Source organism: Physcomitrium patens, chromosome 3 (assembly GCF_059467195.1).
Source record: "Physcomitrium patens ecotype Gransden chromosome 3, ASM5946719v1, whole genome shotgun sequence".
NCBI classification, from domain to species: Eukaryota; Viridiplantae; Streptophyta; class Bryopsida; order Funariales; family Funariaceae; genus Physcomitrium; species Physcomitrium patens.
Window position 1 is genome coordinate 14687633 of NC_143412.1, and position 144179 is coordinate 14831811.

General features: G+C 33.9%; 6 protein-coding genes and 2 long non-coding RNA genes across 43 annotated transcripts; 3 read left to right on the top strand and 5 right to left on the bottom strand.

The window, feature by feature from the left end:
• Window positions 1-32013: 32013 nt before the first annotated feature.
• LOC112279540 (uncharacterized) lies at window positions 32014-39383 on the bottom strand. Of its 20 annotated transcripts, none has more exons than XR_002969045.3 (18): window positions 38781-39258; window positions 37647-38638; window positions 37343-37468; window positions 36864-37101; window positions 36699-36747; window positions 36376-36571; window positions 35800-36247; window positions 35530-35667; window positions 35196-35374; window positions 34941-35043; window positions 34649-34830; window positions 34255-34471; window positions 33897-34106; window positions 33555-33710; window positions 33237-33285; window positions 32833-32977; window positions 32572-32683; window positions 32014-32412 (listed from the first exon to the last, which is right to left on the bottom strand). XR_002969045.3 is itself a non-coding variant. In XM_073532436.2 (18 exons), the coding sequence occupies exons 4-18, from the start codon at window positions 36969-36971 to the stop codon at window positions 32186-32188; spliced, it is 2523 nt and encodes an 840-aa protein (XP_073388537.1). In that variant the 5' UTR covers window positions 36972-37101; window positions 37343-37468; window positions 37647-38638; window positions 38781-39246; the 3' UTR covers window positions 32014-32185. The 20 variants fall into 20 exon arrangements, 16 of the variants coding, with proteins under 16 accessions (XP_073388537.1, XP_024369848.1, XP_024369849.1 ...); XR_016502141.1 differs by having other exon boundaries at window positions 35530-35655; window positions 38781-39255; XM_073532436.2 differs by having other exon boundaries at window positions 32914-32977; window positions 33237-33370; window positions 38781-39246.
• Window positions 39384-40142: 759 nt separating this feature from the next.
• Window positions 40143-50716, top strand: LOC112279891 (uncharacterized). Of its 3 annotated transcripts, none has more exons than XM_024514625.3 (13): window positions 40143-40595; window positions 41800-42440; window positions 42762-43013; window positions 43504-43608; window positions 44034-44745; window positions 45063-45322; window positions 46344-47264; window positions 47460-47662; window positions 47892-48171; window positions 48298-48405; window positions 48750-49028; window positions 49305-49448; window positions 49742-50716. In XM_024514625.3, exons 2-13 carry the CDS (start codon window positions 41955-41957, stop codon window positions 49928-49930), a joined length of 3939 nt encoding a protein of 1312 aa, XP_024370393.1. In that variant the 5' UTR covers window positions 40143-40595; window positions 41800-41954; the 3' UTR covers window positions 49931-50716. The 3 variants fall into 3 exon arrangements, with proteins under 3 accessions (XP_024370393.1, XP_073388852.1, XP_024370394.1); XM_073532751.2 differs by having other exon boundaries at window positions 40230-40595; window positions 45060-45322; XM_024514626.3 differs by having other exon boundaries at window positions 40454-40595; window positions 41800-42284; window positions 45060-45322.
• Window positions 50717-52309: 1593 nt separating this feature from the next.
• Window positions 52310-58723, bottom strand: LOC112280372 (E3 ubiquitin-protein ligase ORTHRUS 2). 2 transcript variants are annotated; one of them, XM_024515804.3, is made up of 11 exons: window positions 57291-58723; window positions 55941-56470; window positions 55702-55827; window positions 55357-55456; window positions 55175-55236; window positions 54695-54797; window positions 54335-54455; window positions 53840-54057; window positions 53565-53673; window positions 53223-53476; window positions 52310-53013 (listed from the first exon to the last, which is right to left on the bottom strand). In XM_024515804.3, exons 1-11 carry the CDS (start codon window positions 57753-57755, stop codon window positions 52573-52575), a joined length of 2529 nt encoding a protein of 842 aa, XP_024371572.1. In that variant the 5' UTR covers window positions 57756-58723; the 3' UTR covers window positions 52310-52572. The 2 variants fall into 2 exon arrangements, with proteins under 2 accessions (XP_024371572.1, XP_024371573.1); XM_024515805.3 differs by having other exon boundaries at window positions 53583-53673; window positions 57291-58722.
• Window positions 58724-59321: 598 nt separating this feature from the next.
• On the bottom strand, window positions 59322-61198 carry LOC141045236 (uncharacterized). Its single transcript, XR_012217232.2, has 3 exons — window positions 60760-61198; window positions 60488-60584; window positions 59322-60048 (listed from the first exon to the last, which is right to left on the bottom strand). It is a non-coding gene; the product is annotated as an uncharacterized LOC141045236 (long non-coding RNA).
• On the top strand, window positions 59944-61447 carry LOC149989523 (uncharacterized). Its single transcript, XR_016502143.1, has 2 exons — window positions 59944-60081; window positions 60292-61447. It is a non-coding gene; the product is annotated as an uncharacterized LOC149989523 (long non-coding RNA).
• Window positions 61448-78037: 16590 nt separating this feature from the next.
• Window positions 78038-83126, bottom strand: LOC112279691 (phosphatidylinositol/phosphatidylcholine transfer protein SFH11). 13 transcript variants are annotated; one of them, XR_002969106.3, is made up of 15 exons: window positions 82884-83118; window positions 82190-82569; window positions 81818-81917; window positions 81432-81698; window positions 81249-81326; window positions 81044-81145; window positions 80779-80828; window positions 80538-80637; window positions 80364-80423; window positions 80077-80166; window positions 79801-79861; window positions 79277-79599; window positions 78988-79062; window positions 78582-78674; window positions 78038-78400 (listed from the first exon to the last, which is right to left on the bottom strand). XR_002969106.3 is itself a non-coding variant. In XM_073532561.2 (15 exons), the coding sequence occupies exons 2-14, from the start codon at window positions 82393-82395 to the stop codon at window positions 78584-78586; spliced, it is 1596 nt and encodes a 531-aa protein (XP_073388662.1). In that variant the 5' UTR covers window positions 82396-82569; window positions 82884-83118; the 3' UTR covers window positions 78038-78400; window positions 78582-78583. The 13 variants fall into 13 exon arrangements, 11 of the variants coding, with proteins under 11 accessions (XP_073388662.1, XP_073388663.1, XP_073388668.1 ...); XR_002969105.3 differs by having other exon boundaries at window positions 78582-78677; window positions 82884-83117; XM_073532561.2 differs by having other exon boundaries at window positions 78995-79062.
• An 8042-nt stretch (window positions 83127-91168) lies between these two features.
• On the top strand, window positions 91169-95397 carry LOC112279337 (uncharacterized). Of its 2 annotated transcripts, none has more exons than XM_024513685.3 (3): window positions 91169-94453; window positions 94593-94695; window positions 94976-95397. In XM_024513685.3, exons 1-2 carry the CDS (start codon window positions 91964-91966, stop codon window positions 94677-94679), a joined length of 2577 nt encoding a protein of 858 aa, XP_024369453.1. In that variant the 5' UTR covers window positions 91169-91963; the 3' UTR covers window positions 94680-94695; window positions 94976-95397. The 2 variants fall into 2 exon arrangements, with proteins under 2 accessions (XP_024369453.1, XP_024369452.1); XM_024513684.3 differs by having other exon boundaries at window positions 91171-94453; window positions 94919-95397.
• An 8478-nt stretch (window positions 95398-103875) lies between these two features.
• On the bottom strand, window positions 103876-107807 carry LOC112280647 (uncharacterized). The gene is made up of 6 exons (XM_024516351.3): window positions 107450-107807; window positions 105793-105883; window positions 105492-105607; window positions 104998-105057; window positions 104668-104733; window positions 103876-104482 (listed from the first exon to the last, which is right to left on the bottom strand). The coding sequence occupies exons 1-6, from the start codon at window positions 107504-107506 to the stop codon at window positions 104294-104296; spliced, it is 579 nt and encodes a 192-aa protein (XP_024372119.1). The 5' UTR covers window positions 107507-107807; the 3' UTR covers window positions 103876-104293.
• Window positions 107808-144179: the final 36372 nt, after the last annotated feature.

Sequence of the window (144179 nt, forward strand, 5' to 3'; positions counted from 1 at the left end):
ACAATCTTGAATCAATGCTCTCATACATCCCTTGCCAAAATTGATTTGAAAGAAACCCTTTGTATCTTTTAATGCAATCTTTTTATCTTTTCAGCAAATAACTCCTTGCTATACCATATTATTAAATTCATTATAATCCTTCCTAATATGTGAAGCGTCATCACACCAAATACATCTTTGTACATACTCTTCTTTTAAAACATTCTTCAATGTGATTATAGAAGTACTTTCTTCGAGTCTTGTCAATTTGATTTGAAGATCTTGCATTCCACGTATATTTTTTTCAATTTCCAAGTCTCCTTTCTTTGATAAAGATGTCAAAGGTTGAACACTAGGCATTGTCAGTCATGTTTTATGTATTGGAATTTTAGGTGCTTGTACTGCTTTTGGAATATTACTCCTATCCTTCCTCCTTTCTCTTTTTGCAAGCAAATCTACTGTATTTTCAATATTTTTCTACTTTATTGTCAATCCTTCATCTTCCTCTTTGTCTTTAAGAAGCAACTCCAATTTTCTTTGTTATTTTCTATAAGTAGCTTGAAGAATTAACTCAACCATGTTCGGCTCTAATGTCAATTTTTCTACCTTCGATAATTGAGAATACTGCCTCTCAAATTCACTTAGTAGCTCTCTTGTTTATAAATTCTTATTAGGTCGCTGAATCCATTTGAGAAATAGTTTCTTAGTAACATGATCAGTGTCTTCGAAGAAATATTCGTTTTTTAATGCATGTCAAAAAATCTCCCATGAATTTCCATAATACTCCAAAATTAAGGTAATATGTTCTCTTATCTTCGGTATTATGGCTAGTCCAAATAATTCAACCATCTTCTTCTCAAAAATCCGATTTAATTCTATTTTCCGAATATAACATCTTAAATACTTTGAAATATTCCTTCCATCAAACTGGTCAATTTTATTGACCACTGCTTGCAAAGCTTTGGTTACTAAAGCTTCTTTGCGATCATTGCTTTGTTGTTACTGCATAGATAATGATAAGGCTTGAAACATACTAGCGATGGATGGATCCATGTACATACCCTGTCCTTTAGAAGGAACTCCATCAGAAGCTCCACTTGAAGCTCCTCCCAAAGATCCTTCAAAAATTTTAGTCTCGTTCTCCATAAAATAAAATAAAAATAAACAAAATCCAATACCTTCCACTTCAAGCTTTCACATCGAGTTCACCACTTATGTCGTATTACGTGTTATCTTGCTTGAGAACGCACCGGGCGTCTGGTTGTGAAAGATAAAATAATGTTATGCAAGTATCCAGGTAGGCTAGTAAGTTTTAACCATCTAAATACAAACTATTTTGGATTTCAATGTAAAATTTAATCCCAATATAAAGTGCTTAGAAACACTATTTTTAATAATTTTAAGATATTATAAGCACAAAATCTTTTATTATTTATAAGCTTTTATTTTTTATTTTATTTTATTTTATTTTATTATTTTATTTTTATTTTATTTTATTTTATTTTATTTTTAATTCTAATTCTAGACAGCGAGCTTCAGCAAGCTGTAATTTTCAATCTGACCGTCCGATTGTTGTAAATTTCTACCACTAGTATCTTTGCAAGCCTTCTAAATGCTCAAGAAGTTTCAATCCAATCTAACTTATAGGTTGCAAGAAAATACCGTTAATCCACACTGATGTATCTTGACCACCGTCTAAAAGTCCTCGACTTACCATGCCAAAAGTCACCTTATTCCAGCTGGTAGATTTCCAAATATTATAGAAATCCTAAACAACTCTAATCTGCTAACTTCTGATACCTCTTTACATTAATGGTTAAATATCCTCCATCTATTCCATCAAATTAACACAAACTTTTGCATGCACTTGACATACTCAACTCTCTAGACACCTCTAAATTTCAATTGCACAAGTTTCTCTAGTTTCACAAAACAGTCAAGAGTACCAACCATTACTTTATTACAAAAAATCCAATTCACCAATACAAACACAAACTTTCAGCAACAATTGCAAAAGTCTACCAAAATCCTATGAAATCCAATTCTACACCTTTCGAAGGAGCTTGAAGCTAGCTCTCCGACCCCAAAACTCTGATCCCCGAATGTCCCTTTCCTTATCCTCTCCTCCCTTTTAACTCCGTGTGGTCCCTTTTTCTCCCACACTGGAATCCGAATTGGAATAGCTGATGGAGCTTCTCCAAAATTCCTGTCTCTAAGAGAATCTTTCTATGGAAAGGACGTTTCTCCCAAAATAGCATAGAAAATAAAACAGCTTGAAATGGAACTGAAGCCTCCGTATTTGGAACCTCATTGGGTTGTCCAACCAAGTCAGGTCTCATACTGGGTAAGAGGCCTATACCAGGACCTGGATTGGATGTCCCCGTAATTGGGTCAAATTAGCCCTTCACATCACATTCATCCAAATATTGAATTGATTATTTTTTCTTTGCCGATTCTTGGTAAGAACGGCTCGGACTCATTCCACTCGATTTACCAGAGAATCTTGAGGACTTTGATTTATCTCCTCAATTTTTCCTTAGCTTTGGATCTACTGATTTCGTTTATTAAAATTAAATGGATCATTACATTGCTGATAAGTACGCCTCGTCTGCTTACAATTCCTATACACTAGCGCATAATCATCACCGACTTTGGGATTGGAACATTCACTAGCATAATGGCCAACCTCTCTGTAACAAAAATGACAAAGTGGTCTTCTTGCACCTCCATCATGCATATTGGGTGTCTCCACCGGTATATACCTACTAGGCTCGTTCCATGTAGGGTTGAAAAATGATCCTAGTTGTCCCGTTGGTATAGAAGGTACTTGATTCGATGACATTGGTGGAGTGACATTAACTAACCCTGAATATTGGCACTAGAATTGGCCACTGTTTCTAACATCCAAGATGACTAAATATTAATAATATCTTTTTTGTTTATATTTTCACCATATAGTTATGTTACAATACGACACCGTGTGGTTGGAATCTTGTACAATGCCTAGTGAAGATCCTATCCTCTCCTCAAAACCCTCTCCATGTTTTACGATAAATATTTTTTTAGGACCTAAACATCTCAAAGCTTCTATTTTACTAGATTCAGGAGCCTCAGCATGTTTCTTAGATGAAAGATTTGCTAAAAGACATAGCATATTTTTAGTAAAGAAAACTAAACCTGTTCATGTAGTAGTCATAGATGGTCATCCATTGTCTTCAGGAGATGTTACTCATGAAATCCTTTCTATAGAAATGGCAACTAATGGTTATAATAGCTTTATAATATTTCATATCATTAGATCTCTTTCTAATCCAATCATTTTAGATTTATCATGGCTAGAAAAATATAACCCTAAAATATATTCGACTTTTTGTAGTCTTAACTTTTCTAAAAGTATAAGAGTATAATTAATCAAGTAGAAAGTCATAAGTCTAGTATAATTAAATCTATATTTGTAGGTGCAAGTGCTTTCTTGCATGCTGCAAAAGAAAGGCCACCTTATTTTATTTATGCCACACCTGTTTCTATTGGTGGAAAGACTTCAAGTAACATTCCAAGTCAATATTAAGATTTTCAAGATGTATTTGAGAAAAAGAATGTAGATACTCTTCTAGAATATTGTTCCTATGACTACTCAATTGACCTTTAAGAAGGAGCACAACCACTTTCGTACTGTAAATGCTTACATTATGTAAAAATTAGTTAAAACATATTATATGTTGATAAATCTAGATGTGTGTTACAGTGGCTAGTAGATTAAATTAAAAGGAGTTGGTATAAGAAACTTTACTTTGTTTCTTTACTTCTTTTGATTTTGATATGAAAATATATATATATATATATATATATATATATATATATATATATGACCTAAATGTTTAGTATGAAGCCTTGAGAGGAGGTGGAAGCCTAAGAATAAAAATCTAAATTAGTAGGAGGCTAATTGGAAGGGATGAAAGCAAAGCATGGTCGGATGAAGATAAGAAATGGGGAACTTCATCCCTATTGGTCGAATACCATGCCCAATGGACTTTGAGAAGGTTGCCTGCGACCTTAAGAAGGATTTTGGTGACTTCAAGGAAAGAATTCGGAGAACCAATCTAAAATTGTAAAGTTTACGATTTGGAATACAATTTGTGTATAAAAATTAGAGGATTTGGAGTGAAGATGAAGAAGTTATAGTCATTTGAAGTTAAGGTGTTAATTTAAGACATATTGTTACTCTTTTGAGGATATGAGGAGTTTTACAATAGATTCTGAAGATCGAAAGGTGCGATTGGAACGACGATTTAAAGGCCTATATCTTTCATGAAAGAATTATTGCTTTTGGAGTTTATATGAAGGAGTTGTAAGGAATTGAAGGCGGCGCTTATAAATCAAAAGCAGTAATTAAGCCGGTTTATTTGTAGTAATGGTTGGAGCCATAACTTGAGTTTTCAGACGAATTTTTGACTCAAACTTTTTGGAAAATGTAAAATTTTGTGTTAAAAAGCTATACATATAAATTTCGTGGAATTTGAGCTTATATTTTGTGAGGTATGAAGAAAATTGCACGTGGATGTATAAAGACAAGGGTTTGAAGTGGCTGTTAGGGTTTTCAAGATATCTCAAGATCTGCAATGAATTTGCAGTTAAAAATTGTTATAGAAGTTAATAAGAATACATCAGTACCTCATGTAAAATTTGATTTTATTTGGACGGTCCGATTAGGAGATATGAGGTGTTGAAGTTTGGAAAAATCTCCACATAAGAATAAACAAGGTTTTAGAAGATTTTATCATATTTTGGAAGTTGTGGCTTACTTAAGGATTGTGTATTTGGTGTAATTACTCAAAAAGGGAAAAATTATATATAAACTTAGGGCTTTCCTTATTTTCAAGCTTGATTGAATAAATAGTGACAGCCAAAAGCCTAGCGTTTTCTTGAGTTTAACTCTCTCTACCCCGACACCCTCACTTGGACTAATCTACAATTTATCTCAAAATGAGTTAGCTAAACTCAAGGAGTATATTAAAGAGAATTTGGCCAAGAACTTCATACGCCATTCCAAATCTCTAGCAAGAGCTCCAATTTTATTTGTGAAGAAAAAAGATGGATCATTGTAGATGTGTGTTGATTATCGAGGACTCAATAAAATCACTATCAAAAACAAGTATCTACTACCTATGATATCTGGACTTCTTTATCAGTTGAATCAAATTAAGATCTATACAAAAAGAGATCTACAAGGAGCATACAATTTGGTATGCATCAAAGAAGGAGATGAATGGAAGAGTACATTTCGAACAAGGTATGGATATTTTGAATACAACATCATGCCTTTTAGACTTACAAATGCACCAACAGCATTCCAACATCTATTGAATGATGTCTTTTTTGGAATTTTTAGATGATTTTGTTGTTTTTTACCTAGATGACATCTTAATCTATTCTAAGAACCCAAAAGAATATGAACTTCATATTTGTCAAGTATTACAAAAATTAAGAGATACAGGACTCTATGCCAAGATAAAAAAAGTGTCTATTTTACACTACTCAAGTCGACCTCTTAGGATACATCATTTCAAATGATGGACTTATGATGGATCCTAAAAAAGTTCAAACTATTATGGATTGGAAGATCCCAAAAATGGTAAGAGACGTCCAATGCTTTTTGAGATTTGCCAACTACTATCGGATCTTCATCAAAGACTTCTTTGAAGTTGCAGCTCCACTTACATGTTTGACTTGCAAAGACAAATTTCAATGGAATCAAGAAGCAGAAGTAGCATTTGAAGCTTTTAAGACAACCTTTATTTTTGTACCTATCTTGTATCGCGTTGATTTTTTAAAGCCATTTTTTATAGAAATAGATGCATCAGACTTTGTTTTGGATGCCGTATTGTCACAAATACAAACAGATGATAAAATTTATCCAATAGCTTTTCATTCTATAAAATTTTCAGCAATCGAGATCAACTACGAGATCTATGATAAAGAACTTCTTGCAATCATGGATTCATTTCAAGAATGGCACCATTGTCTAAAAGGTGCTTCTAGTCCAATCACAATACATATGGATCACAAGAATCTTGAATATTTTATGTCAGTACATATTTTGAATCGTCACCAAGCTCGTTGTAGTATGTTTTTGTCAAGATTCAAATTCAAGATCACTTATTGACTAGGAAAACAATAAGGTTTGTCAAATGCACTCTCTAGATGATCTTATCTTACACCAAAGGAAGGAGATGCTGCTTTTGATCAACAACAGATAATTTTCTTGAAGCTAGAGCATCTTCATCTTCGAGCAATGAAATCAACACTAATTGCTGATTCAACTTTCATTAAGCAAGTTTAGTCAAGTATGTCTTCTGATCCTCTTATTTCTGATACTAAGGAAAATCCTTCAAAGTCTCATAATACTTCCAAGTTTGAATTCAAGAAGAATCTACTATATTTTGAAGGACAATTAGGAATAAATTAGAATATCTTATACATTGGCACGAATATGATATTAATAAATGTACATAGGAGCCAGTAAAGAATCTTACAAATGTAAGAAAGGTGGTGGAGGCTTTTCATTGATGACATCCATCAAAATCAAGATGAAAACCTTCTATATAAAAGAAACGAGATCTAACCAAGATAACATTCTACTTTCAATCCTTATTTGTAGCTTCTTTGTAGTTATGACACTCAAGTAATGGAGAACCAACAACCAGTGGATTCGACTCAAGAGCTTTCGTTTGTTGATCTATCGGATGAGACATTATGATTGTCACAATCTTTAAGTTGATATAATCGAGATGAAGATCTTTAAGAACAATATATTCTTCCTTGAATAGATGGCGAGTTACAATGCTTTTGGTATCATAACCTTGGAAGGGACTCCCGATGTTTGGTGATTTTACTAGAGGTAGGAACAACTCTTGATGGTGTTCCAAATATTTTATTCGAAGGAAGTTATGAAGGCCTCAACAATGATCAAATAACTAGGTGGTCTTCTCACCCTCGTATAGGACACTACCGATAGTTGAGAGGTCTTATCAATCATCTTTGAAGAGAACAAAAATCAGAGTATGTGGTGAATACAATTTGTCGCATCATAGATTTTCTCAATATATGATTACCACTCCTCGTAGAACTCGTTTCTAGAAGGAGGGATAATGTCATGGACATATGTATGTAAGCCAATAATTACATGTATAAATAGGTAGAAGTAAGTAAAAGTAGCTAAAAGTAAGTTAATTCTATAGTATTTGATATAGAAACTTCCTAGAAGCTTCATAGACATTACTTTGACTTTATAGGTATCTTAAATTTACTTTTTGGAATTAGAAACGTGGTCAACAAGTTGGCCATATACCACACATGTTGTTAGCTTAAAGACCAAGCTAACAATGTAGCCCACACATAAAAAAACTTGCCTTATAAGTCAAGGCATGTGTCCTACAAAGTCAACACATATTGGAGGTCCTGTAGAATGTCGCCACATAGCTCCTAGTTAGATAGTATATATAGAGACAAGAGTGAAGCCCTCTTCACTCTTGTCAACTCCTTTCTTCCTTCCTATCTAGTTTCAAGGGTCTCTAATTTTCTTGGCTTTTGGCAATAGCTATTCCAGTTTCTTTCTTAATATACATATCAAGTTATATCTATTTTATCATCTTTCTTTGAAAGAAGTCTCACTTATTTATTTATCTTTATCATGTTCTTATCCTTGACAATATACAAGGATTTAGAGTTTTTTTTATCATATTTTGGATATTTTGGGAACTTAAGACTTATATATTTAGTATAATTTCTCCTAAAAGTGTTATATATATATATATATATATATATATATATATATATAGATAGATAGATAGATAGATAGATAGATAGATACAAACTTAGTCTTTCTTATCTCAAAACTTAATTGAGCAATTAGTGGCAGCTAAGAGCTCCATGCCTTCTTGAAAAAAATTCTCTTTACTCCGACACTATTACTACTATATATAGTCTAAACCAATATTTTGAAAACTTTTGCAGAGTATTATATTGCTTGTCCAGACTATCATCATAAACAAGTACCCAATCACGTTTTTTAATTACTCTAGGCCTCAATTGATGTTGTTTATTAAATCAAATCTTATTTCCTAACTTTGCCTTTTGTAATCTTTCAAATTCTAATTCCACATCTTTTGATCTTTGCTCAAGTTGTTGAATTCTTATAGCCAACAATTTCTCTCTTGTCAATCCATCTTCTCATTGTAGCATACTCTAAGTTGGCACATGTTCTTCAATTGGCATAGTTGGTTTTTGATCTATTATAAGTTCCACTGGCATATATCTTATCACTGAACTATGTGTTATTTGATCATCCCATAATGCATAAGGCAGAAGTTGAGGCCATTCTTTTTACTCTTCTATTCCAAGCTTTAACCAAGGCTTTTATAATTGGTAGATGTCCACATTCACTCTTTGTGTTTTCTTCTAAATTATGAGTAGTAGTCAATAATAATTTAATTCCACATCTCTTAAAGAATTCACAAGCTTCATGTACATCTAATTCTTCACAATTTGCAATAATCTTTTTCATACATCTATAGCAATAAATAACATTCTTACATAAAAATCTATAAATTTCTTTTGAGAAATTTGTTCTTAGTGTCCTACCTTCTACTTGGTTTGATAAATCTTCACGAGCCAAAAGTAAATATCTCATTTTTCATAGTTCTATTGGCATAATAATCAAATCCACAACCCATTTAAAATGAATAGCCAAAGGATATGTTAGATATACACCATCTCAATGTCATATATTTGAATATACCTGACAAGTTACTATTCATCGTGGCATTCGAATATTTGATTTTGGCTTCTTTTAAAGAAACCTTTTTTGTAATATGAACCTATATATTTTTTTCATGATTTATTTTAATTTTTTAACTAATTAATTAATATGATTGGTTAATATACTCAAATAATATCTACTATCTAATAACTCTTTTTCATAATTTTTTTCATGAAATGGCTTATCTTTCTTATTCAATTGTGTAATTGAATAAAATTTTGTATCCACATCATCAATATCCTCAATCATTTCATCTTCTCTATCATATATTATTCGACATAACATATCTACTACCAAATTGTCTTTTTCTACAACATGCCTAAATTTTGGATTTAATGACCATATAAGCAATCCATCTCAACATTATAATATTTGATGTTATATAATTAGTAATAATTTCAAGTAAAGGAAAATAATTCATTTCAATTACCACCATTGCTCCAATCAAATAATCTTTTTCATCTTTTATAGCTAAAACAATTCTCTATAGTTTCTTTTTCACTTGTGAATATGCACATTAAAAAATACTTAATCCCTAGCTCCGAATTGCATTGCAAATCTAAAACAATTGTCACGGCCATAATCATGTAAGCTAATAATTACATATAGAAATAGGTAGAAGTAAGTAAAAGTAGATAAAAGTAAGCTAATTCTATAATATTTAATATAGAAGCTTCCTAGAAACTTCCTAGACGCTGCTTTGACTTCATAGGTGTCTTTAATTGACTTTTTGGATTAGAAACGTGGTCAACAAGTTGGCCATGTGCCACACATGTTGTTAGCTTGAAGATCAAGCTAACTATGTGGCCCACACATAGAAAAACTTGCCTTGTAAGTCAAGGCATGTGTCCTACAAAGTCAACACATATTGGAGGTCCTATAGAACGTCGCCACGTAGCCCCTAGTTAGATAGTATATATAGAGACAAGAGTGAAGGCTTCTTCACTCTTGTCAACTCCTTTCTTGCTTCTAGTCCAGGTTCAAGAGTCTTTAGTTTCTTGTCTTGTGGCAATAGCCATTCCAGTTTCCTTTTAATATACCTACTTGTTTATATTTTGACTTATTATATCGAGATAGCCTTTTTGTGTATATTTTTCCTCATCGAGTCTTTGTCCTTGACAGATTGACAAGAGTACACTTACAATATCAGAGCTTTGTTTTTCTTGAGTGAGAGTGGATTACCCCTTTCTCTTGACAAGACATAAGCGTATTAGAAGTTTGCGGATTACCCACTTCTAAACTGATATTGTTCTTAGTATCTTCTTTGTTATCAAGTCTTTCTTTTCTTTTGTCTTGAGCAGTATCAAACAAATTTTTCTTCTTAGTGTCATTATGGCAGAGCTTGTTGAAATGAAGAGTGCAATGGCACAAATGCAAGAGCAAATGAAGGAGTTAATGCTTGCGATGCATCAACTCAATTCACCAACACATGAAAGAACAAGAATAGCAGAAAGTGGAGATATAGAGATGATCGGAGCTGCTTCAACATCTACAACAAATCACGTTCCTTCTTCAATTGTACAACACCCTATAAGCACTAGAGAACCAAGAATTGCCTTACCCGAGAAATTTGATGGTACGAGATCTAAGTTTCGAGGGTTCATCAATCAAGTACAATTAGCAATTGAACTTCAACTGCAAAGCTATCCAACTCCGGGATCACAAGTCAGGTTTATTGGCACTCTACTTTCTGCTTCTGCATTATCATGGTTTTCGTCTTTTCTTGAACAACGAAATCCAATATTAGACAATTTGGAAGCTTTTTTGGCAGAGTTTCGATCTATGTATGGTGAACACGATGCAACTCGTGTTGGAACAAATAAGATCCGAATTTTGCGACAAGGAAATCGCTCAGTAACAGTGTATGCTTCACAATTTTGACAACTTATAATTGACATCAAGTGGGATGATGCTGCACTCATTAGTCAATTTCTTCATGGATTGCAATACGAAGTAAAGAAATTGATGCTCAACTTACCTGATCTTCAAACTTTGAGTCAAGCAATCGATTTTGTGGTAAAATGTGATAATCGACTTTTCAAATTTCGATCTGAGAATCATTCACGAGAACCTCAACGTTATTACTCAATGGCAACATCAACATCTTTGCCAAACGTACATTCGGAAGTAGAAGACATGCAAATTGACGCGGTACGTTTTAAACCCCTAACTGAGTAAGAAAAGATTCGTTGTCATCAAGAAGGATTATGTTTATATTGCGGAGAACCTAAGCACACTGCTCAACATTGTCCAAAGAAACGACGCAACTATAAAATGAGGGGTACGACGGTCAAAGAAGACAACATGTCGGAAAATGGATTCGTCCAGCTACAATAAGGACCGTGCAGCTGGAACCTTATACAATTCCTAATGAAGGTCCTATCCTCTCCTCAGAACCCTCTCCTTGTTTTATAATAGACTTATATTTAGGACCTAAGAATTACAAAGCCTCTACTTTATTAGATTCGGGAGCCTCAGCATGTTTTTTAGATGAATAATTTGTTAAAAGTCGTAAAATACCTTTTGTACAGAAACCTAAACCAGTACATGTAGAAGTCATAGATGGTCGTCCCTTGTCTTCTGGAGATGTCACTCATGAAACTCATCCTATAAAAGTAACAATAGACGGTCATGATAGCTACATAGCTTTTAACATAATTAAATCCCCGTCCAATCTAGTTATTTTAGGTTTATCCTGGCTAGAAAAATATAACCCTCGAATAGATTGGAATTTGCGTAAACTTGACTTTTTCCAGAGCGTTATTAATAGTTCTACTAACCAAGTAAAAAATTATAAGTCTAGTATAGTAAAACCCGTACTGATAGGTGCAAAAGCATTTATACACGCAGCAAAAGAAGGATCAACTTTTGCTATTTATGCTGCACCTATTTCTGAAAACGTAAAGACTTCAAGTGGCATTCCAAGTCAATATCAAGAGTATCAAGACGTTTTTGAGAAAAAGAATGCAGATATTCTTCCTGAGCATCGTCCATATGATTGTTCAATCGACCTCAAGGAAGGAACTCAGCCGCCATTTGGACCAATTTACAATTTATCGCAAGATGAGATGGCTGAACTCAAGACATATATTGATGAGAATTTAGCAAAGAATTTCATACGCCATTCAAAATCTCCAGCAGGAGCTCCAATTCTATTCGTAAAAAAAAAAGATGGATCTTTACGAATGTGTGTTGATTATCGAGGACTCAACAAGATCACAATCAAGAACAGGTATCCATTACCTTTGATATCAGGGCTCCTTGACCAGTTGAATCAAGCTAAGATCTATACAAAAATAGATCTAAGAGGAGCATATAATCTAGTACGGATCAAAGAAGGAGATGAATGGAAGACTGCGTTTCGAACCAGGTATGGACATTTCGAATATAATGTCATGCCCTTTGGACTCACGAATGCACCAGCTGCTTTTCAACATCTCATGAATGATGTATTTCGTGAATTCTTAGACAATTTTGTCGTCTGCTATCTAGACGATATCCTGATCTATTCTAAGAACGTCGAAGAACATGAAATACATGTTCGTCAAGTATTACAAAAACTTAGAGATGCAGGATTGTACGCCAAGATGGAAAAGTGTGTATTTCACACTACTCAAGTTGACTTTTTAGGATACATCATTTCAAATGATGGTCTCGTGATGGATTCTAAGAAAGTCCAAACAATCATGGATTGGAAGATTTCAAGGACGATAAGAGATGTCCAATGTTTCTTGAGATTTGTCAATTACTATCGGATCTTCATCAAAGATTTTTCACGAGTTGCAGCTCTACTTACACGCTTGACTAGTAAAGATAAATTTCAATGGAATCAAGAAGCGAAAGCAATATTTGAAGCCTTGAAGACATCGTTTGTCTCTACACCAGTCTTATATCGTGTTGACTTTTCCAAGGCATTTTTTATGGAAACAGACGCATCGGATTTTGCCTTGGGTGCAGTTTTATCACAAATGGGAACAGATGACAAACTTCATCCGATAGCTTTTCATTCAAGAAAATTCTCAGCAGCCGAGATCAATTATGAGATCCACGATAAAGAACTTCTTGCCATCGTGGATTCCTTTCAAGAATGGCGTCATTATCTAGAAGGCGCTTCTAGTCCAGTCACTGTGTATACAGATCACAAGAACCTTGAGTATTTCATATCAGCACGCATGTTGAATTGTCGTCAAGCTCGTTGGAGTATGTCTTTGTCAAGATTCGAGTTCATTATCACTTATCGGCCAAGAAAACAACAAGGTTTGTCTGATGTCCTATCTAGACGTTCTTATTTTGCACCAAAAAAAGGAGATGCAGCTTTTGAGCAACAAAGAACGGTCCTCTTGAAACCGGAGCAATTTCATCTCCGAGCAATGAAATCAATATTGACTGTTGATTCAACTTTTCTCAAGCAAATCCAATCCAATATGTCCTCAGACCGTCTTGTTCATGATATCGAGAATAATTCTTCCAAGTCTCATGATCCTTCTAAGTTCGAGTTCAAGAATAATCTATTATATTTTGAAGGACGCCTACATGTTCTAGAAGGAGAAGCACGTTTACGTATTCTTCAAGCACGTCATGACTTTCCAGCAGCAGGGCACTTTGGATATAATAAGACTTTGGAACTCATATCAAGAGATTTTTGGTGGCCACAAATGTGGAAGTCAGTCAAAGACTTTGTACAATCATGTGATATTTGTTCAAGATCAAAAATTCCTCGTCATCGACCTTACGGACTTCTTCAGCCATTACCTATACCAAAACAACCATGGTCTTCTGTTTCTATGGATTTCATCACAGATCTTCCAAGCTCAAGATCTTATGATTCTATATTTGTGATAGTAGATCGTTTCACCAAGATGGCACATTTTGTGCCATGTACAAAATCTATCACAGGTGAAGAAACAGCTAAGTTTTTCATTGATAATATCTATCGCTATCATGGATTACCTAAAGATATCATATCGGATAGGGGAACTCAATTTGTGTCAAGATTTTGGAGGACCCTTTTCAAGATTTTAAAAGTGGACATAAAGCTATCTTCGGCTTTCCATCCTCAAACTGATGGACAAACAGAGCGCGTAAACCAAGTCTTGGAGCAATATTTAAGGTGTACTATCAACTACCAACAAGATGATTGGACAACCCTTCTGCCATTGGCAGAGTTTGCTTATAATAATACGGTACATTCTTCCATGCAACAAACACCTTTCTTTACTAATTATGGCTATCATCCACGACTTGATACTTTTAATTTTTCAAAAGTTGATAATCCTGCAGCAGAAGATATGGCAAATCGGTTGTCAGAGTTACATGCAATAATGAAGACGCAATTGAAGAAAGCTCAAGAACGACAAAAGATAAACGTAGATCTATATCGTAAGGAGCAACCACAACTCAATGTGGGTGATAAGGTATGGCTATTTCGTCGCAATATCAAGACTACTCGACCTTGTGACAAGTTGGACTATCGTAGGCTTGGCCCCTTTTCTGTTTCTGAACAGATCAACCCAGTTGCATATCGGTTACATCTACCGAAGTCAATGAAGATCCATCATGTATTCCACGTGTCTCTTCTTGAACCATATAAGACAGTGGATATACAAGGAAGAAGACAAATGCCACCGCCTCCTATAGAAGTAGATAATAATGAAGAATTTGAGGTGGAAGAGATATTAGACTCAAGGCGGCGCCGAAATAAGCTGGAATATCTTGTTCATTGGCGCGGATATGATATTAGTGAACGCACATGGGATTCATCCAGGAATCTAGCAAATGCATCAACTAAAATCAAAGTTTTTCATCAACGACATCCATCGAAACCAAGATGAAAATCTCTCTTATAAAAGAGACAAGATTGAGGCAAGATAACATTCAATTTCCTATCCTTGTTTGTAACTTCTTTGCATTTGTGACGCTAATTAGATGGAGAGCCAACAACCAGCGGATTCAACTCAAGAACCTTCGTTTACTGACTTGTCGGACGAGACATTACGATTGTCACAACCTTCAAGACGACGCAATCGAGATGAAGATCTTCAAAAATGACATATTCTTCCTCGAATAGATGGTGAGATACAACATATTTGGTATCACGATTTGGGAAGGGACTCTCGATGTTTGGTGATTTTGCTAGAGGTAGGAACAACTCCTGATGGTGTTCCGAATATTCTATTCGAAGAAAGTTACGAAGGCCTCAACAATGATCAAATAACTGGGTAGTCTTCCTGCCCTGGTATGGGATACTACCGATGGTTGAGAGGCCCTATCAATCATCTTCGAAGAGAACAGAGATCAGAGTATGTGCGAATACAATTCGTCGCATCATAGATTTCCTCAACATATGATGACCGCTCCTCGTCGAACTCGTCTCTAAAAGGGGGGGTAATGTCACGGCCATAATCATGTAAGCTAATAATTACATATAGAAATAGGTAGAAGTAAGTAAAAGTAGATAAAAGTAAGCTAATTCTATAATATTTAATATAGAAGCTTCCTAGAAACTTCCTAGACGCTGCTTTGACTTCATAGGTGTCTTTAATTGACTTTTTGGATTAGAAACGTGGTCAACAAGTTGGCCATGTGCCACACATGTTGTTAGCTTGAAGATCAAGCTAACTATGTGGCCCACACATAGAAAAACTTGCCTTGTAAGTCAAGGCATGTGTCCTACAAAGTCAACACATATTGGAGGTCCTATAGAACGTCGCCACGTAGCCCCTAGTTAGATAGTATATATAGAGACAAGAGTGAAGGCTTCTTCACTCTTGTCAACTCCTTTCTTGCTTCTAGTCCAGGTTCAAGAGTCTTTAGTTTCTTGTCTTGTGGCAATAGCCATTCCAGTTTCCTTTTAATATACCTACTTGTTTATATTTTGACTTATTATATCGAGATAGCCTTTTTGTGTATATTTTCCCTCATCGAGTCTTTGTCCTTGACAACAATTCAAATCATTTTGACCTACAATCCATCCAATGGTAATTGGACTAGTATCCACTATAAGAATCACTAGTCTATTGTACTTATAATCAATTTTTTTCAATATTGGAGGTGATACCAATAATTTCTTCAATCTTTATACTACTTTAATATACTTTTTTTTTCATTTAAATCAATAGTTCTTATGTAACGGTTCATACAATGGATCCATTATGTGAGCATAAAGAGGAATTCAAATACAATAAAATATACATGCACCTAAAAACTTACGAATCTCTATTAAAAAATTATAATCCTCTTTCATTCTCTTAATTGCATCAATCTTGGTTGGATATGATTTTCTTCTATAAAACCCACATAAATGTCTAACAATTATGACTTCTTGTATTCCAAATGTAGATTTTGTATTCAATAATATAAGATAAATTTTCTCAAGTCAAGTCAATATTTTTTTACAATCTTATATATAATCAGCAATATACTTGCAATATCCCTTCTTATCTTAAGTTTCATTCTTATCTTCTTCTTTGCACCCCTTAATAGAAACATCATCTAGAAAAGGCATAGTCTTCTCAAGAATAAAATCCCTCAAGTATAATGACTTAAAACCTCTTTATCTTTATTACTTTGATTATCAAAATATATTCTTTAATTATGACTCATCCCTCACTTATTGATTGTTTGCAACAATTATCAAATTCATCTTCTTCATCTTCATATATGCATGCATTAATAGCATGACTCAATTAAGCTTCTTCCATTAATTACTTTTTTTATTTAATATTATCAATAATGACATCATGGAATTCTTCTCGGTAATTTTCAAAATTTTCTTCAATATAAATTCAATCTTAGCATTGAGCATACATTTCTCAAGCACTTCCTATAAAATTTTTGCCACTTTAATATCAGAGAGTAGTTTCTAAGTTATCAATTTACTTTTATTTTTTTTCTCCTTTTCTTTTTCTTGTAATATTATTGAAATATCCTTTATAGGCAATTCTTGTGAAGCCACTTTACAAATCTTATATCCTTGGAAGAATTTCTTTTTCTTGTATCATCAAAATTTTCTCTTTTCTTTTCTTCTATTAAAGCTTCATGTTGGCTTTTAGTAATATATGTATATATTAACAAAGCTTCTATAGGATCCTCTTAGTTTGTAGTACCACAAATTCTTACATGAGTTCTCAGTAAAGCTTTCCATAGCATCTTTTCTTTTTGCATTGTAGAAATGGCAAAAGACCAAAGTCCAATTGGTTGAATCTTTTCAACAAAAAATTTTTTGCCATCATTATCTACCTTAGTTTTATAACTTACAGCTTCCATTACTACAATCCCATATATTACTAAATAATCTTTAACTAATACTTTCATATCTCTTTTACCAAAGTTGGTTTGAAGAAGTTCATAAGTATCATTTAATACAACTTTTTCATCTTTCCAATAAACAATGCCTTATTGTACCATCTCATTGAATTTACCACAATCTTTTTGAGAATGAGAATCATCATTACACCAAATACATCTTTTCATATATCCTTATTTAAAAGTAGCCTTTGAACTTATTGTAGAAGTCTTCTCTTCAAGTCTTGTAAGTTTGATTTAAAGATCTTGCATCCCACATATAATTTTTCAAGTTCCATATCTTCTTTTTTTAATGTAGCCGATGGAGATTGGATAATAGATACAATTAATTATATAATAGGCATTAGAATCTTTAGTACTTATATCATTATTTGAGCACCAATCTTATCCTTTCTCTTTTTTCTTTTGACAAGCAATCCAATAGCATCTTCAACAATCCTCCACTTTGTTGTCAACCTTTCATCCTCTTCCTTGTCTTCGAGAAAAACATCTAACTTCTCTTATAATTTTCTATCAGTAACTCAAAGAAACAATTTAAGTTTATTTGGTCCCAATGTTAACTTTTTTTATTTTTAATAATCAAGAAAATATCACGTATATATACATATAAACCAATAATTATCTATATGGTTTAAATAAAAATAAATAAAAGTAGATTAATTCCATAATATCTTCTATAAAAGCTTCTTAGAAGCTTTATAGATGTTGCTATGACTTTATAGGTATCTATAATTGACTTTTTACATTAGAAACATGGTCAATAAGTTAGCCATGTATCATACATGTGGTAGCTTGAAAAATAAGTTAACTATGTCGCCCACTCATAGAAAACTTGCCTTGTAAGCTAAAGCATGTGTCGTGCAAAATCAATACATATTAGAGGTCTTATAAAACATTGCCACATAGCTCTTAGTTAGATAGTATATATAAAGGCAAGAGTGAAGCTATCTTTACTCTTATCAACTTTTTTCTTGCTCTTAGTCTAGATTTAAGAGTCTCTAGTTTTCTTGTCTTTTGGCAATAACCATTGTAGTTTCTTATTTAATATATAACCACTTTATTGCTATTTTTTTACTTTTCTTCTAATACAAATTTTTTAGGTTTATGTATCTTCTTCCAGTTTATATCTTTGATAGATTAACAAGAGTATATTTATAATATTAGAGCTTTGTCTTTTCTTGATTAAGAATAGATTATCTATTTTTCTTAATAAGACATAAGCGTATTAGAAGTTGTAAATGACCTTCTTTTAAACTAATATTATTCTTAGTATCTTCTTTGTTCTCAAGTCCCCTCTTCTACTTGTCTTGAGCAATATAAGATATTTATTTTCTAAATAATATCATAGCAGAGCTTATTGAAATAAAGAATACAATGGTACAAATGTAAGAGCAATTGAGAGAATTAATGCTTGCAATACATCAACTCAATTTACCACCACAAGAAGTAAGAAGAATGGCAAGAAGTGAAGATATAGATATGATTGGAACTGCTTCAACATCTACATCCAATCATGTCCCTTTTCCTATAATGGAACATCCTTCCGATATTACAGAACCAAGAGTTGTTTTGCTTGAAAAGTTTGATGGCACAAGATCTAAGTTTCAAAGATTTATCAATCAAGTATAATTTGTGATTGAATTTCAACTCCAAAGCTATTCAACTAAAAGTTCACAAGTTAGATTCATTGATAGACTTCTTTCAGATTAAGAATTATTGTGGATTTCATCTCTTTTTGAACAAGATCCAATATTGGATAATTTAGAGACTTTTTTATTATAATTTTGATCCATGTATGGAGAATATGATGCAACTTGTGTTCCATCTAACAAGATCAATATTTTATAATAAAGCAATCAATCTGTAATATTATATGCTTCATAATTTTGACAACTTGCAATTGATATTAAGTGGAATAATATTGCACTTATTAGCCAATTTTTCTATGGATTATAATATGAGGTAAAGAAATTGATGCTCAACTTATTTGATCTTCAAACATTGATTCAAACAATTGACTTTGTTGTGAAGTGTGACAATCAACTTTTCAAATTTTAATTTGAAAGTCAAATAAGTGGGCCTCAAAATTATTATTATTCAATGGCAATACTAATGCTTCTTCAACACATACATTCATAAGTAGAAAATATTCAAATTGATGTGATATGTTTTAAACTTCTTAGTGAGCAAGAAAAGACTCATTACTGTTAGAAAGGATTATCCTTATATTGTAGAGAAGCTAAGTACACTACTGAACATTGTCCAAAGAAGTAATGTAATAATAATATGAAGAGTAAAAATATCAATTCCTTCTAGAAGGAACACAACTGTCATTTGGATCAATCTATAATCTATTACAAAATAAGTTGGCCAAACTCAAAGAATATATTGAAGAGTATTTAGCCAAGAACTTCATATGCTTTTTCAAATCTTCAAAAAGAGCTCCAATTCTATTTATAAAGAAAAATGATGGATCATTGGAGATGTGTATTGATTATTGAAGATTCAATAAGATCACCATGAAGATCACCATGAAGAACAAGTATCCACTACCTTTAATATCTAAACTTCTTGATCAATTGAATCAAGCTAAGATCTATACAAAAATAGATCTATAAGAAGCATATAATCTGGTATATATTAAAAAAAAGAGATGAATAAAAAACTACATTTCAAACCACGTTTAATCATTTCAAATATAATATCATACCTTTTGGACTTACAAATGTACTAACAACTTTTTAATATCTTATGAATAATATTTTTTGAGAGTTTTTGGATGATTTTTCTGGCTGTTATCTAGACAACATCTTGATCTATTCTAAAAACACAGACAAAAATATGAACTTCACATTTGTTATGTATTACAAAAATTAAGAGATACGAGATTCTAAGCCAAAATAGAAAAGTGTGTACTCCACACTACTCAAGTTGACTTCTTAGATTATATCATTTCAATGATGGACTTATGATAGATCCTAAAAAATTTCAAACTATTATGGATTGAAAGATCCCAAAAACTTTCCAAGATGTCCAATGTTTTTTAGAATTTGCCAATTATTATTAGATCTTCATCAAGGACTTCTCTCAAATTGTAACTCCACTTACATATTTGACTTGTAAAAACAAACTTCAATAAAATCAAGAAGTAGAAGCAATATTTGAAGCTTTAAAGATATCTTTTATTTCTACACCAATCTTATATTGCATTGACTTTTTTAAAGCATTCTTCATGAAAATAAATGTATTGGACTTTGCTTTGAGTATTATGTTATCACAAATGAAAATAGATGATAAACTTCATCCACTAGCATTTTATTCCAAGAAATTTTTAATAGCTGAGATTAATTATGAAATCTACGATAAAATACTTCTTGTAATTATGGATTCTTTTGAAGAATAGCGTCATTATTTAGAAGGTGCTTCCAGTTCAATTATCATGTATATAGATCACAAGAACCTTGAGTATTTTATGTCAGCTCATATTTTGAATTGTCACTAGGCTTGTTCAAATATGTCTTTGTCAAGATTTGAATTCAATATCACTTATCAGCCAAAAAAATAGTAAGGTTTTTCCAATGCCCTTTTCAGAAGTTCTTATCTTGGACCTATAGAAGAAGATGTAACTTTTGATCAACAAAGGATAATTTCATTGAGGCCAAAAAAAATTCATCTTTGAATAATGAAATCAATATTGACTGTTGATTCAATTTTTTTCAAACAAATTCAGTTAAGTATGTCTCTAATCCTCTTATTTATGATATCAAAAATACTTCTTTTAAGTTAAGTGATATTTCTAAGTTTGAATTCAAGAACAACCCATTTTATTTTGAATGATACCTATATGTGCCAAAAGAAGTAACACGTTTACAAATTCTTCAAGCATGTCACAACTTTCCAGCAGTAGGACATTTTGGATACAACAAGACTCCGGAACTAATATCCAGAGATTTTTGATGGCCACAAATGAGAAAGGTTGTAAAAGACTTTGTTCAATTGTGTGACACTTTTTCAAGATCAATGCATTATTCTATACAATAAACACTTTTTTTTGTCAATTATGGTTATCATCTACAACTTGATTTTTTTGACTTTTCAAAAGTTGATATTCTTACAAAAAAAGGTTTGGCAAATCATTTGTCAGAGCTACATGTAATAATGAAGGTGTAATTAAAGGAAGTTCAAGAACGACAAAAGATCAATGTAGATGCCTATCAAAAGGAACAACCACAATTCAATGTAAGTAACAAGGTATAGTTGGTTTATCATAATATGAAGACTACTTGTCTTTATGATAAGTTAGACTACCACAAGCTTAGACCTTTTTTATTTATAGACAAATCAATCTAATTACTTATTGATTACATCTACTGAAGGTAATGAAGATCTATCATGTCTTCCACATATCTCTTCTTGAACCATATAAGATTATGAAGATATCAAGAAGAAGATAAGTTCTACTTCTTCCTATAGAAATGGACAATAATGAAGAGTTTGAAGTAGAAGAAGTTCTAGACTCAATGCGGTGCCAAAATAAATTGGAATATCTTATCTATTAGTATAGATATGATATTAGTATAAACACATGTGAGCCAGTAAAGAATCTTGCAAATATAACAAAGGAAGTGGAGTCTTTTCATCGACAACATCCATCCAAATCAAGTTGAAGAATAGTAAGTCTTTGCTATAAAAGAAACAAGGTCCAAGAAAGATTACATTCTTTCTTCTATCTTTCTTTCTAGCTTCTGTGTATTTGTGATACTAAAGAGATAGAGAACCAACAATCAGCAAATTCAATTCAAGACCTTTCATTTGCGGACTTATCAAACGAGACACTACAATTGTCACAACCTTTAAGATGACAAAATCGAGATGAAGATCTTCAAGAATGACATGTTTTTCTTTAAATAGATAATAAGATACAGCATGTTTGCTATCACAACCTTAGAAGAGACTCTTAATATTTATTGATTTTATTAGAGGTAGAAACAATTTCTGATGGTGTTTCAAATTTTTCATTTGAAAGAAGTTATAAAGGCCTCAAAAATGACCAAATAACGATGTAGTCTTCTTACCTTAGTATAGTACAATATCAATGGCTAAGAAGTCCTATCAACTATCTTTAAAGAGAACAAAAATTGGAATATGTAAAAAATATAATTTGTTGTATCTTGACTTTTTTCAACATATGAAGACTACTCCTTGTAGAATCTGTTCTTCAAAAGGGAGGTAATGTCACAAACATATATATGTAAATCAATAATTACCTATATGATTTAAATAAAAGTAGGTAAAAATAGGTTAATTCTATAATAACTTTTATAGAATCTTTTTAAAAGTTTCATAGATATTTTTTGACTTTATAGGTCTATAATTGACTTTTTAGGTTAGAAACATGGTCAACAAGTTGGCCATATACCACACATGTTGGTAACTTAAAAAAATAAGCTAACTATATAGCTTGCACATAGAAAACTTGCCTTGTAAGCTAAAGCATGTGTCTTGCAAAGTCAACACATATTAGAAGTCCTATAGAATATTGCCACATAGTTCTTAATTAGATAGTATATATAGAGGCAAAAGTAAAGCCTTCTTCACTCTTCTCAACTTCTTTCTTGCTTCTAGTCTAGATTTAAGAGTCTCTAATTTCTTTGTCTTTTGGCAATAGTCATTTTAGTTTTTTTTTAATATATATACTGCTTTATTGTTATTTTGTCATTTTTCTTCTAACATAGATTTTTTAGGTTTATGCATCTTCTTCCAATTCATTTTATTGACAAAAAATTACCTTTCAAATTTTTCTAATAATTTTGTAGCTTGCAAATTCTTATTAGGTTATTCAATCCATTCTAAGAATAATTTTTTGGTAACTTCATCAATATCATCAAAGAAATATTCATCCTTCAACTTATGTGAAAATATCTTCCATGAACTTCTAAATTTCTCCATAATAGACCTTATATGCTCCCTTATCTTTGATACTATAGCAAATTCATATAATTGAATCAACTCCTTTTCAAAAATGCAATTTAATTCTATTTTTTGTACATAAAATTTTAAATATTTAGAAATATCCCTCCCATCAAATTGGTCAATTTTATTAACCAGTACTTGTAATACTTTGGTTGCCAAAGCCTCTTTGCAATCATTACCAAATTGCCATTGTATAAATAATATAAATACATGAAATTTTTTTGCAGTATTTAAATCAAAGTACATATCTTATTCACTAGTAGAAAATCCACTTGAAGCTCCATCAAAACCCCCATCAAAAACTCCAAATTCAGATTTCTTATTTTATTACACCATTAATTTCAAATAACTACAAATACAATCTAATATCTTTTATTCTAAACTTTTGCATAGGATTTACCACTTATGTTATATAATATATTGTCATGTTTGCAAATGCACGAAGCATCTGGTTGTAGAAGAAGAGATTGTGTTTTACAAGTATCTAATAATCCTAATATGTTTCATCTTTATAAGAAGAATGTAATTTGAAATTTAATTCAAAAGTACTTAAATCCAATATAAAGTACTCAAAAATACTCTCCATAGTAATTTCAATCATATATAAACTCCAATTGCCTTGTCACTTTCATAATTAGATAATTTTGAATTTTCTTTGTAAATCTTAATACTAATCAGTAAGCTTTAGTGATCTATAGCTTCTAATCTAATTTTCCACTTGAAACAAAAAAAATCATACAAATGCCACTATAAGTCTCCTATGTGCTCAATAAGAATTTATCTCAATTCAACTTACAAATTGTGAGAAAATGCCTTAAGACCACACTAATGTTACTTGGTTAACAATTTGAAAGTTGATACAAATATTCCAATAGTGATTTCTCCTTCTTCACGCATTAACATCAACTCAAAATTGGTGTATAGCTTGACCTTCAAATCTTCTAAGACCAAGTCAAATTTCACCTTGATCTAACTAGTAGATCTTCAAAAATCAGAGAAATTCTATCCAATCCTACACTACAAACTTTTAATACCTTCTTGTACTGAAATCCAAATATCTTCCAACTGCACTATTAAATTTTTATCAAAGGCAGTAAGTGAACGGTTTTATTTATAGTAATGGTTGGAGCCATAACTTGAGTTTTCAAATGAATTTTTAGCTCAAACTTTTGGAGAATGAAAAATTTTGTGTTATAAAGCTATATATATAAATTTCATATCATTTGAGCTTTTATTTTGTGAGATATAAAGAAAATTTTACGTGGATGTATAAAGATAAGGATTTAAAGTGACTATTAGGATTTTCAAGATATCTCAAGATCCGCAATAAATTTGCAATTGAAATTTATTGAAGAAGTTGATAAAAATACATCAATACTTCATTTAAAATTTGAATAAGTTTGGACAGTCAGATCATGAGTTATGAGATATTGAAGTTCAAAAAAATTTCCACATAAGAGTATATAAGGATTTAGAAGATTTTATCATATTTTGGATATTGTTGATTACTTGAGGCTTATATATTTGGTGTGATTGATGCAAAAAGAAAATTTTATATATAAACTTAGGGCTTCTCTTATTTTGAAGCTTGATTGACCAATTAATGACAGCGAAGAGTCTAGTGCTTTCTTGAGGCAAACTCTCTCTACCTTGACATTGTAAAGATTCATCTTTTTTCTTCACAAATAAATTAGGAGTTCATGTTGGAAATTTGGAGTAGTGTATGAATTTTTTAGCCAAATTCCTATCAATATATTTTTTTAATGAACTCAATTCATTTTGCAATAAGTTGTAGATTGGTCTGAATGGTAGTTGAGCTCCTTCTTATAGATTAATTGTACAATCTTAGGATCGATGCTATAAATTTTTCTTTTCAAAAAAGTCCTAGAAATCTTGATATTGACTAAGAATACCACTTTATATCTTTCCACCATCAAAAATGGATGTGGCATATATAGCAAAAGATGGCCCTTCTTTTGTTATATGCATAAAAGTTCTTGTACCTATCAATAAGGGTTCGGATGTACTAGGCTTATCTATTTCTACTTCACTATCAAAATTTTGGATTAAACTAAAAAAATAGTTCAGGTTATAAGAAATCCAATCTATCTAAGGATTATATTTTTTAAACCATGATAATCCTAAAATAATTGCATTAGAGGGAGATCTTATCATATTAAATATTATTATATTATTATGATCTTTAATTGCTACATCTAAAAGAATAGTCTTATGAATAGCATCTCCAAAAGATAATAAACAACCATCTATGATTTCTACACGTACATGTTTAATTTTCTTAATTAAAGATATTTCTTGTTTTTGACAAAATCTTCATCTATAAAATAAGTTGAGATTCTTAAATCTAATAATGCAAAGACTTTGTAATTTTTAGGTCCTAAACACACATTTATTATAAAACAAGATGAGGGATTTGAGGACAAAATAGGACCTTTATTAGGTATTGCATATAATTCTAGTTGCACTATTCCTATTGTTGCTAAAAAAAACTTGTTTTCTGATACATTGACTTCTTTGGCAATTGTGTTCTTTATTTTGTATTTATATTTCTTCTTTGAATAATCTTAAGAAGTGTGCTTAGCTTTTCTATAATATAAGCATAAATCCTCTTAATGATGTCAAATCTTTTTTTTCCTCTCTAAAGGATTTAAAATGTATTATATTAATTTGTATTAGTTCCGGCGTTGATGAATAAGTTTTTGAAGACTTAAGAACTATTAATATAACTTGACTTATTCTTCTTCAAACAAGTCTTTATTATTAATACCTTTCAAATAATCAATTGTTCGATGCAATGGCTTAAGCAATAAATTTTTCTAAGGATTCTATCTTTGATATTGTCAATAATAAATCCTTAACATTATCCTTCAACCCATATCAAAATTGATTGATACGAATTTTGTCATTCTAGTCTACATCGCAAGCAATATTTTGAAATTCAGTAGTATATATAGTGGCTAATTATGATTCTTCTTATAAAGATAAGAGCTTGGTCAATACTTCTTTTTTTCAATCACTTTTTCCAAATTTAGTTGTAAACATTTTTAAGAATGAATTCAAATCATAAAGGAGTCACAAATCCTTTTCAATTAAAGGTGCAAACCAAAAGAAAGCACTTCCAAAAAGAAGTACTCCTATAAACCCAACTTGAGTAAATCTATTAAGGTATTGGAAGGAATATAACCTTAAATAGAGCTTAACTTATTGCAAAAATCCTCAAAATTTTAATATTGTTCCATCAAACTTATTCAACATACTAATTTGTGTCCGCATTATACTTGTACAAGCAAAACCTCTTAGATTTGGTTGTATGGTCAATTTACTTGCTTCTTTCAATTGCACAAATTTTTGTCGTAGGTTGAGAACTTCTTCCATAGGCTTAGGATTAGTATTTTGTAGTTGACACTGGTGATGCATGAAATTTCTACTCTAAGAGTATTGACAAATTTGTAAAGATCTGTAATAGTTACAAATCTATTTTTACTTCCATCAAGTATGACATCCATGATTTTTCTTTCTATTTCAAGCAACTTAACAAATTTATAAGTCAAATTAAAAGAGGGTAGTCTACAACCTCTAATATCAAATGAAAATTTCTACAACAAGGGATAATCTTCTCTCTTTAAGGAAAAAAAAAAAAAAAAAAAAAAAAAAAAAAAAAAAAAATCAATATTAAAAAACTAAATAATTTGTCTAAAGATGGATAAGCTACAATCTTCAAAATAGAACAATAGAAGTGGAATAATCCACTTACTTCTAAAATAAAATAAAAATAAAAAGTTATGATTCTTATCAAATTATCAAAGATACAAAGTTCAAAGAAAGAAATCCTCAATAAACTGTTGTTTTATTCTAAAGAATTAAAAAGTCACTCAAAGATGGTATAGTATTGAACTAAAATGGCTATTGCCAAAAATAAGAAAACTAAAAAATCTTAAAACAAGATTAAGCACTAGAAAGGCATTGACAAGAGTGAAGAAGGCTTCATTCTTCTTTCCATTTATGCTCTTAATTAGAAACTATGTGACAATGTCCTATAGGACCTCCAAAACATGTTGACTTTGTAAGACATGTATTTTAACTTACAATGCAAGTTTTCTATATATATGCCACATAATTAACTTATTCTATAAGCTACCAATATGTAATTAACTTATTGACCAAGTTTCTATCCTATCAATCAACTATAAATACATGTAAAGTCAAAGCAGCATCTATGAAGCTTTTATAGAAAATATTATAAAATAAATTTGTTTTCACTTACTTCTACTTGATCATATAGGTAAATATCATAATAAATATGTATGTCTATAATAAAACCTCTATATTAATATTCTATACTTGAGTTATTTAGTGTATGAAGAAATAGGGATAAGTATTATAAGAAAAGTGATTTATTGTGAATGATTTTGACATGAAAGAAGTACCTTAGGTGAGGTAAAATGGAATATGTAGTGAGGTGTCACTTACATAAGGTGTTTGGAGGATTTCAACAATATTCTTTCTTATTCTCTCAATCCAACACCTCATTATATTACAAATGATATTACATTGATTAGCAAAAATAGAAGTTGTACAATGCCTTAGAAGATTTGTTGAAAAATTATTATTAATAAAATATTATTTTTAATTTTACTTATTTAATTTAATTGTGATGGTAACTACCTAATTTATGATTGTTGTTTAACATATGTAGAGCTAATTTTGTTGATCTTATAGCTTCTATTTATTATTTTTCAATGAATTTGCAATACATGATTCTTTAGTATATTCTTCCATCTTTTGAATTTTATGCAACATTATGATCTAATAATTGAAAGCAAGAGTGATCAAGAAACAAAGGATACTATAATAAAGTGTAAATGCAATTACCAATTCTTAATTGAAGCAACTACATCACGGAGACGTTTTCTTTTGTCTTTGATCATAGTAAATTCTTTATGGAATTAGGTTATTTTACCATCAGATGAAGCATCTAAGTTACATAAGGATTCAAGGAATAATAACACTTCTTTGAGATGGAATTTGCAGTTTATTTCAGCAACTTTATCTTATAAAAGATCAATGATGTTTTACATAATTTGTCAAGATTAGGTTTTAAAAATTTATTGATCTTAGTTGGATTGCATTCTTTAAGTGGTTGGCTTTATTAGAGCAAAATATCAACTTTTCAAGACTCTGCAAGGGATAAAATCTTTTCTTAAATTAAGTGAGTTAATTCAATAATAAATTTGTAGAAATTTATTATTATTTTATTTTTCTAAATTTTGGATTCTATACAAAAAAAAGCTCTAAGATTAGAAATTTTATAGGATTAGCTATGATTCTATTTTAAATAAAATGAGAATTAAAAATTAATTTTATAAACACTTTAGCTTATTTATGTTTGGTAGAAATATATGTTATTTAAATACTTCTATTTTTAAAAAAATTTCTTTTATAATAATATTTGCCATATCTTTTATCTTTTTATATTATTATAAAATGTAATCTATTATTTTTAAAATTTGTATTGAATCTTGAATTTTGAAGGCTACAACTTGCATATTAAATATACATGACAAAAATTGTCAAGTTTTGTTCTCTTATACAATGGCTCATAAGGACATTACCTTTGGAACCTGAGGCCTCTAAAACTCAAGGTTTCTAAAATCTTGTACCGAAGGCCTATAGAACCTTGCATTATCTTTTTCATCTCTTCCTATATTAATTCTACATAATAAAATCTCGGCCAATATATTAAATTATAGAGTAGACAATGGTATAATATCACAATGCAAATTCTAAAATTTAAGACATGATATGTAAATCACAATTCAAGTCATAAATAAATTTTTTATTTATATTTTTATTTGACAAGGACTATAATCTATTCTATTTTTTGCATATTATTTCTTTGAATTAATTGAAACTAAACCAAATCAAAGATCTTATCTTCTTCATCATATTTTCAAATCACCTCCCTTTTTTCCTATTCTACATCTAATTTCTTTCTTTCAAATGTTATTTTATCCCTCTCCAATTTCTCCTTTATTTTCAATTTTTTTTATAAAAAAGCCTTAATTCTTTTACTATCTTATTTTAATATAGTCAAGTATTCATTCATTATATTGATTTTCAGCTCTGATGATTGTGTGAATATATTAAACTTTGTATATCATGCCTTTGGAGATTTTCTTTTAAACTTTGAAGCAAGTCACTAACTCTTCTTTTTTGAAGTGATGGTAGTGGTGTTGCCAAGCAATGGACGTCTTACAAAAGTTAATGCTAGAGATAAAAACATGAACTAAAGAGAATTGAAAGAGAGCAAGAAATTATGCTCCTCCTTGCATATCTCCTATAGTTCATTAGATTTGTCTTGCTATGAAGGCTCCTAAGTATCCCTATGTAGCGTTTTCGTGGATAAGAAATTCAAGTTAAGCAACAACAACAATGAATTGGTAATTGATACTACCAAAGAATTATGCAACAATATTAGTGAGATTATATTTCTTATCATCATGAAGTCTTTCTTATAAAGATGGATTATGTTTGGCCTTGTGTAGTACAAAGCATGCAGCTTTTCAAAGAATAGACAAGTGTCTTCTAATTTTGTGGCCATTGTATACATACCTTGCTTTCAATTTTTTTCTTGATGCTAAGACTGGTATCAATTGACCAATCATATGCAATCACAAATTTTGCTTTGAAAGTTTTAGTTGAGCTAGCCCATTGGCAAAAAAAAGGTTAAACTTGCCCTTTGATGCTTTGTTTACCTAAATAGCCAACTACACCAAAGCTCTAGTCATGGTCATTTGCTTCTTACATACCTTTGTCTTGCTAAAATTGTACAACTTTTGGAAATTTATTGAGTCTTTCAACCAACACACAATCATTGCATATTCATTTATTTCAAAATGATTTCTTTTATTATTATTTGTAGGGCTTGAGATCTTCTTCAAAGGCATAAGGAACAACAAAATAAGTTAAAAAGGATGGAAGTAGAATGGTAAGTTGACATGTTAGATTAACTTGTTATCACTAGATATGCTACCAAAATATTAAATGATACTTCATAAAATATTAAAGTTTAAATGGTGATATTTTAAAATTGATAGTTTGAGTAATCCTAAAAATATCAGGTCCTAAATCTCAATTATTTGGATTTACAAAGGCACTATGTTTGAAACCTCCTTATATTTTTCTGTGTTTAAAAAATCTAAACAAGTAAGAAGAGGTCAATACAAAAAATAAATCTAAGACATAATAAATACTGCAATGTAGCCATTTCTTAAGACAATATCAAGTTGTGTTAAGAAAGATATTTTGATCATAAAAATATAAATGGTATAGCTTATAAATAGAAATATTAATACTATCATAATGATATAGCTATTATAAATTCAAGGAGATAAGACTATTTATGCTATGTAAGAAAAATAGATATTTTTTGTAGTGGAATTTTGGTTGATTTTTTTAAGTGTAAAGGCAAATATATATATATATATATATATATATATATCTAGATATATATTTATTTATTTAAAATTTTATAAATGTAATTGAAAGCAAAACATTACATAAGAGGTATTTAAGAACATATTGTTTTGAGAAATATTATCTATAAAATGATCAAACCATTGCATCTTCAAAATAGTACTTTTATAGTTTTTTATATATTAAAATAAATCAATGCTTTATAAAATTTTATCTAAAGGATTTCTAGGCATGGAAGGGAAGGAAAGAGGCCATAATTTTCTAATATTTTGATTTTAAAAAAACTTAAAAGGTATAAAACATATCTTCTAATAATTTTTTACTTTTGTCCTTTATAATTCTAAATCAAAATATTAACATTAGTTTAATTTTTTACAGAAAAATAAAATAATAATAATAATACAAAATTTTTAATAAAAATAAATATATTGAACTTCAAATAATGTTTTTAATGTGAAAGATTTTTATTTTAAGAACTAAATAATGTGATATTTTTTTAATAAAAAAATTACAACCAAATTTTAATTCAAAGAATCCATAATTTTTAAAAGTATATAATCAATCTTATTTTTAAAATATCATGTTATTTAGCAAAAAAATCAATACAAGAAAATTAATTTTTTTATGAAATTTTAATTATAGGAAAGTTTATTTTAAAAAAAAAACTTAATAAGTTTTTTGCACATTTTGATGTTACACATGTATTATATTATTATATTCGGATTGCGCATTTAAAAATAATTTTTACTTTTTTGGAAATATTAGAAGTGAATTTTGTATGTGTTAAATTTTATCTAAGATTTACTGATTAAAAAAATAAAAAAATAAATAAAAATCAAAAGCAAAAGCACGGTCAATTATCTTATTTTTCCATAAAGGCGATTCTGAGAAGTTATGATTGAAGAACATTACAAAGATGTCCTTCTTGACAAAAAAAATTCTCTTCTAAAAACTTTAGTCTTTTGAGCTATTATAAAACAAAAAAAAAACTATAATATAATCAAAAGTATTTTTATTATAATTCTAATGACAGAAACTTGTACTTTAATTATTCCAATCTTGATATTTTTTTTAATATTATTTTCTATTGACATTGTTAAAGATTTATGACACATCTTTTGGAGTTTTGGTCAAAACAACCACTTAAAGAGGGTCCAATACAAATTTTAGGAAATAACACTATTCATACCTCATGTAGAAAAAAACTGATTATATCTCATCTTTTCCTCTTAAAACCTTTTAGTTGATTTAAAGCTTAAAAGTTTTGCCTGTTACAAGCTTTGAAAGTTGTAACTTTTCCACTTCTCCTCTAAGCTCTCCTCTAAGCACAAAGACTCCCTAAATTAATTTTCAAAATGGTTTTCTATACTTCGTGAAACCAAACTGAATGCTACATTGTGACAAAATACAACATTCAATGCTTGTCATGTATTACATACAAATTGTTTTGTTTTGTTTTTTTTGTTTTTGGAACATAAGGGTGAACTCCTTTAATAAACAAATGTATATATCTTAATATGCTTCCGTAGGTCTTAAAGCCTGTTTCTCAAGTTCTTTACTGATTTATATTTGGAATATAAACTTCTAGTCCCTGAAGCGTCAAATCCGCTGCTCTCAGGCCCCCATGAGACTGAAAAACATGCTTCTCCTTGCGACAGAGTTGCCCGCTGTCGGCAAATCGTCCAACTCGGCTACTATATCAAACCCAGGTGCTGAACTACTTCTTCTTCCGCTTCTACTCGAAGAAACTGATGTGTCTATTGTTCGTAAAACACATGTACGTGACGAGGACGATGAAGAAGTCATCGGAGGAGATAACGGTGCTGGTATTCCCAACAACTCTGCATCACAACATAAGAACGAAGAATTGCTCTAGAGTATTGTGTAATCAGATATGTGCTAATATTCACTGAAAAATCAAACGAACATGGATGTTAAAAATTCGCCAAACTTATCTTCTGATGAAATCAAGAGTATGTGCTCTGTTAAACAAAACTTACCAGGCCCATTTTGATCACCTTGAATGTAAAACCCGTGCATTTCTTGCTTTGCCTTCTCATTCGTGTCGCTGATTGTCTCAACATTGTTTCCACATTTACCGTCCTCAGAGATCTGAAGTCAAATGTCAAAAAAAGAAAATCTAATGTCATGAGGGAGGCGTTGCTGACTACAGCTAAAGTCGCGTTTATCCACAAAAATACACATTTTCTCTAATGACCATCGATTCGGCAACTCCGTAAGTAAGAAGAATGTAAAAATACCTTTTTTAATCTGTAATTACTAATCTCAGGCTTAAAAGTGCATTCTGCCATCTCTAGGTCTTGCCTTTCCTTCCTCCATACCTCCACTTTCTGATGTCTCTTATCAAATTCCTCAATTATTATTTTGACCCATTCATGATGTGTCCTGCCATGAATACAGAACTGCAGTCATGTTGAGCATAGAGGCACAGAATGACACAAAAGACATTAAGGTATATTTTCAGCTTAATGTATGTATGCAGCACATACTCAACCTTCCCAGGTCCAAATTACAAGGCATCGTTACGAGCTGTAAAACTCTACAAAGGTAGCAGCAATTACGATGCATGAAACAAGGTAGTAAGAGGAAGCAAGACAAATAATTCCAATTCTTACCTCTACTTCAATCGGACTTTGATGCTCACCTATATTTCCGCCTCCTAGTCGCAAGATTTCGGGAAAGCTGGTCCATCTCTGAGTGGAAGGGGAAGTTATATTGATCAGGATTAAGCTTGTGTTTCAGGCATTGATGTACTTGTTGGCCACAATTATATTTACTCTGCGGAAAACTCAATGGCAGGCATCTTGAATCAACAACTGATCCAATCAGTGCCCCGCAGTTGCAAATTTTCATAATTTATCAGTCGCCATATGCAGTAAACCAATTTAAATGAGTTTCAGAGAAGCTTGTAAGTAGAAACTAGAGCCTGAAGATAATATTAAAAAGAAAGCAAGGATTATACCTCAGCAACAAGCATGAGTTTTACAAATTTCTCAAAGTCTAGTATCTTTTCTTCTCCCCCATTGCCTCCTTCCGTATTCCTCATTCGAGTAAGTTCATCTATTACATCCTCGTTTAAGCGATCGAAATTGGCGGTGGTAAGGTCCACGTAGCCGTCCTGGACAGGGTTGCAATCAAAAGTGGTAAGAGCATCAGTGATGTTAACAAAAGGGCTGAGAGAGTCCAGGGAACTAGAATCAACTCTGAAAGAGTCATCTTTACATTTGTTGGTAATATCTACATTTTCTTGACTACGTAATCAAGCATAGAAAATTATACAGCTGAAAATCGATCAGGGGAAAACCTTGTCTTCATCCAGGAAATCAAAGACCTGCTTGAAACCACGCTCTTTTATACGCTGAATCAGCTTCTGAGACTTTGGTCCAACATACCGGCATAGAGCTCTTTCTTTCTTCATTTTGTAATCTCTAGCAGCTAAAATCCTGATTTTTCTGTCAAAAGCAAATTTCATCCTATACAGGTATTCTCCAATAGGCAAGTGTCCAAGGTTTCTCTGCATGTAATTTTCAATAGGAACAGCGTTCAAATAAAAATAATACTGCTCCGTTCGCATGTCAACCTAAACTATGTCCTGGAACCAGAAATCAACTCCAGAGAAACATTCTGTATGCAAGAAAGTGGAAATCGAAAAGATAGCGTACATTTTGCGGCTTGCGGCCAGTGATAGGCGTATATAGAGCTCTACCAGTACGTGGATCAAGTGGTCTATGTGCCATTTGCTCTAGCAATTGCTTCTTCTCCATCAACACCGCAGCATTGTCCAGAAGTCTTCGAAAGACAGATTGCTCGAACTGCCAATCCTCTTCCATCATTGCCCAATACGGCAGATACCTGTTGATAGTTGGCTGGAAAGTCACCCTGCCAAGCCATTTTCGGCCTTTTCAGCAAACTAAACCTCGTCTGCCAGTTCATCATAATACAAAAACCACGAAGAATACAGGAGCAGACCACTGCAAAACTTAGTTTGAAAATACAATAAGAAAATATAAGTGAGGAATAATACGGAACAAACACAAACTAGAAGAGATGGCTAACCCTTCAGGAAATGATTCCATGTATTCTGCTCGACGACGTCTACGGTTCTCAGCGTCTAGAAAAAGCTGTTCAAAGCGATCACTATAGTTTGCATCACCAAATTGCTGGGGTTGATCGTCGTACTTCTTTTGTGAATTAATACGTGGTTTGAAAGTGCACTCCGTTAGCTTCTCCTTCCACACCTGAAGCACCAACCCACAAACTCTAGCCTCATCAACGAAAACCCTGTTGGAAAGAATTCTGAATTTCAAATCCTTGCAAGGAGTTAGAGATTACGTGCAGAAAGAGCTACCTCTTGTCGAAGCTCTTGCAGTTGGTCTTGCTTTGGTTTGTCATCGTATTGAAGCCTACTCCAAACATGACCTTCAGCTCTTTTTATGTTTTTGGCCCTTTCGCTTCACAGCTCAAACATATAAGGACGAATAAGATTTTGAGATATAGATAGCGACGGGGACAAGTTTGACAGTGGTCTCACATCTTGCGGCCGAAGCTGCCAACTAGCTACAAGAGTTGCTAGCTCGCATGGAACTACAGAGATATTACAGACCTGATCTTAGGCTTCAACGTGACTCCATCCAGCTCCTTTGCCTCATCTTGCTTTTGCTTGTCAGCCACGGCCTTCATGTGTTTCTGCCTCATATTGAGACCCTCAGCATACAACAACTCTCCATAATTCTTGTATTGTTTAGCTATCATTCCACGCATTCGCGTCAATCTACAAGTTCTCTGATTCAAGACGACCATGACTGGGATAAGTGGGAATAAACCTCCTCTCTCAACACATCTTCTTCCATTATTTCATTCGCTCCTAAAGATACAGAACTGCACCTGGATAAAGTATTAATCAAGAGCACATGACAAGTGTGATGCATTGTACTTACCTTAGAAAGACCCATCCTCCTTCTCACAACATTCTCCTGGTACATGGCCCTGCTGCGTTTCACTTCCTCCCTCGATCTTTGCTCATGTCTTGTATGTTCGGTGTAGAGACGCATATACACAGCTTGCTGTTGAGCACCCTTATAGAATATTCTTAAAGTTGGAACTTTCTTTTTTCGGTAAAAGATAATCTCTAGTGTAAATATCAGTTTAACTTCAATTGACCCCCGGCAAATTGATACTTAGCTGATTCAAGCTTACAAAAAGCTTACCATCATTTCAGAGGGAGGCCGAGGGTGACAGATTCTCGGTCTGCATTCCCTTACAGGTACTCCACATTTGGCTAAGCTTGTGATCGTAGGAGCCAGTAATCGCTCCGATATTTTCTTCCTATGTTTTTTGCGCCTTGTTTCCTTTCGTGCTTTAATCCCTTCAACGTCGCGGGGTATACAACGTTGGTAACTACCGTGGTCTCTGTTTGTTTTCTGCGACGCCATGAATGGCCGATCTATACTTCGATGTTCACGTCTTGCCAGTAGAGCGCTCGTTTCTGCTTTCACAGGCTTACCTCCGAAATCTTGGGCCTTGGGCAAAGAATCGACTACATTGGATCCGTGCGTCTCAGAGCTGTACGGAGCATCACTGTGCACAGCTGAATTCTCGTCGTTTGAAATGTGGGAATCTCCTTGAGATTGGAACAAAATATCCCCTTCTTCCTTGCTACAAATTCAAAATTGTGTAAAGTCGATTCAACCATACCGAGGTGAATTGAAATATAAGATGAGACTTTCGACCTCAAGGACATCAATAACAAGCTTCAATACGTTTAATACCTAGGAACCACATACCTTATACTGATGATGTTACTGACAATATGCTCCGTGAGCGGTGCTACAAATTGTTCTGGAAGAGCGTGATCTCGACAGAATTTCATTGCCGTTGCTTCCGCAGAATCGCCTTCTTTCAACTGGATATGCTCCACACATCCGTCCTCGATCTCCACAGTAATAGCCAGAAGAACCCTTCGATCATTGGAAAGATTATCTGTAGCAAGATTAGAAACGAGAAAGCGCATCAGTGGCTGACGTACTTGACCTAATTACAATCTAAATTGATCGTTCTCGATCATCGTAAGAACAGCGCCTACAAATGCAGAAAGGGAATGCAATACCCGGGTTTAATTTTGGCTCCTTGGAAGCTGTATTGCTCTTAAATGTTCCCTGCGTAATTTTCACGCCCAAAACATTCACAAATTAAAAACGCCACTTCACTAAAATAATGTCACAGAAGTAATCATCCGCGTGAGAACACGTGCAGACTATGGTCCGCGACAAACCTGACTTACTTGGGAAGTGCTGCCGCTTTCGATGGGCTCACAATTCTCATACAGCTGATCCGAATCATTCTTAGAATCACTAGACAACTTTTTCCGCGACTGCGACATTTGTTTTTGCTCAACAATCAGAACTAAGTAGCCACTTGCAAGTATCTCTCGTTGCAGGTTCAGAGAATAACTCGATAGACCTTTGACTTAGTTGAATAGAGCCCATGTTTTGCTTGCATTCATTAACGAGCTGCAGTGATTTGAAATTTTTATTTAGGAAAATGTCGACATGTGCAAGTTCTCGTGTACACATGTTTTTACACAAACTCACAAGAAATTGATACGCACTGTCTAATGCAGTAATACATAAGAAACATGGCTGAAGACTCTTCACCGACCCATTACTACTGATTGTTAAATACAACCGATCGTAGATTGACAACATATCATGCTCTGTCAGGGATGGGTGTAAAGGTTCGTAAGTGACTCACTGCGGTAGTAATTTCGAATTTCAACAGCAGTTTCGATAAAGTCAAAACGCCCTCCTTCGCTCTGCCTCTCACGCTCTTGGAGAGGTTTCAAAACAATATCAAGTCGAATTTCAAAATTCTCCTGCTCTGCAGAAAACTCATCAGAAATGCGTCAGGAGGTCTGGCGCTGTCTTTTGAAAAGGAATGCTTAAGGAATATACCAGGAGGGCATACTAATGACGTCTGAAAAGCAAGCCAAAAGCTACCAAGGGCAGAAAAGCACCCTACACTTACAAGCACAGAAACTTGTGATATGGTAACATACCCATGACCATCGCAAGAGAAATCCTGATCAGATTCTTTACACGAGAAAAGATAATACACGTTCAGAAGCTAATCCAAAAGGGAAAGATTCACAATGTCCACAAGTGAGTTCAGCAGATTTGAGAAAGTTGGGCACACTAGAGATTGCGCGGAAATTGGACTAGAACCAACCGATAGTCTCACGTCCCCTTGACAAATGTTCATGAAAATGTAACTGATTATCCGGTACTCTCCGATTGTCTCCAATCCTCTCAGAATCGTGGACAGGAAACCACAGGAAAATGAGATGTGCGTTTACAGAATGGCGTGAAGTTTATATCTTTCGTCGACTGATGCATCCGAGCTGCATCTATAAGACTTCAGTCGGTAATAGATCAGCACCGTAATCGCGTTAGGGCTCGCTGTGCACAAGCGGATGATTGAGAAAGAACGCGCATACCAGAGTACGAATGGGGTTCTGTTCACATTCGAGTCAGGATGAGCTTCGACCGTTCTCATGGCTGTAGGCATTCTACACGCCAATACGGATGAGCACTCTCTCGGTGGGCAGGCCCAAGAGGGTGTCTTCTTCCAGAACCTCGAATATGGTATCATCTCCGATAACGAAGTGTTTGGTGCCGTCCCATGCTGCTCGAGCTACAAGCTCTTGAACTCTTGAGGTGTGTCGCTCAAGCCGAAGAATTCCTGCACCAGTGTGTTGGGGTCAACGGCCTGGCCCATCTTGGTCGAATCGTGCCAGAAGGCAAGCAACATCCACATGATTGCGTTCACAAGGATCGCCTTCGCGAATTCCAACAACTAGTTTTCTTCCACGGCTTCAAAAGAAGCGGACTCGACATCCTCGATATAGCCGATTTCTTAACCCTCCTTCAATTCAAGGTTCACTTGGACTTCACAAAATTTCCTTTCGAAGCTGCCGCTGGGAGTGTCAGACTCTACAATAATCGGCAGCTCCAGTATGCTCTTCGACACCTCATGCTGCTCCACAAGCTGCTGCACCTCAGCCAATTCATCGTCGGATGCATCAACGCCTTAAACTCAAATGCTTTCCTTCGCGCATTGCAAGGTAATGTGAATGATACCATGAAGGACAAGTAGATCCATCTTCTTCCAAATCTCTGTTAAGAGTGCTCACCTTCGCATCGAACTAAGAGCCGGCGACGACGGCAAGGAGGGGGCTCCAGAACTTTTCTCACATCAGAAGACTCGGCCTACAAGCAACAGGGATCCTCATCGTAATCTCTCCACAAGAGTTTGGTGGATTTATGATAGCGTGATCAAAATTTTCTAAGAGCACATCAATAACAGTACCAAGCATTGAAAACTAGTTCAAACTGGAAGAGGAACGACTTGCACAACTTCTACAATTTTGTAGAAATTGCAAAAATATCACAATTAACTGCTCTCGGGACAAATTCGATAAAATTAGGCTGGCGAGTCCTATCCAACGACATAAGTTATTTTGATAGATAGAATTTAGCATTTTGGGTACATCGTGATGAGTTTGGGATCCAAAAATTTATCGACGTGTGTTTGAGATCGGCGCTATTCAGATGCTACATGCAGGGAGACAAGTGCGGAACTCTCACCGCCATCATCGGAGCTACAGTTCAGAGTTTATCACTGCCATCGCCATTGCTTCCTCTATCAATATATAAAGGTCGCCAATATTTATTTATTTATTTATTTTTTTGTTTAACTGCTATTGATGTTGAGATAATTGATTTAAATTTTTATCTCTGCTTTTAGCAAAGTCGTTCAAAAGCAGAGACTTCATTATTCAAAGTTTACGTATTAAAAGTAATACCATCAAAAATTGTTTTGCTACTAATACCAAAAACTGAATACAAAAGTTTTTGTAAATTTTTAATGTTCAAAAGATCTATATGTTTACATAAAAAACTATCACGCGTACATTCTCCAATTATTTGGATTTGGAGTTCTCTAAGATTCAGAATGTAACTTCAAATAATTCTGGAAGCTTTGGATAAAATATCGCGTGATCTTAATAATATATATATATATATATATATAAGGAGAAGTGTATAAGATCTCCTAGATGACCTCAAAGATAATATTAAAAAAAAAAAAAAAAAAAAAAAAAAACACGCACACACACACACCACACACCTATCTTATTTGAGAATGTGTGCTAGCATATCCACTCGTGTCTATTATTGTCTTTGACAGAGAAATTTCAAGTTTTTATTTATTTATCATTTAAACGAATAACATAAAACTATTTTTCTAAGATTTCACAAAAATATTATAATTTTTTTCTTACTTCATGTTAGACTATTTACTCATTTACTTATATATATATTAATACACAAGCATTAAAACAATTTTGAAACGGAGAAGGAAGAGAGGCAGTAGTAAGTCATCAGGTCAGGAATGGGAGTCTCGGCCGGGGCTGGGCAGGGCCGGCCCGGCCCAGGTGCCCAGCCAGCCAGCAAGGCACCGAGGTAGGGCAACCCGTTCTTCTGCCTGCTTCCCTCCCTCCCTCCCTCCCTCCGTCGCTCCCTTTGTGCGTGTGTGTGTATTTGTGTGTGAGAGAGAGAGAGAAAGTGTTCTTCTGTCGCTGGCTCGTCTTGCGTGCAGGTGTGAGCTTGTCCCGGTTTCCAACTCGTCACTGTAAACCTCACGTCCTTCGAGGCCTCTCAGTTTGAGTTTGAGGCTGCGCGCTTGTCTTGGTTGCGCCTTCTCCGTGCTCCCAATTTTCGCCATCAAGTTATCGGAGGTTTTTCTCATGCAGTGCAGACGGAGGACAGAAGAGTGAGGGAGAATGAGGGAGAGAGATAGATGAATATGATCAGGTAGCGCGTCTGCATGGATGTCGACCGTCGTTACCGAAAATGGCGTGGTGTAGAGTGCTCGGCATTGCGACCTGGTTGTGCTGCATCATCCCTGCTGCAATGTAGCCATGGCGATGTTGCTCTCGTGCAAGCCGGTATGTATTCGCTGTTCACCTGAACCCGTGACTTGGCATAGGACAGAATGCTCCCGAGTATTGGTGGTTGGGGATGTCGGAAGTGGCGGAGAGCAGCATTTTGATCGTCTCTTTTGTTTTTGGGCTTCTGTGCATGTTTTGAGGCGGGTGGAGAGTACGAGTTGTTTATGGTTTCAGGTCAGGATGGTCTAGTTTTTTAGGGCTATAAATGCAACGATTTCGGTTTTCGGAATAAAATAAAATAAAATAAAATAAATCCTGATTTGGGACGAGTAGTGGCGTTTGTGATTAGAAATGTGTTAGGTTTAAAAAGTGGAGGTGTTTTGAGGTGACGTAGAAGTCGCATTGTACCGTGGCGAGGTCCAGAAAACAGTGTTGATGGAGCATCCTTGAAGTCTTCTGGTTCTTTGCATTTATTCTTTTTTTAGCTGGTGGCATGTTCATGGGCTTTGATTGCTGCATTATCGGTGGCGAATGGTGAAGAGAAGTGTGCACAAAGCAATTGTTTTATCGCGTGAGCATTATGAGTGTGAGACCTCGACTAGGTTCAAATGTTTTTGTGGGCATGGAGAGTTGGTTATCCAATGCGTCCATTTTTTTCTTTCCGATTTGGTGATTTAAATGGGGCTTCAAGGTGAGGGGATGGTGAGAGACGTGTCTTAGGTGTTAATTACGTGTTTGTAGCGATGCTGGCTTGCTGTAAATATGTTTTTGGTTTCAATATGTGACGGGGTTGTAGGAGATCCCTTTCCTTCGAACAGAATGTGTTTTTCGTTTACTCTTGCATCCTTGTAAGAACGCTCCTGCGTCTTGGTAGAGGCCAAGCGCTTCTCTCTTGCAGTTTGGATAATCAGAAGACACCATGGCATAAACCTGAGGATTGTCAGTATTAGTTTTCCCTTCTCTTTGGCTCTCACAGTTACTGCTGAGGAGGTTGAAGAAACGCCTGTCGGTCTGAGTTCCTCTGGGAAGGTTCTGTGTAGGTTCTAGGCAGTAGATTCGCAGGTTGATCCTTTGAGTTTGTTTCGTTGCAGTACATGGTGTATGCATCGGCTTCATGAATTTGAAGAGACACTGTCGTTTTCTTTATTTGACCTAAATTTTTTTATTTCAGGAGCTGGAATTACTGGGTGTAAAACAGACCTCCAACTAAGCAAATGTCAATGAACTTAATAGTGTCATTTTGAGTGTATTGTTTTTGTAGTCAAATGAGGAGCAGGTGGCTTGCTGGTGTTATTGGAATTCTATTCAGAGAGATAATTGAAATGAAGACTCTTCAGATGACAAGTTAAAGCTCCTCGTCTACCGGGCGGGGCGTAGACCGTGAGCCGTTTGTGTGCTCACACCAGTGGAGTAACAATGGCAGACACCGTCGGTATCATCTTAGAATACTTGCACCGGCACCACTTCCTCAGGGCTGAGGCAGTTCTGAGGGAAGAGGTCAGCCTTCGGCAGCGGTCCAATGGTCCAGCCCTTATTCCAGTGAACGATGACCTGGACCTTGATTTAGCTGTATACCTCAGGTCTACGCAAGAAAAAACAAAACAAAAGCAGACTGAATTGGAAGCGGTGCCTAATCAACCAGCGCAGGATAAATTGGTGACAGACGTAAAGCCTTCTCCAGCGTTGAGGCTATCGGTCACGGAGGACCCCGGAGGTCAGGTGGAACCACTTCGACCATCGACGAAGGTGGAGGTTTCCGAACCGTTGTTTGTTGAGTTTAAGGTGGAGGAGCTAGAATGTCCCACAAAGCCACAGTCCGTGCTTGTTGTTGGGAACTCAGCATCACAAGATTCTCTCTCTTCCATCTCCCAGGAGAAGATGGTTGAGAGAATGAGGTCTCCGGTAAGTGTAGTAAGTTTGCCTGTTGCGCGTAGTATTGTCATATCTTCCTTATTTCCTGGAAGTATGAGAAATTATGGTGTTCTTCACATCTTTTATTAGGAGCAGGTCTTAGAAGGCTGAATCATAACATCCCCGACGAAGCATCTCGTGTACAAGTTGGATCGAAGGAAAAGAGCAACTACCAGGAAGCGTTAGTTGTACATGGAACTGCTTTTATCGCCTTTTCGATACTTCACGGTCGTAGTTTCAAGCAAAAGATTAGTGTTATGAGTCAAGGTTTGCAATCCTGCCATAATAACAATCCTGCCATTTTCACTACAGGGTAGAATAGGAGGTTTGAGTGCTCTTCAGACTGAGGCAGAGATGGCGGTCTCTTCGTCTATCGAGAAGGTATTTTCTGATCGAAAGAAGGCAGGATCAAGCAATGCGGGGTTAGAGAAAGCTTCAGGTTCTAATATTGGGGGAGCATTTGTTCTAGCAAGCCAAGTGGAGAAGTTGCCACCTAATCAGCAAATAGATTCCCCACAAGCACTGTTTGAGGCAACCCGAGGGAAAGTAGATGCTCTGAAACAGGTGGGGTGCTCTTGTAGAAGGGAACCGTGATTTTGTTGAGGTTTGGGCCTTTTTAAAGTGTCTGGTGTTGGATGAAACACCTAGGACAAATTACTTCTCTTAAAAAGATTGAGAGTGAGCGAGCGACAGTGAGAGATTGAGTAACGCGTTCTTTTTATAGGCATTATCTTGTCAATTCAAGTATCTTCGGTTGAGTTATCTGCGGTTATTTTCTTTTCTTGGTGAGCTGATTCTGCATGAAGATGTGAAAAGTCCATCCCTGTTGTGACATGCCGTTTTGTCTTAAATGCCCTTCGACGTAGTGTTATTAAAGTGTGACAGATAGTTAGTGATCCCCTCCTCGGAACTGGTATTTGGAGTAGAGTTTTTTGAGAGCAGGCGGGCGTGTGCATACATTTCTGTAGTAAAAAGGTCCTGTGTTTGTGTTGTTTGATCAGTCTTGGGCTTTATGTGGAAAGCAGATGCTGACAAAGATCATATCTGTCCACAGAGGTGGGAGCCTAAGACTGCTGACAAGCCCGCTTTTGAACGAGAGAAAAGCTTTCGAGCTCTAGCGGCAATGGCAAAAACAGTGGAAAGCCTATCAGATAAACGGGTAAACATTATGTTCCTGGAGACCTGCATTCTACTACAGGTTACATGTGGGTGTGGTTTGGAAGATGAGATACACGGTTACAAACTGGGTGGTTATTGAGTAATGAGGGTTGTATCCAGGAGGGTTTGCATCAGTTTTCCGATATCATGAAATTTTCATCCCGACCTTTTCCTTGTTTCGGAGATTCGTCTTCACCAGTAAATGTGGTCCATTTGCACCCTAGGTTCTAGTTAGTTGCTAGATTTTCTGATAACTCTCTTTTCTGATAACTCTCTTGCTTTGTTCACTGTTCTCTGTCTCTCTTCTCTTTCTATTTTGACCCACAGCTAGCAGGATTTATAGCATCTATGTAGGCCTCCTAGCTCGTTCGCCAGTGCAACAATTGGTGTTCTTTTCCGATGTATCAACGGTGATGTTGCTTGCAGACTGACAGCAATGGGCGAGCCGCAGCTGCCCAAGTTTCTGCGGATTTTCATTCGGAATCCACAATTGATGTGCAGTTGACGCCTAGGGATAAGAATAGTGAGAATGTAGTGCCCCTCATCAATACAAAAGCAGACGTTACTGGCGCTGGGAATACGGACTTCACCGTGCTTAAAAGTCCAGAGTGGGCAGATGTTCCTATTAAGAACATTCCACCCAGTAAGACAAGCGCCTCGCTTACTGTGGATTCGAAGAAGATTTTCGAGGAGAGAGGGAAGGAAACTGTCTCTGTAATCCCTTCTCGCTCACATCATGAGCGGGTTCAAATGGGGCCAGAGCAGGAGTTTGTACTCCTAGCTTCTGATAAACAAGACGGTGGTTCCCAGTATGCCGATGTTTTGCTGGATGAGTTGAGGAAACGTACTATATTAGAGCAATCAACAGTTGAAGAGACGATCTCGGCAGTAGTAGATCGGAAATCAAAATGTGTGGCCCCTAAATCAGTTCAGGAAGATCTTCCTAAACTTGCACCTGTTCGGTCGCGTTCAATTGATGCCAAGACTCCGGAAGCAGCACAGGATGAATATGGTAAAGGAGCGAAGAAGAGTGTTGAATCTTTGTTACCTGTCAATATTGCTAACACTGTGAACGCTATTCCCTTTGGATTGGGGTCGTATCTTGATGTTCGTGTAGGGCAGGACGCCTGCTCATCAGGTACGCGTTGAGTATTTCTGGGCTAGTGTCTTTCTTCATCAGATTTTATTCAATCACGGTCATCTGCTCATTTGATGTTGGACATGCAGTCTGTTGTTGGGCTGTCCTAGAGTGGTAGCTTTCTTGAAATTGTTTCTTCAGAAGCGTTACGTGCAGGCTAATGTCGGAAGGGTTATATTGATTTTTAATGCACGGCTTCCCACTACTAGTGTACGTAATTGTATGGTCTCGCCGCATGCCTGCGTCTGCACGGCCTTCAGTGAGTCATGGCATTGTAGAGGACCAGTCTGAGCTCCTTTCTGGGTTTGCAACAGCAGGAGATGAACAGAGTGAATCTGCAGTGGAATGCGCGGATGAATACTGGAATTCTGATACGTACGAGGATGATGATGATCCCGGTTATCATAGGCAACCAATCGAGGACGAGGAGTGGTTCCTTGCACATGAGATTGATTATCCAAGCGATAATGAGCGAGCTCGTCCTAACGAAGAAGCCGCACGTAGCTCTCGACGTGAGAAGGATTATGAGAAGTATGAGAAGGATGAGGATGAAGATTGTTCCATCCTGGAAGAAGAGGCAAGTGCAAACCCCGTTATTTTAGTTTTGAGTTCATGTGTTAAGTTTTTGGGCAGATGTTGAAATCATATCATACAAACTTGTGGCCTGTTGAGTGGTTCTAAGGTTGTCATGCCAAGGGCTTTAGGAACCGTGCGAAGCCTTTTGGTGTTGTGCACGTAGTAGTAACTAAGGGGATCTGTCAAGGGTAAAGGTTTGATTAACATGAGTGTACATTTCAGGTGTTTTAAGGATGTGTATGTCCCTTGGTGCTTTTGGAGTCCTGTTTGTCGGAACCAGTCTCGTCAGTAATCAATTGATGTTCTCGTGTCCTTTAGGGCACAGGATGAATTGATAAACATTATGGCCATCTTGACTAAGGATATAAACGTCTCTCTGTTTAGTCGTACTACTTTTCTGGGAGGAGTCTCTTGCCTATTGCATCAAGGCAGAGATAATAGAGTTGAAAACTCCAGTAGAAGTAAACAAGTTTCAGATGAGTGAGGTATTTGATCGCGTGGATGTTGGAGATGATGTTGAAATTAATGACCAGGTATTATCACATCCTTTCTCTGCAGGTTAAACAGCTGTAGAGTCCGAATGTGTAGGACTGGGTAACTTTGTACTTGTGCAGAAGGAACCAACCTGGGTGTAGACCGTCTTGAAACACATTCACCAATCGGGGTGGTTGTGGGTGTTGTTAAACTTTCCTATCTATTTAGGTACTGAAGCTGAAGAATTCGGTTGAGAAAGGTTGTAGTCGGATTTCGCACACTGGATCGTGTGAGGTCAGGTTAGGCTTTCAGGAGCCGAGCCATTGGCTTTGTCCACGACGATATATCACTCCATATCAAGGACAGGTTGAGTGCGTGTAGTGTACCTGCTGGCCGAGCTAAATAGCCTTCTTCGAGGGAATATGTACCCCCAAGTTTATTATTATTACATGCAGGGAATTTGACTTGTTTTTCAAGGAGTAAACTGCTCAGCACTAGACCTGCGTGACATTTGATCTTATGTCTCGTAATTATCTTTATGAATTCAGGTTGTCAATGGCTCGCGCATCCTTGACCCAGGACAGGTGAATAGAAAACTGGTTGGTGTTTCTTTGAAGAGCAGTGAGATAAGGTGGCAAAGTTTTGATGCTTCCAAGGGAACTCAGTCAGTAGACGGAGGCAACAAGAAACCTGATCATGGAAGAGCTGTTCTAGACACTGACATCTTTGAAGTGGAGGATGACAGAGTGGGTTCAGTGCGGTTTGGTGGTGTAGGTGTGAGTAGTGATGTTGCAGAATTTGGTAGTGAAAGACGCGATAGCGTGCGAGATGGAAGCAGCGAAGGAGATTTAGATGTAGGAGAGATCGTTGACCGCAGCATGGGACAAACTAGTGTATCATCTCAGGTGGGGAGTAGCGGCGGAGGAAAAGCGCATGAATCTGATAGTAGTCGGAAGCAGGACGAAGAGGAAGAAGACCTGATTCTGAAATACTACAACAATCCATGGGCAAGTCACAAACGCCGTGGAGTTGAGCGGGAAGTCACGACCGTGGATAATCTACAGATAACGAACAGAGAACATGAGAAATTCAGTGTGGTTAAGGTTAGCAGCACTGATGATAGTGAAGGTCGTTGGCCCAAAGAGTCCGAGACAGCTGGTGCGACGGGGTTCGGTGGATTTTCATTTCCTTCCCCTTCCACCAGTGGAGGGGACATTGGAGCCGTTTCTAGAGTAGACTCAGGGAAGTCGATGTGGTCGGTAAGAGACATCACTGGCCAGGAGTTTGGTGAAGAAGTGGAGTATGAGAATGGCGTGTCTGAGCCGGATGATCCCTTAGCTTCTTGGAGGCGCAAGAGCAACGGATCCTCGCCCATGCTGAGTCCCCGTAATGATGGCCAACGAGATCTGTCCGTGCGGTCCACTCGATCAGCGAGCTCAACGGCTGGGTATGGCAGCGCAGTTGCGAAGGTGACATAATTTATCTCTTGAATTACTGGTATTCATCACATGTGTGGTGAAACTATGATCAGTTTGAACAGCTGAGAATTGGTGTTAGCTAGTGGGTCATCTAGGACCATTTTAACGACCTTCGTATTATCTTGAGCATCAGTAAGACATCTTCTCAACGTAAAGTTCTTTCTTATTGTTACGGTGCTGGTGCAGGGTGACGATACTGGAGAAGGTGATGACGAAGTAGAGCTGGACGGAGAGGACGAAGATACGTTAGAGGTGAAACTTAGAGATGCTGAGGCTGTAGCAGCCGAGGACGAAGAAGACGCAGCAGTACAAGAGCATACTCGAAGAATACGAGCAGAAGAAGAAGAGTTTGAGACATTCGATTTGAAGATCATTCATCGAAAGAACAGGTACTATTGCCAAGTTGATGGATTTTGTTGAATCCCGTTCGTGTTCTTAGATGGAAACTGCCAGTTGAAGTTTGTTTCTTGCATGAATCCCTATGCTTGCTACCTTTGCCAAATGAAAACGTGGCGCAGACTTTTGACGAGGTTTTAAGGGCACTTTTCTGTACTCTACTGGATTTTTTTAGCTAGTCGTTGTTTCAGTTCACATAATGCCGAGTGCCTGGATTTGCAGGACTGGGTTTGAGGAAGACAAAGACTTTCCAGTTGTAATTAATGCAGTTGTTGCTGGTCGCTATCATGTGACGGAGTATCTGGGTTCTGCTGCCTTCAGCAAAGCCATTCAGGCTCACGACCTGCATACCGGAATGGATGTGTGTATGAAGATCATCAAGAATAACAAAGACTTCTTTGACCAGAGTCTAGATGAAATCAAGCTTCTCAAGTACATTAATAAGCACGACCCGGGTGATAAACACCATCTGTTGCGACTGTACGATTACTTTTACCACAAGGTAATCACAGTGGCTTTTGTGCTACATGTTGATGAATCATACGAACTACGTTATACTGCAGCATATGTGTGCTTTTTCTTTCTCCTCGTACTGACTAAGGCTAGATATTGGTGGTGGCGATTTCAGGAGCATTTGTTCATAGTTTGTGAGTTACTTCGAGCTAATTTGTACGAGTTCCACAAATACAACAGAGAATCAGGTGGTGAGGTGTACTTTACGATGCCCCGTCTTCAGGTGTATTTCACATCCTTGATGCCGATGTTGTTCATAGTTCTGCTCTTACAAGCATAATATTATTACTTTACTTGTAAGTGAACCTAGATAGATGTCTATATCTAGCGTACACAAGTTTGTGGATTCTCTGAACATATAGAGAAATCTGGAGACCTTGTTGAGCGTTGGGCTCACCTGCAAGTCGTACGGCAGTTATGCGATTATTGAGGCTAATCCTGAAGAGTAGTTATGGTTTGGGGTGTAGGTTTAGTGAGCCGTTATGGAAATTGATTGAATATTTGTTCAAATTCACTCATTTATTGAATGGAGCGTCGCTTACTGATCTGTCATGTTCGTTTTTGCAGTCAATTGCACGGCAGTGTCTAGAATCCCTGGAGTTCATTCATGGTTTAGGGCTAATTCACTGCGATTTGAAACCGGAAAATATCCTGGTGAAAAGTTACAGTCGGTGTGAGATCAAAGTGATTGATTTTGGGAGCAGTTGTTTCCAGACCGATCACCTATTTTCTTATGTGCAATCTCGCTCATATCGAGCCCCTGAAGTTATTGTTGGCCTTCCTTATGATCAGAAGATTGACATGTGGTCGCTCGGATGTATTCTTGCAGAACTCTGCTCAGGGAATGTAAGTAACAGTCTGGTTTGCCTATGCTATGTAGTTCCATGGAAGTATCCGAAAACTTATTCCTGTGGTGGGAGGTTTTCAGAGTTTGGTCTTTGCTGGGTGATGAGAAGCGTATGATGTAAAGTGTGGGTAGAGAGGTATTTCGTTGATGTTCAAGAAACATTCGAGTGAAGATCAGAGTTTGGTAAAAGTTACACCAGCGTGTATTCTATTTCAGCAACCATATGCACGCAGAACGTGGCTATCTAGTGAGATTTGAGATGTGGCTGTATGCAGGTACTTTTCCAAAACGATTCCCTGGCAACATTATTGGCTAGGGTGGTTGGAATTTTGGGTCCTATAGACCCGGAGCTTTTAACCAAAGGGCGTGACACTCACAAGTTTTTTACCAAGAATCATATGCTTTATGAACGGAATCAGGTGCGATGTGGTTGAATGTGCCCAGCTTAAGTTTGACTTTTCTATACGTATTTCGAGTACTTTTGAAACTCTAGTTTACAGTGCACACTCTTTCAGATATATCAGGTCCACCTTAAGCAGAATTTACACAGATGATTCCTGTGAACTTGTGGATGTGATGGTTTTGAGCTTTTTGTTTTACCTGGGTGTATTTGAAGGAATTGCGGTGTGATGTGGGGCTTTATGTCGTATATGAGTGTATTTCAGTTTTATTTAAGGTGCTTAGTTCTTAACTCCTTTATGGTGGTTGACAGGATTCTGACCAACTCGAGTACCTGCTACCAAAGAAGACATCTCTGGCCCATCGTCTACCGATGGGCGACAAGGGTTTTGTGGAGTTCGTTGAACACCTTCTCAACATCAACCCTCTTCTGCGTCCAACTGCCAGTGAGGCTTTGAAACATCCTTGGTTGTCATACCTATACGAACCAATCTCTTCTTAAGGGTAGCCAATCTGATTCTTTATCTGTTCACTTCGAGAAATTCTCCAACAAACGTAGTTACTTACTTTCTCTTGTAGCATATCATCTGAAGGACTATCCTTGGAATTTACTGGCGATAATGTTTGATATCCAAGGACCGTAAAATTGGTGGACCTCTCTATTGATCTATGTCCGGGTGGCGATTGTTACTCAGTTCAAGGTCAAGGCTTGGTCTGCAGCAGTTTCACTGAGGTTCAAAGAATCTCATTTTCCCCCACAAGCTTATTATCCTCTCTGGATTAGGTGGGACCGACTTGCGGACAACTAGGTTGGACATGTAGAAGCACCATTTACATGCTGGCGATGGAGTGCTCAAGCTGCTCTAGATTCCTGGAAACTCAGACTCGAAGCATGGGTATCGCACTGTCAATGTACAGCTAAGCAGAAGTACTTCGTCCCAAGCTTCTACTGATTCATCAAACAGGTCTTTTGCCGTAGGCAAGAGTGGCCTGTTGACAAGTCCCGATCATGTACTTTACCATATGACTCTTTTTCTCTTGAAATGAGGTAGTTTTCTCTGTGCAATACCTTAGCTTCAGAGCTTAAACACCGAAATTCAACATTACGACTTGCTACTTCACGCATATGTGACTACCTACTTAGGGGACTAGTCTTATACAGGGTCCATTTGTGGCTTCAAAAAGTTGATCTGGCATTAGCATTGTGTCATGTTTTTATCACCAGTTCTTTTGCCCATATTTTAGAATTCCTTGCAAATAATTACTTCTCATTTTGCATGATACAGAATTCTCCAAATGACACATAATCAGCATATAATGTGTAATAAAATTGCAAATATGCGGTTTACGAATCTAATATTATGACATCATTCTAACATGACCTTTTTGGATGAACAGTACTAATTCACTTCAGCTCTTATGATATCTTACAATATATGACAATAAACTATTTTAATTTATTAACTTATTTACTTATTATTATAAAAAGAATCTTTATAATGAACTAAATGATGATGTATATAGGGAGTTGAACTCTCACCCCACATTACAATGTGATGATCAATTCCATCCATCCTGGTTTCTGTCCCTTGTTCCATGTCCCCTATTCTCGTCCTTTGTTCCATGTCCTCCAAGATTAATCATCACATGGTTTGAGGGTGTGGCTTCAACAACTCCCTATGTATATGTATGTATGTATGCATGTATATATTATCAAATTTATCATAACATGATATTTATAATATTATTATTATTATTTTGGAACAAGTAAAACTACAATAACAAGCTTACTTGCTCATTTTTGTCCAAGTTTATATTGATTCAAAGTCTGAATTTTTAATTATCCAAATTAAGATAAAATATTATAAAGAAAATAAGGGTAATTACAAGAGGAATTGTGGCATCATCAAGAAGTAAACCAACCACTTCAATTTAAAACTCACTTTAATTTTAAAGTAAATACAATCAAATTCAATTTTTTTATCTAGTAACTTATATTGTTGCATGGGATGACAATCAAACATCAAATTTATATATGTATGTACATGTAATGGTCATCCTTTAATTTTTTATTTACTACTATATAATACAAAAATGTATTCATCTGATATTTAGATTGACAATTTATTTAAAGTAAATAATATGTTAAAGAATATTAACTTTCTAAAATTATTTATCTTCAAATAATTTTAACTAATTTTTCAACTCTTGATAATCATGTAGATTGTAAGTTTTTGACAATGACTTAATACTACATTGAGAAACAATGATATTATTTTTAAATAAATTAGCAATCACAAAAGTGGAACCAATCTTTCCTTCACGAGTAAAATTTGCTTGTACTGTGACGAAGAGTATCTGGTATAGAAGGTAGTAAATTATTAATCAATTACAATTATTATGATTTAGTTTTATCATTACTAAAAGTATTTGCTTTCAATTACTGTATTTTTCAGTTAATCCAGTACATGTCAAGATTTTAATGCTTCTTCATTATTTGAACGAGAGACATGTGTCTAGAATTTGTAAATACTCATCCAAAGATTATTGTAGGAGTCTTCTCATAACAAGCTAGTTCTGAGTTGTTTAACAATTAAAAAGCCTCACTGGAGACTGCAAACAATAATGAGACACTTCTTATTCGAGGCTGGAGAGAAGTGTGACCAGTTTCATGATTGAAAAACCATTGCATATTATTCAACGTATACGTGATATGTGAGATTCTTGTCCATATAATCATAAACCATCTCCTTCAGAAGCACACATTTGAAATACCCCAGTATGTTTATATCCACGGATGACATTTAAAAAAGTTCCAACACGAACATTGTTCTCTTATTATTAAGAAAAAGTTGGTGATCGGTTAGATGAGATACTAAAATGATTAAAATTCTGAATCTTTCCTCATCTGTTTCAGTGGATTACATTACCTGCAGACGGCTGGTACATACGAACTGGTTTAGGGAACTGCGTAGGTTCATAAAGCCAGAGGCCCATTAATGAGAACGGGTAGAACTTCCAATTAATAGGGCCATGAAAGGAACTTAGTTCTCGTATTCAAGAAGGGAAGTGCGCCACTTTTGGCACACAACAGCCCTGTTGTAGACAACACCATAATGCAAAATTACTACATTAATTAGCAATCTATTGAAAATCACCATCTGAAGTTAGATCTACATGACTGACTTTGGTCTCCTTGCATCCACGGCTTCGAGAGATTCTACGTGGCAATTCAACCAGAGGAGGACGATTCTTTTTGCGGCTATTTGACTTGGTTTCATTTTCCCGTTGTCTCTTCGGAGGAATGTTGGCCTTCTCCGCCTGCGTAGAATCTCCAGTATTAAGCCCATTACCATTCAGCACGTCATTCTCAACTTGATCGCTGCTGCTGTGAGCACTTCCGTCGACATTTGCCTCTTCGAGTAGATCTTTCGCGACACTGTTGCCTCCATTTGATAATATTTCACTTCCAGAAGAACAGCCCTTCTTAATCCTACCTCGCTGTCGAGATTGTACTTGGTTCTGTTGTTTCTGAAGCGCAAGAAGTACTGTCTTCAACTCCATGACATCACCACCCTGATCAGCCTGCACAAAAATGTTTAACTGCATGAGACCTTGGATGAGCTAGAACAATACTCTCTTCTACACATGCACCCATTAAAAATTAAAGGCCGCGATGAAAAAAGAGTGAGGAAATCAATAAAGCAGTTGCACACCTCCTTGCTGTAGCTGTTCACACGGATTACAAGTTTCTTTGCAAGAGGATTTTAAAACGGAAAAGACATAGCACTTACCAGCATACCACGGAGTAGATCTTCAGAATAATCAGGAAAAGCCTGACAAAGTGCAGACAGGGCAGGATCTCCGGTGTCGTTTGATTCCGCAATGTTTTCAGGTGTGTCATTCGAAGGAACTGAAGGATGCTCAGGTGTAAACACCTTGGGTTCAGAGTGACACTCTTCAACATTGGCAACGATGGGCAAGGCCAATTCCACTGTAGCTGTTTTCGTTTCCTCTTGCGCCTCAGCTTCTGTTGAGTCATCATCCTCTACAAACAATTCGAGCGTTTCAACACAGTACACTTCTCTTCATGACTGCAACAGAAAATGACACTCAGGAGTTCAGACTAAATGAACCTGGTATGGAACCTTCACCTCCATCGTCATCCTCAACTGCATCGTTTCCTTGCTCATCCTTCGCACTACTCTGGAGGGTCAGTATTATCTCTTCCATCTGCCTATTGATCTGATTCAAAACAATTCCGGATAATCTGAGTGCCACGAATTTTTAGTGAAGATGAGGATTTACCGGGCAATACTAAATTTCACGTGACTTCTAAATTGAAGGTGCATTAGTACAGGTCAGAGACGATACAGATGCATACAATAAGAAAGATTGTGGGAATCTATACCTGGGGCGAAACGAGGAAGTCAGTAATATCTGCCTTACAATTGGGACAACGCTTAACTATTTTCTGCGTTCTAAGACTGCGACCTGAAACACCCTTTCGCTCTCGCGAAGTATCCTGACCAGCAAACACAGAATCCAAGCACCCCTTGCAAAAATTGTGCCCACAAGGCACGGAGACTGGCTGATTGAGTACTTTCCGACAAGCATTGCAACCGAATTCTGCAGGTCCATCACAATGACCTCTGTGAGATACTGCCCAGGTAATGGCTGCATGTTGCACACTGCGGTAACGTGGACTAGATGTTCTAATCGAGGACTTTCGTTTGCGGAAGTCCAAGGCCAGAGACAACAGGTTTTCCACTGACATCACGCGCACGAGCTGCGATATGAAGAATCGAGGATTAAACTGTATTTTTTTCTTTTTTTCTTTTTTTCTTTTGGCTTTTTCATTCACGATCAGAGGGACCAATAATTGTAAAGCTCATAAAATTGTTACCTTTTAGTAGCCGTTGCTGAACACTGAGCTGTTTCCGTTTCTGGGTTGCCTCGCTTGGTCCACTGCCCGAGGTCTTCTTGCTTGCCGGAGGTTCCCGGGACCATCCCCATCCTACCCCTTCCTTTAATGCAACACATCTCTCATGTCAGGTCCGTACAGGACACATCAAAGGACGATTAAGGTGAGCATCCGTGTGCCACCAAACTATTTGGCACAGCATAAATGCACGACGTAATAAGATTTTCGAGATGAAGAGATTTACGAGTGGCTCCCATATAAGCTATCTCAGAAATAGTCATTGTCATAACATACGTAAACTATGCAGTATATAGCAACACAAGTACGAGGTTGGCAGAATACCGTATAAGCCCAGGCAGGTGACGATTTTCTTTCAAAGACATCAGTTGCCGATCTTAGCTCTTCAACGACAGGAAGAGGCCTGGGACGATCTCCATGCTCATCACTAGACAAATGTAGTTCACGTTAGAACAACCTCTTCCGCAAGCGTGAACCGTACTGAATCAATTTGACATGAAATACTTTTGCAAAATTACTCATAAATTGGCTACATATCCAATCAAGAGATATCATGAAATTTCCAACTGAGGAGAGAGAGAAAGTCACTCACCAACCAAGTTCTCAAATCCAACACATTCAGTAATAGTGGAGAAATTCAATTGAAGTGAAGTATCATAAAGCCTGCTTCCGAAATAGAACATAGACTTTCGATAGAATACTAAGGACGTTCCCATACAGAAAAACCTAATACAGAATTCTGATAGTACCCTGAGCATACCTCAACAGTACTAGACAAATGAAGTATGAGATAGTTGCAAGAACCTTGTCCAAGGTGCGGGCTCGTTGTCACAGCGGACAAACAGATAACGACACACCTTGTGACCCTGCTTAATCACAAACATATATCAGAGTCAATCACGGACGCAGTCTAGCTCATCGAGAAAAGCTTCAATTACCATTATACTACACTAAAGAAATTTATCGTCATGTAACGTCGAACTTACCTGAATTCCCTTTTTACGCCAGCACTTCTCGATCCTGTACACACCATCGTATCTTACACCTGCATCTGGAGCATAAGCGGACCTTTTCTCTTTATGAGACCTGCACAGTAAGCAGGAGCATTGTAAACCAGTATTCCAAAAAACTACATGATCAAGCTCGGCGTGGAATTGACTCCATGCATTCACGACATACAATGGTTACTTAAAACCATCCATGCAATCCCATGAAGCTGGAACTCCACATTACAAATTTGGAAGGCAGAGCAGTTCAACGAACGCGTTCGTGTCGACGGGAAAGAGACATAGATCCTGAATGCAAGTAACTGCTACGACCGTGAAGCATACCTCACAACGCGTACAGGGAAACCATGTTTGCAACTAACTCGTAATGCTTCGTTCATCTTGTCGAATTTCTGATCAAACGATTGTTCTTTATTGGTGCGCTTGTTCCCACTCAAATCCCTCCCACCGCTACAATCACATCACCGTAATTAGTGTACGCACCAAAATGATGGCTCACATACAAACAGTGCCAAAGCAAAGTCTCAGTGCAAACACCAAATAACCGGCCGTGCTAACCACACCTGCCTGTATACAAGAACCACTCGCCGTGATCTTCGTCATCTTCGTAACCGCCAGAAAGTGCAACAGACTGCGACCCATAATCAGACTGCCCCGCAATGCCGGCAACATGAGGTAGATGTGCACCCCACTGCCTGCACTCCATGCGATCCTCCCAGCATTCCCCGACTAAAACTCCTTGACCTCGAGTAGGGTCATGTTCAGCTGTGATAGGCCCAAAATGATCAGGTGCAATAGTGACGAATATTTTACCACTGCAAGCGTTAGCTTTCCCAGTCTTTACCGCTCGGCTGGTCGTAAAGCACTTGTCTGGTCTGCTGTCGTTATCACGGTATGTGTAAGTTTTTGGTGGACCGCCATTACTATTTCCGACTGACCTGGCCATACGAATGGCCATAACTAAAGCAGAATTAATGCGAGGATTGCTTGCCATTTTAGCAGGAATCGCACTTCGACATTTTCCGCACGTCTTTTTACCTTGCCCGACCCATCTCTGAAAGCATTTTAAGCAAAAATTGTGACCACAAGGTGTCTGCAATCACAGGTGACTCTCCACTCATCAGGAAAATGCTATATTTCCGAATGTAAAATATTTACAAGGAGAAGAATGTGAGACATGGAACGCAAAAACCATCAATGGGCACTGTGCTTTAAAATCAAGAATACGCCAAATCAGGTTCTCAGTTCGAAAGAACAATTTCCATAGATGCAGAAATTCCCGCAGAATTTGGCATTCCTGATAACTTGATGAACGAGATGAATACTTCTGTAGTTACAAACCAAATCCACTGCTTCCCCGACTATCTACACAAAAGCTTAAGAAATGTTGGTAGACTAAGTAAAGATACGTATTAAGCGCTCTCTGCATGCAACTAGCACGGCTGTTACTGGCTTTACCAGCAACCGAAACTGATCCAATGTGCAGTAGACATTACTCCAACCGCCACGTTAACGTTTCTCTCCAGAGCGTAGGCACTTTAAAAGACTAGAGATCTAGGACCGAATGTATGCTCCAATGAGAGAGAATCAAGAACGTGTCTGACCATGCAAAGGACATAGTGAACAAACTTCCACGCAGAATTAGGACTGCATAAATTAACAGCGATGATTACTGACAGTGATCCGCCAAGCCAGGACTCACATCATCTAAAAGCCATGATTTCTCGAGAACTGGAAAGAGATCACCGTCTTTGTCACATAAAAATCTAGAAAGGCTAAGTGAACTTGCAGATCCGTTGAACACACAACCAGACACTGTCCTTTTAGAAGTAGTGTGGGTACATGCCTAGGTGACACGCCTAGGATTAAAAAACGGCAAAGAATGACGGCAAAATGTATGAGTAAGGACTTACAGTTACTGGTCTTTCAGCAAGCTGCATGCAGAAAATACAATTCAGGCTATTATCCATCATTTCTAACGTCGCGTTCCGCTTTTTCCCGTCAGCACTTTTCTTATCAACATTCAAGGAAGACAACTTGGCAGAACTTTCATCGTTCAACCCTTTGCTCATGAGCTCCTGCCGTCTTTTTGCTTTCTCAGCTTCAGAGAGAGTTGAGTCAGCTTGAATCGCACGAATCTTGTTCACTAAACAGGCCTCGGGTACGGAGTTAACGACTGCCGAAGGTGTGGCGATAGTGGGTGGAAGCGAACAGTCAGGACAATCCCAGTCGCCAAGAGGCACAAATTCCATGGGAGGATTCAGACATCGCATATGCCACGGACTAGCACAACTACCGCACATTATCGCATCGCTGTCAGGTGGCACGATTTTGCATACCATGCATTTTCCGTCTGCATCACACGGTAGGTCCGTCATTGTCGCTAACCTCGACTGTCCCAGCAAATGGTACCAATCCACCGGCAGGTGCGTCAAAAGACGGCCGCGGCAATCATCTTAGTATGATGAACCGACGTGCACACACTTCAATCCAACTCGACAAGTCACTCTCTAGATTTAACCGTAAGAAATTTCTTGCAACTTTTAACTTAAACCTCTACCGTTAACGAAACTAAAAATTCCACTCGGCAATCGCAAGATTAGTTCAAAGCTCCAATTTCCTCACGCCAACAAAAAATAATAAAAAACAAAAAATAAAAATTCGCTCATTCTTTCCTATTCCCCGAATTCAGAAACAAACAAGAACATATTGGAATGTCTCCACAACTCTCCATCTCTCTCTCTCTCTCTCTCTCTCTCTCCACCCCTCCTAGTCAGGGATTTAAAATGTATGTTTCATCTATTAGCACATAGCGCCCCGCCAACCGTACTCCCAAGCTTTCTTTGCACTTCTACGCTCAGTCTGCTTATACTACCCCCACGCTCCCCAGACTCTACCAACTGCCAACAGAGTACTCCGAAATTCTCCTCTGCTTCTCTCCACACAGAATCTCCACCTTCAATCCTCCCCTCTCCTCCAAACAAATACTCACAACCAAACTACTCTCCGCAACCCGCCATCTCCACCAGCAAGAGCGGATAGCGAGTCAAATCGACCCGAAGTGGAGAACGCATGAGGAACATTGGCATTCCAAATGGGACTTCGTACCCCTAGGCTGACAAATCCTAGTGAGGCAACGGCACAGGGAGGGAGGGATGAAGGGCGTGGAGAATAATAAGGAAAGGAGGCGGGGTAGAGATCCGAGGTAGGAGCCAGAGCCGAAGCGTGATCGATCGAAGCCCCGCCTCGCTCGCCGACTACCGAGTCCCCCGCCCTCTTCCTTCCTTCATCGCCCTCGGCCTCCCTGGACAACGGAGCTCGTCCCAACGCTCCTTTCCTCCGTATCGTTCCCTTCCCTACGTTTCATTCCCCGGGCCTGCTTGGCCCCTTCTCCTCAACCGCGCGGTTCCCCGCGAGAGGCTCGCTTCCCCGTCCCGGGCGCCGACTATGCTTACGTGGCGATCACCTATTCGCTTCCTGCTCCTCCTTTTTGAAGGCCCTGGTGGGCGGGAAGTCGAATCGCCCTCTTTCGCGTTCGTTCCATCTTCGTTCATCCCGCACTACCGCACCTTTCTTTCATCCATCCGCATTCTTTTTCGCGTCCCTAGTTGTCAGCGAATAGAATTCATGAGTAGGATTTGAAATTGAGAATGGAGGACAGACAGGCTGGGGTAGTAGTAACTAAAAGTAGTGGGTGCCTTTTCTGTGACCGACTCAGCCGGTCATACCCCTCTATTCTTCATCGTGTGCAAACGGCGGCAGTTTAAATTTCTCTTAGGAGATAATCCTTCTTGGTCGGGTAATCAAACGGTCTCCTGTTTTGGCATTCATATTTCCTCCATGTGTGCTGGAATAGCCTTTGTTATTTATAGTGATTAAAAGTTACTTTATACACCACTTGACTCTTGACATGAAGCTTGTTCATTGGGTGGTTTCCCAAGTCAACTATTCCAAAGCATCTATTATATTTTAATTGAATAAAATTAAAAACACTAAGTATTGTCTTTGTCCATAGCATTCTCCAGTGGATCCTCTCATCACTCTATTACATTATCATTTGTCCATCACAGCATAAGTCCCCTTACAATGATTCCCCTTTCCAACATTTTCTTTTTCACTTTGAATGACTTATTACACCTTTTGTTGGCATGTTCACATCATGTTTCCTTGCACAAGATGTTCGGCATAGTTACTACCCCCTTGACATCTCCAATCTCAATCTCAAGCTCAATTGTTGAGTCACTCTCCTCACCACCTTGGGAAACAAGGCCGTAACTCTAAACTTGGATACTGCTCATTCTTGAGGGTTTTTTTTTTTAAGTTTGAATTCAACATTGAGTACATGTGTGAGGCCATAGTTTCTGAGGAGTGGGAGTAGAGAATAACTATCATCTTATCAAATTATAAATAGAAGAGTTGCATGGAGTGGAAGCAACCCTGGGTGTGTCTTGTATGCGGGCACCCAAGAACCTATCACTGAAAGGTCAATTACATTTATTTGAAGAAAACTCCCTTTTTTTTCTTTGTTTGCCACTACCCAACAAGGAGAACTTGTTCCATACAGCATCCATATATTAAAAGTGTCTTCATACTAAAGGTCTGGTCAGCCATGCTCATAGCACAACAACAATGATCATGGCTTACATATATTGGCCACCCTATCACACAACCCTGGTGATAAACAAAATTCCCAATTTAAAGTAGGTAATGACACATACTGATTGTATAATGACCTTAATAATTGCTTACAATGTGTGTGTGTGTGTATATATATATATATATATATATATATATAAATAAAAATAAAATAAATGAACAAAATTGACACTGGAAGAAATCTTCTCTCTGCTACAGTTGTTAACACAGTGGAGGGAGGGAGGGTGTGTGTGTGTGTGTTGCCAAGCATGTTGGCAGGCAGTCAAGTAATAGTCAAATATTGTTTGGCCAGTATCAAAATCTATTGACCAGCCAGCAGATACAAAAAGATTGTATCAGTCACTCCAGAATTGTCATCACTGTCTCTTCACACATATGCACTATCACCCCTATAGATATATATATATATATATATATGTAAAGTCTGATGTGAATTGATCATATTCTCACTCACCAATCAGTACATCCTGAGAAAAATCAGTTTACGCATAATATTAAGGACAGGTGCTCATGTGTATGCACTGCCCCAACCAACTTGGAGTTCAAGCCATCTGCACACCCAATCAATTTAAGAGGATAACAACCTTAACTGGGCTTTCCACATGTAGTCCTTGTTGGTTTATTATCACAGGCAGGTGTGAAGATTAATTCTTCCAGGGCTTGAATCTACAGTAAATTGGATCTTGACCACAAGGACACATGACATAAAACACATTGCAGCCATACCTGGAAATTGTAGAGCAACATGGTTGACGTAACAATTGGAAATATTTTGTCCCACAAATATTCAAACTGTAGCTGAAACATTCATGGGATGAGAATCTCAAAGATGAACAATTATTGAAAGTCTTTTGAGTGACAAAGACTGTCTTCAAACCATCACATTCTCAAGATACAGAATTGTTTATGACTTTTAGTCTGAGATCACTGGAAGCCCTAACCCTAAACCATGTTACACTAAATTGTATATGCTCAGAGAGCAGCAGTTAAAGAGGGGAATCGGCAGGGAATCCTATGAATAGACAGGAAGCAGAATGAATTTATGGGGGAGAATTGCTTTGGCTGCTGAGGGCAATGGCCTCACAGCATTGGGTTGGTAATAAACTCCACATTCTGCTCGAAGGCTGCTCATTAAATGCTACTCCCCTCCTCCATTGCTTGTGCCACCCTGTCCCACTTCTTCTCATTGGGGAATGAGAGAGAACAGTTTGCCATGTGCACTAACATGTGTGGGAACCATTTTAATCCAGAAGATGAAGAAAATATTATAGATTTCATTGGGTGGAGGACCATTTAGATGGTTGTTGTTGGGTACCATTCAAAGTGCAGTATTGTGAATGCTTTTGGAACAACAATCCTGTCTCACTCTCTCCATACAAAACTATGGCATTTATGCAAAATTACATGCTCAAAACCTTAGCTGTCTGTAAGTGTCTTATTTTATTGCTGTTCATTGTTTGTGATAATCTGGATTAAAGATACATTCCTCTTGATTATTTGATTCCATACTTATTTTCACTTGATGTAAGGGCTTTTGAGAAAATGCTATGATGTGTTTTTTCATGAAAAAGTAGCATGTTCATAAAACTTTTAACTTATCTTTCTTAATATCAATGTTATCCTACATTACAGTGTTTTTGGTTCATACATATATATATATATACATACCCATATTGATAGATGTCAAAGTTGGTTGCTAGATTTTATTGCAATCATGTTTAGTGAAACAAACATGTAACTTTTTTTCATAAATTCTTAAACATGAAAGATATAACATAGAAGTAAGTTTTGCATATGACATAGGATTTCATATTAAAGAATGATATGATTTAAAACAATACAATATATACATTGTTCTCTAGCTGTTTTTCTATAAATATGCTTGCATGTATACTTGCACATAGAAAGAAAATTCTTTTGAGAATACACGGTTATATCTAATAGGATTTGTAACTAGTTATTTTAGTTATGTACATACATCATTAACTTCAAACAAAATAGGGGTATCTCAATTTCTAAATTAAAAATAATGTTTATTTTTTTACAATTATTTAATTATATATTGAATGTACTTATTTGATTTCAATATTCTATATGCATGTCTAAGTGTGTGTGTGTATATATATATATATATATATATATATATATAATTGACCTTAACTTTTACTAAATTGATTTATTTGTCAAAACCATCATTATACTCTTTCAACCTTCCATCTCTATTTCATTGGTTTCCAATCTCATTTCTCTTATTCCTAGCTCTTATCCATATTCCCTTCATTTCAAGCCCCTTGTATCTTGTCTCTATTCTAAGCTTTCTTCCCTCATCTTTGTTGTTGTATTATAATATAATTATTAGGTAAAAAAGAAAATAAATGATTATATTATAGATAAGCTTAATTGAAAATATTGTAGAAAATTATCTTAGAAGTATAGATAATAGTCAAGGAGATAGTAAAACTAATAAGTATTAATGTTGCTTCTTTGCAAAATAGGCTTCTATTTGCTTTGTATAGCCATAAATGAGATTTTATTTTTTATTTTTTTATTTATGCATATTTAAAAAAGAATTAAGTATAGATTTTAGTAAAAAATATTTTAACAAATAAAAAATTCATACTTTAAGAGAATTGGTTCTAAATTAGAGTTGAAATTAGATCTTTAGATACAAAACTATGCATTCACAACAATTTTGGGATTTTTAGATTGATCAAAGAGCGAGATTTGAGAGCAAACTAAAAAAAAATTTTGGGCATCAACTTTGAGTGATTTGAGTTTGTAATAACTTTGTAAAGGCTTTGCAAAGTTAGAATTATTTTGGAGTGACTTTGGAATTTTGAAAAATATAAAGAGATTATACTTTAGAGATTTTTGTGTAATTGGTAAATGATGTATGGATGACTTTTTTTTTGATTGTGTAATTGGAATTTTATTTTATGTATGTTGAAATTTTGAACTTAATCAAATGATTTATTTAAAGAATATTAAAATTCAAAGATATTATGGTCTCAAATATTGGCATTTAAAGGACCATGAAAGGTTTCTAAAATTAATATTTATCCATTGGTTGATTCTTTTTTTTTTATTATTATTATTTTAATATTATTAGATTTAATTTATAATAATTGTACAAAATTTGAGAGCCATTGCCTTATGAAATTAGGAGATATTGACATTGGAAGATTGGCATCAAGGTTGAAGAAGGACATTGATCAACACCTAAGTAGATGTTTTATTTATTGTAGATTACTTGTTACTAAATCTTGTAGGTGACTTATGAACCATTGAAGAACTTTATTTCTGTGTCCTCAGCAAAAAATAAAAAATTATATTTTATTATAATTTTTTTTTCTTTAAATAATTCAAATTTGCTGCAACCAAAATCCTAGATTATTTTTGATTGAAATAATGTAAAGGATGTAGAATAAATAGCTTGTACACAAGATGAATGATTAATTAAATTATTGATTACTAGCTTCTTATTGTAGGTGGGGGATTAAGATGAAGAAGGGATGATGGAAAGAGAGACAAGGGACTTAAAACAAAGAAGAAGGTTATGAATGGGATGAATAAGGATGGATGACAAAAGGAGGGTGTAATGATGGTTTTGATAGGTGGGTCAATTTAGTAAAAGTTGGAAATAATTTAATATTTCATTAGATATACATATATATATATATATATATATATATTGAATGAATGAAAACTCTATTTATTAGACATAAAAGTATAATTTGTTCAACCACCTTTATCCACTCAAATATGTTTCACCAAAAGAAATCAATTCATTATTGTGTATGTACACTCTAGTGTAGATTATATACATAAAATTCTTTATTTATAGATAACAAAGAACACATAGAATTTTTTTTATAGTACTAATATTCTATTTTTTGTGTGAATATATTAAGAAATTTTTTACTTTTTTGAATCGTGTTGTACATAAGTTTTTTCTTGAAGCAATGGTGTTTTTTTTTTTTTTTTTTTTTTTTTTTTTTTCCTTTTCTTTCCTGTTTCTCCCTCATTGTTTGTGTACCTCCAAGTTTGTCCTTTCTTCAAGTTCAACAATCACTTCATGTTGCTGCTCATGATTGCATTCAAAAGTAACATAACTTTGTTGGTTATTTTGAATAATATTTTGCCAATGGATTTGGATTGGTATGTTTACAGCAACATTATTTGAATTTAAGATGACCATTATAAATTTCAAGGCTTAATATAATTCTTTTTGGTTAAACCAGAATTGGAAAATTGAATATGAAGCTTAATATTTTTTTACAATGGTTAATCATCTAATAGACATCTTTATTGATACATATCATAAACTGTCTCCTAAAATTAGAATGTATAATTTGTTTACACTATTTCCAACTTTGAAAATGATATTTTGATATAACTTCATTTTTTATTTTTTTGGTATGGAATTGAAATTTTAGCTTTCTTAGACATTTGATTAGATTGATCAATTTCGTTCTTATTGGCTTCTTAATCCTTGCAAACTGAACTTGGAATTTATTTTTTGTAATTTTTCTACACAAGTCCAAATTCTTCCATGTATTTCATATAAGACTACTAAATGCAATTATTCATCTACATATTTTACTCTGACATGCTAATATTTAGCAACATTATATGCAGTTAATATTTTATAATCCTGACTATACTTTAAACTTTGTTTGAATGTCATATTCAAGCATTTTTTATTTTTTATTTTTTTTATTTTATTTTATCATGGTTTTTTTGTCTTCAACTTTTCTCTTGCCATACAATATTTTTTTTTTGTAGAATATATATATATCCTTAATATTTGTTTCATTTCCGTTCTAAATAATTTAGCTGCTTTTACACAGTCAATAAGAAGTATTTGTTCACCTACCAAAAAAACTCTTCCAAGCTATTTTGAAGGATAATAAATAATTGTTCATCAATGACCATACTATTTTAGACCATGCATGTCCTATTCTAAGCAATATCTTAGAACCTAAGCTCCATTTATGATTTAGAATTAAAGCCCATTCAAAGTCTTGAATCCATTTTTTTATACCATTAGAATTTATTTTTGCATTAAATAATGACATGAAATGGTTTGTAGATTGGCCTCACTTTAGTATATGGCTTTAATAATCTAATTGTAAACTGATGTAGTCAAAGATTCTCCTAAGTTATCTAATTCTAATTTACCTTCTTTGATTGATTTGCAACTATTATAATTATTATTATTATTAGAAATCATCTTTATACAAGCTAAGAATTAAGAATTGTTCTAAGAAAAAAATTACACTTATTCCAATTAAATTTAATATTTTTTTGAGATCCAACATAAAAATATAAAAGAATAAATAGAAGATTTTTTTAATTTTAATTTTTATTTTTATTTTATTTTTTATTTTTTGTAATTATATCATGATGCTTTAAAAAGTCTTATAATGCATTAATGTATATAAAAACATTTTATATATATATATATATATATATATATATATTATCATTCTTAGCCTATGACAAACTACACAGATTTGTCTATGCAAGTATTGGAATCTTTTTGTATTGCTATCTCATAATAAATTTAGACCAATTAATATCTAAATTAGGTACCATAATAAATTAATAAAAGATGTCAATTGCTTTAAGCACAAAATACTTCATATCTAATAATAAAGATTAATTTTTTTGCACATTGACTTCAGATTTATTATAAATTATCTTCTAGTCTTATAATACTATTGATATTATTATCAAGAATCTCTTTTTAGGAGATGATGTTGAGTGTTTTTTCTACAATAATAAAAGAGTAATATCTTTTTTCTAATAAATAATAGTTTTGCATATATATGAAGTAAGAATAGAATCTCATTTTTTATATTTCTTTAAATAGAAATTTCTATAAAAATGTATTATATGCTTAAAAACATATAATTTCAAAAATAAGAAATGTTAATTGAAGGTTTGAACTTAATTTATGTTTTTTTTTATGTTTTTTTTTCTTTTTTCTTTTATTAATAAAGATATTTTCTGCAATATATTTTAAAGACAAGAATATTTTTTGATAAAGATGTAAGATTTTTATTTTTTAAAATTAAAGTTCTTATCAAAGAGTTTTAACAAAATATTTGTATATGATATTAAATAAAGTGTTAACTTGCCAATTACTAAAGGTAGTCTTATCCATCTCTTATGGAAAAGGATTTATTGCATCTAACTATCTTATATAGCAATTTTTTTTGAAATTATATTATTTAATATTTATAGACCAATATTATTAATAATATTTTAATATTCACTTTGTCTAACTATGAATCTTTTTCTTTTGAAATTTCTTAAAATACATGTCAAATTTTCTACATATTTAGTAGTTTTATAAGTAACATATTCTTTTGGTCTAAAAACTTTAATGAAATCTTTTCTACTACATTTTCTATAGATTTTTCGTATATATATATATATTTAATATAACTTAAATATAATTAATTATAGATTTTTTGAAGTAAAAAAAGATCTTTTACTTGATTTTTATATTCATCATAAAACAAAAATATCTTGGATTTAGAATTCTTTTCTTTGGTTGCTTGAAAGAAAATTTTATAGCTTTGTTGGCCTATAATTTTTATTTTATTCTTAATCTTATCATGTAACATACTTTTTTCCATTCATCATTTTTATTTTTATCTTGTTTCAATTTTTTTTCAGTTAATCAAGTAAGTGGATCTTATTATGAAGTCATTTAGTCAAGTTTTTTTTTATTTTTGTATTTTTTTTTATTCTAGTGCTATTTTATTTCTAAAAAATTCTTGATATTACAAAATATTTTGTGAGATCTAAAATATAAGGAAATATTCAATAATAAATTACCTTCTAATATGATATTAATTCTAAATTTAAAATTTCTTTTTTAGACTATAAGATCTTTGAGATAGAAGAAATTAAATTTATAATAAGATTTTTGTTTAACAAGTGGTATAAATTGAATTAAAAATCTTATAAAAAGATGATTTGATAGAACCATATAACTTCTTATTCTATTTCAGAATTTGATGTATTATGTATTAGAAATTAAAGAATTTCTTTAGTTGGTGTTGGGTACTCATTTAGTTTCCATTTCACAAGTGCCCATACATGCTCAATTGGATTTAGATTAGGTAGTTGAAATGGCCGAGTAAGTACATCAAAAATTTGCATTAACAACCATTGCTTGATTGATTTTGGAGTATGTTTTAGCATCATTCTTATGCTGAAATATGACACAAAAAAGAATTAAATCGGTACTAATCAATTGTCTTCATAAGTTCATCTTGAAGAATGCTAAGATACAAATCTTGTTTTATCTTCTCCTCTATTTTGCTCATATAACCCATGCCACAGGAAGTTATACAATTTCACACAAAAATTGCACCACCTCTATGTTTGATTGTCTCACATGGATGACAAGCTTGTAATTGAGATTCTTCATCCTTTATCCAATAATATCTCTTCTAATCAAATCAAATTATTTGTTGTATTTATTTTGTAACAATAGGCTATATACAATTAATACATTCCTTAGTTTGGTGTATTACATTCCTTAATTAGTATATTACATTCCTTAAATCAGTATATTACATTCCTTAATTTGGTTTCCCATAGACAAGTAGAATCAATAAAATTATAATAACAATAAGAATATAACAATCAATTTTATAAATTTTCTTACATTTTATAATTGGATTTGTAGTAGTAATTTCTAATTCTTATCATTCTCTTCCAAACATATTAAGGCAATATTTTGGTTTGATAAAATGATTGTCATTTGTTCTTTTGCTTAAGACTTACCTCAAGTTTTCCATAATGTGTAATGTAATTTTTTAAAGTTTTGCTGGTATTCCTTTCAGCTTTATTTATGTTAGAATTTTGATATCATCCATTGCTTCACATCCCTTTGGATTCCACACTAATTTAGAGTAAAAATTGAATTCTGAGCTGAATATGTATTAACTTAATACAATTTTGTAAGAGAAACAAAGCATGTGTTTTTTTGTTTGTTTCTTCAAATTTGGTGTAGATGTAATCTTTGTCAATATTCTTGCTAATATATACAACATCCTAAATATCTTTTTAGATCTCTACTAGATAAGCTTGAAATTGGTCATGATATGATTTACTCTCCACAAAATATGATATTGAAACATGTTCAGTAAAATTCTTGATTTAATCTTTCACTTTGTCTTCGTCCACCAAAATCTCCTTAGCAATTGTGCAAATTAAAATTGCTCTAAATTAAACCATGAAAAAGAGACTCTTTAGAAAAAATAACTCTACTTAAGGCCATGAGAAAGAACGATACTGTTTACCATTAGAACATTTTCAACTACTACAATCCTGCATCAAAATAGCAACAATATCGTTTATTGTTCTCTCTATGGCATTTATTTATGTATTTTATTTTATTTTATTTAGCAATGTAACAAATATTTCTTTGTATGTGTATTAATAATTGGCTACAAGGAGAGAATTTACTTGCTATTTTATTCTAAATGCTCAGTAATATAAAGAAACTGATGTAAACTACAAAACATTCATAATCACCAATAACCATCAATTTATTTGTGTTTGTTAACAATCATTCTCTGATCCAAAATTCAATCTACCCTACAACAATGAAAGCAAACCTTGTCCTCTCCTCAGCCTCCACCTACACGTCATAACCCAACGGTCCACAGTGCTAAGTAGAGCACACATATTAACGGCCACTAAGTAAAGGGTCAATGACCAATTACTGATACAAAGTTGCATTTGGAAAGATTACATTCACACTCTCGAAGAGTAAGGTGATGCCCCATAATGGTGATGGTTGTGTTCAAAATGCATTCATCCATAAAACACATATTCATTCGTTCATTCACTTGTTCATTTATGAGAAGCGTCTTGTTTCAAGAGCTCAAATTCTCCCATTGACTTGTACATTATGGTACAGAATGATTATTGAAAGATGTGGGTAGATTATAGCTTTGAAGGCAATAGAATTCCACTATTTTCTAATGATTTAAAAAATATAATAGGATACCTAAACTTTCATCTATTGGATAAATTAAGATTATTAATTGCACATTTGTATATAATTGATACCTGTGCTTTCCACTTGCCTCATAGTGTTTATTATGTTGATTATTTTTCGTTGAAACTTTAATTTTTTAAATCATGTAAAGTAAAACAGATTCTTCAAAATATATTCATTGAAGATATTACATGATTTTTTTATTTATATATATATATATATATATATACACACACACACTCACACAAATCTGTTGTCTGTGATCTCATCTAATATTCATTTTGAATATTCAGAATGTAATTTTTATACTTTTAGTCGGGTTTTAACGGTTGCTTTGTGGTGAAATTATTTTAATAAATATGTTCATGTTGTATGTTTATTTTTCCAAATGTATGACATGTAACAATGATAAACATCGACATTCAAATTTCACAGATTTCTTGAAAACTTGTTTTGAAATCACTTGATTTCATGTGTTATTACAAAGAATCACCTTGACGAGCTTTACATAAACTAATATCTAATAAATGGAATAGCTAGCATTGCCATTGTTAAATGACTTTGAATTACTATTTATGTTTTGTTACATATAATGTTATTAAAAATTTAAACTCAAACGTGCACAACAAGAACACTCATTTTAGTTTGAATCCACAACACAACAGGTAAGGATATATCTATTTTATGCTAATAATTTCATTAATGTGAAGCATGATAATAAATAAATTGGTAATTATAGTAAAATGTAACTGTTCTGCACAATTCTAGGGGACTTTTCATGATTTCTAGTCTTAATTCTAGTATAAATCGTTATAATATATTTTGCTAAATTTAATACTTGTTCATTTTATGTTCAAAATATTTACTTTACATATATACATACATACACAAACTGTATTGAAGCTTGCGGTTTTCAATGGAAATTACTTCTCAGTAGTATTCTAATCATCCATATGATTCTCCTTTCTTCATAATATGTTTCATGGACACTATTAAAATAAGAAACAATAATAAAAATGCAAAAAATTGCAATGTGAAAATTTCATTTTAAATTTTTTTTGGTTATGGTCTCAACCCTGGGTCCATAAAAGAAATTATGAGTCCCTGTACAGAAAAATCTCTGAAAATCTGATTTATCATTCGTTCTAAAACATACAATTATTAATCCCAAATCATTCAACTGCTTCATCAAATTTCGAATTCTGGTGTGAGGGAGTTGCCACCTGAACAGCCGGTAACTAAAGTTTTATGAGAATTGAACATAAAACTAAAAGAAGAAAAGAAAGGAAAAGTGTTTTTTTAATCTTCACAAAAAAAGATATATCTTAAAGGTGTGTATATTTAGTTTAATACCTAAAGTGTAGAAAAAAAAAATCGCATAAAAATGCTTGAAATAAAACACAATTTAACTATATTTTGAGAGTTATGGTTTTTTGAAGTACACATAAGCTACACGTCTCAAACATTGAAGTGATTATAACTATTCTTTATATCTTGTATATCATAGTAGTAATTTTTTTATGTAAATAGTTCGACTTTGATTCTCAAGAAATATTATAGTTACAATGGTATATTTTGCTCCACTTATCAAATTGAACTTAAACTGATTTCAAGAAAAATTATACACAATATTGGATTGATCAAACTAATGTGCTTATTTATAAATATCTTATGTTAAATATTTTATCAGATGAACAATATCATATTGTAATATTTAAAAGAATATAATTTGTAACACATACATGTAATTTGTTTTTAATTTGTGATGTAACACTGATCAGATTAAAGAAGGCAAGAATTATTTTTATAACAACAATTAAACGTCTACCAAGAATGTGCTTTGTAAATAACTTCCACAACTAATAATAATTGTTATTATGATCTTAGTTGAAAATAGTTTCTACATGTGTTCACCAAAATAAATATTAAAAATGTAATTTAGTCTTTGTCAACACTTACATTCATATTTTGTAATTTTTACGTGACTAAGTCAAATTATAACCTCGTTTTAATAGTCATTCATTTATACTTTAAAAAGTAATTTAAAAACATATATATTGTGTTACAAATTAATTTATGACATTGATTGTAATTTGGATTATTATTTTAAATTGAAATTGGACATTGATTTTTCTAAAGTTTAAGTAGATAAATTTTAGAAGATAAAACAAGAATCAATTGCACTTTAGCAATAATATACTGAAAATAGTAAAAACATGTCTTTAATTAGATTTAGATATTTTAAACATTAATATGTCCTATTTATTTAGTACTTAAATATTATATTAATAAATAACCTCTTTAAATAACAAACCATTTCAAATAATTACTTTGGATCACCAACCACAACTTATATTTCAAAAGAACATATAATTCAACAGAGTTTTGTAAAACAAGTGAAATTTTATTTGGCATAAACCAAATTTTTTTTTATTATTAGTTTAGTTTAGTTTAGTTTTTTTTATTTTAAATTCAATGATACCATACAATTAATATGTTCTGTAAGAGTGATTTTAATATTCTGTATACATATTAAAATACTAACATATTAAAATCTCAGTACAATTCTTTTTTAATACTGCATGAAAGACCATTTTTTTTTCCACATATTAAAGCATTTCAAAAAGTTTACAATTCAATGTATCAACAAAGCTGTCAACCCCCTTCTGATAATATAAATAAATAAATAAATAAATAATAGATAAATAAATATATTCACACACAAGTTTATTTATTGAAATAATCCAATGTAGTAAAAACCATTCCAATTATACACTTCACTTTAAAAAAGTAAAAAATAATTGTAACCATGTGGTTTTGATTACAAAGCACTCATTTGTACCACTATCCATTGTATATTTTCTAACATCTTTATTAATTTTGATTAAGAAAGTTATTACAGATACTTTAATGCACACCATCCTCAAAGTTTCTAATCAAATTAGTAAGCCTAGACCCACATAAAAACAGGAAATTATGAAATCTACAAGCCCAGGAACATTAATACGTAGCATGATTCCAGCACCCCCCCCCCTTTCTCCATCTTCATCTCCATCTCCTTTTGCAGCGTCGCTCTATCGACCAAAGCGCCGCTCGGAACTCGTTCCCCCCAGCGGAGCGGCGTGTTTGTGGAGCTCCACGGTGTCGGCAGCGGCGGTAATCCCGAGGCCGGCGACCAGGACCATCGCAAGCGAGCAGTTCCCGATGGGGTAGTAGCAGCAGCAGCATGGTCTTCAGGATTTGTGCTCATCGTTGCACACCGGGAGCGTCTCATCGATCGATGATGAGAAGTGACTTCGGAGCATTTGTAGTACCAAATTTTCGGATCTCGATCTCTCTCTACTTGCACCGAGGGAGGGTTATCTTCGTCGATATTTGTCGGCGTGGACTTTCCTGTGATCAAGTCACCTTTTCCTCCCACGCTTCTCTCTGGCACACAGCAGTCCTGCCACACATCATCATCTGTATTTACAACGACACGTTATTGTGACGGAGGATTATTGGCCAACTGAAGGGATTGAGGATAATGGGGATGTCCCGGCAGCGGAGGGTGGTGTAATGAGCTCAAGCTCAGCTCAGACACAGGAAAACGATACGCCAGAATCGCTGTCTGTGTCTTTGTGTGGTGGTGGCGGTTCCGGGCAACGTTGCTTGGATTCGGGGGATGCACTCGCGAAGTTGTAATGGAGGTTTTGTTTAGTCACTGGGATTTTCGATGTGAAGCAGAAGGAGGTGAATTTAATTGTTGACTGTTCTCGGCAAACTTTCCTGTTTGTGCAACAGCTTCCACAGAATCCTGGATGGTTTATGATTCTTGCACATCTTCCTCTTCCTGCAGATTGCATGGGGAATTGACTTTGCTCAGGTGTCAGACATGTGCACGTGTAATTGGGTGCCTTTTCGCACCAATGTTGAATTGCTGTTTTCTTAGCAGCACGTTTTTGAAGCCTCAGAATACAAAGGACATGTCTTTTTCTCATGTCGGCGGTAGACTTCCATGCAGCATCGCTCACAGAGGGAAGAAAGAATTGGCAAAGTCTACCAAGGTCAATATGCAGATCAACAAGTTAGACTGCCGGTTCACATGGTAGATAATTGAGTTCCAAGTTGGCATTTGGTCGTTGAAAGATCCCCACACAAAACCACGCTCACCTAGCTGATGGGTTTCTTTTCTCAGAAAATCGGTGAATTGTATGGTTGCACAAACCTCGATGTCCGTCTAGGAAGGGATTTCGGTTGCCATCCTTTTCACTCGGTTCCGCTGCGCAGAAAATTCACACATGCTCTGGCTTGCCGGCTGAGCTTGTCACAGCGTGATCGCAAGCCTGGGCACACCTACAGTGGCCACCCCATGAGGGTTGGGTCCCTCGCTGCGAAGCCCATCTCATGCAGTGGTTGGGTGCAAAGCCATCGAGGAGGAAGAAGCCATTGTGAACCCAGCTCTTCATACAGTATGGTCGATCAAGCTAGATGAAACTAAATCCTTAAGGGTCGTAAATTCTAATGCAATGAACAAGAAAAACGAAGGCACCTCAGTCGGGGAAGGCAAAAGGAGAGAGTCGGAGAAGAAAAGCTAGGGAACCTGAGGAGAAACGCGTCAAATCTCCACTCACAACGGGAATGCGCACGTCGGTCAACGCATGTTTAAGCCAAATGCAAACGTCCTCAAGAATCTAGCAAGAAAAATGGTTGGGTTGGCCATGCTTCTACCGGACATTACCCTCTCGTATATCCTGATTGAAGCCTGACATGGTGTAGGAACTCCAACATTGTCTTCGAGAAATGGCAATGAACCCTTTACCGCTTCAAACCTACGCCCCAGATCCACAGATGCAATAACGAAGCGGACAAACCAAGGCATACGAGTCACAAGGGAGTTTCATGCTTCCATAAGAAGCATACTTGACATCTCGAACATCTCCATCTGTAGTTCAGTCTGGACTCAAGGATTGTTATTACATGCTATGTCATAAGCTGCTACATACCACTACCGTGGACCCCCCCCGAAGTGAGAATAGAGCAACACGATTTTTCTGAAACCAGTGTTCATCCAAGACATAGTAGATTTTGTTTGGACTAGGCATTTATTTTTTTATTTTTAATTTTTTTTTGGACCAGGTAGAGTTTGAAATTTTTAGTGTGATTGCTCTGGTAGTGAAAGAATGTGGAGTGCAGGTCCCAAGGGATAAGGTGACGAGAAAAGTGCTGCCTTGTTGCTTGTAAGAGAGACGAGAAGCAGAGAGAAGAACATGGATTTTTTGCAAATACAAAACTACAACTATTATATTTTGAACTGAGGTTCTCATCCAATATCTTAACCACCACTTTCAATCTTTCCAACGATTAGAAAAAACAGAGAATGAAATTGATTTAACTAGAGAAAGCCTTTGCTCCCCCTTATTACCATAGAAAAATTGGCAAGCACAAGGTATTGAAAATATGTAAAGCTCAAATTCTAATGTAGTATGATGCCACAAAATCCACACTAGTAGATTAGAAACTATTGTGTGCAACTGATGTGGAAAGAGTCTAAAGTGACTAGTGGCATTATTTTAGTAACTACATTTAACTCCAATGCTTGTAATATAAGTTCTCTAATGAACCTACAAATTATCTTCAAGCATGGATGATATGATTTGTTAGTGCTACTTCACTAAGGACTCAATACACAAGTAAAAGTAAATAAAAAGCTATCTTTTTTTGAACCAAAGTCAATTGGACTTAAAAAATATAATTTATTATATAAATGGTTTCTTGTTTATTTTATTTTATTTTATTTATTTTTATGGTTCTAGTATAATAAAAAAGAGAAAAATACACCTACCAATGGTTACTCCAATGATGGCTATGAAGAGGGTGATATAGTTTCTTTGATGTAGCAAGACATATACAGTTTTTAATTTTGGGCAATGTATTTGGATGAGAGAATAAGCAGAACATAAATTTATATTTTTTAAACTAATAAGATATCATATGACATTAAGATGAATTTAAAATAATTCTTTAATTTTATTTTTTTAGAATTACTGAGGTCTTTTATATTATATTTATTATGTGTGAATATTTTATATAATTAAAATAGAAGATAAATGATGATTTGATGTTTAGAAGTTTTATTTATTTATTTATTTATTTATTAATGATAAGATCTAAAATAAGAATTATATATTTTAAATATCCTCAAAAAATCTAATCTTTTAAAAATTTTGTCTTAAAAAAACACCTTGTAAGTTCTATTTTGGTATTTTTTGGATGAATGTAAAATTGTAAAGAAGGGAGAGCCTAAAGAACAAGAAGAAAGAGAAGAGATAATTAACTCGGTTGTGTTGAATCTTACCAAACTCTATATTATAAACAATTATAAGATTTTCTATAAAATATTTTATTTATAATAAAACTATTATTTATGTATTCATTTACTATTTTAATCTAAGAAAAAAAGGTATCAAATACAATTAATTAGTTAAATGGCTTTGAATTCAAACCTAATACACTAAATTTGAAAGAATAGACAAAAAATCTAATATTCTATGTATTGGTTCCCTCTACAATTTTATTTTATTTAGTTTTGAATATATGTTAGTTTCTTTTTCTTTTTCTTTTTATTCTTTTTTCTTTTTTACAATATTTTTTTACTAAATTTAATCTTTAGGTTCTAGTTAGATTTATTTGGTAATTGAGTGTAATTTTTTTTCAAAATATAGACATAATAATATAATTTTCAGATTATTTTTTAAAATTTCTATATTATTTGGTTGATACCCTTATATGAATATCAAAAGTTCTAACTCTTAACTCATAATAGAGCATATAAAGTAAAACGGTTATGTACTAATTTTTTTATTTTTTTATTTTTATTGAAGTAGATATTTGATTATAGTCTTATTTATCATTTTTACCTATTGTCATAATCATAGTTGTAATTTTATAAAGCATAGTGATTGGTTGATATTAACAAGGCCTATTTTGCCTTGATCTATTGAATTATTAATGGTTGGTAGAAATTGGCTTTTTTGTTGTTTTTTTGTATGCACTTAGTAGTGTGAATATATATAAATATTTTGAAGTCATATAAGCCTTGTTTTGTTTGTCAATAAACTAGGTACTTTTACTATAAGACTTGCATTAAAAATATATATATATATATATATATATATATATTACATAAAATAATATTATATCATTTGAAAGAAAACTTCAACCTCTTTGAGAAACAATAGCCACATCAAAGTTAAGACCAATTGGACTTGATTTATATTCATCTCTATGTAGGATTATTCTAATCTTAATAGAAAGAACTTTGCAATTTGTTTGAATTTATTTAATAGATCTTAGAGTTATCCATATTTGTATTTGTATTTGTATTTTTTTTTTTGAAAAGGTAGTAAAGAATTCAATATATGGAACCTATTTTTGATATGAACATACTTTTTTGTAGAGGAGAAAACAATTAATTTTCTTTAAAACTTCATCAATGCCAGTTTATTATGCATTCTTTTTTGTAGAGGTCTTCTTATTTTAAAAGTGTGCATATTTTTCTTGGTACTAACACAAGCTACTTAAGAGAAATGTTTGAGAGTTTGCCATGTACAAATATTATTAGATATTACATTCCTTGTCCCAAAATGTCACAATCCAACAACATCTAAGAATCTGTTGAAGTTTCTCAACAACAAACCTCCACGACTGGGTCTGGTAAGTCATCTTCAGGCTTTTCCTTTACTGGGTCTGTGTCACCCAAGCCTTCCAGGTCAGGGTCAGTTTGTGTTATCAGCTATTCCTCTCGGTTGTGTGCTGATAAATGTTTTGTCCGTCTTATTGTTCTCCCACCATAATGTGAGATGCCCTGCAAGAGTGTTGTTGTTGTTGCTGCTGCTGTTTACATACAAGCATCACTGTTGTGCCATTGCAGTCACTTCGCCTCTCACTTTCACGTAAATCCAATTACCTCTTCAGGTCCTACTGTAATAACAATCTCCCTGGTTTCAGTGCTGAGCACGACAATTAGAACGAAGTGTATTGAAAATACTGAATTTGAGATCAGATGAAGGGAAGTTGGGTGCAAGCATGCGAGTGCTCTACCGCGGCCGTTCCTCCTCCAAGATCAATTCCTCATGTAAACCTGCTTGAAAGTGAAATTTTAAAACCAGTTCTTGCCTGCACGGTGACTTCTGTTGCTGATGATTGTTCTTCGGCATGAACATCTACCTTGCTATTCAGTGTTAGGATCGTGCTTTTGTTCGATCTTGTTTTTTGATGAATAAAATTAGACATCCGTGGACCAAGAATCCATGTTCCAGTCGCAACTGCCTGTCGTGTCTTAGAGCAGTTCAACCCATCAATCTGCGATCCTTGTGACCTCATTGTGTCTCCAAAAACAAAACTCTTGTAACTATGGCGACCTCTGGGAAGAGTAGTCGGTTGTGGACTCCTGGGGCCTCGGTTGTAGTGGTTGCCACAGGCCTTAGTGATAGTCCACCTTCGGGAGAAAATGCTGGTAAATGAGTAGTTCAATGAATGAGTCGTGAAAGTGGCGTTGAGTGCCGTGACCGTGGACGTCACACAACTAGAGGAAAAGATCCAGCTCAAGAATCTCAAGAGGCTGGTGATGGGGATCGATAGGAAGCAGGGAGATAAGTTTGTTTTTATTTCTGATGCTTCTGGCAGCCTGGATCAAGTTAAGGTTGAAGTCCTCCGCATGCATTGCGCTAGTTGCCATGAGAAGGCCTCGGCAATGACTATCCTCGACTCCATTTTCTCTAATTGTGATGAATTATTGTAGAGCTTTACGTAAAGAATGCTTTGATTGATCTTCTCTCTTTGCGAATAATTGCCATGTATACAGATGGAGTTAGTCAAGTTGTAGACTCATCTAAGTTTGATCTGAAATAAATCAATGACAGTTGCTCCAAGTGGGACCTGGTTTATAACTATATTCAAAACGGCAGAAGTCTTGCGTGATTGCTGACGGCAGAGTACAATTAAAAATTATTTTGTAAGTTATTATTGTACTTTGAAACGTGTTGCGCCACTATTAACTGAGTGACAATTGTTCCGATTGGCTGCATACTTAACTGGCACAATTTTACCAGCTTCAAACAAATATATAACACAATGGTACCTTTTCTTTCCGTTCTTTTGAACCCCATAATGCAACTAGCCTCAGCAATCAATTTTGGAATCTATGATGTGAAACAGCACTATTCTAACTAGACTCCAGATTCAAGGTTGACATGATCCGCTGCCACTGTTGTTATAACTAGCCATACAGTTTTAGAAAGTTTTCCAGCTTCCAAGGGTCCAAGAGGGACTCGGGTGCACACTTTTAGTAGTTTAAGCCTGGTAAAGTTCAATTGAAAAGTCAATTCAATAAAAATAAGATGAAGAAGAAAATAGTAAACTATAGACCCTAAAATTTAAACTTGTTTATACGAAGAGATCAGCAGCGTATCGCAATATGAGTGCTATGCTAACCACTTATCACCAAAACTAAGCTCTTAGCAAACATATTGCCTTTCACCTTTAAAGACTCAAAATCTGGAAGCTGATGTAAGAATTATTCTTCAAAATGTTGATCTGGTCACCACACGTAATGCACATCTTACCAACATCTCTGCTGCAGTGAAAAAATTCCCACACTCAGTATTCGACATCAGATTTTGCATAGGAATTTAGAGCTCACTCATGCAGCTCAAGAATGCACTACTTGCAATTTCATCATCAATATTTAGTTCCTTGCTCATTTCACTTCTAATTCACGTCTCAACTTGAATAAGGACGAGCAACAAATCTACTTCAAGGATGCACTAGCATGAAGTATTGATCTGGGGCCACCGCTAACAACCAACACCAACATATTCTCTTACTAAATAAGTCACTTCGTCATTCTATCAAAAACTTCAGAAAAACTAAGCTTGTGAACTTACCACGCACTTCAAATCCTGTATGCGCTCCAATAGGTCATACAGCTCTTCTTGTTTCGACAAAACAGATCTCAATGTCTGCAACAGGCATTGAAAATGATGGTCAGCATGACGAGAAAATTAAGCAACAAAAAAGAAATTATCTTGGAAAATGACTAAAATCGTCCTTAAATTCCAGGCTAACCAAATATCATTTGCATCAGATTTAGGATAAGGAGTGACGATGCAAAGGAAAATAGAGTAGTTTCAGGTCGAAGTTGATCGTGAAATGCATTCGGGGATTGGAACCTACCTTTTTGGTGTTAGCCAATTCGGTCTCAAGGGAAGTGATTTTGTGGGACGAATCAACCGCTACTAATTGCGCCGCCTCTTTATGCTTTGGTATTGTCTCGCCTACTGGTTTCAGTTTTTCAACTTCAGCTTCTAACTGAGTTAATCTTCTTTGAAGAAGCTCGTGAATGTCAGTATTCGTCGGCGTTCGAAATACCATTCTAGCTAGAACAGACATTATTTGCATAAGAAGTTGAAACGGAAAAGAAATCATGCCGAAGGTGAATTTTACTCCCCTATGTATATACCAAACGAAGCCCCCTGCAACGCCATCAGTTGAATCTTCTGGAAAGAGAAGGCATTCAACATAAATGCAAGTCAATCCAGGATTGAACGGAAGACTTAATGAATCTTGTATTTTTAAATATCTACTATAATCATGAAACAATTCGTTGTTGAATTATAATTCTCTTTGTTAATAGTTACTTGCTAATTTTTGTCAAGAGTGTTCTTGAATGAGATAGAAACAAACTTTCAAGGTCTTACTGTCTAGAGAGGAATCACTGATTGATGAGCTACGGTCTGATTCTTTGTCGGAGAGATCCCCCTGCCTTCAGGCAAAATTGTGGTTGTGTAGTATACAATAATTTTAGTATTACAAGAATGAAAACTTTCATTGATGATTCAGATGATTTTTAAAAATAGTGCATTTCTGCACAAGAATCAAATCCACGCATTCACTTAGACGAAAAACAACTTGCTACACTCTAAAGGTCCCCGTATGAAAGATCACTGACTGCTGGAATAAGGTCAGGAACTCACGAGATCATGAGCAGAGCTAGGAGTTGACGGATTGGACCCACTGAAACCAGCTTCAGAGGAACGACCCAATGCGGTGGCTGCTTCTTTATCCTGTCAAAAACCAACGGACCAATATGCTTAGAGTGATAGCTTTCATTCTATCAATTTACTGGTCGCGACACGACAAGATGAGGCGGCAGTAAGGCTTCATACGATCTTCCAGGTGCCATGCACAATATTGAATACCATCAAGCACGAACACATCATTACATGACTTCGCTCCATCAAATGGCGAAATGTTTCTCTACCATGTCATCGACAATGGATGGAACTCGTGTTGCGATCTTCCACTTTTCGTCTTCGATTACCTACAAAACGATGTCATTACCTGAAAGGAAAGTAGCTGCTGAATCACTAAGGTTGTGATTTTATTGTTGGTTTTTATTGCAGAGAAACAAAAAAATGAACTTCACCAATCATACCTGAACAATCTTTGGGTCATTCCAAGGGCCCTTGTCTGACATCAAGCACCCACCTTCCTCAGCACATGTACAAGTTCCCCCAAAAAATGTTGGAAGTTGACTGGCAGGAACGTGCATGTTCGAAACCAATGTTAAAATCAGTATCAAGTAAACAAGTTCTTAACGATGTCGAAAAGACCGGGTCACAAAAAAACTCCAGGTGATATGAACAATTACAGGGAATTAGCATTTGAGAATTTACTTCGCGTCAATAATCTCCAGCAGCTTTGACTGGTAATTGGTCCCAAGAACCTATACACCAAGGAAAAATCGATTATACTCAAGTACTCTTTGACTAGGGCTTGGTGAACAATTTATTACAAATGCATTCCAACTTAAATCCAGCAGCTAAGCACGTGTTGTCATTCCGTTCGCACTAGACTAAGTATGATTAATTTACTCACAAGCTGTGCTTCTTGATTTAGGTCCCCGTAGCAGTTTTTTAAAACGAAGGATGGAAAACTCACATTGATTTTGGCAGCTGTCTTGTTATCCAGCAAACCTCTGATTGTATTCCACACGAGCTTAAATCCTGGACTTGCATTTACGATGAACATACGATACAGAGTCTGCCAACCATAACAGCTGTTTTTATGCAGCGAATGTATTTCCATCAATAATAAATGTGTGGAGTACAAACCAATTGATGGATTGATTGACGTAGACACTTGCCTCAGGATAGTTTGCGGAGTCAATCTTCTGAATAGCGATCAACAAGTCTCTTGCCTGTTTATTAAAATTTTTCATTCCCTGCCATACACCGACCCCCAACAAAGCCTCAACGACCCAACAACGATGCAGACGAAAAGAAACACGAACATCGACATCATGTAATCTTACATTTCAGATACTTACCACCCCATCAACATCTAATATGGTTGTGGAAGAGTGGACGTGACTTTCGATTGCCAGTGAACATGCTGGAAACTTGAGGTTGATTGTCCTTTCAAACTCAAGAACGTGAAACTTCAAGTATCGCTCCAGGGTAGTACATTCCATGAGTTTCTGTGCATCTACTTTGCCTATCTGCTCAATATAAACAGGTCTTCCTTCTTTGTCAACACCATGGTGTCCTTGAGGATAGTATTTTCGAACTGAATCCAATTCGGTGAACTGGAAGTCCTGTTCAACATCATAACAGGAGCCTCAGTATCCGCAAATTCCTGTAAATTTTGTTCATGTGTAGGAATCTTAAAAGTAAATTACAAAAGATGCTAAATCATGGCACCAGGATCCAAAACCGTTTTTATGGTATCCACTTTGAATTCATGCCGCCATTGAAGCATCCCTTCCCACATTCGTTTCGCTCTATTTACGTCATGCCTTCTGGATTTGAGAAACCTACACTTCATGTGAACGCAAGTTTCATCAAATCCTTCTAGATCTTTCAAGACAATATACACTTAGTTGACGCATTGAGGCGTTCTAGCAATGGGCGCGTATGGGTTATGGAAAGCCCTAAAATTACAGTTCTGGCAGCCTTTCACATCCAGTATACTGAGTAGGCTACAAAATATTTTCCATGATAGGAACCGTAAAGAGTAAAATATTTTTAATAACGCCAGGTTAAAGTATAAAGAAAAGGTAAGGTGACAATCACAGTGGTCATAAACCTGAGGAGTGTGTAGTAGTTATCGAGATGCTGAGGCAACAAATTATCGGTGATGAGCATGTTGCGGAACTTGTTCATCTCTCGTTGCTCTTTGAACGTCTGCACGTCTTCCACATTCGCAGGTACTTTATTGGATGGTTTCTGTTTGAGGTTTTGGCTCTTGTGCAATATACTCTTCTCAAGGTGTTTCCTGAATGCGTGCTTCATCTTCACGCTGCCTTAAAATCTCTTGAAGCCTCTGCTTCACCCTCTTTCTGGTGAATGGCAAATGTAGACGCATGCTGCGCGATTTGCATGTGAACCGGCAAGTGTCGTTGGTGGGAAGAAAAAAAATTGCAAACCAGTTACATTTGGGCATCCATGTTAAATACGAGAAAGCACCTGTGGAGAGACTATTGACAGTTTAGTGGATTGTGACAATGGGCCCGAGGCAACATTTACGCTTAATCAGTAAACTCATCGGAAATCAAGTATCACAATCAATTTATCTTTTAGGGCTTCCCTGTCCTCACCAAAATAAATAAATAAATAAATAAATATGTGAAGATGCATTATTTAGCATCTTAGAATCGTAAATAGACTCGCTAAGTGGTCATATCAATGTGAAGCTAATGGGCTTCAAGAACTGGATGCAAATCGCCATCAAATTGAGTTCCAGAAAAGTTGTAGCATGATGGAATGCGACATGGTCTCACAAGGTATCTTTCTGTTCGCTTCTCCCTGAGCCCTAACTCATGCGTAGAACAACGCAATTTCATCAACCAATCGTTGTGAATTCTTAAACTCGCAAGACTGCTGGTCAGACTCCGAAAATCTTACCAGTCGAAAAGAAAAATCCAAAGAACCCAACCAATCGCCATGCCAACAGCTGAACTGGACTCGGTTAACCGTATACGCATCATGACTGACTGAACGCCTGACACCCACACACTCCAAGTTCAACGTGGGGAACCCCACGTTTGTGCTCGTCGTTCGTATTTGCCGTCGTCGTCGTCGTGTACGTCTACAGCTCCGTTCACACAGTTCGTTTTTTCCGTCTTCTTCGGCGGTGATGTCGGTGAGTCCAAACACAGCATTCTATTGTGAATGTCCAAGCCCATGCAACGATGTGGAATGCTTCTATCGAATGACACAGAAGAGAAGGAATCTGATCTCGACCAACGTTGAGCTAACAGCAGTTGTTGATTTCTTTTGCTTCCTGTGAGAGTTGGGTGAACGTTGTGCTGTAGCTGGAGATGCATTGTTCCATTGCTCAAGATCATGAAGAGGAACCATTAATCAGACTACTACTGGTTTGAGGGAGTAATGTAGACACAATCCACCTGTCTCATTTCTTCTTTGACACGTGGGGTTAGCCACGATGCAAAATAATATCTAGACTCATTAAATAGATGTGTTTTATTATTAATATTACTATTAAGACTTTCAGACTTTTATCTACATGATATTTAATTTGGACACAAATTACTTTTTTACAGAAATATTTGAATGTTTCATAAATAAAGTATGTACCATGGAAGTTGCTTTGGATGATATAGTTGATCTTAGATTGATTCTTTGTGGCAACATAGGCTTTAACTTATTTTATGTATCTGATTTGTTTAGTTAAGCCATGTGCTTTTAATACCCTATAATAAATTTGGCATTGGCTATTTTCAAATTATTTTATAATTTCATTTTGGTTTAGGCTATTTAAATATCTTCCTTTCCAATAGGCTATCAAGTGAAGGCAACACAATAAATGTTTTTAGACATGTCCACATTTTTCATTTACATGAGCAATAGTACTAAGTTTTTATTCTTTCTAATATCTAATTTGGGAAGTAGAATCTTAGTGGCATATTTTAAAAAATTTCACTTGTAATTTTTTTTTTGAGCTTTCATCTTAATTTACTGCCATCTATTTACAAAACATATTATAGTGCTATTTTATTTGCACACTATTAACTTAGTAATAACATAATATTTTATCCAAACTAATTAGCCAAGATATAATTATATTAAAAACTATTGTATTATATCTAATGACTAAACATATTATTGTGTATTAATCTAAACATTTAATAACTCATGTTACAAAATTTTACAAAACATATTATAGTGCTGATTTTATTTTATGTTATTTCATAAATAAAATATTTTATTTTATATATGATTAAAATATATCTTAATTTATAATTATAAGGTTTGATTAATAAAAACATAATATTTATAAAAATATTATTTTTTATTTTTTATTTTAATTTTTAATGATAATATTTTAATCTATCATTTTATGTAAGATAATTTTAAATTTTTTAAATTTTATTAAAAATCTGAATATCTAAGTTTTTTTTTAAAATGATAATAAAAAATATTTTAATATCTTTTAAAAATAAGATATATGGTATATTCATAAAAATATTTTATAAAATAAAATTTTTAGTATTAAATATATATATATATATATATATATATATATATATATATAGATTAAATAAAAAAATTGTGATATGATTTTTTTAAAATATACTGTAAGTCAAAACCATTATTTAATAGAATTTATATATTAACCATTTTCTTCAAAAATAAATAAAAAGTTAAGGTTTTTCTTTAGCCAAAATTAATGTTATGTTAATGTGAAAACTAACCTGGAAATGCTACAATGAAGACACAATAAAAGGAAGCTCTAGAGCAACAAAAGATCAATGCACATGTCTATTGGAAGGAACAACTTCAATTCTATGTTGGTAATAAGATATATTTACTTCTTTATTATATCAAGACTATTTGTTTTTGTGATAATTTGGATTATTGTAGACTAAAACCATTTCCTATTTTTGAACAAATCAATCCAATTGCTTGTGAATTATACCTACCAATATTATAATATGTAAAAACTAACTTGGAAATGCTTAAGGTATTTTATAGTAGAAGATAAACTACATTTGCAAGAAGCAAAGAATTTAATAATCTTATTAAAATATAAAGCAATCTTAAAGGTTTTTTTAAAAAATAAATAGATAATTTATTAAAAAATAAAAATAAAAATAAAAAATCATAAAAAATTTGTATAGCAATAATAAAAAAAAGATCCTTAAAAAATATTTGAAAAAAATCCTAAAGAAATAATAAAAGAACTCTAAAAAATTCTTAAATAAATCCTAAATATATTATAATCAAATTTAAAAAAAAAATAAATAATTATTATAAATCTTGAATAAATCTTTAAAAATATTAAAAAAAATCCTAAAAAATCTTAAATAAATCCTAAGTAAAATTCAAAAAATATTAATAAAATTCCAAAAATATTTCAAAAAATTCTAATAAAATCTTAAAAAATCTTTAAAATCCTAATGAATGCCAATCTAAAACCTAACCAACTATAACCAACTTAAAGTAGTCCTAAAACCTCAATAATTATTAATTAAATTATTAATCTTACTTGATATTTTGCACACATTGGAATCCTATAGTTAATCTTGAGACGGAAAAGTGTGTGTTTCACACTACTCAAGTTGACTTTTTAAGATACATCATTTCTAATGAAGGCCTTATGATGGATCCAAAGAAGGTCCAAACTATCATAGATTGGAAGATTCAAAAACAATAAAAGATGTGCAATGTTTTTTAGGCTTTGTAAATTATTACTGAATCTTTATCAAGAACTTTTCTCAAGTTGCAACTCCACTTATAAATTTGACTTGTAAAGACAAACTTGAGTAGAATAAAGAAGCCAAAACATCGTTTGTTGCTTTAAAGAAGGAATTTACTTCTGCACCAACTTTGTATTGTGTCAACTTTTTTAAAGCATTCTTTATAGAAATAGATGCATTAGACTTTGTTTTAGATGCAGTATTATCACAAATGGGCATAGATGACAAACTCCATCTAGTAGCTTTTTATTCTAAGAAATTTTTAGTAATTGAGATTAACTGTAAGATCTACAACAAAGAACTTCTTGTAATTGTGGATTCATTTGAAAAATGGCATCATTATCTAAAAGACACTTCAAGTCCAATCACAGTATATATAGATTAGAAGAACCTCAAGTATTTCATGTCGGCTTAAGTTTTAAATCATCATTAAGCCCATTGGAGCATGTCATTATCAAGATTTGATTTCAAAATCACATATTGACTTGAAAAACAATAAGATTTATTAGATGTTCTTTCTAAATGTTCTTATTTTGTACCAAAAGAATGAAATATATCTTTTGATCAATAAAGAAAAATCTTCTTGAAGCCAAAGCATTTTCATCTCCGAAGAATGAAATCAACATTGATTGTTGATTAAACCTTTTTCAAATAAATTCAATCAAGTATGTTCTTTGATTTTCTTATTTATAATATCAAGAATCTTTCTTCTAAATCTCATGATATTTCAAAGTTCTAGTTGAAGAACAATCTACTCTACTTTGAAGGATGCATATATGTTCTAGAAGGAGAAGCACATTTATGTATTCTTTAAGCGTGTCATGACTTTCCAACAACAGGACATTTTGGATATAATAAGACTTTAGAACTTATATCTAGAGATTTTTGGTCACTGCAAATATAGAAAGTGATAAAAGACTTTGTCCAATTATGTGATATTTATTCAAGATCAAAAACTCCTCATCATTGATCTTATGGACTTCTTCAACCATTGCCTATACCTAAACAACTATGGTCTTTTATTTCTATGGATTTTATTACAAATCTTTCAAGTTCAAGTTCATATGACTTTATATTCATAATCATAGATTGGTTCACCAAAATGGCATATTTTATATTACGTACAAAATCTATTTCAAGTAAAGAAACAATAAAGCTTTTTATTGAAAATATCTATCGCTATCATGAATTATGAAAGAATATTATATTAGATAGGAGGACTCAATTTGTATCAAGATTATAGAGAATCTTATTTAAAATTCTAAAGGTGGATATAAAGCTCTCTTCAACTTTTCATCTTCAAATTGATGGACAAACAAAATGGATGAATCAAATTTTAAAGCAGTATTTGAGGTATACCATCAACTATAATCAAGGTGATTGGATAACATTTTTGCCATTGACAGAGTTTGCATACAATAATTTGGTACATTCTTCTACTCAACAAACATCTTTTTTTGCCAATTATGGTAATCATCCACTAGTTGATACTTTTGATTATTTATAAGTTGATAATCCTACAGTAGAAGATTTAACAAATTGTTTGTCAGAGCTACATGCTACAATGAAGACACAATTAAAGGAAGCTCAAAAATAACAAAAGACCAATGTGGATGCCTATTGTAAGGAGCAACCACAATTCAATGTAGGTTACAAGGTATGATTATTTTGTCGCAATATCAAGACTACTTGTCCTTGTGATAAGTTGGACTATCGTAGATTAAGACTTTTTATTATTTGTGAATAAATCAATCATATTGCTTATCGATTATATCTATTGGAATATATGAAGATCTATCATGTATTTCATGTATCCCTTTTTGAGCCATATAAGATAGTAAATATCTTGAGAAGAAGACAAATGCCACCTCTTCTTATAGAAGTCGATAATAATGAAGAATATGAGGTGGAATTAGTCTTGGATTCAAGGCAATGCCAAAATAGTTTAGAATATCTTGTTTATTAGTGTGAACATGATATTAGCAAATACACATGGAAGCCATCAAAGAATCTTACAAATACAACAAAGAAGGTTGAGGCTTTCTATCAATGACATCCATCAAAATTAAAATGAAGAATTGTAAAGATCTATGAAAGATGATGATTGCTCCTTGTAAAACTCCTCCCTAGAAGGGAGGTAATGTCACAGACATATACATTTATTCTAATAGTTACTTATATGATTAGGTTGAAGTAGATAAATATAGATTAATTTCTTAAAGTCTTTTAGAGAAGCTCCTTACAACTTTTATAGATACGGTTTTGACTTTAGATGTGTTTGTAGGTTAGAAACTTGGTCAATAAGTTAATTATGTGTTGGTAGCTTGTGGAACAAGTTAATTCTGTGTAGTAGCTTGTGGAAGAAGCTAAATTTGTGGCGCATACATAGATAACTTGCCTTGCAAGTTAAAACATGTGGCTAGCAAAGTCAATACATGTTGGAGGTCTTATAGAATATTATCATGTAGCTCTTAGTTAGAGAGTATATATGGAGGCAAGAATGGAGCTTTTTTTACTCTTGTCAACCCCTTTTTAGTCCTTAGTCTTGTTGTTTTTGGCAATAGCCATTCTAGTTCAATATTATATCATCTTTGAATGACTTTCTAGTTCTTTTCAGTGACACAAGAGTGTATTGAGGATTTTCTTTCTTCAAGATTCATGTCCTTGAGAGTGTCACATAGCTAACTTGTTAACCAAGTTTCTAGCCTACCAATTAACAACAAATATATATGAAGTCAAAAAAATATCTATGAAGCTTTTAAGAAACTTTTTAAAAAGATATTATGAAATTAATCTACTTTTATTTACTTCTAATTAATCATATAGGTAATTTTGGAAGAAATATGTATGTCCATGACACCTAATTAGATTGTATATGGAAGCAAAAGTAATACCTTTCTCATTCTTATCAATGCCTTTTTTGCTCTTAGTCTTATTTCAAGAGTCTTTAATCTTCTTTTCTTAGGCAATAGTTATTTTAATTTTAATATTATACTATCTTTGAGTAATTATCTACAATTTTCTAATAACATAAGAATATATTAATTTTTTTGATTGTTTGTAATTCATATGTTATATATAAATTTTAAGTTAGAGGTTTTTTAAAACTTATTAGTTTATATAAGATTTATATATCTAATAATGTAAAAAATAATCTAATGATATAATTAAAAGTTGTAATCCATTAAAGTTTTTTACTTGAAATTTAGAATTTTTTAGAATTTTATTAGGATTTGATTAAAATTTGTTTGAATCTTTATTAAAGTTTATAAGGTTTAATTAGAACTTTTAAAGGTTTGTTAGTTTTTTTTAAAGAATTTCTTAAAGATTTAATGAAAGTTTCTAAAAAAAACTTAAGATTGATAAGATTTGAGATTTCAGATTCATAATTTGTAATTTTTTTTTGATTTAGTATTTAAAAAAAAATTAAGATTATCAAAAAAGTATCTCTAAATACTTTATTATTTATAGATTATAAAAAAATTAAAGATTTTGGATAATTTTCTTTTACATCTAAATATCTAGTATATTTCAAAGATATATTTTATATAACATTATAACATAATAAAATTAAGTATATTAAAGATTTTACATAAATTAATTAATCAAAATTTCAAATCATGTATTACAAAGATTTTAAAAGTATATATTTTTATTTTGATTATCATCTTTATTTAATAAATATTTTTTTTTCTAAAAATTATAAATTCTTGCTAAATGTTTGTTTTTAATAACTTATAGATATATTGCAACATTTACAATGTATTCAAATTTTAATAATCTTATAATTATTATATTTAATGCAAGTAATATTATTAATAATATCAACACAATTAAAGCATGTAAATAATTTGAAAGCAATAATTATTTTATTTATTAAAAAAAATAAAGATATTACCAAATTCTAAAGACATGATATAATTAACTTATTAATGTTATTTAAATATAACCATTCATTTATATAATAAATATAGGGCTATAATTTTTTTCATTAATTGTAATATGTATATATATATATATATATATATATATATTACAATAAATAGTATAAATTCTTTTATATGATAACTTGTATATTTTATTATATTTATTAAATATTATTTGAGAATTGAAGAAAATATAGAAAAGTGATTTTTTTAATTTTAATTTTTAATTCTATCAAAAACATATAAATGATTAATTAAACTTATTGAACATACAAGAGTTAATAAGGATATAATTGAAAAAAAAATATAGAAGTAAATAAAGAAAGTAGATTTTTACAAAAATATTTAGATTAATTATCAATAGATATTAATATGAAGATAATTGATAAATATAAGTTTTTAGAACAATAAACAATAGATAACATATTCTCAATATAAAATCTATTACATGATGTAATTTTCTAGGATAAAAAACAAAAACTATAGCATTATTTGAGCAAATATTAAATGGAGGGATACAAAGGCAAACTGAAGGTTGCTTTTAGGTTTGTCCAGTTTCATAATTAGTAACAAATAAAACAAAATCTCTAATAAGACCATACTTTTTCCATCGAGGACATCAATTGCTCATTTAATTACTACTTTACCTTGTATGGTCCACATTGGTTTTCTTCGAAGATTTACCAAATGAGATCTTCCTCATTTGATACTCATGGTCGTGTAGAAGTTCAACAAAAATTCAATAAATAATAAAATAAATTGAATCAATGCACATGTGAGAATCCATGTGATTGCACACGGGTGCCAGTGGTCCCCATATCACTAATGTTGTTAGTAATTACATGCGAAAAGTACGCTTTGAAAAACAAAAGTAAAAATCCTTTAAGAACTTTCCCTATGATATTGCCTTTCTCTCGCTCTTCAATGCAACTTGGGTGCAACCCCCTCAAGTCTCACATGTGGGTGAGTCCTTCTTTGATGCAACTTTGAGTCCTCCTTTTTCCTCCTTGTTGTTGCTGGTTTCATTCTCCACAAAATTATCAAAAATAATGATTCACTCGCCACCTTTATTAGGTTTTCAAAGGTTCATTGGCAAGACCATTACGCTCGGATAACCCCAATAAAATGTAGTTAATGAAAGCAGAACAAAGAAATGTGTTGTTATTGTCGTTCACATAACCACTTTCTCTATTAATAAACTCAGCATCTATCTGCAACGAGGGATCGACTCTTGATGCTGCTGCTCGGCCTCCTGCTACAGCAATCACTGTTAGCAACGCCGCACAGAAATCGCCGCGGCGTGCGTCTGCTGGTCCTTTCCAAGTTAGATCTTACACCTTTTTTCGGCACTGCTAGGGTGCCTGCAACATCGCCACGATGTTTCCATCCCTGCGCTTCGCTGTACTCTTGATTCGTAAACTATACACACCAGACTTCTTTTAATGTTTTCAGCCAATGCTGCCGCCGTGACTCAGGGGTCACCCATCTCAAGCACACAACCTGATTACCATCCACTTTGGTGCTCGGTGGGTTGTTGTAGTCACAATTTGCGGTTACTTGATCAGGTTGGTTGATGTAGTGCTGAGAATGTTAAATCGTCTACGGCATTGCAGAACTTGCTGGGGGTTCGTGGGCAGTAGTTTGCTGCAGTGGTAACAGGCACAATCTGATGAGTGTTGAGCAGAGCCGGTTTGCGAATGCTAGAGTGCGGACTCACCGTAGATCTTCTCAGGACAGCTTGAGATACCACTTGGAAGCCATGACACGTTTACTGTTTTTGTATTTGTGCGGCGTGCATGGTTGAAGGGAATGACATCGTGGCAGGCAGGGGCATTGGAATTTGACGGCGATGAGCTTGAGGAGACGTCAGAAAAGTCTCCTGGAGTAGGTTGGAGGTGTTTCAGAGGCGCTTTGTGCGAGTAAGAAAAGTGTTCTGGAAGTGATAGGGTTGCTCTTGTCATCACGTATTGCAAAAGGTACCAGAAGCTACGCTAGTGTGCTACCATATCACAAGGGAAGCCCGACTATCTATGAATAGCTCTTGTTACGACGCAGTAAGGTATCGGATTAAGGCAAGCAATGGCGGACTCATAGTGCAGTTAGTGACATTGGAAGCAAACGTCGAATAACGGGATTTCACGAAGAGGGTAGGGCTTCTGGCGTTCTGATCTCGAGGTTTTGCTTTGGTTGATGAATTCATGAACAAGTTCAAAGATGGATTCCCACTCTAGAAATTTAGGTGATATATTCCGAATTCCGCCCCCTTCTCCCTCTCGTCGTGATTACTCCCTTCGAAGTTGCACACCAAAGGATAGCAATACCGAAACAAGTCGTCCTCAGTCTCCCTGGAGTCCCTGTGACTTGCAGTTGCCTAGTCGGGAGGTAAATAGATTCAGCCTCTACGAATCAAATCCTCCAGCTCTTAATCGATCCACTTATTACAGCGGTCCACTTTCCACTCCACCGAAGGGGACAGACAGATCTTACTACAGTGGCCCTCTTCCAAGTCCAAGCCCTCTTCCATCTTACTTCAATAGTCCTTTACCTGGTTTCTCCACCACCACGACAGAGGCCTTCGAGTTCCTTACTGGAGCTAGGACTCACTTCCGGTGGTCATTCAGCGATGGTTCGGAATCACCGGAAGTAGAATTCAACCGCGAAATCAGTTTTAGAGAGGATAAGGCAGAGGCATGTGACCCAGTGGAAGGTAATGATGATACTGCGTCTTTAGAAGATGGACCATGTCCCTTGAATTCCTCGCCATCAGTGTCGAACATCGGTGAAGGATCAGAAAAGCAGATACCGAATGGAAGGGATCATGATTATGTACGCCATGAGTTTGGGATTGCTGACGAGGTTGCGCAGCACAAGGCTGACATGGGAAGGGCATCGCAGATCTGTGAGCTTACAGAACTAAACACACATACTGACGAAATATATGATTTGCAACATGTGGCTCGGAATGAAGACAAAGATTCGAAAGCCGCTGGAGTTACGATTGACCGCAAGCATAAACCATTTGGGTCCATTGCGTGGGACATCTTGGACGATGACAAGAATGAGATTGCAATTTCTCATTTGGCTATGGTGACTGTCCCTTTTAAGTGGGAGAAGACCCCTGGGAAGGTGCATTCACGGAATTCTTCGACTTCAACAGAATCATATGTCAATGAGATAAAGGTGAAGGACAGCAGTGTGGCCTTCAGTTTTGGAAGAGACCGCGGGTTTTATGGCGGCATTGAGAAGGGATCCGAGAAGGCAAGGAATAAACCATTAAATGAAGAAGTTGGTGCATCCGACGTTAACCTTGTTGCTCCGGCTATGAATGTTTTGGAATCATCAACTCCACCCCCGAAGCCTATACCCCAGAAAGCCCTTCGTTCCGCAGTGCCGTTTAAGTGGGAGAAAGAGCCTGGAAAAGCGAAATTCGAGGACAGGGCCATCCCTGAAGCAGTTTCGGCACTGTCATTGCCGCCAAGGCTCGTCTCTGCAGCTGTCAAACGAAACAGCTCGAGTGCGTCTGCGACATCCACCAAGAGTCGCAGCAAGTCGATCACATCAGGGATTCGAGTTCGGCCCGCCAATCGAAAATCTGCTAATGCAACAGAAGCCGACAGTTGCCGTCAATCGCAGGGGGAATCACTATCTCCTCCATCGACGCCGCTGGGAGTACTCTCGCGTCTCACTCTATCTACAACCTTTTCTTCTGGCCCATTAGATGGTAAAGCAAGGCCGAGTCATGCTTCAGGCAGAACCTCATTAGTCTCGAAATCAGGACCAATCACGCAGTTCGGGACACCGCAGTATGAAAGTGAGGAATTCTACTGCGAGGGTCGCTTAAACTCAGTCCGTTCCCCTACCAGCACACTATCTGGTCCTGATAGTGTCCCCTCGTGTAACTTTGACAAACGTAGCCACAAATATCCGAGTGTGACATGCTCACACTCATCGTCGGGCGTCTCGGCCGAGTTGTTAGAGTATTGGTCATACGTAACTCTACCCAGTTCTTCATCGCCATCAAGGCATCCTTCCAATGACTCCGAATCTCGTGCCTCCCCTCAAATGGTTTCTGTCGAAGACAGAGACGATGTCAAAACATCAAACAATGGAACACTGATCAAGCTGCGTAGGAAATCGCACACACAGTTGGCAAGTTCTAAGCCTCCAATGAGCCCTATCCGTTCCTCTCAAACTGCGCCTGCTTCGCCTTCGCGGACCGAAGAGGTAAATGGATACTCATCGCACTATGAGGAATTTTTCAACGGTAAAGGTAGCGGTTCATCCTCAACGTCTCCCTCGGAACTCGAGGACGAGCTCCCATGCGCCCAGGAGGAAGTATTGATAGATCTCGAACCCCCGACACGACTACCATACACGATTCCATCTCCTCTTGCTCAATGCGTCGTGGTGGAGTCTGAACCTCTTTCACCAACTCCAGTCGCCTCCAAATCCTCCGCTTGCTTGTCCAAATTACGATTCAAAAGTGGACGTGGATCAAACACGACGCCATGCTTGTGGGTGCAGAACTGCTCCTATAATGCAAAAACTAGATCAATTGGAGACAGTTACAAGTCTCCTGCTTACAAGGCCACATTGGAACTCTTGTCACCATTACCAAACCAGTCGAAGAAAGCCGAGTCGCACCAATCCAGAACCGTGAATGTTAGAAGCGGAAGCTCACGACGACGGCGCGTGCGCATTGTTGTATGTATCTATGCTCTTTCTTCATTTAGTTGCAATCATCTGTATTCTTCTTCCTCTGCCGGTGTGTTCAAGAAAGGAAATGTGCACACCATGTCTTTTAGACTGAACATATTTGGTACAATTCCTTTCATGTTGACAGGGGACTCTATGCAAGTCTCTGAAACATCTCCTTCAGAGGTGTACACAGTGCAGCTTTGGAAGGACACAGATCCACTGTTGTCATTGACAGTCTGTTCACGAAGGTACTTGTTCTCCACTCTTCAATCTCTATCGAAGCTCCATCCTACCATGATACAAATCCTCGACCATTTAAACTTTTTTGGATCGAAAATGCCGAGGTCTCAGAGTAGCCAGATCTGATGCTTTTTGTCGTCGCAGAGGGCCTAGGAACATCATGCATTTTTCAAATCTAGTTTGCGAGGTTCCGATCAGTGATACAATGACATCTTTTTGTGGATTTATCAGGAGTGAGAATGTGAGGACCTTGTGTTGTTGACTGACCGGAACACGGAGGCCTGGCAGAATCGATCACGGCGCATGGCGCACTGTTCCAGCGCCCTGCACATGAGACCTCGCATCACCACCAAACCCAAAGTGAGTATGCGGCGATCGATAGGAACCACATCGTTCGGATACTCATGTGGGTTTGCTAGTGATGCGAGGATAACTGTGGATGCTCATTTGCTGAACAAGCGGCGATACATCGGAACAACAACTGTGACATGTAACCCAATGGATTACTACACAAGTAGCAAGAATCAGATCTTCACCAAACAAACAAACTTGGTCGGATTAGAATTGTCCGCTTCAAGTGGAAGAGATCATGCTTTCAATTCCCTTGATGTTATGTATAATTCGCAGTGGTAAATGTACATGGTATGAAGCTATTTTCATTCTCTGTATGCTTTGATTGATTAAAGTAAAAGACTTTTCAACAATAATAATGTCCAACTTGGTACGTGATCAATATGTGCCGATTTTGTGGTGGAAGTGTTACATTGTACCATCGGCTTGTAGTGGAGATTTTCTGGGAAAAAGATAGTCTTAATTTAATATTGGTTTTTGTTCATTGAGTTAGTAATGATTGTGTAGTGAATCTTGGTTCAAAATATTATCCACTTTCTAAAATATGTAGTACGCCACATAATAGATAATAGTTATAATCTGTTCAGATAATATTTAAAAAAAAAATTCATGAACATCTTGTGGAAAAATGTAATATTTAGTTTATTATTATTATTATTATTATTTCTTTCTATCTACTATGTATGTATTAAAGATGATTTTTTTTAAAAAATAGAATTAAAATAAGTATAAACATAGAACTGTTAATGCCGTATAGTTTATTTAAAAAATAGAATAAAATATCACTATCTGTGAAGGTGAAATATCCATACAGAGATTACTAATATTCTGTATTTATATTAATGTAGTAAAAATGCAAGAAAGGTTGTGCAAAGACAAAGCATTCAATTCAATGTGTAGAAAAGCTTCAGGTAAAATTTGATTTGGTCCTGGTTTTTTTACTTGTTTTTGGGTAGTAACAATCAATTTGTAGTTGGGTACACTGCAACTGAATTTTTTTAAAATTAATGTAGAAATTCAGAAATTCCATAAAAATTTAATGAGACTTCACAAGTTAATGAATCAGTCAACACAATTATGTAACAAACATGGCAGACTTTCTATTCATAATTCTTTCAAAATGAGACACAAACACAACCCTTATAGTGTATGTATAGTGAGTGTATGTACCAACATGTTTCTATATATATATATACATTTGGAAAACATCAACATAACTCATACAAATAAAATCTTTAATATCCTTGTTGTATTATATTGGTGTTAGAGCTTTCCATTGAATATGATTTATTCTCTATGTAGTATAGGTTAAGTAAGATGCAAAGAATTTTAGCAGCCTTGCAATATAAAAAGATTGTGAATAAGTGTATAATATTGATCCTAATTAAAATATATCAATAATTTTAATTAATATGTACATCAGATCTTATATTTTATGAAGCTATAGAGTAAGATCATATTGAGTAAATACTCACACAAGTTTTAACTTGTAAGATAAGTTTCTTGTATGTGCACTACTTCATTAGATTGTACCACAAGCTATTTACATGTGTGATACAAAGCTAACTTGTTGGCCAAGTTTTTAACCTACCAATCAACTATAAATATGTATAAAATCAAATACATATCTATAAAGCTTTTAAGAAGCTTTGCCACAAGATAATATCAAATCCACCTACATTTATTTTCTACTTAATACTTCTTATCTACTTAAATATGTATGTCTATGACATTATTTTTCTTTCTAGAAACAAGTTTTGTAAAAAAATACCATCATATGTTGAAGAAGTCTAAAATGTGGTGAATTATATTTGCCAAATATTTTGATCTTTCTTCCTTTTAAAGGTGATTAATAGGTCCTTTCAGCTATCAATAGTATCTCATATTAAGGTGAGAAGACCACCTTGTTATTTCATTATTATTGAGACCTTGTAACTTCTTTCAAATAAAACATTTAGAATACCATCAAGAGTCATTTCTACCTTCAATAAAATCACCAAATATTGGAAGTTTCTTCAAAGGTTGTGATACTAAATAAGTTATATCTTGTCATTTATTTGAAGAAAAATATATTATTCTTAAAGATCTTTATTTCTATAATGTTGTCTTGAAAGCTATAACAATGATAATGTCTTTTTTAATAAGTTAACAAATAATAATTCTTAAATTAAATTTATTAGTTGTTGATTCTCTATCTTTTTAGTGTTATAAATGTATAGAAATTACAAATAAAGATAGAAGGTAAAATGATATATTCCTTGAATCTTGTTTATTTTATGGTAAATATTTGTTATTCTTTATGTTACATTTAATGGATGTTGTTGATGAAAAGCATCAATCTTCTTTGCTGAATTTATAAGATTCTTTGTTGGCTCCTATGTGTGTTTACATTTATCATATCTGTACCAATGAATAAGATATTCTAGCTTATTTTGGAGCTACCTTGAATCTAAGACTTCTTTTATTTCAAACTCTTGATTATTATCTACTTCTACAAGAAGAAATGATATTTGTCTTTTTTCAAGATATTCATTGTTTTATATAATTCAAGAAGACACATATAGAATACATAATGGATTTTTATAGACTTTGATAGATGTAATCAATAAGCAATCAGATCGATTTTTTTTTAAAATATTAAATGGTCAAACTCTATAGTAATCCAATTTGATATAAGGGTGATTAGTCTTAATATTGTGACAAAATAATCATATCTTATTACAAATATAGAATTAAGCTTACTCTTACTAATAAACATATGCATTGGTCTTTTCTCATTCTTGAGCTTCTTTTAATTATGCCTTCATAGTATGTATTTCTTACAATAAATTTGTCAAATCTTATGACTTAAGATTATTAACTTTTGTAAAGATAAAAGCATAAAGTTATGAATGATAATCATAATTAGCAAAAAAAAATTTATTGCATAGAAGAATGTACCATATTATTATAAGAAAATTCTACCAATAGCTAAAGAATTGTCTAATCATTATTAAAGTAAATAAGTAAAAATAAAGTTAAAATAAGTTATAATGTAGAAAATATTATCTTAGATAAATTGCTATTGGTTAAAGGATTGATTCTTGATATGTTGGAAGGCTAAGGAATAAGATACATGAATGTATAAAGGATCTTAAGAATATAGAAGATATACTAAAAGTATATCTTCATAGTAGATAAGATAACTATGGATAGTCTTAATAGAATGTTAAATGTATATATTAATGAAAGGATGGAAGTTGTCCATTAGGACAGTAGCCACTACCTATGAGTAACGAGTCTTAGAAGTAAGAGATATCTTATTCCATACTCTCTTTATGAATAACCTTGTTGATGCTATGTATTGGTGACTTCAAAGTTTTTTTTTTTTTTTTTTTTTTTTTTTTTTTTAATAGGTTATAAGTCCACTCATCTTTAATTGTGAATTTTGAAGTTCTTTGAAGTCTTTTTTATTATAAGAAATATATCTTATAGTTGTTACTGGTATTAAAATTTGATATCTTCTAAATTCTCTTTTGTATCTAATTATTGATGTAGTTTTATTCTTATTTATTGTTAAGTACATTCATTGTATTAGAAGGTATCAATCACCTTAGAATGATATTATAGAATACTAGCATTGTGTTTCTTTGCTGAGTTATATCATTGATGCACTAATATTGTACTTTTATGTATTGAATTTTTTAAGACATCTTCTTATAGTAATAAAAAGATATTTGTGAGATTAAAAGTATTCTTGTAAGAGTTGAGAGTGATTATAGTGTAAAATTACTAATTTACTTTCAAAAAAGGAATTTGGATTTTTAAGGCACTAATATCTTCTTGTTTATTTAAAAAACTTTATCTTCTCTTTTCTTGATTTACTTTGATACACCTTTTTATTAGTTATAGCTTCAAATGAATATGAGAACTTGATACTGATTGAAAATTTTAGACGTGACAATTTCTACTATTAGAAGAAAAAAATAGAGCTATTGTTAGCTTCATTGGACTTTGAGGAAATTATTAATGAAAGTGAAGAGCCTCCAAGCAATGATGCTGATGTCAAGGTGAAGAAAGAATAAAAAATTGTGAAAGAAAGGCTTTTGGTATGATTGTAATAAATCTTAATAATGCCAACTTTTCTCATGTAATTGTTTGTAATGTAGCAGTGAAAGCATGAAAGACTCTTTGCAATATCTATGAGAGTAGAAACCTTCCAATATTCTATGGACAAGGAGGAAGTTTTTTACAGTAAAGATGGAAGAAAGAAATGATCTTATGGCTCATATTAATAAGATAAAAGTACTTGCAAACCAATTAATAGTTGTTGACAAGCCAATTGATGATAAAGACATTGTATTGACATTACTCATGAATCTTTTAGAATCGTACAACTACTTCATTATGGTATTGGAGTCTATTAATATGAATGAGTTTACTATGAATTATGTAGCATCAAGACTAGTCTATGACATCACTAAGAAAAAAAAAGAAGCTTTAAAGTGATAATTTGGCTCTATTTTCAAGAGAAGGCAAATATAGCTATTCTTACCAATATGATAATTTAAAAAATAATATGAAATTTTTTATATTTATGAAAAACCAAGTCACTTTATAAAAAATTATTATAAGGTCAAGAAAGAAGATAGGAAGAATATAAACAATACTATTGATAGTTTTGGTAGAGATGATAATAATTTCATAGCTAGTGAAGGATCTTCTATAGCTGCCATATCCAAGTAGATTATAGATTTGGATGTTATTAAGCACTGACACCATATAAGTATTCATTTGATACTTATAAAATAATTTTAATAACAAATATTTGGTTGAAAGACAATGACATGATGCAAGACATTGGAATTGGCTATATTGTGGTAGAAATTGTTGTGAACGACCAAATAAAGAAGATCAAATTGAAGAAAGTTCCATAGGTACTAAAAATGAAGAAGAACCTTCTTTCAGTAAATTAACTTATATTACATGGTTGTAAGATTTAAATTAATATAGATAGATATTTTGTAAAGATATTAAATGGACAACATGTTGCCGAAGGCCTTAGAGATGGCAACCTCTACTTTATCAATTATAAGAAGGTGAATGGAATTGAAGTGGCAACATTTGTTGAGTTTTTATAAAATCAAGACAAATTGAAATTCGGCATCAACGTCATAGTTATTTGAATGCCAAAAGCATGAAAGAACTCCAATCCGTAGTAAGTGGCTTGGATCTTGGTTAATTCAAGCACAATGCCATGATACTTACTTGTAAAGGTTGTATTTAAGGCAATCAATGAAGGGCTTTATTTCCAAGATGAGTTGTAATATGTGCTAGAAAATTATTAAAAATTATATACTTTAATATTTGTGAATCAATAAAGATGCCATTAGTTGGAAGAATAAGGTACTTTACCACATTTATTGCTGATTTTTTTAAGAAAGATGTAGATTTATATCTTTAAAGTCAAGAGTGAGTATTTTTCAAGGTTTAAGGAATTTAAAGCACTTATAGAAAAGCAATGAGAGTGCAAGATTAAAATGTTACATACTGCCAATGGAAGTGAGTATATATCAAAGAATTTTGATGATTTTTTAAAGATTCAAGGCATTACAAGACAAATCTCTACTCCTTATACTCTACAACAAAATGGAGTTGTTGAAAGAGTAAATCACATCATTGTAGAGATGGTAAAAAGTATGCTCCAAGCACAAAACCTTGGCCATGAATATTTAGCAAAAGCTATGGTTACAACAATATATACAAGGAATAAGTATCCTGTAAGCGCATTCATATCAATGATTCTACAAGAAAGTTGGAATAACAAAAAACCTTGTATTTTATACATGAGGATTTTTAGATTCATTACTTGTATGAAAATACTTGATTGTATGAGGTCCAAACTTGATATTAAAGGTATAAAATATGTATTAAAATATGTATTAAAATTAATAAAAGGTAAATATAAAATTCTTTGAGATTTTTAAAAAATTTGAAAGATTAGATTGAAATTATTAAGGTTTAATTAGAATTTATATAGGATTCTATTAGAGTTTTTAAGACCTTTTTTGATGCAATTTCTAATTTATCTTCTACAGCCAAGTATTTGATGTATTATTAAGTAAGATAAGACATTATAAAATATTGTTGATAGCTCTATGAAGATATAAGTATAATTTTTTTATAAATAAATCATATTGTTACTATATAGTTACTTTATACAATAGATTGTTAAGAACTTCTTCAACTTCTACATTATTACTCCATTAATTAATTTTTTTTTAATATTATATATACTATTATTATCTAATATATAGAGATTGTAGTTTTGAAATTAGATAGGTATGATGCGTTTGGTGATTTTTATAGACCTTCAAGTTGGCAAGTTGGATATTGGTTCAATTTAGATTTGAGATAAAAGAATATCATGATGTAGTGTATTTAGAATAAGTTGATGTTCTATATTTTTATGAAATGTATCATTATATGCTAATTTATTCTTGAGTTTGTCTTTAGTTTGGATATTTACTTGTATTTGTTTCTCTAACTCTAGAGCCAATGCAAATATATCAATGAAAGATAATAAATTATCAAAAAAATTGAGAGTTGTTTGTGAGAAAGAAAAGTCCTCCGACTAGTTCTAAAAGAATGTCACATTTAATATAATGAGGATTCTTTTTTGAAGATGGTCATAATATCAATATCCATTTGTAGAGACACCATAGGCAAAAAGTACACATTTTATAGCCTTTACTTGAAGTTTGTAATTGAGTTCTTTTGAAATGTATACATATGATATGCATCTAAGAATGCAAATGTAACAAGGTCTAGTTTCTTATTATAGAGCATTTCAAAGGATGTTTTATTGATGAATGTGTACGTGGAATATTGATTAAGAACATATGTTGCAATTCAGATGGTTTTAAGCCATAGAAAGAATAGGAATTTTTCATAACAAGAGATGATGTACACAACCTCCAAAAGAATGTACTTCTACTTAGCAAAGCCGTTTTGGTGGAGAATAGATGGAGTTTTAAGTTGTCATCTTATATCTTATGTGAAGTAAAATTCCAAAGAAATAAATAGAGAAATATTTGCTACTTTGGTCACTTTATAAGCATAAGATTCTAAGCTTGAATTTTTTTTTGATTATTTATTTAAAAAATTAGAAGTACAAAAATATCTTCTTTTTTTAATTAAAAAGTAAAATATGTAAATCAAGTAAAGTCATCAATAAATACGAGGATATATTTGCCCTTAGAAGTTAATGTTAACAATCTATAAAGGTTAGTGTGGAGGAATTTATGTGGCCAACTAGTAGTAGATTGAGTTTTTTTTTTTTTTTTTGAATCCTCTCTTTAAGTTTTTTGCCCAAAATACAAGAAAAACATCTATGTTTATAAATCATAGTGATGGAATTCTTATGGACAACTACTATACGTTCTGTGGTAGATTGATTGATATTTTAGATAACTAAAGTATTTGTGCAAGAGATCATTGCGATCCTTGGAGGTATGGTTTACTTTATGAAAAAGAGGTTATACAAGTATATATAAACTATCTTGTAAATATAAAAGATCGTGAATTTAGGATTCCTAGTACTTGTAGTAAGCTAGTTTTAGGTGTTGAGAGTGCAATTGCTATAGAGTAGGATATGCCTTTGATTCATCCATACTTATTTTGAAATTTGCAATAGGTGGAGTTGATGTGATATTTTTAAGTAAAGATGAAGAGGTAGATATTTCACTTGTGTAAGTGGTTGAAAATAGCTTCGTAGCATGTGAGAGAGTTGGAAGCTTGATCTTTGATATACATGCATTGGCATACTGTCTAACATCAATAATACCATTGATATTGGATATATATATATATATATATATATATATATATTCTATAATCCATTAGATAATGGTTGTGCAAGCTACTTTAGCACAATTGCTACAATGACATATTTTTTGCTTTAATACATATGTGAATAATTTTTTAATGGATACATAGACATTGCAATAATCACAAAGTTCATTGCCAATGAGGTTGCAGGGGTGCCAACAAAGATGATTGTACTTGCAAGCAATGTAGTAGTTTCATCCAATACAAGTATTGTGGACATTGTTGAAGAATACATTGCATCTAAGAAATGACATGCCATAGTTGTAGAATCTAACATTTGGTTTTAGAGTCTATATAGACTATTATACAATTCTTGTATTATGTATAGGATATATGACGGTATTTGTTAATCATATAAGCTAAATAAGAATGTTAAATTAAATCTAGCATTAGCTACTTTTTTCACAAAGATGAGATTTTTTCTTAGATGTGGTACATACAAAACATTGGTCAAAGTTTTACTATCAATAGTGGCAATTCTTTTACAAAAAATTGAGAGTGTTGCACCATTGGTAGTGATATTGCCATTAGATGTAATTAGCTTAAAACTAGTTAAAAGTTCTTGTTTTTTAGTCATGTGGTTGAACACAATACAATTATAGTACCAAGGTATGGCACAATGTTCTATGTTTGCTATAAAGGGTTCTTGAAAGATATCATGATACTTATCATACATTTCAATGAAATAGGCTTGTACATAAGTATGTTAATTAGTTGTTATTACTAATTAACATATTGTATATTGCTCCATATACAAAAGCAATAGCTTTTGTAAGACAATGTTCAACTATTGATTAATTGTGATAAATGTTCTAAATATAATACATTTCATCAAAATGATGTTCTCAAAATTGCTTGCATTTTAAAATGAAATGTTACCTGACAGACCAACTCTAATTTGACTTGGATGCACATTTTAATATTGTATCATGAACCCATACCAATCAGGTCAACCTGATAAAAGGCTATGGACAAAGCAGTGAAGACTAAATTTAGAGGATAATACATACTCCTAGCTCGATGTTCTGTGCAATTTTTCCACAAAAGAATCATTTGGGAACGTGGAAATACAACACAGCCCAACAGGAAAAAGGAAGTGATTGTCCTCTAACTGGTGGCAAGAGCAGCAGTGAACGTCCCACAAAGCGAACCAAGCAGAAAGATGCTGCGAAGTAAGAACCCCTAAAGAATCGCAACGAATCTTCACAAATATTGCTGCAGATGGTCTAAGCCTAGAGTGCCAAATATTTAACTAAAATTTGATATCTCTCAACACATAAAATGTAGACTAATAGATTTAGCACCAGCCACTAATTACAAGGGCAAATAAAATTTGAACACAATGTCCCTCCTCCGCAAGGATAAGTTAACTAACTAACGAAAACGTCAAGCAGCCTTTACAGAGGTAGAAATCCCAGCTGCTTGCATCTGTTTTAATGTGGTGGCGAGCCAGTCGAGCCCCTCGTACAAGCCTTCACCTTTGGGAGCACATGTGCCTTGAATTTGCCATCTTCGATTCTTGAGATTAAAGAGCTCGAATTGTTCACAGACCTCTGCAGTGCTCAAAGCTCCTTTCTGCAACCAATCAGCACCAGCAAAGTTAAGAACCTATATAATGGTTGTGGGGCAGTGCTTGGAGAAGCGATTTGTGACAGGACGTACCAAATTCACTTTAAGTCAAAAGAAAACGTCACACAGAAGACAATCGCCAATGCAGTGATTCTACCATCATTCAATCACATCGAAGCTTATGAACTTACCATATCTTGTTTGTTTGCAAATACAAGAATTGCACTATTCCTCATCAGTGGATCATTTATGATTTGCTGCATCACAAATTAAAACATGCAAAATAGCATAGCTATCTAAGTAAGATGTCGCGCGATACGATCACTGTTTGAAAAGTATGAAAAGGGGTCTCTAGAGGCTGCTGCATCTAGCTGATTAAATCAACAATATGAGCAGATAATAAGTCAGCATGAATTCTGAGCTGCATTGAAAACTAAAAAGTGAAACGACCAATAATTGGTTTCTGTTACGCTCAAACACTTAACAGGATAATAAACCAGAAGCAGAAAATCACTTGATACCTGAAATTCAGTCGCTGCCTTGCCAATTCGTTCTCTATCACATGAATCAACAACATAGATCTGGGAAAACCAGCAGAACTCACACATAAGTAGCATGCTCAAACAACGCTTGAAACCCTTCAACTACTTCTCCAAACAATTCAACTGACATCAAAGCTTTATAAGAAACTCCTGGAGCTTCATGCATCTGTTTCAATTCTTACATAAGCATCATTTTCAGCGACAGCCACTCTATACGAACTGATATCAACCAACCTTAACTCCCCTAGATCCACATCCAGGATATGTTCAAGTAAATCCACTTCACCAAAATGTAGAGAAACCCATTACAGACCAACTCGTATAATTTAGTACCATTTTTTTACCTGACAGGTAGAGAGCTGCAACGTAAGCGTAATCTAGCGTTAGAATTGTGCTCACAACAATCTATAGTAAAATTAATATCCATACAATGATGATTACTTGAGAGATGATATCCAATGAAGATAATTTACCAAACCATCAGTGTTGTTGAAATAATGCCGCCACAGAGGCCGCAATTTCTCTTGACCTCCAACATCCCACACTGTAAACTCGACGTTCTTGTACTGAACTTTCTCCACATTGAACCCTGAATATTGCATAACCACAACAACTTAACAAATGACATCCTCGAAAGCAAATTCACCAGCACTCGACACAGAATAATACATCAAACAAAACACCGTCAAATAAGCAAATACATCAAATAAGCAGAAACGAAGAGGGGCTCTTTCAAATACAAAAGGATCAACTGGAAGTGTTAAGTCAAGCTACCAATGGTAGGAACGGTGGATAGAATCTCCCCGATATGAAGCTTATAGAGAATGGTAGTTTTGCCTGCCGCGTCCAATCCAAGCATCACCACCTGCCAGATACATGAGACACGAACCATTTTATTCCCCGTGTAAATCTCTATCATCAACATCCTGAAGCTTTGAATGTTACTTCAAAAGGTCAACTAGAAGCTTCGATTGTCACGCTGAAAGTGAAGAAAGTATCTAAATAAGAACAGCATTATTCAATAAACAGGATAGTTCAGTAGCAGCATAGTAACCTAGGGTTTATAAGCAAAGAAACTTAGACATTACATTGTGCAGATGACCTAGATATGATTTACAGGGTAATTTTCAGTGCTCTGAAGTTCAATATACATCTTACAAGAGCTTAAAGTGAAAGCTAGTTCATTGCACTCAAGAACCCGGAGCACTAAGCTTCAGCCATTTGAATTATGAGTCTCGACTCTCAAATTCAGACTAGAAGCTGTGTAGTAATCAAATATTAAATTAAAACCAATAAAACAAATGTAAACGGGTAGAATAGATCCACAGGATATGTAAGAAATACAAACAACCATCTCGCCCAAATCAAAATTTGAAATTCCAAATTCAAAGTAAACCATCCACCTCTGTCTGAGAAAGCTAACTCGAGGAGTTGTGACAGTCAATTAACGAATATTGCGTCAATGCAAAAAAATGATACATCTTGGACACCATTGCTTAAGAATTTCTCAGCTTCTGCGATCATTATTCCTCTTCTGATTCCATCAACCGTTGCTGGGAAGAAAAAAAAAATGGAAAAAGTAATCCTCTGCTGACGAACAGAATATCCAACTAAGTGTGGACTGATTCACTACATGCAGCAGCATTACGTATCAGTTCCTGTAATCCTCAATGTGGAATTGCAAAGGTTACACAAGGATACGACGAGAAAATCGTCTCAAGTGGCTGCACGTGAAACATACCAAGGGTATTGAATAGTCATCCAAATCCTGCGCTAGATGAACTGATGGCATAAACACATGAACACTGCCACGCAGAACTGCCTGACTACAACGCCCTCGCCACCGACTAACAACTCCGACAGTGCTATTGCTGTATAACCACAGTTTGTACTTACGGTCCCGGCCCAAGATATATGTGTGAGTCAAAATTAGGGTTAATCGACACAATAACCCATCACCTTCCACCGTGACTGGTGAAACTCAAAGTCAGTTTGCACGATGGGCTGATAAGTTTCTAGACTACTCCAAAGAAATAAGTGATAATCGCCGCCAAAATCAAATACATTCGCGATTTATAACAGACCCTTCGAACCCATGTCATTTTGAGCCAGCGGGATAGCTTCTCAGCTCAAACAGCAGCCGCAACCTTAACTCTAAATTACCCCAAGATAACCCCTCGCTCTTATCAAGGCACGGATGCACACCCTGGAAAAACACCCTAGAAATAAAGATCTTAAAACTATACCCACTTCACAAACACCAATCTCCTCGGGATTTTTTATTTTTTTATTTATTATTTAAATAACCAGGATACCTTCAGCCCCCATCACGAGAGGAACAGCAACAACCCACGAACCAAGACAACAAACAAGTATTCACCACAGACGCCAACAATCACCGCGATACGGAGTTCGGCAGATATGAACGTACCCGCATCTCCTTGTTGCCGAAGATGGAGTCAAAGAGCTTGCGGAAAGTGTTCCCCATAGCCTCGAGCTACCCCAGGAACGAGCAGTAGCACTCAAGCACGCCTAGAGCGCAGAAACAGCACACGCGTGATCCAAATCGGAAAACTTCGACTGGAGAGGCAGAAATCAGAGGTGGGTAGTGGGGAGGAAGAGGGACCCAGAGAGGAGGAAGGAGCAGCAGTGAGGAGGAGGAGTCATGGCTAACGAGGCGTGTGCGCACGAATGGATCCACCGTGCTTCCTCAGCAGCAGCAGATGTTGACGGCGAAGCCGACGACAAAGCATGAACCCTGGCCTGCGTTGCTGCGTTGCTGCGTTCCTGCACCTCAACTCAACTCTCAACCCACCTCACCTCTCTTCATCAGAGGCAAAACCAAACCAAGCCAACTCTGCTTCGGAACGCACCGCGATCCCACACGGCGGGGCGTGGCGGGACTTCACTGACCTGACCAGACCTGACCAGACCTGACCTGGGGGCTTGGGCTTGGCATGGGCCTGTCTGGCTTGGGTGACGTGGCCATTGCTGCTGCTGCTGCGGGGAGTGATGGACGAGGGAGTGAGGGACGGAGTGAGGGAGTGCCCCCCACTCCAAGTCTGGCTGAGCGGCGTCTTCATGTTCTCCACCCTTCTCTGCCTTTGTTGCTGTGCTTGCTTACAGCATTCTTGCCATGCCCATCTCCCTACCATGCTTGCTTTCTCTTGGCTTTGCGATGGATGCTGCATTTTGCTTTTTGTAATTCTGGTGGTTTCTCTTTGTTTGCTGTCTGTGTCTGTTTGAAAGAGATGTTTCTCTTTCTTCTTTTTTACCTAAAGCTGTGTGGTTTAGTTTCATTGCTGATTTTTATTTTTATTTTTTTAAAAAAATGTTCGGTTTTAGTGGATTTGATGGTGTTGAGTCGATGAGGTTGGAGAGGGTATAAAAATGGCTTTGTGGATTTTAGAAAACTATATACATTATTAGATTATAAAAGAAAACAAAAGAGTTAACTTTCTTGCTTTTAATTATAATAGTAATATTATGTTATATATTTTAAAGTCCTAGTTAATTATTTAAGGGGGGTATTTATTAAGGAAATTTATTATAGCAAAGTCCAAAAATATAATATATTAATATATCATTGAATAAAGAAGAAAGTAGAGATAGAAGAAATAATTATGAGATAAAAAAGATTAAAATGAATATTGCCAAATATAAAGAGATTGTGGAGTTTTGAATTAAGATTAGAACACAAAAAAGATGTTGATAAAATTGAGGATGGTCTAAGTCTTGCTTCTATATATATATATATATATATATATAAGTTATAAAGGTTTTGTAGAAGTTTTCTAGGGACCACAAGGCTTGTAGTCTAAAAATCTAGTTGTAGATTTTATAATTGGAGTCACGTGCATGTATGTTTTTAATATTAGTTCTCAAAAGTAAGAAATTTGTAGCACAATTGTCAATAGTTATATGATATATATATATATATATATATATATATATATATATATATATAAATATAAAAGACTATATACCTAATCAGTATCTAAGAAACTTCTTCAAAACTTCTTAAGAAAGATATTATCTTTCAAACATGTTTCTACCTACTTCTACTTACTTCTATTTATTCCTATTTATTTAAGTGATACAAGCATTTTTTACATAATTCTTCTTGTAGGTAGTATATTTTATATAGAGTGGTCAAAATAATTTCATGAAGTTGAAGATTTGTAAAAAAGTATTAGCAACAAAATCCAATTTGTGTACTCTATGAAGGTGGTTGACATGTCTTTCTAACCATTGATAATATTCTATACTAGGGCAAAAAGATTTTTTTTTTCACTTAATCATTATTGAAGACTTCATAAATATCTTCAAACAACACATTTTACATTCTTTAAAGTATAATATCCAACTCTAGTAATATCACTAAGCATTGATAGTATCTATTAAGATTATAGTATCAATTGCATAATATCATGCCATCTATTCATGGAAAAGAGATGTCTCTCTTGAAGATCTTCATCTTAATTGTCACATTGTCTAAGTAAAAATAATATAAGTCCTTCACGTCCTTCACATAGCAATTTCGCAAATAACAACTCTCAAGATGAGAATAATGGTTGTTGATTCTCCATATTTATTAAGAACTTCTATAAGTCAATTCTAAAACTTATTTCTTCTTGATTAATACTATTGTATTAAATATATATATATATATATATATATATATATATATATATATATATATATATATATATATAAATATTATCAATAAAAATCAACAACAAGCTCTTATCCTAAAACTTGTAAGATTCTCAAAGACCTTCTGTGTATATTTTTTAAATCATATCTACATCAATGTACTAGATAATCTATCTAATTTTGGTATTTTCTTGAATGTAAGACTTTTTTAACTTCAAACTTTAATTATTAATTATTTCAATAAAATATGGTAATAATTGTTTTATTCTTAATATGTTAATTATAGTGTAAGGATCAATAAGAGACTTCTTGAATTTATGATGGATCTTTATTGGTTGCAGTAATTCTAATTAATATGTAATTAGATTTATGTATTTTTAGATAATAAATAAGCAAAGCCTTCAATAATCCATCTTCTTATAATGTTGATTGGACTTGCTATTATGACAAAGTAATCACACCTTATCACTAATTTTAAATATATATTGATATTTTTTAAAAACATCAATATTAGATTTTTGTTATTTTTAAGAAACTTTTAATTATAATTTTATTGTTATGTAAAGCTTTATCAATCTCCTTAACAAAATCTTCTATTATTTGATTTTTAATTTTAAAAAAATAAAAATATCATATTATATATAACAATCATAATTAGAAAAAAATTATAGATTTTTAAACATAAGGATGTATTATATTATTATATAGAAATTGCTCTAAAGACAAGAAAGTTATCCAATTGTCTTAGTGATAGTTTATAGTACTCTAATTATTAATTTACACGGTGAGTATGTCTAATAATTTAAAGTTAAAAATCCAAAGGTAATTTAACATCAATCTTTAATAAGTTGCAAAAATTCTTCTAAAAACTTGATGTACATTGAAGTCCACAATCAAATATAATATCATATAGAAGTCTATGATATCAATAGATGTTATCAAATAAAAGTTTGGTTGATTTTTCACCCATAATAGTTTTTTTATAAGATATAAATTATATCTTTTTGGATAAATAATCTTCTATTAAAAAAATAGCCTCATAAAATTTGAAATTAGAAGATTTGTCATGAAGTCTATTAAAATAAATAATTTATTTTGTTTTAAAATAGGTAGAGATTGTAAAAATCCATAGAATCAATGATATAGAGTCTTTACTCAAAAAAAAGAGTTATATAATTAAAAAAATGTTTTGACCTCTTTTCACTTTTGGAACCAACAAAAATCTTTTGAAATAAGTTTTATATCAAGGACTTGAATCTCAAAGAAAGAAATCCTCAATATATTCTTGTCACACTAAAAAGAACTAAAAAGTCACTCAAAGATGATATATTATTGAATTATAATGGCTATTGCCAAAGACAAGAAGACTACAAAGTCTCGAAATAAGACTAAGGACTAGAAAGGCATTGACAAGAGTGAAGAAGGCTTCATTCTTGCTTCTACATGTATTCTTAATTAGAAATTACATGGCGATGTCCCATAGGATCTCCAAAACATGTTGACTTTACAAGACACATATCTAAAATTACAAGGCAAGTTTTCTATATGTGTGCCACATGGTTAACTTGTTCCCCAAGCTATCAACATGTGGTTTATTTGTTGACCAAGTTTCTAACCTATTAATTAACTACAAACACATGTAAAATCAAGTAGTATCTATAAAGCTTCTAGAAAGCTTCTCTAAAAGGTATTATGAAATTAACCTATTTTTATCTATTTTTACCTACTTCTACCTAATCATATAAGTATTTACTAGAATATCTATGTATATCCACGATACTCTAAAGTATTGTTGTATCCAAAGTCTCTTCCTACTAGAAAGTCATGTTATGTTTCTACTACACATAATTGTGCTTGAAATTTTAGAACATATAAATATCTTTTATAATATAAAAGATTGTTATTAAACTAAAATTTAATAAATCCATCTTAAATTTTATTTTGAACATTAAAAATAAGAATTTTTTTTGATGTATTTAAATAAATTTCATTAAAAAAAATGAATATTTATAAGAATAATTACTTAATAGCTTAAAGATGTAATTTTTTTGTTTCAAAATAATATTATATTTTTAGTCATATTTAAAATAAATAAATAAAAATAGTGTGATATATAAACATCTAAATAAGGCATCTAATAAGCTTTATTTTTTTTAGAAATAATATGTAATATTAAATACAAATCATAAAAAATATATATAAAATAGATTTAAGATACTTAATAAAATGAAATATTTAATATTTTTTTATTGATATAACTCGTAATTAAATAAAAATTATCTTCTAAATAGTCTTACTATTTTTGATATAAATCTATTATAATAAATAATTATTTGTTTTAAATTTTATATTTAATCTTAGTTGCTAAAAATTTTCTTGAATAAAAGACAATAGGATAAAATTTATCATCTATATCTATTTGTCATAAAATTGCACATAATACAAAGTATGATGTATTTTTTTAATAAAATATTGGCTTTAAAAAATCTAGGAAATATAAAATAGGAATTGAGATAAAAGTTGTTTTTTAATCTTGAATTGCTACTTTACATCTTTATTTTATTCTGATTTCTTTTTGAAAGTTAATTATGTAAAAAAAATAATAGCTTAAAAAAATTGGATAAATATTTGATAATAGTTTACAAATTCTAAAATGCATTGAAAATCATGTATTGTTTTTAAATTTACCTAATCTACAATGGTCTAAAATTTCTTTTAATCGATTTTTAAACTATTTTTTAAATTAATATATCCTTAAAATCCCACTTAAATTGTGTAAAATATACATTTTTCAATCTTGGCTTAAATTTTTCTAACTCTAAGTTTTATAGAACAAGTAAAATGTATTATTTATAATTTTTATATTTTTAGAATCAATTAAAATATATTTTAATTAATATAAAAAAATATCTAAAAATAAATGAAATTTTTTTTTTATCAAACATTAGAAAACAACATCATTTGTAAGTCCAAATAGGCATAATAGTTCATTCTATATAACCATAGATAATTTAAAATGTAATTTTTTTATTTATCTCTTTCTTTAATATGTATCAATTTTAAGTTATTTATAGATTTATCTTAATATAGATCTTAATTTTACTCACTTGATCAAAAAGTTTAAATATTGAAGGCAAAGAATAATAATTTTTAATGGTGATGCATTACATGTTTTTTTGTTTAAAAATGTATCAAGCACTAACTTATTGAAGGTAAATCTATATTTTCTAACTAAATAAGAATAGATTAAAAGAAAAAAATCCTAATTTATTTACTTAAATATTAGCTATTTTCTTGAATAATATCTCCTTGAATAGCAGCTATTTTCTTTCTTCAAATATTCTACTTGAATTCAAGCAAGATATTGGCTATTTTCTTTTTCTAACTTTGATATCAATCTTCTAATATCAATAACTCTTTAATGCATTTTTCACATGCTCTAAAACTTTTTTGGATATTAAAAACCAAGTCAACTATTAGCTTTAAAAAAAAATTATTTCAATCCAATTAAAAAAATATTCAAAATCAGAGAAATTCTTATTGATTTTCAAAATAAAATTTCTAAGATTCAAATCCTCTTAAATTTCAATAATCTTTTTTATAACCATCTAATTAAGCTCAAATTTGCATCATAAATTCAATACAATTATTTTCACAAATCTACAAATTTCTACATATAGATTTGCTACAAAATTCATAAAATTTTCTAAAATATAAATTCTTTTTAATTTAAAAAATTTATAATCATCCAAAAAAATCTTGACTTCACAAAGCTCTTACAAAGTCATTATCTTCTCAAATACTCTCAAATCAAGGCTCAAAAAAACTCCATTGAGTTTATTCTTCAATCTTATTCTTCAATCAACAAAAAAAAAAAAAAATACCACAAATTTCATAAATATGTGGTTTTGTGCCTCAAGATTTGGTTTTGGCTGTAGTTCACAACTAGTCTTCTTTGGATATCAATCTAAAGATATTATTGTTAACTTTTCTTAAAAGCTACTCAATAATTTCACCTAAAGATGCTTATAGTATAATTTTTAAAAATCTACTTCATTTATGTCTTATTTATGGCTCTACAAGTAAATAGAAATTCTTTTACAAAATAAAATTTTAATTCTATTTTTTTTTCTATCTTTCTATCTTTTACCTATGTTTTTTTAAAAAATTGGATACTATATTTCTTAATAAAGATCGTTTTTAATACAATCTTTATTTTTTTATCTAATAGCCACATATTATTTTTATTTGAAGATTTTTAAATCAATATATAAATATACAATTATTTTTTTCAATAATTTTAAATCATGATATTAAATATAAACTTTGATTAAAAATATAAAATATAAAATATATTGAATAGATAGAAGGTTATGGTGATAGTTGCAAAAACCAAAGTGACATTAGCAATATCCTAATTTATTAAATTTACAATAATTTACACAAGTTTATAAGGATCTATCTTATTTTTTTTATAAAGAAAATAGGTCCATTTGTAAGAGATTTTAAATATTAGATAAAATTATTTGTAATATTTTTATTAAATACTTTTTTAAAAGATTTTTTTTGCAACTTTTTATAAAATAATTCAAATAGCGGTTGATTTCTTTTTTAAAGATCAATTGCACAATCATAAGATTGATGTTTTAACAATATATTAGCATTTTTTTCAAAGATGTCTTTATATTTTTAATAATATTTTTAATTTTATGAAAAAAATTATTTAAATAAAGTTTTGATATTTTATTAAAAAAAATATATATTTATTTAATAAATCATATAAATGCATTATTTCTAATAAATAAAAGTTAAAATGATTTGTTAGTATTTGAACTAAATCTTGATGTAACTTTTTATAATTTTTAATAAATATTAGGATTATATAATTTAAATCAACAAAAGTCAAATACTAATAGATTTAATAGACATTGATTGATATTGAAGATATTTTTAAATACTTAATTGTATAATTCTACTTTTAAAGACTTGATTTTTTCTATAATATTTATAGATGCAAGGAATTATCTATTAATGATTTTTATAGAAGTTGGTCGGATCTTCTTTGAGATTATAAATTTTTGTTGCAATAGAATTTTTTTATCTATAAAAATATATTAAGATTCTAATATTATATTATATAAATATTAGTTTGAAAATATACTAGCCATATGACATAGATATACATAATATTCTAATAAATAGTTATATGATTAGGTAGGAATAGGTAAAAGTAGATAAAAGTAGGTTAATTTCATAAGACATTTTAGAAAAGCTTCCTAGAAGCTTCATAGATGTTGCTTGACTTTACATGTATTTATAATTGATTGGTAGGTTAGAAACTTGGTCAATAAGTTAACCATGTATTGATAGCTTGCAAAACAAGCTAATTATGTGGCGTTCATATAGAAAACTTGCCTTGCAAGTTAAGATATGTGTGTTGCAAAGTCAACATGTTTTGGAGGTCTTATAGGACATCGCCATATAGCTCCTAATTAAGAGTATATATAGAGGCAAGAGTGAAGCTTTCTTCACTCTTGTCAATGCCTTTCTAGTCTTTAGTCTTATTTCAAGTCTTTTTAGTCTTCTTATTTTTGGTAATAGCCATTCTAGTTTAATATTACATCACCTTTTGAGTGACTTTTTAGTTCTCTTTAGTGATACAAGAGTATATTGAAGATTATCTTTCTTCAAGATTCATGCCTTTGACAATTTGATAAGAGTGCTAACATATTGTTTCTATCTTGTTTAAGAAGTGAGTAAATTATCACATTTCTATTTTTGTATTTTGAAAGTTTTTGACTACTCACTTTTAAATAAAAAATCTTATTATTTAATATTGATCTTTTCCTTAAAAAGAATGAAATATCCTTCTTTGTAGAAATTATTTTTAGAAGTTATGGATTATCCTACTCTAATTTAACTTTTTAAATTTGTTTGAGTTGTCTATGGAAGGAAAGATTATGGATGCTACTCTTAGTAGAAGTGAAAATAGATTTGCAACTATTACAAATCTTCATGAGCTTGTCAATACTCTAAGAGTGGAAATCTCATTTATTTCTAATATGAATCATGGAGGTACTGTGCCTATGCATATAGAAGAAGTTCAAAGTCAACTGCAAGAAGTTGTGCAATTGAAGAAAGCAAGTAGATTGACCTCACAGCCAAATCCAGTGAATTTTTTTTCTATAAATATAACAGAAACAAAGATTAGTATGCTTGTGAAGTTTGATGGAATAAGGATTAGTATGCCTAAGAAGTTTGATGGAATAAGATAAAAATTTCAAAGACTTTTGTAACAAGTCAAGCTCTACTTAAGGTTGCATCTTTTCCAATACTCCAATGGATTTACTCAAGTCGGATTCATATGCATACTTCTATCAAGAAGTGCTCTTTTTTGATTTGTACCTTTAATGGAAAAAAGTTTTTTGATTCTTTTATGAGTTAAATTCATTTCTTACAATGTATATGGCCACATTTGGAGAAAGTGATTGACAAAGAGTAGTAGAAACTAAGCTCTTAATTTTATAGCAAAGATCATGGTCAGCTACTACATATACTCCTCAATTCCAAAACTTTGCTTGTGATGTAGATTAGAATAACAAAGCCCTTATCAATCAATTTTGATATAGATTGAAGAATAATATTAAAGACTTGTTACTAACAGTGCCAAAGACAAAATCTTCAAAACAATTTATTACTCAAATTATTGCATGTGACAATCAATTATTTGAAAGACGTCAAGAACAAAGATGTGGCTGGAGAGGAACAAATCAAATAATGAGAGTAGTTCCTAAGTTTTTGAAAACTTATTTATCAAAGCCAAAACCAATACAAATTCATATAGTATGTTTTAATCTCTTCATAGAGCAGGAAAAGAGTTGACGACATCAAGAGGGCTTATACTTATATTGTAGAGAAGCTAAACATATTGCTCAATATTATCCAAAGAAACAACGCAATTACAAAATGAGAAGCACAATTGCCAAAGAAGACAATGTGTCAAAAAATAAGTTGCTCTAGTTACTATAAGGATCGTGTGGTTGGAATCATGTGCAACATCTACTAAAGGTCATATTTTTTCTTTTGATCTTTCACCTTGTTTTATAATAGAAGTCTATATATGACTAAAATATTACAAAGTCTTAGTCTTTTAAAACAAACATATATATATTTACTTCAATAATTATTTATATGATTAGGTAATAGTAGATAAATATAGATTAATTTTATAAAGTCTTCTAAAGAAGCTTTTTAGAAGCTATATAGATGTAATTTTGACTTTAGATGTACTTGTAGGTTGGAAACTTGGCCAACAAGTTAACTACATGTTGGTAGCTTGTAGAACAAGTTAACTCCATATAGTAGCTTGTAGAATAAGTTAACTCTGTATAGTAGCTTGTGGAATAAGTTAACTCCATATATTAGCTTATGGAACAAGCTAACCATGTGGCGCATACATAAATAACTTACCTTGTAAGTTAAGATATGTGGCTAACAAAGTCAACACGTTTTCGAGGTCCTATAGGACATTGCCACATAGCTCTTAGATAAGAGTATATATAGAGGTAAGAGTGAAGTCTTCTTCATTCTTGTCAATGTCGTTCTAGACTTTAGTTTTGTTTCAAGATTTTTTAGTCTTCTATTTTTTGGCAATAGCAATTCTAGTTAATATTACATTATCTTTTGAATGACTTTCTAGTTCTCTTTAGTGACACAAGACTATATCAAGGATTCTCTTTCTTCAAAATTCATGTCCCTGATAGTTTGACAAGAGTACTAACATATTATTTTTGTCTTGTTTTGGAAGTGAGTAGATTATTCTACTTCTATTTTTGTATTTTGAAGGTTGCAGACTACTCATCTTTTAAACAAAAAAAATCTTATTTTTTAACACTAATCTTTCCTTAAAAGAAATGGATTATCCTTTTTTATGAATTTTTTTTATTAGAGGTTGCAGATTATCCTCTTCTAATTTAACTTTATGGATTTTTTTGAGTTGTCTATAGAAGAAAAGATTATAGATGCTACTCCTAGCAAAAGTGAGAATAGATCTGCAACTATTGTAGATCTTTATGAGCTTGTCGATACTCTTAGAGTAAAAATTTCACATATTTTTAATGTGAATCATGGAAGTACTATGCCTATATCTATAAAAGAAGTTTAGAGTTTATAGGAAGAAGTTGTGCAATTGAAGAAAGCAAGTAGATCGACCTCAAAACCAAATCTAGGAAATTTTGCTTCTACAAGTATAATAGGGACAAGGATTAGTATGCCTGAGAAGTTTGATGGAACAAGATCAAAATTTGAAGATTTTTGCAACAAGTCAAGCTCTATCTAAGGTTGCATCTTTTTCAATACTTTGATGGATTTACTCAAGTTAGATTTATAGATACATTTCTATCAAGAAGTGCTATTTTTTAGTTTGTAGCTTTAATGGAAAAAGATTTGTGATTCTTTTATGATTTGAATTTATTTTTAGAAGTATTTATGGCTACATTTGGAAAAAGTGATAAAAAATGAGTAATAGAGACCAAATTCTTATCTTTACAACAAAGATCACAATTAGCCACAATATATGCTATTCAATTCCAAAACCTTATTTGCGATGTAGACTAAAATGACAAAGCACTTATCAATCAATTTTGATATGGATTGAAGGATTGTATCAAAGATTTGTTATTTAAAATACTAAAAGAAGAATCTTCGAAACAATTCATTGCTCAAATCATTGCATGTAATAATCAATTATTTGAAAGACATCAAGAATAAAGACTTGGCTAGAGAAGAACAAGTCAAGTTATAGTGACAACTTCTAATTTTTTTGAAACATATTCATCAAAGCTAGAACTTATGCAAATTGATAGGATACATTTTAAATCTTTTATGGAGCAAGAAAAAACTTCATGTCACCAAAAAGGTTTGTGTTTATATTGTGGAAAAGCTAAGCACATTGCTCAACATTGTCCAAGTAAGCAATGGAATTACAAAATGAGGAGCACAATTACCAAAGAAGATAATGTATTGAAAAACAAGTTTCTCTAGCTATAATAAGAAATAAGTGGCTAGAATCATGTGCAACACCTAGTAAAGATCCTATTCTCTCTTCAAATCCTTCACCTTGTTTTATAATAGATATATGTTTAGGACCTAAAAATCACAAAGTCTTTGCCTTATTAGATTCAGGAGCGTCAACTTATTTTATAGATGAAGATTTTATCAAAAATCAAAAAAATATCTTTAGTCAAGAAAACTAAATTCATACATGTAGAAGTCATAGATGGTCATTCATTGTCTTTTGAAAATATTATCCATGATATTATTCCTTTAGATGTAGCAATTAAAGATTATAAAAATATAGTAGTATTTAATGTAATAAGATCTCTCTTCAATCTAATTATTTTAGGATTATCTTGGCTAAAAAATATAACCCTCAAATAGATTAAATTTCTTGTAATCTTAACTTTTCTAGTAGTATAATCCAAGATTGAGTTAATGAAGTAGAAGTACAAAAGTAATATATCCAAACCTTTATTGATAGGTGCAAGAGCTTTCATGCATGCTGCAAAACAAGGATCATCTTTTGCTATATATGCTATACCCATTTCTAATAGTAGAAAAATGTCAAGTGGTATTCCTAGCTAATATGAAGAATTTTGAGATGTTTTTTAAAAGAAGAATGTAGATATTCTTTCAAAGCATCAACCTTATAATTATTCAATTGATCTGCAAGAAGGAGCTCAACCACCATTTGGACCAATATGTAGCTTATTACAGAATGAATTGAATATATTAAAAGAATACATTGATGAGAACTTGGCAAAGAACTTCATATATTTTTCTAAATTTCTAGCTAAGGCTATTATCTTATTTATAAAGAAGAAAGTTGGATCTGTGCGGATGTATGTGGATTATTGAGGACTCAATAAGATCACCATCAAAAATAGTTATCTTTTGCCTTTGATTTCAAGATTTCTTGATCAACTCAATTAAACAAAGATTTATATCAAAATAGATCTATGAAGAGCATACAACTTATTTTGTATCAAAGAAAGAAAGAATAGAAGACTACTTTTTGAACTAGGTATAGACATTTTGATTATAAATTCATGTCTTATAGATTCACAAATACACTGGCTGCTTTTCAACATCTTATGAATGATTTTTTTTGTGAGTTTTTGGATGATTTTGTTATTTGTTATTTAGATGACATTCCAAACTATTCTAAGAATACAAAAGAATATTAACTTTATATTTGTTGTGTGTTATAAAAATTTAAAAATGCAAGCTTATATATCAAGTTGAAAAAGTGTGTATTCTACACTACTCAAGTTGACTTTTTAGGATACAGCATTTTCGACAAAGGCCTTATAGTAGATTCCAAAAAGGTCCAAACTATCATAGATTGGAAGATTTCAAGAACAGTACGAGATGTCCAATACTTTTTGAGCTTTACTAATTACTACCAAATCTTCATCAAGAACTTTTTTCAAGTTGCAGCTCTACTTACACATTTGACTTGTAAAGTCAAACTTGAGAAGAATAAAGAAGTACAAGCATCATTTGATGCTTTAAAGAAGGATTTTATTTTTGCACCAATCTTATATTGCATTGACTTTTTTAAGGCATTTTTTTATAAAAACAGACACATCAAACTTTGCTAAGGGTGTCATCTTGTAATAAATAGGAATAGATGACAAGCTCCATTTAATAGCTTTTAAATCCAAAATTTTTTCAATAGCCAAGATTAATTATGAGATCCAGGACAAAGAGCTCTTCACAATTGTAGATTCATTTCAAGAATGGCATCATTATCTAGAAGGCGCTTTATATCAAGTCACCATGTATACGGTATCGTATTACGTGGCATTTGGCTTGAAAATGCACTAAGTATCTAGGTGTGGAAGGTAAAAGGAAAATTATAATAAGAAGTCCTAACAATTCTAATAGATTCTTAAATAAATTATAATTAAAGATTAGAAAATATAATCAAATATCAATTAAATTCAATCAAAATTTTAAAGAAATTATGTAATAAAACACAAAGCATTCCTAAAGATTCTTTAAATAAATCATAAAGAAATAACATAGAAATCAAAATATACTAAAATAAAAATCTTAATAAAATATTAAAATAGAAAACTTAATTAAATCCAAATTAAAATCTAATAAAATTTTAGTCAAATCTAAGTCAAATCTTAATCAAATCCTAAATAAATCTTAGTCAAATCCTAACCAAATCCTAAATAAATCCTAATCAAATCCTAATCAAATCCTAACCAAATCCTAACCAAATCCTAAACAAATCCTAAAAAAATCTTAACCATATTCTAAATAAATTTTAATTAAATCCTATTCAAATCCTAAATAAATTATAACCAAATTCCAAACAAATCCTAAATAAAACCTAAATAAAACCTAAAAAAACCTTAACCAAACCTTAAACAAATCTTAATCAAATCTTAAATGAATCCTAGTCAAATCCTAATCAAATCCTAAATAAATCTTAATCAAATCTTAAATGAATCTTAGTCAAATCCTAAATAAAACTTAACCCAATCTTAATCAAATCCTAAAAAAATCTTAATCAAATCCTAAATAAACCTTAATCGAATCCTAAATAAATCCTTACCAAATCCTAAATAAATCTTAGTAATTCTTATAGCAAATTTAAACCTCAATAACTAATAAATGAATTGTTGATTTTAACTCAATTTTTTCTCATCTCTTAACAATTAAATTGAAAACAAGCACAAAAATTTTGAAGAAGATCAAACTCACCAAAAAGAATGTCGACCTTAATATTTGTTCAAATATTGGCTAGCCTTCTTTTCTAATCTAAATGTTGAATTTCTAGCGCCAATATCTCTTTATTGAACTGTTCAATTGATCTCAAATTTTTCACATACATAGAAAAATAAGTCTACTATCTAAAAATAATTTTTTATCTAATTCAACAAATAGATTGCAAGAAATCTTAGAAACCCTCACTCAACCTAAAATTCTACGTTTTGAGATCCTGTCCCACTTAAACCTCAATAATCCTCGATCCAACCCTTCAACCAAGCTCAAACTTATAATATATATTAAAAAAATATAAACCCACAAATATCTAAAATTTCATTTATGGATCTACTGCCAAACTTACGAAATTCTCCAAAAAATATCTCTCCTTTTATTTCACAAATCTTGAGTCATCTCAAACAAACCTTGACTTTGCAAAACTCTTACAAAGTCAATACAAATCCAAATCACCTCAAATAAAATCTTATCAAGTTTGATCTCTAATCTTACTCTTTGATATACCAAAAAATCTTAGAATCAATGCTGAGGCTTAATTTTGTGCCTTTGGATCTGATTTCATCTTTGATTCATAATTGGCTCCCTCTAGGTATCAATATCTAATTTTTGTAGGTAATTTTTATTAGAATTTATTCTTAATTTATTTCTAAAGATGCCTACATCATTTATTTTTCCAATCTACTTTGTTTTATCTTATTTATGGCCCTATTAAATAAATAGAAGTCACTTTTTTAAACAAGCAACATTACTACTAAAATTTTTACTACCTTCCTATTTATTATCCATATTTTTCTATTTTATCTTTTAACTTGGTTCTTCTATAATAAAATCTATATTATCATCTTTCACCATATAGTTGTGTTATAACATGACAACAGATCATAAGAACCTTGAGTATTTTATGTCAACATGTGTTTTGAATCGTTGTCAAGCCCATTGGAATATATCTTTATCTGAATTCAATTTTAAGATCACTTATTGATCCAAAAAATAACACGATCTATCACACGCCTTTTTTAGACGTTCTTATCTTGCATCAAAAGAAAGAGATACATCTTTTGATCAACAAAGAAAAATCTTCTTGAAGCCCAAGCATTTTCATCTTTGAGTAATAAAATCAACATTGACTATTGATTCAACTTTTGTCAAGCAAATTCAATCAATTATATCCTGTGATCCTTTTATTTATAATATCAAAAATACTACCCTTAAGTCCTATGATATTTCAAAGTTTGAGTTCAAGAATAACCTATCATATTTTGAAGATCCTTGTTTTATGATGAATGTTAATCTAGGACCTAAATATTACAAAGCCTCTACCTTGCTAGATTCAAGAGCCTCAACATGTTTTTTAGATAAAAAATTTGCTAAATGACATAGTGTATTTTTAGTGAAGAAAACTAAACCTGTTCACGTAGAAGTCATAGATGGTTGTTCGTTGTCTTTATGAGATGTTACTCATGAAATCCTTCCTATAGAAATAGCAACTAATGGTCATAGTAGCTTTGTAATATTTAATATCATTAGATCTACTTCTAATCCAATCATTTTAGGTTTATCATGGCTACAAAAATATAATCCTAAAATAGATTAAATTTCTCGTAGTCTTGACTTTTTTGAAAGTATAACTAAGAGCATCATTAATCAAATATAAAGTCATAAGTCTAATATAATTAAATCTATATTTGTAGGTGCAAGAGCTCTCTTGCATGCTGCAAAAGAAGGATCACCTTGTGTCATTTATGCCACACTTGTTTCTACTAGTGGAAGGACTTCAAGTGACATTTCAAGCCAATATTAAGATTTTCAAGATGTATTTGAAAAAAAGAATGCGGATACTCTTCTAGAACATCGTTCCTATGTCTGCTCAATTGACCTTCAAGAACGAGCACAACTGCTATTTGGACCAATCTACAATTTATCTCAAAATGAGTTGGCTGAACTCAAGGAGTATATTGAAGAGAATTTGGCCAAGAACTTTATATGCTATTATAAATCTCTAGTAGGAGCTCTAATTTTATTTGTAAAGAAAAAAGATGGATCATTACGGATGTATGTCTCAATTATCGAGGACTCAACAAAATCACTATAAAAAATAAGTACTCTCTACCTTTGATATCTGGACTCCTTGATCAGTTGAATCAAATTAAGATCTATATAAAAATAGATCTATGAGGAGCATATAATGTGGTACGCATTAAAGAAAGATAAATGAAAGACTTTATTTCGAACAAGGTATGGACATTTCGAATACAACGTCATACCTTTTTGACTTACAAATATACCAGCAGCATTTCAACATCTAATAAATGATGTCTTTTGGGAGTTTTTAGATGATTTTATTGTCTGTTACCTGGATGACATCTTAATCTATTCTAAGAACCCAGAAGAACATGAACTTCATGTTCGCTAAGTATTACAAAAACTAAGAGATGCAAGACTCTATACAAAGATAGAAAAGTGTGTATTTCACACTACTCAAGTACTTCTTAGGATACATCATGTCAAATGATGGACTTATGATGGATCTTAAGAAATTTCATACTATTATGGATTGAAAGATCCCAAAAACGATAAGAGATGTCCAATGCTTTTTGAAATTTGTCAACTACTATTGGATCTTGATCAAAGACTTCTCTCAAGTTGCAGCTCCACTTACACGTTTGACTTGTAAAGACAAAAATCAATGGAATCAAGAAGCAAAAGTAACATTTGAAGCTTTGAAGACAACCTTTATTTTTGCACCAATCTTGCATCACGTTGATTTTTTTAAGCTATTTTTTATGAAAATAGACGCATCAGACTTTGCTTTGGGTGTCGTATTGTTACAAATGGAAACAGATGATAAACTTCATGCAATAGTTTTTCATTCCAAAAACTTTTCAACAGCCGAGATCACTACAAGATCCAGAACAAAGAACTTCTTGCAATCATGGATTTGTTTCAAGAATGGCACCATTATCTAGAAGGTGCTTCTAGCCCAATCACAATGTACACAGATCACAAGAACTTTGAATATTTTATGTCAGCACGTATTTTGAATCATCGCTAAGCTCGTTGGAGTATGTCTTTGACAAGATTTGAATTCAAGGTCACTTATTGACCATGAAAATAACAATATTTGTCAAATGCACTCTCTAAATGATCTTACCTTGCACCAAAGGAAGGAAATGCTGCTTTTGATCAATAATGGATAATTCTCTTGAAGCCAAAGCATCTTCATCTTCGAGCAATGAAATCAACACTAACTGTTGATTCAACTTTCATTAAGCAAGTTCAGTCAAGTATGTCTTCTGATTCTTTTATTCGTAATATTAAAGAAAATCCTTCAAAGTCTCATGATACTTCCAAGTTTGAATTCAAGAAGAATCTACTATATTTTGAAGGACGCCTATATATTCCAGAAGATGAAGCTCGATTACATGTTCTTCAAGCTCGTCATGACTTTCCAGTAGTAGGACATTTTGGGTACAATAAAACTTTGGAACTAATATCTAGAGACTTTTGGTGGCCCCAAATGTGGAAAGCAGTCAAAGATTTTGTACAATCTTGTGATGTTTGCTTGAGATCAAAAACTCCTCATCATCGATCTTATAGACTTTTTCAGCCATTACCCATTCCAAAACAATCATGGTCTTCTGTTTCTATGGATTTCATCACGGATCTTCTAATCTCAAGTTCTTATGACTCTAAATTCGTCATAGTAGATCATTTTACCAAGATGGCACACTTTGTACTATGTACAAAATCAATCATATGTGAAGAAAAAACTAAGCTCTTTCTTGATAATATCTATTGCTATCATGGATTATCCAAGGATATTATATCACATAGGGGAACTCAATTTGTATCAAGATTTTGACGGACTCTTTTCAAGATTCTAAAAGTGGATATAAAACTATCTTCGGCATTCCATCCTCAAACTGATGGACAAATGGAGCGTGTTAATGAAGTTTTCGAGCAGTATTTAAGATGTACTATTAACTACCAATAAGATGATTCGACATCGCTTTTGCCATTGGCAGACTTTACTTACAATAATACAGTATATTTTTCTATAAAATAAACACCTTTCTTTGCCAATTATGGTTATCATCTACGACTTAATACTCTTGACTTTTCAAAAGTTGATAATCTTGCTGCAAAAGATTTGGCAATTTATTTGTTAGAGCTACATGCAATGATGAAGGCGGACTTAAAAGAAGCTCAAGAACAACAAAAGATCAATGCAAATATCTATCAAAAAGAACAACCACCATTCCACATGGGTGATAAGGTATGGTTACTTTGTCACAATATTAAGACCACTCGTCCTTGTGATAAGTTGGACTATCAAAGGCTTGGACTATTTTCTATTTCTGCATAAATTAATCTAGTTGATGTTAGGGACATAGTCCTTAGAACCTTCTAGAGACAAATTTCTAGAACCTTCTAGAAGCAAGTCTATGGAACCTTCTAGAAGCTTCCTAGTTAATGGAAGTTACTTGAGAAGCTTCTTAGTTGGTAGAAGATGTTAGGAACATAGTCCTTAGAACCTTCTAGAGACAAGTTTCTATAACCTTCTAAAAGCAAGTCTCTGGAACCTTCTAGAAGCTTCGTAGTTGGTAGAAGTTACTTGAGAAGTTTCCTAAATAGGAGTATATATTGGAATCGAGGCTGAAGAGTTCTTTAGTCTTGATAATATATCTCTTGGAGCTCTAGCTCACCTCTCTGGTGATGTTCTTGTATTCATCTCATTAATCTAGTTCTTGCTAGTCCTTCTTGAACTTCTTGTTAGATCTTGAGCCTGTATTTCTGTGACCGTGATAATTTTTGTGTTCGTGACAGTTTGTCGAGACTGAACTCACCTCAGATATCAGAGCTAATTTCTTCCTTGTTAGAGTGTGGATTACCCCTCTGCTTGAAGGTGTACTAGCATTTTAGAGGTTGCGGATTACCCTCCTCTAAACTGATACTTCTTTTGTTATAATATTGGAGTCTTATTCTTCTTAGAAAGAGTGAATTATCTCTTTTCTTGAAGCTCTTAAGGCGTTTTAGAGGTTGCGGAGTACCCTCCTCTAAACCAATATTGTCTTCTTGTAGAGTCATTTCTGTCCTTCTCTTAGAATGGCCGGAGGCCAAGACATTAGTATGATAGAAAGTTCAGAGTCCAAGTTGGATGCTATCATGAATGTCCTCGCTACATCATCGCAAAGAACTGCAGAGATTGAAGGAGTCGTGGCAAGGCTTCATAATAATGGAGCATCTGGGATGGCACAATCTAAGTTGCACCAGCCTCAAACTTCTGCACTTGGAGAAGCAACTTTACCTCAGGTTCGACAAGTACCGCTGGTTCTACAACATAAAGAGCCCCGAGTTAGCCTTCTAGATAAATTCGATGGTATGCATTCCAAGTTTTGAGGATTTTTCAATCAAATCACCTTGATAAAAGTTTTACAACTCGAACGCTATCCAACGGAGGAGTCACGTGTTGGGCTTGTTGGAACCTTACTTACAGGGCAAGCTCTATCATGGTTTGCTCCTTTGTTTGAGAAACGATCGTCCATACTAAACAACTTTGAAACCTTTTTGGAGGTATTTGCGAAAGCATTTGGTGAACACGACAAGGTTCGATGGGCTACAACAAAGATCTGGTCACTTCGACAAGGGATGCGTTCTACATTAGTCTATGCATCGAATTTCAAGCAATTAGCATGTGACATCAATTGGGACGAAGAAGCATTGATGAGTCAATTCTATTGGGGTTTAAGGGACGATGTGAAGGATTTGCTGTTAACTCTTCCTGATCGGCGAACGCTCAACGAAGCTATTAGCCAAGCTATGAAATGCAATAACCACCTATTTCAATGTCGCTAAGACCAATGCTCAAGACAACATACGGTTCGCCACGTCCCAACTATGTCGACAAACAGCGTGAATTTACATTCAGAGATAGAAGACATACAAATTGATGCGGTACGTGTCAAATCCCTTACTCTAGAAGAAAAAAACGGCATATGGAGGAGGGTCTATGCTTATATTGTGCTGAAGAAGGCCACAAAGTTGAAAACTACCCCAAGAAGCAAAATCGACGTATTATTAGGACCAAAGGCACGTTTGTTCAGGAAAACGAGGATGCCCAGCCACAATAGGAATCGTGCGGCTAGACAGTGAAATATCGCAACAACAACCAAGTTTCTTTCTTTTCGCTCAACCTGCCCTTTGTTTTACAATCCCTTTGTTTATTCACCCTCAAAAATTGAGAACTTTAGCATTATTAGATTCAAGAGCATCTGCTTGTTTCTTAGACGAAGAATTTGCGAAGCGTCATAAGATCCCTTTAGTACAAAAATCCAAACCTGTTCACCTTGAGGTCATAGATGGGCGACCTTTATTGTTTGGTAGTGTCACCCATGAATCAGAACGTATAGAAGTGACGTTTAAGGGCCATAGTAGTCATATTATTTTCAATATTATTAGAATCCCATCAAATCCTATTATTCTTGGTCTTTCCTAGTTGGAAAAGCATAACCCATCGATAGATTGGAGGTTGTGGAAGATGATCTTTTCACAAAACCATCCAAGAGCAAGCCTAGTAGAAAACCCCAAATAGAGAAATCCTTATTCATTGGAGCAAGAACGTTTGTAAGATCGTCTAAAGAAGGCACACCGTTTGTCATTTATACAGCTCCAACTACCGGAGAGAAGATCTCAACAGCAAGTATATCAGAGCAATATAATGATTTTAAAGATGTATTTTAAAAGAAGAATGCCGACATGCTATTGGAACACCGACCATATGATTGCACCATAGACTTGCAGGAAAGAGCACAACCACCTTTTGGCTCAATCTACAATCTATTGCAAATGGAATTGGCGGAGTTGCGGAAGTACATCGACGAGAATCTAGCCAAGAACTTCATCCGTTATTCAAAATCGTCAACTAGGGCATCCATCTTATTTGTGAAGAAGAAAGATGGCTCGTTGCAGATGTGCGTGGACTATCGAGGCCTCAACAAGATAACAAAGAAGAATCGTTACCCATTACCCTTGATTTTTGGTCTCTTAGAACAACTTGGACGTGCAAGGATCTTTACAAAAATTGATCTAAGGAGAGCTTACAACCTCGTACTAATCAAGGAAGGAGATGAGTGGAAGACAGTATTCCGTACAAGATATGGCCATTTTGAGTATAATGTCATGGCCTTTGATCTTACCAATGCTCTAGCAGCCTTCCAATATATGATGAATGATATTTTTTGGGAGCACCTTGATGATTTTGTTGTCATCTACTTGGATGATATTTTGATATTGTCCAAAAACGAGGAAGAGCTTGAAAAGCACATTCGTTTGGTCTTGGAGAAACTACGTGAGCGAGGACTATATGCCAAGTTCGAGAGGTGTTTATTTTACCAAATAGAGATGGAATTTTTGGGATTCGTTGCAACTACAAAAGGCTTGAAGATGGACTCCAAGAAAGTGGAAGCAATCGTGTCCTAAGAGGTTCTGAAGATAGTTAGAGACATACAATATTTTCTTTATTTTGTTAACTTCTATCGGATCTTCATCAAGAATTACTCTCAAGTTACTAATCCTGTCACTCGGTTGATATGTAAGGATAAACTGGAATGGAGACCTCTAGCGGAGAAGGCGTTTAAAGACCTGAAGACGGCATTTACTACGGCTCCAATCTTGGTACATCCAGACTTTACAAAGGCCTTCTATTTAGAAATTAATGCTTTGGATTTTGCTTTGAGAGCTGTACTTTCACAAATGGGAAAAGACAAGAAGCTCCATCCGGTTGCATTCTATTCTCGAAAGTTCTCTGCTGTTGAAATCAATTATGACATCTACGATGAGGAACTTTTTGCTATAGTGGATTCTTTTCAAGAATGGCATCATTTTCTTGAAAGAGCTGCACACCCAGTGACCGTATATACGAATTACAAGAATTTGGAGTATTTCATGTCGGCTTGAGTTCTAAATTGACGTCAAGCTCGGTGGAGTATGTTGTTATCTAGGTTCGATTTTGTTATAACTTATCAACCTGAAAAGCACCAAGGACTATCTAATGCGTTATCAAGGAGATCGTATCTTATACCAAAGGTTGGAGAAGTAGTGTTTGATCAATAATGTATGATGTTGTTGAAGCTAGAGTAATTTCGGCTTTGCGCTACTATTGTATCAATTCATGCTGACTTCCTCAACCAGGTACATGCCATGACCATTGAAGATTCAGTAGCCATTGATATTAAGCAGCGTGCGAATGACGACAACTTCAAGGTGGAGGGAGATCTTTTATACTTTGAGGAGTGGTTGTATATTCCAAAAGGACCAACACGACTCCGAGTTCTTCAATCTTGCCACGATTTTCTAGCTGTGGGACATTTTGGATTCAATAAGACCTTGGAGCTAATTTCTCGAGATTTTTAGTGGCCTCAAATGTGGAAGAATGTGAAAGATTTTGTCCTCTCATGTGACATTTAATCAAGATCCAAGAATCCTCGACATTACCCTTATGGACTTCTACAACCATTACTAATTCCATGTCGACCATGGTCTTTAGTTTCCATGGACTTCATCATGGACCTACCATCATCGAACTCATTTGACAGCATCTTTGTTGTGGTAGATTGGCTTACAAAGATGGCACACTTTATCTCTTGCAAGAAGACATCATCCAGTGAAGTCATAGCAAGGCTCTTTCTCGATAATGTGTATCGATATCATGGACTACCAGATGATATCGTATCAAATCGAGGAACTCAGTTCGTATTAAAGCTTTGGAGATCTCTCTTTGAGATACTGAAGGTGGATATCAAACTTTCTTCAGGTTTTCATCCGCAAACTGACGGCCAAACGGAACGAGTGAACGAAGTCTTGGAACAATACTTACGATGCAGCATCAACTATCAGCAAGATGATTGGACCACATATCTGCCACTAGCCGAGTTTGCATATAACAACACCTTCCATGCGTCGACTCAATACACACCATTCTTTTCCAACTATGGGTATCATCCGAAGCTTGATTTACTGAATCCGTCAACAAATAACAATCCAATATCTAAAGGATTTGTGAAGCAACTATCAGAGCTTCAAAATACATTGAAGCTTCAATTACAATCCGCTCAAGAATCCTACAAGGCGTCTATAGATAGATTTCAAAATCAAGCACTTATTTTTAAAATTGGAGATAAAGCATGGCTTCTTCAACGAAATATCAAGACTAAGCGACCATGTGATAAGTTGGACTATCGAAGATTGGTACCATTTATCATCCAAAAGCAAATCAATCCAGTGGCATACCGTCTGGAATTACCGACTTCTATGAAGGTACATCAAGTCTTTCATGTTTCTATGTTAGAGCCTTATCGAGAGTCGTCTTTTCCTGGAAGAGTGCAATGTCTGCCACCTAGTATTGAGATCGAGAATCACGAGGAATACGAGGTCAAAAAGGTGTTAGATTCATGGCGAAGGTCAGGCAAGTTGGAATATGTTGTTCATTGGTACGGCTACAACCTTAATGAGCAAACGTGGGAACCAGCTGATAATCTTGCCAATGCACCGCAAAAGGTACAAAAATTTTATGAACAACATCTTCATAAACCTAAGTCGGTTTGACAATAGCTTCCTTTTGAAGCTTGCTCACCCAAGAATATAAGAAAGGGAGAGAGCACCACAAAAATTCATAGTTAATTTAGTTATTTTTTCCAAAATAAAGTAGAATTTTTTCAATAGCCATAGTTTGGTCTTCTGATATGGATAGCCAAGAGATAGATACTATGCCAGTCAGATTATCTCAACCGACTAGCTCACGAAGGCGACCCTGAGATGAAGAACCACCTACACCATGACGACAACAGAGGATACCGAGTAACTGATCACTGGTGATTGTATTTGAGTTTGAGCTTGCTTACGATGGTCAGCCAGAAGGCATGTTTGCAGGATAATTTCACAAAGAGGACACGGAAATTCATGCTCGGTCAAAAGTCGAAGGCATGGGCCACTACCGTTGGCTTTAAAGGCCGATGAACTACTTGCCTCGTGAACAACAGTTGGAGTTCATAGCAGACATTTTGTGATAGATCTTCATTTTCTTGCGTTGGTACTGATTAACAATAACATTGCTTCTTAGAGACCTCAAAGCTAAAGGAGGGGGTGATGTTAGGGACATAGTCCTTAGAACCTTCTAGAGACAAGTTTCTAAAACCTTCTAGAAGCAAGTCTCTGGAACCTTCTAGAAGCTTCTTAGTTGATGGAAGTTACTTGAGAAGCTTCCTAATTGGTAGAAGATGTTAGGGACATAGTCCTTAGAACCTTCTAGAGACAAGTTTCTATAACCTTCTAGAAGCAAGTCTCTGGAACCTTCTAGAAGCTTCCTAGTTGGTGGAAGTTACTTGAGAAGTTTCTTAAATAGGAGTATATATTGGAATCGAGGCTGAAGAATTCTTCAGTCTCGACAATACATTTTTTGGAGCTCTAACTCACTTCTCTAGTATTTTTCTTGTATTTATCTCATTAATCTAGTTCTTGTCAGTCCTTCTTGAACTTCTTGTTAGATCTCGAGCCTACATTTTTGTGACCGTAATAATTTCTATGTCCATGACAGTTGTATATCATTTACACCTATCGAAATCAATAAAAATCCTTCCAATATTCCACGTATCTCTTCTTGAATCATACAAGATAATAGACATATCAAGAAGAAGATAAGCTCCACTTCCTTCTATAGAAGTGGATAATAATGAAGAGTTTGAAGTGGAAGAAGTCTTAGATTCAAGGCAGTGCTAAAATAAATTAGAATATCTTATCCATTGGCATGGATATGATATTAGTGAATGTACATGGGAGCCAGTAAAGAATCTTGCAAATGCAGCAAAGGTGGCAGAGGCTTTTCATCGATGACATCCATCAAAATCAAGATGAAAACCTTTCTTATCAAAGAAACAAGATCTAAGCAAGATAACATTCTATTTTCAATCCTTGTTTGTAGCTTCTTTGTAGTTGTGACGTTGAGGAGATAGAGAACTAACAAGCAATGGATTCGACTCAAAAGCCTTTGTTTGCTGACCTTCAAACCATTACCAATTCCAAAACAACCATAGACTTCTATTTCTATGAATTTCATCACAGATCTTCTAGTCTCAAATTCATATGATTCTATATTCATAATCATAGATTTCTTCACCAAAATGGCACATTTTATACAATGTACAAAATCTATTTCAAGTGAAGAAACAACTAAGCTTTTCATTGACAATATCTTTCGCTATCATGAATTGCCAAAAGACATTATATTATATAGGGAGACTCAATTTATATGAAGATTATAGAGAATCTTATTCATGATTCTAAAGGTAGATATAAATCTATCTTTAGCTTTTTATCCTCAAATTGATGGATAAATAAAACGGATGAATCAAGTCCTAGAGCAATATTTAAGGTGTACCATTAATTATCATCAAGATGATTGTACAATTCTTTTGCCATTTGAAAAGTTTGCATATAATAATTTGGTACATTATTCTACTCAACAAATAATTTTTTTTTACCAATTATGGTTATCATCCACAATTTGATATTTTTTAACTTTTCAAAAATTGATAATCTTACGACAAAAGATTTAGCAAATCCTTTGTCAGAGCTACATGCAATAATGAAGATACAATTAAAGAAGCTCAAGAACAACAAAAGACCAACATGGATGCTTATCGCATGGAACAATTACAATTCAATATAGGCAACAAAGTATGGTTACTTCATCGCAATATCAAGACTACTCGTTCTTTTGATAAGTTGGACTATCGTAGACTGAGACCTTTTTTTTTATTTGTGAACAACTCAATCATGCTCTTTATTGATTACATCTACTGGAGTCTATGAAGATCCACCTTGTATTTCACATATCTCTTCTTGACTCATACTAGATAATGAATATCAATGGAAGAAGATAAATGCCACCTTCTCTTATAGAAGTAGATAATAATCAAGAGTTCGAAATAGAAGAAGTCTTAGACTCAAGGCAATGCTGAAACAAGTTGGAATGTCTTGTTCATTAGTATAGATATGATATTAGCAAACGTACATGGAAGCTTGCAAAGTATCTTGCAAATATAGTAAAGAAAGTTGAAGCCTTTCATTAACAACATCCATCAAAATTAAGATAAAGAATAGCAAATCTTTGCTATAAAAGAAATAAGATTAAAGAAAGATAAATTTCTACTTTTATCTTTCTTTGTAGCTTTAGTGTATTTGTGATGCTAAAGAGATGGAGAACCAACAACCAGCACATTCAACTCAAGAGCTTGTATTTGCAGAGTTATTAGATAAAATATTGTAATTGTTATAACCTTCAAAATAAAGAAATTGAAATGAAGATCCTCAAAAATGACATGTCCTTCCTCAAATAAATGGCAAGATATAACGTGTTTGGTATCATGACTTTAAAAGAGACTCTTGATGTTTGGTGATTTTATTAGATGTAGGAACAACTCTAAATGCTGTCTAAAATATTTTATTTGAATAAAGTTACGAAGGCCTCAACAATCTCTAAATAATAGGGTGGTCTTCTTGCCCACTATCGATAGCTAAGAAGACCTATCAACTAACTTCAATGAGAGCAAACATTGGAATATGTAGCAAATACAATTTGTCGCATCTTAAACTTCTTCAACATATGAAGACGGCTCCTTGTGGAACTTGTGTCTAGAAAGGGGAGTTATGTCACAAACATATACATTTATGTCAATAATTACTTATATGATTAGGTAGTAATAGATAAATATAGATTAATTTCATAAAATCTTCTAGAGAAGCTTTTTAAAAGCTTTATAGATGTAGTTTTGACTATAGATGTGTTTATAGATTGAAAACTTGGCCAACAAGTTAATCATGTATTGATAGCTTGTGAAACAAGTTAACTCCGTATAATAGCTTATGAAATAAGTTAACTATATGGTGCATACATAGATAATTTGTCTTGCAAGTTAAGATATGTTTTGAAGGTCCTATAAAACATCACCACGTTGTCGTGTTGTAACACGAGTATACTGTGAAAATATAAAGAAAGAGGACTTTTATTAATGTTCAGTTACCTTGAATATTGGGAGCAACGACCAATTCCAGTGCAAATACTGGGAGGCCAGGGTCAATCACCCCATTATAGTCAGCCGGGACATACTGAAATGCTCCGTTCGCTTCCAATAATGGGAGTCAGTAGAAAGAGAAAGGACCAATTTACACGATGGGTGAGCCTGGTTCGAAGAGCCAATTGGATCTAATTTCAAGAATCCAATCCGGGTCCTCTTACCCAATATGAGACCTGAATTGGTCGAGCAACCCAATACAGTCTAATTAGAGGAGAATCCAAGTCTTACTACGGGCCTCAGCCAATCTGACGCGAAGGACCAATTTGATCCAATTACGGGAACATCCGGGTCTTATTATTGGACTCTTTTCCAATATGAGACCTGAATTGGTTGTGCGACTCACTGTGGTCCCCATTACGGGCTCCGATTCCATTTTAGGCTGTTCCGTTGTCGTGTTGTAACACAATTATACTGTGAAAATATAAAGAAAGAGGACTTTTATTAATGTTCAGTTACCTCGAATATTGGGAGCAACGACCAATTCCAGTGCAAATACTGAGAGGCTAGGTTCAGTCACCCCGTTACAGTCAGCCGGGGCATACTGAAATGCTCCGTTCGATTCCAATAACGGGAGTCAGCAAGAAGGGAAAGGACCAATTCACACGACGGGTGAGCCTGGTTTGAAGAGCCAATTGGATCCAATTTCAAGAATCCAATCCGGGTCCTCTTACCCAATATGAGACCTGAATTGGTCAAGCAACCCAATGCAGTCTAATTACGGGAAAATCCAGGTCTTACTACGGGTCTCAGCCAATCTGACGCGAAGGACCAATTTGATCCAATTTCGGGAACATCCGGGTCTTACTACTAGACTCTTAGCCAATATGAGACCTGAATTGGTCGGGCGACTCAATGTGGTCCCGATTACGGTGTTTCGATTCCGTTTCAGGCTGTTCCGTCCTTTGTGCTGTTCCAGGGACGTCCTTTTGGTAAAAGGATCTCTTAAAGGTAAAAACAGAGGAGAAAGCTCTAACGACGGAGCCAATTCCAGATCCAAGATGGAAGGAGCCAATTTCGGATCCAAGATGGAAGATTGAAGAAATTCAGAGGCTAGGGTTTGAAAGAGGAGAGAATTAGGGTTAAAGGGGAGGAAGGTTAAGAAATGAGGGGGATTTTTTCAGATCGGGTTTTTGGATCGAAGAGCTAGCTTCAAGCCCTTTTCAAGGTCACTAGGTTGGTTTCATTAGGGGATTTTTGGATCGAAGAGCTAGCTTCAAGCTCTTTTCAAGGTCACTAGTTTGGTTTTCATTAGGGTTTGTGAGGGGAGAGCAATCACTGCTCAAAGTCAGTGTTTATTTTGGTATTTCGGATTTTATATAAAACATTGATGGTTTGCATTCTCAATCGGTTTGTGCAAGTCGTGTAGCATCTATGGATCAAAATTTGGTATTGTTTAGATAGTTGGGTGTGCTAAGTGTATACAAAAATTTGTGTTAATCTAACGATGCAATCAAGAGATATCTGGGTTTTAGTACAAAGGGTTGTCGGAAGTTGGCAGTCTAGGGTTGGATAGGATTTCTGTGATATCTAAAGATCTACTAGTTGGATCAACGTAATTTTTGGCTTGGTAATAGAAGATTTGGAGATCAAGCGGCTATTCAATTTTGAGCTGGAGTTAATAGTTGACAAAGGAGAAATCACTTCTGGAGTTTCTACATCAAATTTTAAGATTGCGGCCGAGTATCATCAGTGCGGTTTTTGGGTGTTTTCTTGCAATCTGTAAGTTGGGTTGGGCTGAAATTTTTTGAGCATATAGAAGGCTTATACTGGTATTTGGGTGCAAAATTTCACACTAAGTGGACGGTTGGATCAAAAGTTACAGCTTGTCAAAGCTCACTGGCTAGGATTAGGGCTTGTTAAGAAAAACAAAAACAACTTAATTATAAAAGAAATAAAGCAATTGGAATATTGTATGGTTAAAATGACTATGAGGAGTGTTTTTAAATACTTGGAAATTGATATTTCAATTATATTCTTCATACATGGATAAAATCTATTAGGATTTCTTTGTTATTTGCAAAAACAACTATACCTTCCATAGCCAGATATCCAGTGTATTCTCGAACAAGACAACACGTAATATGACATAAGTGGTGACCCGACGTGAAAGTTTGGAGTGGAAAGTATTGGAATTTGTATGTGGTTATTTGAATTGATGGTGCAAGATGACAAGGTTGATTTTAGAGTTTTTAGAAGACTTGGAGCTTTGGAGGATATTTTGAAAAGAAATGGTGATATTTGGATTATTATGGAGTATATTATGGCTTATAGACATCTTGGGGCATTTTGAGGTATCATAAGTTATTTATTGGAGCATTTCCAGGGATATTTTTTTAACATTGTGGAAGAAAATGGAAGATATTTCAATGAAGTCTTTAGATAGGTTGAATACTTTGGATGGACCAAATGTTAAAGAGTTTTTTGAGGCTTTTTTTATATTCATGGAAGAACAACAAAAGATACAAGCAATTGAAAGGGATATCACAAAGGCATTACAAGGAATTTTCAACAAATTTGGGAGGTTTAACGGATGCAACATCACTAAGTTTTTACAAGTTTATACATGAGAGATGGAGACATGCCAAATCCCTGAGGCAAAGATGATTTCAAGCTTTTATTTGGCTATTGAACCTGGAATTCATAGAAAGGTGAAGAGATTACTTAAAAGGGGTGTGGAGACATGGTCAAAATTTCAAGAACTTTTGAAGAAAGAATTTATTGATGCAAATGAAGATAAGATTACCAAGCGACAGTTTTTGGATTGGATAGAATTACAAGCAGGCACGCATATGGATCTTTATGAATTCGTGAAAGAATTTGAAAAGAGGTTTTATCAACTGTCATCCTCAGAAAGACAGTCATTGGATGCTATAAAAATAGAATTATTTTTAAATGGTCTTGATGATGCTATGGGAGACAAACTTTTTATACTTCTTGTAGATGAGTCTACGGAGAGTGGTTGTACTAATAATTGGGAAGAGTTGAAAGAAGCAACAATTCTTTTAGCAAAGCAACAAAGAGCACAAGCTAAAGGAGTTGGAGTATGGTGTAAGAAATCTTCTACTTTGGCTTCTATATCATCTTTATCAATACAAGGGATTAATCTTGAAAAAAGAGAAATGGAACAGCAACTGGAGGACTTCGAAGGAGGAGCCAATTTTTTACAAATGAAAGAAAGTGGATCTTTTATCAAGGATGGTGAAAGAAAGAACAAAGACTTTGATCAAATTATTACTATGGAAGGTCAAAATATCAAAAAAATTGAAGGCAATATGGAACTCAAGGATTTAGAAATTAATGACAATAAGGATGAAAATTATAGCTATTCTACATTGAATATGTTTATGCAAGTGGATGATGGCAATTTGGATGGAACATCTCATGGTGGTAAAAAAGATTATGGTGAAAGTTGCAAGATTTTTCAAGAACATGAGGTTTCAGAAGGCTATGAAATTTTTCAATATTATGAAGTAATACAACATATTGAGATAACACAAGGTTATGATGTTTCACAAGGATGCATTCAAGAAGAAATGAAGGATGTTCTACAAGGATACATTCAAGAAGAAATGATAGATATTTCACAAGATAATGTGGCAAAAGAAGATTATGGAATCAAAGGTAAAGGTACTAAATCAATGGCTTTAATCAAGTTAATTGTGAGTACTAATCTTTTGGACCAAGATCAAGGTTACATGGATAATGCACATGTATTGGGGGCACAATTGGATTTTGATAAGAAAAAGATTCATCATGAAGTGTGGAATTCAAAGGTTGAAAATCTAAAAATCTTCAAATATAAAGACATGGGCAATGGATTTAAGGATTATATGGACGTCTTAAATCAAGCATGGGATCAAAGGAACAAGAAAAAAGATGCAAGCAAGATGTATGTGGCTATATGGAAGAAGTTTCAATTAAATCTTTCCATTTCAAAATTTGTACCTCGCCAATGGTTTGGTCATGTACAAAGTTGGATGTTTCTAATTTACTTGTACAAGATGGATACATGGATTTTTGGTATTAGATAAAGAATAATGGTGTACTGAATTTGGCACATACCAGAGGATGTGCAGGTTCAAAGAGGGTGGATGTCGTGTTGTAACACGATTATACTGTGAAAATATAAAGAAAGAGGACTTTTATTAATGTTCAGTTACCTCGAATATTGGGAGCAATGACCAATTCCAGTGCAAATACTGAGAGGCTAGGTTCAGTCACCCCGTTACAGTCAGCCGGGGCATACTGAAATGCTCCGTTCGATTCCAATAACGGGAGTCAGCAAAAAGGGAAAGGACCAATTCACACGACGGGTGAGCCTGGTTCGAAGAGCCAATTGGATCCAATTTCAAGAATCCAATCCGGGTCCTCTTACCCAATATGAGACCTAAATTGGTCAAGCAACCCAATGCAGTCTAATTACGGGAAAATCCAGGTCTTACTACGGGTCTCAGCCAATCTGACGCGAAGGACCAATTTGATCCAATTTCGGGAACATCCGGGTCTTACTACTGGACTCTTAGCCAATATGAGACCTGAATTGGTCGGGCGACTCAATGTGGTCCCGATTACGGTGTTTCGATTCCGTTTCAGGCTGTTCCGTCCTTTGTGCTGTTCCGGGGACGTCTTTTTGGTAAAAGGATCTCTTAAAGGTAAAAACAGAGGAGAAAGCTCTAACGACGGAGCCAATTCCAGATCCAAGATGGAAGGAGCCAATTTCGGATCCAAGATGGAAGATTGAAGAAATTCAGAGGCTAGGGTTTGAAAGAGGAGAGAATTAGGGTTAAAGGGGAGGAAGGTTAAGAAATGAGGGGGATTTTTTCAGATCGGGTTTTTGGATCGAAGAGCTAGCTTCAAGCCCTTTTCAAGGTCACTAGGTTGGTTTCATTAGGGGATTTTTGGATCGAAGAGCTAGCTTCAAGCTCTTTTCAAGGTCACTAGTTTGGTTTTCATTAGGGTTTGTGAGGGGAGAGCAATCACTGCTCAAAGTCAGTGTTTATTTTGGTATTTCGGATTTTATATAAAACATTGATGGTTTGCATTCTCAATCGGTTTGTGCAAGTCGTGTAGCATCTATGGATCAAAATTTGGTATTGTCTAGATAGTTGGGTGTGCTAAGTGTATACAAAAATTTGTGTTAATCTAACGATGCAATCAAGAGATATCTGGGTTTTAGTACAAAGGGTTGTCGGAAGTTGGCAGTCTAGGGTTGGATAGGATTTCTGTGATATCTAAAGATCTACTAGTTGGATCGACGTAATTTTTGGCTTGATAATAGAAGATTTGGAGATCAAGCGGCTATTCAATTTTGAGCTGGAGTTAACAGTTGACAAAGGAGAAATCACTTCTGGAGTTTCTACATCAAATTTTAAGATTGCGGCCGAGTATCATCAGTGCGGTTTTTGGGTGTTTTCTTGCAATCTGTAAGTTGGGTTGGGCTGAAATTTTTTGAGCATATAGAAGGCTTATACTGGTATTTGGATGCAAAATTTCACACTAAGTGGACGGTTGGATCAAAAGTTACAGCTTGTCAAAGCTCACTGGCTAGGATTAGGGCTTGTTAAGAAAAACAAAAACAACTTAATTATAAAAGAAATAAAGCAATTGGAATATTGTATGGTTAAAATGACTATGAGGAGTGTTTTTAAATACTTGGAAATTGATATTTCAATTATATTCTTCATACATGGATAAAATCTATTAGGGTTTCTTTGTTATTTGTAAAAACAACTATACCTTCTATAGCCAGATATCCAGTGTATTCCCGAACAAGACAACACATAATACGACACCGTCCTTTGTGCCGTTCCAAGAACGTCCTTTCGGTAAAAGGATTTTTTAAAGGTAAAAACAGAGGAGAAAGCTCTTACGACGAGAGCCAGTTTTGGATCTAAGCTCTGACGGCGGGAGCCAATTTTGGATCTAAGCTCTGACAGTGGGAGCCAATTCCGGATCCAAGATGGAAGATTGAAGAAATTCAGAGGATAAGGTTAGGGGAGAGAATAAGTTTTGGGGGGGGGATTTTTTTTTTTTTTGAAGGATCGGAGAGAGCTAGCTTCATGCTTCAGGGGGGGAAAAATAGACAGAGAATTGGGTTTTTTTTTTTCATAGGGTTTTGAGAAAACTGAGGCAATCGTTGCTGAAAACAGTGTTGTAATGGTGAATCGGGATTTTTAATGAAGTGGGTTTGATTACTCTTGACTGTCTTGTGAAATCGAGTTACGTCTATGATGAAGAGTTAAAAGGGTGTCTATAGGATTGAATATGCGGAGTGAATGAAGTTTATTGGGTTAATCTAACGAGACAGTCAGTGGATACAAGATCGTAAGTATAAAGCGGTGTCGAAGATTAGCAGTTTGGGTTGTTCGGGGTTCTCTGTAAAGTCTTGAGACCTACCAGCCAAGATAGAAAGGACTTCGGCGAGCTGTCGAAGGGCATCCGTATAGATTTACGGTGTATTCTTGCAGTCGTTTATATTCCAACAGTCAAAAACTGATAGACTACTTGACTATTGGCGAATCTCAATACTACCTTCTACAGCCAGACGTCCGGCGCGTTCTCGAGCAGGAAAGCACATAATACAACAAAAGTGGTGAACCCGACGTGAAAGCTTGAGGTAGAAGATATTGGATTTCGGTTGATTTTATCTTTATTTTATGAAAAACGAAAATAAAAATTTTGAAGGATTTTTGGGAGGAGTTTCTGGTGGGGATTCTTTTAAAGGACAAGGTATGCACATGGATCCGTCTATTGCTAGTATGTTTCAAGCCTTCTCATTATCAATGCAGCAACAGCAAAGCAATGATCGAAAGAAAGCTTTGGCAACCAAAGCATTGCAAGCAGTGGTCAATAAAATTGATCAATTTGATGGGAGGAATATTTCAAGGTATTTAAGATGTTATGTTCGTGAAATGGAATTAAATCAGGTTTTTGAGAAGAAAATGGTTGAATTATTTGAACTTGCCATCATACCGGAGATAAGAGACCATATTACATCGATTATGGATCATTATGGAAATACATGGGAGGTTTTTTTACATGCATTGAAAGACGAATATTTCTTGGAAGATGCTGATCGCGTTACTAAGAAGCTGTTTCTGAAATAGACTGAACGGCCCAATAAGAATTTGCAAGCAACAGAGCTACTAAGGGAATTTGAGAGGCAATACTCTCAATTATCGAAGGTAGAAAAATTGACATTGGAGCCGAATAAAGTTGATCTATTTCTTCAAGCTGCTGATGGAAAATTGCAAGGGAAATTAGAACTCCTTCTTGAAGACAAAGAAGAAGATGAAGGATTGACAACAAAGTGGAAGAACGTTGAAGATGCGGTGGGGTTGCTTACAAAAAGAGAAAGGAGGAAGGATACGAGCAATATTACGAAAACAGTACAAGCACCCAAAGCTCCAGTACGTACAATACCACCAACAATGCCTACAATTCAACCTTCGACATCCTTATCAAAGAAAGCAGATATGGAAATGGAAGAAATTATACGAGGAATGCGAGATCTTCAAATCAAATTGGCAAGACTTGAAGAGAATACTTCTATAAAAAATTCGAAGAATGTTTCAAAATAAAGATATGTACAAAGATGCATTTGGTGTGATGATGCTTCACACACTAGAAAAGATTGCAATGAATTTAATAATATGATACGGTAGGGAATTATTTGCTGGAAAGATGGGAAGATAGCATTGAAAGATAGGAAGGATCTTCTTCAAACCAATTTTGGTAAGGGAGGAATGAGAGCATTAGTTCAAGATTACCTAAAAGAGCATGAAAGAGCAGCACGAGAAAGTGCAAGTTATGGTGCTAGAGTAGATGATGAAATTAGTGGAAGTACGGAAACTAGTGAGTTTTGGGCTTCTGTCGTTTCTACAATGCAAGAAGGGAAATTACCTCGAGAAGTGTTATTGAGGACTGCAGCTACAATACGAGGTAGAACAGGTTGGGAGGATCCTGTTGAGTCTCTTTCAGTTCATGCATATATTGCTAAGAGCCAACATGAAGCTTTGATGGAAGAAAAGAGACGAGGAAATTTTGATGATACTAGAGAAGGAAATTCTTCTAAGAGGCAAACTCGAGGAGACAAGGCTCGGGAGGCAGCTTCACAAGAATTGCCTGTAATGGATACCTCAGCATTATTGAGAGAAAAAACAAAGGAGACAAAAGATAAAGGCAAATCAATTGCTTATAAGCTACTTTCTGACATTGAAGTGGCAACAAATTTGAAAGGGGTGTTGGAAGAACGTATATTAAACGCTAAGGTGGAATTCACATTGAAAGAAGTCTTGAAAATTGTAAAGAAGGAGTTTCATGATGTTATCATTGACAGCATTAAGCGAAAGAGGCAATTAATGGGCGAAACTGGAATGAGTCATGCTATTGATGCAAGAATATATAGAGATGAAGAAGAGGTTGATATTGGTTACAAGCAACTAACAAATGAAAAGAATGGGTATAATCAACGAGTATGTTTCAAAGATTCTAGTGACAAGGAAATGGAAACTTTGAGCCATTATACTTGAAAGCATCGGGCAAGGACAACTAGTGAGGTATTGGTGAAAGTAGGAGATATAGAAGAACCAATAGTTGCTTTAGTCGACCATGGTTCTGAAATAAATATCATGTCTAAAGATCTTTATAAGAAGTAAAAATGGCCAATTGATATGGAATATGGATGGGCAATTCGAGCAGCTAATAACACACGGGGCGAATTATATGGAGCCTGTCCAGATGTCAAAATTCGGATTGGGGATGTTGCGACGGACCAACATTTCTTTGTTCAAGATACAACGTCTTATCCGTTGATTTTAGGACAACCTTATATTATGGCAACACGGATGGAAACAAAAGTACTTGACAATGGTTCTGCTTATGCAAGAGTACGGAGCGAAGATGGAAGGAAAGCTGTACAATTTCTAACAATACCTCCTAACCATGAACGGAATCGAGATAGGTTGAGGGAGAAACCATTGCCAAAGATTGTTGAAGGATTTAAGGATTTTGGGGAGGTACCACTGTAAAGCGAGATTATGGAGGTACAAAAGAGGAGGTACTCTCGCGAGATGAAGGTGCCTTTGATGCGAGCTTTATTGGTATATTGGAGAATGGAAATATTATGTATAAGAAAGTTAATGATTTTAAAAGAAAAGAAAGAAAAAAATTATATGATATTGAAGGAGAATTACGCAAGTTAGGTACATTGCAAGATGATGAGAGGATTTTAGGTGTTTATGAAGAAAATGAACTGGAAGATTCATTGGAATTGATTACATCTATTGGGTTAGGGGATAATGATAAGATTGTTGAGATTCATTCAAGGGAGGTTTATACCATACTTGAATCTTTTCAAGCACCAGAAGTCACTATAGAGACGAGATATAAAACGGCAGATAAGAAGGTAAAGCCTGTTGCCGGACCATTACCAGAAGATTCTAAAGAACAAATGGGAGAAGCATCAAAAGAAGCAAGTTTAAGATATCCAATGAGTATTGGACATCAGTTTACTAAAGAGACTTTTGAATAATTGAAGATTGGTTCTGATGGTTCTTTATTACCGGAGGAAATTAC

Coding starts and splice junctions, on each gene's coding strand:
- LOC112279540 (XM_024514075.3), bottom strand. CDS start 36,971: ATGTCGCAGTCGCGGAAAAAGTTGTCTAGTGATTCTAAGAATGATTCG. Junction 36,748..36,863: donor GCACTTCCCAAGTAAGTCAG/GTTTGTCGCGGA, acceptor AAAATTACGCAG/GGAACATTTAAGAGCAATAC. Junction 35,044..35,195: donor ACGTTGAAGCCTAAGATCAG/GTCTGTAATATC, acceptor TGAGCTGTGAAG/CGAAAGGGCCAAAAACATAA.
- LOC112279891 (XM_073532751.2), top strand. CDS start 41,955: ATGGCAGACACCGTCGGTATCATCTTAGAATACTTGCACCGGCACCAC. Junction 48,172..48,297: donor ACGATTACTTTTACCACAAG/GTAATCACAGTG, acceptor TGGCGATTTCAG/GAGCATTTGTTCATAGTTTG. Junction 49,449..49,741: donor TGCTTTATGAACGGAATCAG/GTGCGATGTGGT, acceptor GGTGGTTGACAG/GATTCTGACCAACTCGAGTA.
- LOC112280372 (XM_024515804.3), bottom strand. CDS start 57,755: ATGACGGACCTACCGTGTGATGCAGACGGAAAATGCATGGTATGCAAA. Junction 55,828..55,940: donor TGGTTCTTGTATACAGGCAG/GTGTGGTTAGCA, acceptor ATGTGATTGTAG/CGGTGGGAGGGATTTGAGTG. Junction 55,237..55,356: donor GGCGTAAAAAGGGAATTCAG/GTAAGTTCGACG, acceptor GTGATTAAGCAG/GGTCACAAGGTGTGTCGTTA.
- LOC112279691 (XM_073532562.2), bottom strand. CDS start 82,395: ATGAAGCACGCATTCAGGAAACACCTTGAGAAGAGTATATTGCACAAG. Junction 80,167..80,363: donor CATCCATTGTCGATGACATG/GTAGAGAAACAT, acceptor GGTTTTTGACAG/GATAAAGAAGCAGCCACCGC. Junction 79,600..79,800: donor CAGTGATTCCTCTCTAGACA/GTAAGACCTTGA, acceptor TTCTCTTTCCAG/AAGATTCAACTGATGGCGTT.
- LOC112279337 (XM_024513685.3), top strand. CDS start 91,964: ATGGATTCCCACTCTAGAAATTTAGGTGATATATTCCGAATTCCGCCC. Junction 94,454..94,592: donor GACGGCGCGTGCGCATTGTT/GTATGTATCTAT, acceptor TCATGTTGACAG/GGGACTCTATGCAAGTCTCT.
- LOC112280647 (XM_024516351.3), bottom strand. CDS start 107,506: ATGGGGAACACTTTCCGCAAGCTCTTTGACTCCATCTTCGGCAACAAG. Junction 105,884..107,449: donor TCGGCAACAAGGAGATGCGG/GTACGTTCATAT, acceptor TGTATCTGGCAG/GTGGTGATGCTTGGATTGGA. Junction 105,058..105,491: donor TCAACAACACTGATGGTTTG/GTAAATTATCTT, acceptor TGGTTTTCCCAG/ATCTATGTTGTTGATTCATG.